The following is a 144,179-nucleotide window of genomic DNA, read 5'->3' on the forward strand; positions in this document are numbered from 1 at the left end:
TTAAGATATTTTTCTATTTTGTAGTGCCTTTCCTTTAACTCTATGTGGTCAAAGGGTCATCACTTTCGTACGTGCCACATTGACGAGCATAGAATCACCATGGATTGTGCCATCATGGGCAACTTTGACACAGACGGTGATGAAGCCAAGTACTACAGAACTATTGAAAAGATACTAAAGGTTAATTTTAGAACCTTTCATACCTTCATCTTCGAGTGCAAGTGGTTTGCAAATGTGTCTAGATGACATGAGAATGGCCTCTACATGGTGGACTCTAGTGTGCATCACATAGGGAGGTATGAAAATTTAGTTTTACCGCGCAATTGTGAGCAAGTGAGTGGAATGTATCTTTTTTATTCTTATTTGCTTGTAGCAATAATTTTACCAATGTTACTCACTTTGAGCTTTGCTTTTATAGGTCAGCTATATCCCAGCAATCCACCAACCAAAACATTCGTTTGTAATTCACGTAACACCTTGGGGGAAAACCATCTTTTCCACTAATGAAGTGGAGACCATCTTCCACCCTCTTCCACCTCCGACTTTGGATGAGGTGGAGACAGAGGAGAGGGAGGTCAATGAATCAAGTCCAGCTGCGGCAAGTCTTAGCGAGGATGATTGTCATGATGATGAGATGGAGGATGACGAATTCGAAGATGATAAAGTCAACGCATCCACAAACGACAATTCCGTTTCTCTCTTTGTTGATTTAGGAGCCATGGTCTTAGAATTGGATGACACCTCATGTAGGGATCTTTTGGAAGATGAATCATAAACATTTTGTTGTTGTGAAGTTTTTTGGTCGTGTAATCCATTCATCTCTCTCTTCCCCCTCTTCCTCTCTCTAATTTTGTGAACATGCTCAATTAGTATAATCAAGTGACAGTGATTATTATAGCTGTAAATAAGTGTAATCTTATTATCACCCCCCCCCCCCCCTCTCTCTCTCTCTCTATCCCTCTTTCTCTTTTCTTTTTAAATTTGAAAATTTCATACAATATTTTTTAATTTTTATTGAAAGGAGGGAAACACCAAAATTTGAAGGGAGGGGGGGAATGTTTAAGCAAGAATTTGAAAGTTCAGGTGCTAAATTTTTTGTCAAAAATAAGCACATAATACAAGCGGTAATAGCTGAGGTAATAAACGCGGTAATAATCGTGAAAAAAGTCACAGTAGTAGTTTAAATAGAAAAATAAACCCCCACCCTCCTCTCTCTTCCTTCTCCAGCTGAGTTTGGACCTTCTCTCTACATAACGCAGTAAAACAGCGCAGTAAACACTTAGAGATTTCATAGTGTATCTCTTTCTGTTCGCGTATAACTTCGATTGTGTGCTATGGGATTAGCCAAGTATGTAGATCTGTTATTTTATGACTTGCAATGTGCTATGTTTGGTACTTTACTAGGCTCTCTGCGCTCCCATTTATAGCAATTTGGAACGAGTTGGGGATTTCACTGATGTGAACACGATCGTGTGATTATGTTAATAACACCAGTAATTACACAAAAAAAGATGTGATCACAGTAATTGTTAACATGATCCTGATGATGACCTGCAAAAACCAATAGAGCTGATTAGCCTACCGGGTTTAAACATTTTTCCTCCAGGCCTGCTGGTCTTTTCTATTTCTCGATGGATCCATCGGGTAAAGGATATTACCCAGCGGGCCTGTCGAGAAAATAAAAAATACCAGCGAGCGTAATTATATAAAGTAAATCCCCTTCTAATCGTGATGCTTTGACTAGGCAAATCCCATGGTGGGTGTATCTAAGCGCCGGGTATAGTCATCTCCTTGTGAATTGACCTAAGGTTATAGAGTCACAGGTCCTTTTTTTGGGCCGAACGTGATTCTTAATTTGGTCACCACTTCTAAAAATATCTAAACCCTTCACCGAACATAAAGGTACAAAACCCAAACAATTGAGAATTTGGAGAGTTATGCTCATTGCGAGGAAGCCGTCGGTCCATAAAAGGGCCGAAGTTGGTTTTAGAAGTTGAGTATATGTAAATGACAAGTCGATAGTCAAAGGTCAGATTGCCCTGTACTAGTGTACTTGGTATATAAAGATCCTTGAAGTCTTGCATTTTTCAACATCATAGATTTGAGTTAATATACATTGTCACTGCACAAGATAAAAGCTATAATCCTTAATTGGGTAAAAATAGCTTTTATATATGGATTGGATGCATAAGGGGGCTACAATCCTTGATTGGGTACAAGTAGTCCTTGCTTATGTGATTGTATTCAAGATTTCATTGCGTTGTTTTATGCATTGGTTTATATAGGGAGTGCAATATGTCCCCATTATGTATTATGAAAGATTGTTAGTGCATGACATGACCAATCATAGATATTATTGCTTTCATGTGTGTTTTGCAAATATTTATCATTGTTTTAATATACAAGTTGATTATTCTATGTAGCATTTGAAAATAGATGTCTTATTGTTTGCAAATTAAAGAGGATGTATAAATAATCATCATATTTATAATTACATTGATAAACTCATAGCATTGTTCTATTCATAATGTCGTGTAGAGAGTGCACCGCAATGTGTATGTTTGCTCACAATATATGTGATCGAAATGTCAATTGACTAGAGTGTATTGCAAATCTCATATTGTGTAAATTTGATTACTTTCTTAGTGAATGTTTTTCTAATATATGTTAAAAATAAGAAAAATATTTTTAAAATTGAACATCTAGTTCTTATGCCTTCAGTACTAAGTTGAAAGCAATGGAGTAAAATGTCAGCACAAGTGGTACGAAGAAGGCAAAGAATAAAAAAGCCACTGGCAAAGAGTGGGATTATGCTCACAACATATGCGGTCAATATATGGAGTGGCAATGTAAATTTTGCTTCACTCTACAAAATTAAGCAATGCAACACATATTAGGGACCATTTTTTGGGTAGCATTAAGAAGAATTTTAAGAAATGTGAACATCCTCAGGTATTTGCACTTGCAAAGTGTTTGAAAGAAGAGCTCATCGAAAACAGTGACATGAGACATTAGATACATAGCTCTATTATGGATGCAAGTCAAGAGCAATCAGAGCCAAATTTTAACTTTGTTGATCTAATGGTTACACGCACCAACTAACCTTGCAGAACAGCCTGCACAGGGAGAGGAAATGTCAAGCAACGTTTCTTTTAAGCGTCACAATGAACGTGGACTTAGACAAATGCATTAAAAATCATTGCATCAAAGGTTTCGAATGCAGTCTCTAGAAGAAGCACAAACTGCACTTGCCAAAGAAATTTTCTTCACTGGAAGTGCTCTAGTCATAGTAGAAAGAAATCATTGGAAGGCCTCTTGGAAGAAAATCGGTGAGTTTGGCCCATGATTTTTAGCCCCTTTGTATCACACAATACGAAATGATCTCTTGGACAAATGTTATATTGACGTCAAAGAGCGTATTTTCAAAATAATACTAGAAAATCTTTTGCTTTCAGGATGCACAATTGTGGGTAATGGTTGGTCTAATGCTCAAAGAAGACCACTGATCAATGTAATGCTAGTTTCTCCGAGGGGAGAAACGTTCATAAAGGAGATTGAGAGTTTTGGTGCAATTAAAAGTGGCAAGTACATTTTTGAGGTCTTAACTAATGTAATTAAATAAATGAAGCTGAACATCTTGTTCAAGTAGTCATGGACAATGCAAAGAACTGTAAAAAATTCTAGCAAATTGATTACATTTTTGCCAATTGTTGTAATACGCACAGCTTAAACTTGGTACGGAAGGATTGGTACACTAGTGAAGAAACCACATGGTTCACCAAAATAATTGACAGAGCGCGACAAGTTGTGAAATTTATCTTGAAATGACAAAGAGTGCTCGATTTGTAAAGAACACGTATGTGAGTGATGTTGAAACTCTTTGTTGAAACTCGATTTTGCACGCACTTTTATACATTGGAATAACTTCTCCGCAATAAGTGCGTTGTGATTGACACTTTCAATTGCACGAACTTTGACGAATGGCAGCTTGAGCAGAAAAAAAAAGTGAAAGAGAAAATTACATGTTGAAACAAGGCTGCTTGGTGGAGGAGTGTAATGGTTGCATACGATCTAATGATGTTCGTTATGTTTGCAATTTGCAATCTTAATAAAAAGGCGCCAAATATGGGCAAAGTGTGGATGACATAGTGGTCAGTCCAAGAGAGTCTTAAAAATCCTGAGGAGCTAAAAGAGTATGTAGTAGAGAAGGAGTGTCAACTACCATTCTCTGTCAAGCAACAAAGAATTTTAGCCAAGTATTTTCATGCAAGATGGAAGAACGCTCATAGTCCACTCTATAGTGTAGCTTACATGCTCGATCCGGAGTATTGGAATTTAGATCTGATGTCCAATACAGAGGTGGTCAGCGGTTTCTATCACGTGGTCAACACATTTTACTCCAATGTTCAAGACCTAATTGATTGTATCAAAGATATGAGTGCATTTAGATTAAAAGAAGATAAAAGAGAAACCTGCATGGAAGTGGTGGATGATGAATGGTGGAGAGCAATACTCAACCTAACCTCCCCTTGTAATGAAAGCACTAGCACAATGTGCAGCAAACTCCAGTTTTGAGAGAAACTTAGTATGTACAAGTATGTTCATAGCACTATTCGTAACAGATTATTAGCAGACAGAATAGGAAAATTAGTGTATATGTTTTGCAATGAAAAGATATTGTATCATATCAAAAGTGTTGGCGACAAAGAGGAAATGCCAGTCTAGGTGTAATATTGTCAAACGAAGACGAAGAAGAGTTCAATGCCAGTGTATCTCAATGCACTACAGAAGAAATAGAAGAGAATCTCATAATAGGTGTGGAAGTTGAATTACAAGAAGACCCACAACACTCGAACTCAGAACAAGATAACAACTTCATAGATTCAATATAGCTTGAGAGTAGAATGAAGGTTGTGTCAAAAGCCATTATGAAAGAGCTTGTATTCAATGTGTTTTGATCATATACAATGCTTCATACTAGCGATTATACATAATATGTCCATCTCAATTGTTATGCTCAGAACCTGTATCTTTGTTACCAATTAGATTTCTTTCCTAGCTGCACTCCAAAAGTCTATCAACATGTTGAATAGGAAACCTAATGCATAAATGTCGCTTGCTTTTGTGTATACATATGTAGACCATGGATCATATGTAGACCATAAATGTCGCGCGCTTGCTTTTGTGTATGCATATGTAGACCATGGATCATATATTTTTGGAGCAATCCACGATCTCTTTGCAATCTCTCCTTCCCCCTCTGATTGTGCCTCCAAAATTGCAAAGTCCGATTGCGCGCTCCGATGCAAATAATTATTTGATACGCGCTTGGTTGGAGTTCTAAGCATCATGCCCCAATCAATGAGGCTGACATAGAGTTTATTTACTCGAGTAAACTCTAACATTATGTTGAAAGGGTGTAGGTAGATGTACATTATACCAGCTAAGTGAGTAGTTGCAATGCCATCAATTAAAGCGTGTAAGATTGTTGAAATCTACTCAATCACTGCTTTGATTTGTGCAGTCTCTATCTTTGGTAAGTGCTGATTTGCTAGTGGCAGAGACCTCCAACCATGTTGTAGCATGTGCATGTAGCATCTCAACGCTCTGTGGGCGAATGTCGGGTGGCACATCATGTCCCCCGAGGTGCTCCCATTGTAGTATGGAAATATTGTGATGCAGGGAGCCTCGGTGGTAAAGCCAATGCACCTTACAATGGAGGGGTGAAGCATTTGCATTCCTTGCTATATCTGAAAACTATAAAAACTTGCCTCACTCCCTCCCTTGTAGCATTTTCCTACATATGTAATGTGCTCTGGAAATAAAGAGATGCCTTTAATGGTGTATAATGTGTATACACCAAAAGAGCATGCTCCAACCCTTGCGTCTTTCATCAGGGCCTCGTGGGGAATAACGATCAAATGAGCGCACTTGGCATTCAATGTCGTGCGCATTATTTTGACGATGTCGTTGGCATTTGATCAACCACCCATAGTCGCTTGCGCATCTTGAGCCATCTTCAATCTCTTGGATAAGGAAGCTTGGTCTTGAGCTTTCGTCCGCTTCAACTTGACCTTTTGCTCCCCCATAATTTGTCCCACATCTCTATTTTTGTCATATTGGGAGGGATATCTTCTTTTAAGCCTTTGTAGCAGACTTTCATATTTTCCAACATTGTCTTGACCTTGTGGTGGGGGTCAAATTCTCGTATTCCTGTAGGAATCAACAACTCTTATTGGACTTCACCTCACACCCTGCGCTCTGTGCTCTCCCATATAGCGTTAGGGAGGTCTTTAATAAAGACGTCACTTTCACTAATCTGATGTATGCGACCATCTGCACATGATGATATTGCCAAAATACATTCTTTTCGAATGGCACGCATAATAATTTTCTTTTGATTTGGTGTCATTTTTGCACTGGATAATAAAAAATAACATATCAAATATAGTTTCATGGGTGGATTAGCACTCTCACACTAATTCAGACAAACCATAACCGTGACTTGAAGACTTCAAAAAAATGTGCATGATTATATTGATACAGATTGAAAACCATTTTCACTTTAACATGCTATGTTTACTCATATAAAATGCAGAAAAAAAAAGTAACTCTTAAGAAAACCATCGAGATCAAACAATACAGGTTAAAAATCTGAAACATTTCAGCATATTGTCTGGAAACCATAAGACATGAGTTTATATTTTGCACGTTGCACTCTCACACTAGTTAAAACAAACCATACTCTAACTTAAAGTCTTCAAAAAATTATGCAAGATTATATTCATTCAGATTGATATCATTTCTACTTTAAAATGCTATGTTTAATCTTGTAAAATGCAATAAAAATAAATAACTCCTAAGAAAATTATGCAAACCCAACAGAACAGGTTAAAAGCCCAAAATATTTTAAAATATTTTGATAGAACATAAAACGTGAATTTATATTTTGCACATTATCACTTCAAACAAAAATTGCCAATAGAAGATATATGCATCGTGATGTACATATTGCCAATTTCATTTTAGATCATTTTAAAACATTGAAAGTTTATAAACCCCTCATAAATTGCAATTTGCAAAGGACATCTTGCTCTTTAAAATGATTAAAATGAATGTTTTACATGCAAAATATGTGCGTATACTTTTTTAAATTGAAAGTATATTAGCTATTTATAGACATAGAGAAATAACATAGTGTGAATATTACTTATGTAAATGTAGCCTTTAAAATAGCAACGATGATTGATGAATAGAACATTCTTTTGGATATGATTAGATAGTATATATTTTCACAAGAACACTTAAAAACAACACTTTCAGACAATTCAAACATTTGTATATGAAATGCTCTTCACGACCACGTTACCGACCAAGTATTGCATATACTTATTACTTAAAAAAGATTGAACTGCACATACACATACAAACTATATGACATTTGTACGACCGGTTTAACGACCTAAACACCATATTTATGCAAAATAAATGCTTCTAACAAACGACACTCAATTAGCCGCGGTATCACCCGAGTGCCATCCGAATCTAAAGAGCAATAAAGGCTTGCATACGAGCATCATATAGCCGCGTACCCGATTGATGCCCATATGTTATTCTGGAAAGGGGAAGGAAAGTTGACTCACCATAAGGATACTAGAATCGTCGCGTTACTGACATAGTACCCAGACAGTGCGTCACCGAGGTGATGCCCCCGTGGTAAGCACTGCTCCAAAGAACAGCTTACACACAAACTCACACTGTGTAGTAAGGTACCTTATGACTACCGCAAGATACGACAAAAGACACACTACCACACAACGCACGCACACAAAAAAAAACACACCCAGGTCGTGTGGTCATGTATTCTGTTGTTGCCGCGTACTATGACATAGAGCACGCTTCCACATGACCCCCTCTCGACGTACCTGTGAAGGCGGTCGTCTCTCTCTCTCTCTCTCTCTCTCTCTCTCTCTCTCTCTCTCTCTCTCTCTCTCTCTCTCTCTCTCTCTCTCTCTCTCAAAGTGGCTCAAGAAATAACACCCAGCGGCCCGATCGGGGCCCTATATATATTATGTTGCGGGCCCTCAAGCATTTGGGTTTTCCCAGCGGGCCCATAGGGAAAACACTAATGCCCGGCCGCCCGCAAGGAAAATTGTTTTGTCTGGCGGGCTTTTTGTGGGTTTCCAAGTTGCTCTCAACCCGCTTATTTGTGATCATGTTAAGTGTGACTATGTAAATATGTTAATAAGACCTTGTGATCACACCAAATTTTAAGTAATTACGTAAATATTAAGTCCTTGGAGGCTTGGAGCGAGTACCATCATGTGATTTGATGCAGGTGCGATGGAGGTCCTTTGTGTGTAAGGGATTGCTCCCACGATCATCGACAACTCGGTTCTCCTTTGTGTGCAAGGAATTGCTCCCACGGCCATCCTTGGCCCTTTCCTCAATCACCCCTCTTTGCATGCTCCATGCATGTTTTGCATGGCCCTTACCACACATAGCCTGCTCCTCAATTTGTAGGGGGGAGGAGAGAGAGAGAGAGAGAGAGAGAGAGAGAAGATCCATGCATGCTTTCCCCCTCCTCTATAGCTCACCGATCCACTGAGCTCTGATACCAATGTGAGAAACCCAAGAACTCCATTGATAGATTCTTCGCCCACTATAAGAGGACTTGTTTATAACCGCTAGCATTGCCGCGAAAAAACAAAGGAAAAGGAGAGAGAAAAATTTGCGAGCGCGGCAATAACCACGGCTATGGACGTGGTAGTGGTTTCTCATCAATAAGCGCGGTAATAGTCACGGCAATATACCCACTGCTATTACAGCGACAGTTGCTGCATCTATTACCGGCTTATTGCCGCTACACGTCAATTCAAAAATAAGGTGCTCATTTGGGCCACCCAATTTTGGGTGGCCCAAATGAGCACCTTTATTTTTAACCTGCATAAAACAATGAAACATCAATTGTTTTTTGAAAGAGTATAAAAAATACCAAAGAATTGAAATTGAATTTACTTTATCTTGACAATTTAACATGCAAAAGATCAACTATTTAAAAAAGTTGCAATAAAAAGTAAATAGTTGTATATACATTGTGTCACATTGGGACTTTACGAAAGCTTGGACAAAATATTTTTCTATCTAAATCTCCTCTATCTCATCGTCATTCAAAGGCACGTATGTTTGATCACTTTGACTCTACATAAAATCAAACCAAATTAAACAATTATCAACAGCTCAAAACAATTGATACAAAATTACTTATTTAAACTTACCGCTTGTAGTGATCCAACCGCCGCGTCGAATTGCTCGCGAGAGATTTGGTTGTTTTTGAACAACCATCGCCAAGTATCAAATTCTGTATGTCGCTCCCGATACTTGACCATCTCTCTTGTTGGTAGAGAGAGAGTGATATTTTTCTAAGTTAGCAATAACAATACCAAATCATCAACTACAATCTTTATAATCACCGATGACGTTATAATTTAATCAATCTTACATATTTTTCCTTCCAAGCTCCCTTGCCTCCTGAGCCATAGTGCGTGGGAGTTTGTCTTGCGCAAGCCTCGCGTTGTTGTCTGTATAATGAGCCCGTCGCAGCTTGAATGCTCTTTTCTTGATGTTTCCACTCCCACTCTACATATGCCATGTTGCCACCACGGTAACTCCTTTCTGGATCTCTAACCTAGTTGGCTATTGTGCACTGCACACTCGACTACTTGTTTTTCAGAAATGTCTTTATGTAGCCCTCAAACCATTGTTGTGAAAAACGTTGATCGGGGGCGTTTGGAAATCTAGCTAACATAGCGTCCTCAATGTACCGTGCATGATCAGACAGTTGGTCTCTAAACTTTATAAAACAATTCTTATACGTTGAATGTATAAGAATTTGTAGATGGTGTCGAAAGCCCGTGCCCTGTGCTATGCCGAAGTCCACCTCCCCGCCATATTTAACCCTATAGTGGCATCCATGCGTGTCTGGCACGGGTCCTCGTCCTCTGCATCAGGGCGACATGCTCTGAAAGTGGGGACTTCGTTCCCCCGCCACTACCAAAACAGGCAAAACCACAAGATTCACCGCCGCTTCGTCTCTCACAGCGCTCGTTGCCCTGAGACGAGCGTAGACTCGTGCTGCTAGAGGAAGTTCGTTGATGGTGTTATGGCGAAGCAGGAGTGGAATGGAGTGGCGTAGGAGCCTATGATGCCATGGGACTGGGACCATGTGATGCAAGGGGAGTAGGACCCTGCGATGGAATGGGAGTAGGACAATAAGAAGGGGTTGTAGACTGAGGTGTCGTCAGTGCGAAGCTATGTAGGTAAGGAGTCCCTCCCTGACTCCCCCACGGTGTAATCTGCGAAGAAATACCGTAGGTTGCAAGCTATTGCGGAGTGTAACGACCAAACAAGATCTCTGTCTCTCGGAGGTACTGGTCTCGTAAAGAGAGAGCCCGCTGTAGGTCTGGATCTACGACCGGTGGAGGAACCTGAGAAGGGTAGGTGTAGGATGGACATGCCTGCAAATAACAAAAATAAACCTTTGACACTCACGGTTTAGGGTTAACTAGCAGAAACATTCTTTATTTCTTTGCTTGTTCTCACCAACTCTGTCATAATAACTAATATCTAATTCTCCTAAATGATTTTGTCATGTTAGACTGATCATTTAATATGGGGAAGTGCCAGGGGAGAAAAAGATACAATATTGGTTAAGCTGGCAGACCGGCCACAATAGGGATCCAAAGGAGGGAAAATAGGGATCGAAAGGGGAGCCATCTGCAAAAGAGCAATGTGCAACAATGGACTTAAAAGACCCTAAGGTTCAGCCCATTAAGACTTCCAAAATGCTAAGGTTCCAAAAATCAAAGGTTTTGACCAATAGTCAAAGCTTATAAAAATTGGATGCTTTGTGTGTGTGTGTGTGTGTGTGTGTGTGTGTGTGTGTGTGTGTGTGTGTGTGTGTGTGTGTGTGTGTGTGTGTGTGTGTGTGTGTGTGTACAAAAAGTCTTTATGCTTCCTACATAGGAGGGGGCGAGCCTTGCAAGTAGGGGATGAGAAAGAAACACATGCACACACTCACAAGCCTCCTTTACACAAAGGGAATGAGGGACACATGTCAGCTCCCTAGCCTAGATGCCCACAAAGTGTACTCAAATCCTATTGGATGGCCATGGAGGTGGACCAATAAGAATTAGGCTAGAGTAAATCTAGTTTAATTAATTTAAAAACACTTAATGAAAGAACCAATAAGAATTAAGCTCTCTGGAAGACTATTGGACAGTCTCCCAAGGGGTCCAATGAGCATTCAACAGCCCAACCGGGCTTGCCTGATTCCTATTGGCTAGGAGACAAAGGGGTCCAATGAGAGTTTAGTTGCATTAATTAATTACCTAAAGCTCTCACAAAAGGGGAAAGGGGGATACATGTCAAAATGCTATCACTTATGCTCCTTAAATCCTATTGGCTAAGCCTGGAGAGGTCCAATGAGGTGGTAGCATGAGCAAATAGCAATAGGGGTCGACCAAGAGAGAGAGGGGGCTGAATTTTCAAAGGCATTATCTCTCTCTCTCTCTCTCACACACACACACACAAGCTCATGTGTGAAGCAAGAAGACTCTCTCTCTCTCTCTCTCTCTCTCTCTCTCTCTCTCTCTCTCTCTCTCTCTCTCTCTCTCTCTCTCTCTCTCTCTCTCTCTCAAGCTTTAATGGAAAGATTATCACCTACTCCAAGCTTGTGAGAAGGGAGGCCTACACCAACAACTCTTGGCTTTGTGATGCAAATCCAACCAAAAGCCAAGCTTCACTGCATGCTCATCTCCTCTACCATGATAATTGCTAAGCTATGCTATGCTAATATGGGTGATTATGTGACGAGATGTACATCTTTCTCATAAGACTACCAATCCTTCTTCCTCTCAATCTACTCTCATACCCCGCTAGCTCTCACCATCTTTGAAGGTGTGTGAGGTCTTGGGTCTGAGACCATGAGGGAATTGATGTTGTGTTTTATAAGTGTTTAGTGCTTGAAGCTTCCATCTTCATTGCACTAGCTAGTATTGAAGGAACAAAAACAATTGTATTGTAAAATGTCTCTCTTGATGGGAGAAACCTATAATACAAAGCCTTTTGGAGGGGGGACCGGCTCCATGTAAATCCGGTCCTCAACTGTTGTCAATAGCTTAATTTCTCTCTCTTTTGAAGTATTGTTCATGCTATCTAACTAGGTGTTATGGTTTTTGTTGCTCTCTCCACCCAAGCACTCTTGTTATGCTCATTAGGAATCTATTCTAATGAAATGCTCATTATGTTCATGCTATTTTCCGCTACACACAAGTTAGTAGGCCTTTAAATGTTACAGATTCAAGACTGGGGTCCACTGGAGGCGATGTCCACCCTAGGTGGGAGCCCACCTGGATGTGAACCAACCAAAAGAAGAGCCAGTTGGGTGCTCCCCACCAATTGGTCTCTTGTCTGACATCTACACTACAAAGAGCAATATAAGATTAAGCTTTTTTCACCCTACTCACTCATCTATAAATACGTACACAATTATATTAGCACACAAACACGTAGATACATATACATACTAGTAGACCTAAGTAGAGGCTAGTAGTGCCAAAGGTCAAGTGCACCTCTTTATATATCATCACAGTTTCAACCGTGGTAAAACCAAAGGTACATTGCGGTAATCCATGCATGAGTGGATCAATGACCGCAACGCCACGATTAAAAAAGGACTATACCCAAGAGGAAGCGGCTAACCTTCGGGTGCTATGCTTCCGTACTTAGTGCCTACATACATGCATAAACAAATATATAGACATATACGTAACGTAGCCATCGTTTTGAGTAGAGATAAAACGTTATGGTTGTAAATGTAGCCATCGTTTTGTGTTGTGCACAGTGCAAGAGTGCTCGTGCTTCTGTAGAGTGCTATGAAGAAGAGCTTTTATATTGTGCTTCTTGCGCAACATTTCTTCATAGTAGCTCCTTGTTCGAGGGATTACTTTGCCTCCATTCTTAGGTACGATATCGTTAAAAGCTGTCCAACATAATGCCTATTTGGTGGAGAGAAAGAGATAGGAAGTGATAGAGAAAGATAGAGAAGTTAAGGAGAAGAGAGTACAAAGTAATTTCCAAGGGTCATTCGACGTCACGTAAAGAAGGTCTTTTTCAAAGCACTTTACAGAAGCAAAAGCATACCCGCACTACGCATTCCACAAAATGGTTGCTCCACCTACAACCATTGCTCTTTATCTCCCTATTTCTTTATCTTCCTCTCTCTACCTATCTCTTTATGCCGAGGATGTCTCTATTTCTCTCTCTCCCTCTTTCTCCCGACGGATATCTCTATTTCTCTCTCTCCCTCTCTTTCCCTCTCCCTCCCTCTTTTCGTATCTCTCTATATCTCCCTCTCTCTCCTCTCCCTCCCTCTTTCCCCTCTTTCTCTCTCCCTCTCTCATCTCTTCTCTATCCCTATCTCTCTCTCTCTCTCTCTCTCTCTCTCTCTCTCTCTCTCTCTCTCTCTTTCCCCTCTTTCTCTCTCCCTCTCTCATCTCTTCTCTATCCCTATCCCTATCTCTCTCTCTCTCTCTCTCTCTCTCTCTCTCTCTCTCTCTCTCTCTCTCTCTCTCTCTCAAAAAACGCAGCCGTTTCTTGACCTAGTAGACAGCAGTCCACTCTTTTGATCATAACATCTTCATCCGAACTCCGATTTGGGTGATCTATAGCTTCAATCGAAGAGCACGAAGTCCTCTACGCATTAATGTAAAGACAGAAATTTTCAGAGTTATGGAAGGCGTTTCTGTAGCAGCATTTTCGAAGTGAATAGGTTCAACAAAATTGATTCTCATCTCCTATTTTACATACAATGTCTTCCGGCACTCGCAAGGGTTCTTCTTCTTCAACAAGGTCCACAACCATTGTGGAAAATGATCCAAAATCTCCTAAGTGTGGAGATAGCAACACAACCACCCAACCAACGACATCGAAAACCATGATCATGGCGTACTTGGTATCATTGCAAGAGACCGTAAACAAACAAGGCGAAGACTTACGAGCACTTGCAATGGAGAATGGCACACTAAGGGTACTTGTGGTTGAGAATGAGAATCTCAAGAGGACACTTGAGATGCAAACAACACGTTTGATGCAACTTGAAGAGGAAGTCAAGGAATGTAAACGCACTCTTGTGGACTTGAATGCTTTGAAGGAGCGGATGAGCAAAGTAGAGCATGACCATGTATTGAAAGAGGAAAAATTTGACACTATGAGTCGGGATGTATGCGACATGAAAAATGTATGCACAAACAAGTCTTGGGCTGATGTATGTGGTAGCAATGTGGTTTCTAATTCCTCACTCATGCAAGCTATGGTTCAAACAAAGAATGTTGAGAATGTGGATGTGGAGGAGTTGAAGGAACGGGAGCGACGTTCCAAGAACATTGTTATTCGTGGAATTCCCGAAGAGAAGTTAGAGACACCTCCTTCTCTTGCCATTGTTATTGAAGATTTCTTCAAAACCCACTTTGGCATGTCCTAAGTTATAGTCTATGGAGCACATAGAGTGGGGAAGCAAGGAGCTCCTCGCTCGGGAGAACGGCCAATTGTATGCACCATGCCGGATGAGACCAAGCGAAAGATTATCCTTGATAATAGTTGGATCTATTTGAGGGATACAAAATGTTTTGTATGTGAAGATCGCACTATTAAGCAACAAAATATGCGTCGCAAGGCATATGAGGAAAAGAATAATAAAAACAAAGAGATCTCTCATGAAGAAAATGTGCCCAAGGAGGAGGGAAGTCTCTCAAGCAAATAGGGATGCGTGACCTATGAGACCGAGTTACAATTGAAAATATGCTTTTGGAATTGTAATGGATACCCATGGAATGCGGGGGTTGGCGTTGATGAACTAACAAGCAAAGCCGAGGTTGTACTTCTTGTTGAATCTTGGGAGCATGATACACAAAGGATTAACGGCTTGGAGGATTACAATGTACATTCATTGATGTGGTCAAAGAATCTCAAGCAACGAAGAGGACAAGGAGGGTTAGCATGTATGGTCAAGAAAGGATTGGAAGATTTTCTATCAATTGTGAAAGATGACAAGTATAAACGTTATGTATGGCTGAAAATTATGACACCAAAAAGAGTACCCATTTTTGTAGCCGGTTGCTACATTCCTCATCATGATTCTCCCTTTTATGCTTGCATGGATAGAGATCAACCATTTTCTGATTTGGAAGAGGACATTGCTTATTTCAAAGGTGAAGGTGATGTTATTGTATTTGGGGATATGAATGCTTGCACAAAAACATTGCAACATGATACTCAACAATTTGATATGCCATACATTTCAAGGGAGTTGGAGGAAGTTCACTTGTATGATCGTACTTCAATGGATGAGAAAGAGCCGGATCACTATGGAAAGTTACTTTTACACATGTGTAATAGCACGGGTATGCTCATTGCCAATGGTGTATCTTTGTGGAGTGGAACCAATGGATTTACATGTAGGAGACATAATGGGGATAGTGTGATTGACTATATGCTACTCTCTGAAGCCATCATGTATCGCATAAAGAGTTTTATGTTTGGTCAATGGACCCCGGAATCCGACCATCGCACCTTACGTATTGACCTTTCATGTGGAGAAGCAACTAAGCATGATAATCTCAGCCAAAGGAAAGAGAAGTTATCACTATGTATGGATTTCAAACGGGGACCAATGTACATTGAAATGGTTGAGCAAAAATTATGGATGACAAAGCTTCAATGTGATGCACCATTGGAAACTAAATGGAAAGCTTTCAAGAAAGCTATTTGTTCTTGTGCGGAAGAATGCTTTGCCATAAAGCATCTCCATGGTATCAACAAAGATAGATCACGCAAAAAGTGGTTTGATAAATAATGTCAAGATGCTCGAAAGTCCTTGATAAAGCTTGATGCAACTATGGACAAAGACAACTATCAAAGTCATTTGCATACATACAAGGCATTGATTCAAAAGAAGAGAAGAAGATGGGAAGTAAAGCAACAAGAATTTCAAATCGAAGAAAAGGCACATGCATGTGGAAGATTTTGGAGAAACTTGAGAGGCAAGCGGATTGAGAATTTTGGTAACTTGAGTCTAGTGGATATGTACACACATTGTAGGCAATTATATAAGCAAGAAAATACTGAAAAAATACCATTTTATGGTTCACTCCCATGTATGCCGTTTTTTTTTACTATTGAGGATGTATGCGGTGGGCTTGAAAAGTTGGCCACTCGCAAAGTGGGAGATCTTCAAGGTATCAAACCGAAGATGATCAAATGGACGGGAGATTTTACCCATGAGTGGATGTGTGATATCTTCAACCTTGCACTTCAACATGGTATGCCTTATGATTGGAGTACTAATTGGGTTAAGCCTTTGCATAAAGGAGGGGATGTAAAGAATGTAAGCAACTACCGGACTATAATGATTGGGTCTCTTATGGCAAAGTTGTTTGGGTGCATAATGGAGATGAAATTGAGTGATTGGGCTGAAGAGAATGACAAGCGTGCAAAGGGACAAGCGGGTTTTCGTCAATGCCATAGCACCATTGATCATCTTGTTACTCTTCGTGTTCTCATGGAGGAAAGTCGGTTGAAAGGCAAGCGATTGTATTGTTGTTTTGTGGACTTTAAGAAAGCCTTTGATATGATTCCACGTAACAATTTGTGGAGAAGGATGGAAGAACTCCAAGTGCCAAGTGAGTTTATGCTTGCGGTTTCTCGAATCTATGAGAAGGTGATTTGTCAATTGCGCATGGGAAGAGAAATTTCAGAAATTTTTGTAAGCACTATTGGGGTTAAACAAGGATGTCCATTGTCACCAACTCTCTTTGGTCTATGCATCGATCAATTGGAACAAATGGTACTTGACTTTATGCAAGAAGAAGGCATTGAAGAGGTCACTATTTGCAATGCGGTAATCATGCTTTTGTTGTATGCGGTTGATGTAGTGCTTCTAGCACACACTTTAGAAGATGCACAAAAGCTTATGGTTGTCCTTGAGAACTTTTGCTTGCATAGTGGGCTGATTGTAAATGAATCCAAAACAAAGGTTATGCTTGTGAAAACCAACCATAAGGAGAAGCCATGCATTGTGTACAACAACGAGACACTTGAAGTTGTTGAGAGCTTTAAGTACCTTGGCCTTGAGGTTCCATCCAATCACAAGTGGCATGAATGTGCTATGCGTCGTTTGGAAGCGGGAAAGAGAGCATATTATGCATTTGAGAACATGTGTAATGCGGGAAACATCAAGTGTTGGGTTCTCAAGAAGTATCTTTTTGATGCATTGGTGACACCGGTTCTTCTTTATGGAGTTGAAGTGTGGGGCGGGAGCATCTCAAAGTCTACTTGGAAAGAGTTTGAGAATGTCCAAAAGCGTTTTCTTACAAACTTTCTCCAAGTTAAGACACAAACACCATATATGCTCCTACTTCTTGAGTCGGGATCTCTTCCAATTGAGGTTATGGGCATGGAAAGGGTTGTGGAGTACATGATAAAGATGCGTCAAAACCCCTCACATCGACTTCCTACAATTGCATGGGAAGCAAGCAAAAAAGTTCAAAAGATGTATAAAAGCAAGATCTTGAGCACGGGATGGATGCAAGACATAAAGAAGTGGTTTGGGAGATGGGATGCATTACACTTGCTACATGATGCTTCAATGACTCTCAAGTGAATGAAGCTTTTCTACAACGCCAATGTATTACGGCTTGGGAGAAATCCGGTGGGTCACGCTTCATACATTACACCACCTATATTGCCCCCAACTACAAAACCATGTTCTTCGCTGAGAGAGGAAACCGTACTCACACTTACATGCTTGAGCCTATTCCCTTGTCCGCGATACGCACTATCGCAGCAATTCGGCTTAGCTCCCATTTCCTTCGATGGGAGATAGGGCGTTGGGGAAATGGAGAAGAGTCAAATCGATTGTGCACATTATGCTCACTGCAAGTTCGAGAGTCTGAGTACCACACACTACTAGAGTGCTCAGCTTTTGATCACATCCGAACTTGCTTCTCTCACATTTTCAGCCATAACTTAGACCTACACACTTTCCTCTCCCAGCCAAAGTGTGGGCTCTCCATTGCGACTCTCATCACTACAATTTTGGAGCATCCAGAGTCACTCATCAGCCATACACATACTACATCACATGTAACTTTGGTCCCATAGGTCATATTTGACCTCCGAGGACGATAATAAAATCTATCTATCTCTCTCTCTCTCTCTCTCTCTCTCTCTCTCTCTCTCTCTCTCTCTCTCTCTCTCTCTCTCTCTCTCTCTCTCTCTCTCTCTCTCTCTCTCTCTCTCTCTCTCTCTCTCTCTCTCTCTCTCTCTCTCTCTCTCGTTTGCACAGCCCTCGTGCCCTAGCTCTCTCCCCCCCCTCGTTTGCACAGTCCCCCCCTGAGTGATGGCAGCCCTCTGGGGGACGTTAACATCAGTCCCTCCCCCAGCCCACGACCTGGCTACCTTCGACCTGCAACACGACGACCTGCAACACGATGTCAGCTCTATCAAGATCCGACATTAGCTCAGCCTCTGCGCCCTATTGACCTCGAGGTCTCTAGCAAGATTCGACACCTACAAGTGCCATCGTTGTGGCTCTATCAAGATTCGCAACCTCTACTCGTGTCGACCTCAACCAAAAACGAATCTGCTCTGTCAAGATTCGAGTCCCGGCTTCATCTTGAGGGTAAGTCTCTAAGCAAGGGTTCCCACAGTTTTGTGTGGGTACTCTGTCAAGACTTGGTCGACCCAGTTTAGTTAATGTGCCCCTACTGCTTTAGTTCATCCCGAGGCTAACAAAGCCTAAGGGTCCTAAACAAGGGTTCTCACAGTTTGTCTGGGTACTCGACCAGGAGATGAAGACCAAAGAAGCTACTCTGAAGCCGACAACACAATCGAGCTTTGCCGCCGTTTTAGCAGCTCCAAACAAAGCCGACCAAATCGAGCATCTTCAAGCGAATCTTGATCGGGTCATGGAAGAGAATCGCGAACTCAAAGCTCGCCTTAGCAAGCTCGAGGCACAATTTGATTCCATGGTCTTACTACCAACAAAGTGAAAGAAGTCGAAGCCAAATCCATTGAAACCCACTCGGCCACACTTGCGAAGGTGAAGACGTGTGTGACAGTGGAGCTTCGAGAGCAACGACTTCAAGAAGAAAATACCCTCAAGATCCAAATTGGTGGGCTACCTCAAGCATGGGAAACGACCAAGAATGATTTCTTGGAGCGCACCAAGACTCTCAAGCCTGTCAAGTTCGACTACAACACCCTAGCTTGTATCACTTCGAGAGGCCCTGACAAGCCTATACCACATGGGTATGCCATCCTTGAATTTGAAAGTAGAGAAGGTCGGCTCAAACTTCTCCAACAATCACGTCTTCTCAAAGACATCAAGTTTTGGATCGCAGAAGAACTCACTCTGCTACAACTCAAACGCAAAAGTGAAGAGCTCAAGAAAGTACATAAAGCCTGCAAACAAGGTAAATGGGCAGTCTACCGCGGTGGTAAAGATATCATCCAGGAGTTCCAAAACCCCAAACCAGTTCTCTCCACAATTGACCCCTCTTAGGTTCCCCCTTTTTTCCTTATCTTCCCTATGGACCCTCAGTCCTTAATTGATATGCATCGTCATCCTCTGTTTAAGACGCAAATGTTGTAGTGTTTGTTTTTGGTCCCATGGGTCATATTTGACCTCCGTGGACGATAATGCAATCTATCTCTTTCTCTATTTCTCTATTTCTCTCCCTCTCTATCTACTCTCTCTCTCTCTCTCCCTCTTTACCTCTTTCCCACTTTCCCTATCTCTCTCTCTCTCTCTCTCTCTCTCTCTCTCTCTCTCTCTTTCTCTTTCTATCTCTCTCTCTCTTTCTCTATTTCTCTCCCTCTTTCTCTCATTCTCTCTTTCTATTTCTCTTTCTCTCTCTATCTATCCCTCATTCTCTCTATTTCTCTATTCTCTCCCTCACTATCTACTCTCTCTCTTTCCCTCTTTACCTCTTTCCCTATCTCTCTCTCTTTCCCTCTTTCCCTATCTTTCTCTATTCCTCTCTCTCTCTCTCTCTCTCTCTCTCTCTCTCTCTCTCTCTATATATATATATATATATATATATATATATATATATATATATATATATATATATTCCTCATTCTCTCTCTCTTTCCCTATCTCTCTCTCTCTCTCTCTCTCTCTCTCTCTCTCTCTCTCTCTCTCTATTTCCCTCTCTCTCCCGATCTCTCTCTATTCTTCTCTTTCTCTTTCCTCTCTCTCTCTGTCTCTCTCTCTCTTTTCCTCTCTCTCTCTATTTCTATTTCTATTTCTCTCTCTATATATATCTCTCATTCTCTCTCTTTCTCTATTTCTCTCCCTCTTTCTCTCATTCTCTCTTTATCTATCTCTCTCTCTATTTATCCCTCTCTATCTATCCCTCTTTCTCTCTCACTCTCTTTATCTATCTCTCTCTCTTTCTCTTTCTCTTTCTCTCCCTCTCTATCTATTTCCCTTCTCCTCTCCATCTATCTCTCTCTCCATTTATCTCCCTCTCTCTCTCTCTCTCTCTCTCTCTCTCTCTCTATCTATAACTTTAAGACATGGTTAGAATGGTCAAGTGGTGGATCTAAAAGTTTTGAATGCACTAACTTTAAGACATGGTTACAATGGCCAACAGGTGGATCTATGAGACACCAACAATTGGATGCACAATTCAAGCCTTCGCTATAATGGCCAAGTGTTGGATCTTTGATACACCTACTTCCCAATACTTAGTTTAAATGGCCATATGGTGGATCTAAGATCTACGCATTCCACAAACATTATGTAAAATTACAAGTGTTATGATGGCCAAGTGTTGAATGCAACTAACTTTAAGACATGGTTAGAATGGCCAAGTGGTGGATGTAGGAGATCCCAGCAATTGGATCCACAATTCAAGCCTTCGTTATAATGGCCAAGTGGTGGACCTAGAATTTACTCATCCCACAAATATTTTGTAGAATTACAAGTGTTGTGATGGCGAAGTGTTGAATGCACCTAACGTTATGACATGGTTAGAATAGCGAGAGGTGGATCTAGGAGACATCAACAATTGGATGCAAAATTCTATGCTTCTTATAATGGCCAAGTGGTGGATCTATGATTCACCTACTTCCCAATTCTTAGTCTAAATGGCCAAGTGGTAGATCTAGGATCTAGTCATCCCACAAAAATTGTGTAAAATTACAAGTGTTATTGTTGCCAAGTGTTGAAAGCACCTAACTTCAAGACATGGTTAGAATGGCCAACAGGTGGATCTAGGAGACACCAACAATTGGATGCACAATTCAAGCCTTCGTTATAATGGCCAAGTGGTGGATCTTTGATGCACCTACTTCCCAATTCTTAGTCTAAATGGCCAAGTGGTGGATGTAGGATTTACTCATCCCACAAATATTTTGTAAAATTATAAGTGTGATGATGGCCAAGTGTTGAATGCACTTAACTTTAAGACATGGTTAGAATGGCAAAGAGGTGGATCTAGGAGACACCAACAATTGGATGCAGAATTCTAGCCTTCGCTATAACGGCCAAGTGGTGGATCTATGATTCACCTACTTCCCAATTCTTAGTTTAAATGGCCAGGTGGTGGATCTAGGATCTAGTCATCCCACAAGCATTGTGCAAAATTATAAGTGTTATGATGGCCAAGTGTTGAATGCACCTGTAAGAACTAGGGAACTAGACCTTGAGATCCTCCTCCCAACCTCCCTTTATATAGGCGGGCTCCTAGACCCTTGCCCTAGACAGATCCCATGTCCACACTGCCTAGCCCGACCCTTGGCCGTAGTCCATGACTATCCTAGTTCTTAGGGTACAGGACCCTTGTCCTAACATTACTCCCCCCTTAAAGAAGAGTTTTTGTTCTCGAAAACAAAAGTGGTGATATCTTCGTAAGAAGACTGATGTTTTCTGTGTTGGTATCCCAAACGTGATGCAATGAGGAGGTTCAATGAAACCAAGAGCAATATCTTAATTTTCAACATTGTTGTCCGTTTGCAAGCACTTGGGTCTAATTGGTAAGTCCATTTATAACTCACTTGAGTACTGTAAAGGAGGAACCATAACTAAGAGTTGTCCAAAGGCATAACCAGTGTTCAGATCTTCTGAAGGTACTGGAATAATGCAAGAAAACATTGGCGCAACTGTCCATGAAGTTGAGAGCCAGATTTCCAACTCGTGTGAGTATCTAAAAAAAACTTCATAGCTACGAAGAAGTAGAGTAGGGTGTGGCCTTATGTCAAACTTTTGAACATATTGGAACACATAGAACTACATGTTCATCCCTAATGAAGGTTATTTGCCAACATACTTTGTTAGCACACCTGGTAAGTCCTTGACGTATGAAAGTATTGACACAATCTCCAACCCCACCACAAGAGGTGTTCAAAGTCAAAAATCGTATTTAAGCAAATTCTAGAATAGGGAGAAAATCATCTATTCAGAAATGCATTGTGCTAACGTATGTTCTTAGCAGATCCTTTAGCACAAGATTACTCTTTGTAATCTGCTTATCCCCTTGGATAACTGACAATACTAAGGTGTGTTTTCCTCACAGTTTGCAAACAATCGTCCCAGATGACTGGTAAATGGGGAATCACAATAGTGTATAACATTGCTGAGGAATCAAAAATGTCTGAAATAACCATCGTGGTTAACACGAAAAAATCCACAAACGCCCAAACCGAGCCATGACCTCTATTGGTGATTAGTAGACCCAAAAGTAATCTCATAGAGATAGTGCACATAGGGTGCAAAATGCTTCATAAGCAACAACCTGAGGAATATGCGTGCCGTTCCAAATCAGCCTTTGCTAAACACTAGGGCCCATAACACCTAGTGTGCATGCATTTAGCAAAAACTAACCCGAACCTATATATCCATAATGATCCTTGCCAATAGTTATGGCAAATGTGATGCGCCTAGCACGCATTAAAAGGAATTGAAATAGTTCTGAAAAGAAACTAAGTACTTGTAGTTGCAATCTTTTGCAAACCTTGCTGATACATCTGAATCACAATAGAAGGTGAAACATTGATCACTTCTAGGTACAGACAATGAAACTTTTTCATTAACAACTTATAGCCTTGCTATATGTATAAACAACCATCTGTAATGTTGTTTAGCAGTACTTGTACCTTAACAAGTCATTTTAAGTATCCGACAATTTTTGGCCACGAAATTGCTCCTGATACGTTGTGCTAAAAATGGTCTAGAAAACAGATGAGACCGGCACCTAGGGACTTTGTCGTGACACATAATTGAAATAATGGCACCAGTGTCAGTCCAGAGACTCATATTCTCCACATGTGGAATATGTCTCATGTAAGGATGTGTAAAAAAGAACATCCTTCAAGTACAAGATGTACTTGGGTGTGGAGGTAATTGCAAACACTCTACGACATGAGTGAGAGGGACCATCATTCATTACTCCACATTGGCTAAACCGAACTCCTTGAGTTTCTAAACCATGTTGTATCCCATGTGACAACATGTGCCAAATTTAACCCTACAAGTAGGTTCCTAATAGTATAAGGCAGAAAGATAGATTGGACACTGGGTCCAAAATACTATGTGCCGACATGCCCTTGGCATGGCTCTGTAACATTCAAGCGTACTTATTCGTCTTGAAAAACCAAGCAAAGCATAGTAAAAATGGAATAACATCAAATCAATAGATGCGTACATGGAGATTTGAACGTAATGTTCACTTACCCGTATTCAAATGGAGAGGAGCACGTCCCCTACCGGAAAAAAACAAACAGCATTGCACTGGGAACCCGGGGTGTTGCCCTTGCAAACCTTTCCCTTGGATTAGAATCTACGTAGTCAAACCCCTTGATAAGACTCTTTGTAGAAACTGCTCAACTAGCATATAACGATAACCAAGATAGTTAACCGTGTACAAATTGAGTGAAATCAACTTGAAAAGTGTGTTCGTCTGTTACTGCGGTAGATTGCGGAATTCTTTCCTTGAAAGTATAATTGGGAGAGATCAATTGTGATCCTTAATGCAGATCAAACTGTGATCATTAATGCCTATGGGGTGATGTAGCAATCACTCGCCGGGTCTTACCCCAAAATAGTATGTCCATAGACACTCCGTAGTGCTGTAGAGAGAGCAGGAGACCCACACGAGTGGACTACCGATCCCTTACAACCATGTTGTCACAACTGATTGCTGCATCTATACTCCGTGGTAGAGATCAGCCGGTGTGAGTTTAAGATGATCAAAAACGCACTTGAGCGTTGCATTGAAAACATGAATGACACCCTAAACATCCGTAATGACAACCGTAATGACAAGACCCTTGCTTGTCAATTAACGTCAATGTGTATTCCACTGGTTAGAGCTGTTCGATCTTGAGAACAATCGTCCAAGGAATACCAACAAGTGGATCTTATCCTAGGTTTAGCAATGGCTCTTAGCCAGCGTGCGTGGTTCATAACCCTCATGGCAATTAGTGTTCAATCGTCAAACCGATGAAATATAATGAGAATGACACCTTGCCCAATTTCTAGCTGAGAGTTTTAGAGCATCTTGGCTCAGGAGAACTCAGTAGTGAAACATGAAACAAAACTTCGTAGAAAATTTTCATTTTGTTCCTTAGAGAAAGAGATGAAGAACGAACAAAAGAGCATGCTGGGCTGAGGAACTTTCCTTAAATTTCTAGTGTGTGTGTGCCCAGAATGTGTGCTCTTGGACATCTTATGCCTGACTGGCAGCTTATCCTATAAGCATGCAACCATCTGACTGTATGATGCTCGCATCGCGAGAGGGAACGCAAGTCACATCTTGACCATCTACCGTGTATGGTTTGCGAATCCAGTAGAAGTTTTAGGTTCTTTTTAGTGGTGTGTGCCTTGATAGCAACCAAAAATTATATGGGAAACAATGCATAACTAGTATTGTCCTTGACAGAGTGATTGTGTGAGAGCGTACTTTATACCACCTGGGTAGCATGCCTTGCATACAAAAATGGAAGCCCGTGGCTACCGTGACAATCGTAAAAGTCAACACCATAAGTGCCTTGCATCGGCTAGACTGGTAGGGATTCGATGAGATGATATCCTGAATAATGTAGGTGCCCCAAACTTGGTTGCCAACTGCTTGTAGACACCGAGTTAATCAGAGTACGAATTAGAAGCCTTGTTTCATGTGAAATGGGCCAAGCATTTGGCTTTTCACAACAAACAATACTATCCAAAGTAAATGCGAAACGTAAAATTGTAGGCTTCTAATTTTACAATTTTACGTTCCGCGTTTCACAACAAACAATACTGTCCAAAGTAAATGCAAAACGTAAAATTGTAAAATTAGAAGCCTTGTTTCATGTGAAATGGGCCAAGCATTTGGCTTTTCACAACAAACAATACTGTCCAAAGTAAATGCGAAACATATACAACCTAATTCAGTGATCTTGCATGCATCTCATAATGTATTTGGCAAATCGTATAAGCCAAGATGATGCGACTGGTCGTACCAAAAATGACTATGGCAGAAAAGCAATTGGGGCATAACAGTACCCAATTCAAAAAAATTACAATACGCTGAAAATCCATATTCAAGTATGAAAAAATGGCTAAGCATAACATGTTCAAAAGCCATATAACTACTGTACCGTGCACCAAAAGTGGAGTTTATGTCAAATCACGAACTCATGCATCATGCTTAAGTTTGTCGGACATGTGGACACTACTTTTTTGGATGCGTTCCTAAGCAATAAAAGCATAAATTTTGACGCTTTGCCCGTTGGAAGTCTGATTGTGAGAGTCGTTTCCTGACCACGTTGGTCACAACCAAATCTATATGCACCGAGTTCTCTTGTACATGTTGGACCTCTTTGGTCATAACTGTTGGGCAGACAACCCCTTGGGTCGCTGGCGAGTGAGAAGCTGATTCTGGTAGCATTCTGTAAATTAGTTGTGTGAGATTTTCTACTTGCGTCACCAATATTTGGACCCTTACAGCTAGCTTGCAAAATCGGGCATCAAAAGTTTGCCAGTCTTGTCGAGTGACAAACTCCCTGGCATCTGGCAATTGACTATCATCCTCTAGAATATCCAACACGCTTTGAGGAGGAGGGGTTGATCAATGAGGAGATATAGATTGATCACTTGGGTTTGCACCATCCATCCATGTTGCCACGATGGTACCCTCCGTGAGAGTATCCGGCCCCATGACATCCACAGGTGGAGCCAATTCCAGGTATTCAAAGTCAAACATGTGTTGATCATCAATTTCTGTACTCATGGTGAATCTGTGTTGTGTGAACAAAAGAGAAAATTGTACCTTAGAGTGCAAAAAAGCTCGTAGCCGTATTGAACACAGAGGCCGGTGGTGAGCCGTGCTAACTTCGTCGGCGGTCGTAAAGAGGGTGAAGTTCAAGCCACGGTAGAATTGGCAAAGAGGTGAAATCACCGAAGAACTTCAAATTGCCGATGACTTTGAAGGTATTGAGAAAGTCCAGCTTACCAATAAACTTGTTCACATCGTGTGCAGTCCAGCAAGTTGCAAGTCGTCTAATGTAGACTTGATGAACGATCTTGCAAATGTTTTTGAAACCCGCATTCAGAACGAGCTCATAGCAGGTTGCTATAATTAACTGGGTAATTATATCTTCAACTGAACCGAACGCCGAATTTGAAGTCGGATTGTAAATCCCAAGCAACTACGAAATCAGCAATTGACTTGCAGCCGAGGATGCACTCGAAAACACCGATCAATTCATAGTGGCGGATAATTGGATTTGCATCCTATGCAAACGGCAAATCGGTTGGAATTTGTGGTCGTTTTTCTTCCACCAGAGCACGCACGTTCTGGAATTTTCTGCAGTATCCGAGTAAAATCTTAAGCCGTGAAGATCGAGGGACTTTCCTCGACGGTTGTAGCTTGCTCTGGCTTGCTTGACTGCCTTGATTCACCGATTTGCTTGTGGGAAGAGCCACTAATAGTGGCCAAGTTCAAAGCTTATGGCCAAAGGCCTTTCAATGTGAATAGAACGAGCTTTTGAAGCCAAAAAAAACGAGCAGGCAGCGTGACCTTCACAACGCGAGGTCGAATGGACTGTGTGTGTGCTTGCCCAAGCTGGTAGCGATCGAGAGATGGTGGCAAACCCCCTACCTCCCCATGGCGCTGCCTTCAAGCCAAATTCCTCACCAAATCATGCACCACACACCCTGTTCCAAAACGGGAAAGACGGCCCGAATTGACAAGAAAAAATGCTATTTTTGGAAAAGCCTCAAAAAAGCCACGGTTCTCACCTAAAGACCTTGCTTAAGTGACCACGCCTAGAGAGAGAGAGAGAGAGAGAGAGAGAGAGAGAGAGAGAGAGAGAGAGAGAGAAAGAGAGACTCCTAAGCTCTGATACCAGTGTAAGAACTAGGGAACTAGACCTTGAGATCCTCCTCCCAACCTCCCTTTATATAGGCGGGCTCCTAGCTCCTTGCCTTAGACGGATCCCCTGTCCACACTGCCTCGCCCGACCCTTGGCCGTAGTCCATGACTATCCTAGTTCTTAGGGTACATGACCCTTGTCCTGACAGCACCTAGCTTTAAGACATGGTTAGAATAGCCAACAGGTGGATCTATGAGACACCAACAATTGGATGCATAATTCAAGCCTTCGTTATAATGGCCAAGTGGTGGATCTTTGATGCACCTACTTCCCAATTCTTAGTTTAAATGGCCAAGTGGTGGATCTAGCATCTACTCATCTCACAAACATTGTGTAAAATTACAAGTGCTATGATGGCCAAGTGTTGAATGCACCTAACTTTAAGACATGATTAGAATGGCGAGGAGGTGGATCTAGGAGACACCAATGATTGGATGCAGAAGTCTAGTCTTTGTTATAATGGCCTAGTGGTGGATCTTTGATCCACCTACTTCCCAATTCTTAGTCCAAATGGCCAAGTGGTGGATCTAGGATCTAGTCATCCCACAAACATTGTGTAAAATTACAAGTGTTATGATGTCCAAGTATTGAATGCACCTAACTTTATGACATGGTTAGAATGGCCAAGTGGTGGATATAGGAGACACCGACAATGCGATCCACATTTCCAGCCTTCGTTATAATGGCCAAGTGGTGGAGCTTTGATGCACCTACTTCCCAATTCTTAGTTTAAACAGCCAAGTGGTGGATCTAGGATCTACTCATCCCACAAACATTGTGTAAAATTACAAGTGTTATGATGGCCAAGTATTGAATGCACCTAACTTTAAGACATGGTTAGAATGGCAAAGAGGTGGATCTAGGAGACACCAACAATTGGATGCAAAATTCTAGCCTTCGTTATAATGGCCAAGTGGTGGATCTTTGATGCACCTACTTCCCAATTCTTAGTCTAAATGGCCAAGTGGTGGATCTAGGATCTACTCATCCCACAAAGATTGTGTAAAATTACAAGTGTTATAATGACCAAGTGTTGAATGCACCTAACTTTAAAACATGGTTAGAATGACCAAGTGGTGGATCTAGAAGACACCAACAATTGGTTCCACAATTCAAGCTTTCGTTATAATGGCCAAGTGGTGGAGGTTTGATGCACCTACTTTCCAGTTCTTAGTCTAAATGGTCAAGTGGTGGATCTAGGATCTATTCATCCCAAAAACATTGTGTAAAATAACAAGTGTTACGATGGCCAAGTTTTTAATGCACCTAACTTTAAGACATGGTTAGAATGGCGAAGAGGTGGATCTAGGAGACATCAACAATTGGATGCAAAATTTTAGCCTTCGTTATAATGGCCAAGTGGTAGATCTATGATCTATTCATCCCACAAACATTGTGTAAAATTACAAGTGTTATGATGGCCAAGTGTTGAATGCACCTAAGTTTAAGACATGGTTAGAATGGCCAACAAGTGGATCTAGGAGACACCAACAATTGGATGCACAATTCAAGCCTACGTTATAATGGCCAAGTAGTGGATCTTTGATGCACCTTCTTCCCAATTCTTAGTTTAAATGGCCAAGTGGTGGATCTAGGATCTACTCATCCCACAAACATTGTGTAAAATTACAAGTGTTATGATGGCCAAGCGCTGAATGCACCTAACTTTAAGACATGGTTAGAATAGCCAAGTGGTGGATCTAGAAGTGTTGAATGCACCTAACTTTAAGACATGGTTAGAATGGCCAACAGGTGGATCTAGGAGACACCAACAATTGGATGCACAATTCAATCCTTCGTTATAATGGCCAAGTGATGAATCTCTTTGATGCACCAACTACCCAATTCTTAGTTTAAATGGCCAAGTGCTGGATCTAGAATCTACGCATCCCACAAACATTGTGTAAAATTGCAAGTGTTATGACGGCCAAGTGTTGAATGCACCTAACTTTAAGACATGGTTAGAATGGGCAAGTGGTGGATTTAGGAGACCCCATCAATTGGATCCACAATTCAAGCCTTCGTTATAATGGCCAAGTGGTGGATCTTTGATGCACCTACTTCCCAATTCTTAGTCTAAATGGCCAAGTGGTGGATGTAGGATTTACTCATCCCACAAATATTTTGTAAAATTATAAGTATTATGATGGCCAAGTGTTCAATGCACCTAACTTTAAGACATGGCAAAGAGGTGGATCTAGGAGACACCAACAATTAGATGCAGAAGTCTAGTCTTTGTTATAATGGCCTAGTGGTGGATCTTTGATCCACCTACTTCCCAATTCTTAGTCCAAATGGCCAAGTGGTGGATCTAGAATCTAGTCATCCCACAAACATTGTGTAAACTTACAAGTGTTATTATGTCCAAGTATTGAATGCACCTAACTTTATGACATGGTTAGAATGGCCAAGTGGTGGATATAGGAGACACCAACAATGCGATCCACATTTCGAACCTTCGTTATAATGACCAAGTGGTGGAGCTTTGATGCACCTACTTCCCAATTCCAAGAGTTGGATCTAGGAGACACCAACAATTGGATGCAGAATTCTAGTCTTCTTTATAATGGCCAAGTGGTGGATCTTTGATGCACCATTTCCCAATTCTTTGTCCAAATGGCCAAGTGATGGATCTAGAATCTACTCATCCCTCTACTTCTAAACGCTTGGAGAAGGAGATGGAGTTCTTCTTGCACACATGAGTTGTGTGTGTGTGTGTGTGTGTGTGTGTGTGTGTGTGTGTGTGTGTGTGTGTGTGTGTGTGTAGCATAAAAGATAGACTAAAATTCCAAGGTCTCTCTCTCTCTCTCGATCCCTCTTGCTTTTTGCTCATGATGGCCTCCCATTGGCTCCTGTAAAGCTTAGCCAATCACAAATTAGAAGCATAATTGATAGCCTTTGACATGTGTCCCCCTTTTCCCTTTTGTGAGAGCTTTAGGTAATTTAATAATTCATTTAAAATCTCATTGGACCGTTTAGTCTTCTAGCCAATAGGAATCAGGCAAGCCATTGGGCTGCTGAATGTTCATTAGACCCCTTGGTAGACTGTCCAATAGTCTTCGAGGGAGCTTAATTTGTATTGCTTCTTTTATCAAGCATTTTCAAATTGATTAGGCTAATTTTACTCTAGCCTAATTCTCATTGGTCCACCTCTATGGCCATCCAATAGGATTTGAGGGAAGATTGGGGGCAACTGGCCTAAGAGTCTGCCATGTGTCCAGTATTTCCTTTGGGGAAGCTTTGGAGTGTGTGTGTGTGTGTTTCTCTCTCCTCCCCTACTCTTAGGGCTCACCCCCTCCTTGACAGGGATGTGGGAAAACTTTTGAGTCTTCCCTCCACTATCCAATTTTCCCAGCTTTGATCATTTGGACTTTTCAATTAAGTTTTGGAACCTTAGCCTATGGAAGCCTTAATGGAGCTAAACCTTAGGTCTTTTAAGCTCTAATGATGCACATTGCTCTTTTGCAGACTGCCCCCCTTTGAATCCCTATTTTCTCTCCTTTGGATCCGCCGTGCAGAGACCGGTATGGCAGCCTTACCAATATTCTAGCTTTTACTCCCTTGATACTTCCCCATGTTAAATGATCAGTTTAACATGAGAAAATCATTTAGGAGAATTAGATATTAGTTTTTATGACATTATGATATGTCGCACGTGTCAATGCAAGGAACTTGCCGATACACTGTGTGCGAGCCACAAATTGCTCCAAGCACACAACAAGCCTAAACTAGTAATCTCAAAGATGGCGTTGGTGTGTCACTCACCGCTCTACGCTTCCTGTTGTGGAGGATTCCTCGTCGCGAAGAAGAGGGAGACGCCGCTACGCCACGCTCAACCGCCTCGCCGTCGTCGTGCCGCCGTAATGCTCTCTCTCTCTCTCTCTCTCTCTCTCTCTCTCTCTCTCTCTCTCTCTCTCTCTCTCTCTCTCTCTCTCTCTCTCTCTCTCTCTCTCTCTCTCTCTGTGCCGTGCCCTAGTTCCCTCAGCCCCCGCTTACACAGTCTCCCCCTGGGCGAGGGCAACCCTGTGGGGGGGCGAGGGCAACCCTGTGGGGGGGCGTTAGCAAGAAGCCTCGCCCTCCCCTCCCCAGCTCACACATCTCGTCTCCTGCAGCTGCTCTGCATCGCCCTGCCGACCTCGAGAAACACAGGTCATGGTCGTCCTCGCCTTGCAACACAAGAGCCGCTCTCGGTCTCAAGCAACACAAGAGCCGCTCTCGATCTCAAGCAACACAAGCCCGCTCTGCAACACAAGAGCCGCTCTCGGTCTCAAGCAACACAAGCCGACCTTTGATACTCCGCACAATCTAATCCTTTGTGTCGATTCTCTGAGAATCGATTCTCAGGCGGTTCCCACATAAGCTTGACCACTTAACACAGTCAGCCGACTACGTCAGAGCTCCCCTCACGCGACCTGCAGACAACAGTGCTTAGTTCGGACCTGCCCGACGGTGAGCATCTATTCTGTGGCGACAATGAGCATCTCTTCGAATCTCTTCGACAGCCATAGTGCATTCGATTTTTCTCGCCACTGGCTCGACTGCTCGACTACTCGATTCAAGCTCGACTACTCGACTGGCTCGTGCTTGACTACTCGATTCAGTTAAGCTTGAGTTTTCGATTTCCTGTTAGGTTTTTTTCAATTAATCAAGGGTTAGTTCTTGCACAAGCTTCTTGCACAAGCCTCGACCCTTGCTTTTCCAACCAAGCCCACAGTTCTCTGCCGAGGCATACAAACCCTAACTAAGCAGAGATTCACACAGAATCTCAGTTTTGTGTGTGCTCTCAATAAGAAGAAGATTAGCATCGGAAGCATGACGACCAAAGCCACCACTCTGAAGAGCTTTGCGAAGACACGACCAAGCTTTGCTGCCGTTTTAGCAGCGCCAAGTAAATCTGACCGAATCGAACGCCTTCAAGCAGATCTCGATCGGGTCATGGAAGAAAATCGCGACCTCAAAGCTCGCCTTAGCAAGCTTGAGGCACGATTTGATTCTATGGTCAATCTCGCCACCAACAAAGTGAAAGAAGTTGAAGCCAAGGCCATCGAAACACACTCGGCAACCCTTGCACAGGTGAAGACATGTGTGACAGTAGAGCTTTGAGAACAACAACTCCAAACAAAAAATACCCTCAAGATCCACATTGGTGGGCTACCTCAAGCATGGGAAACGACCAAGTACGACTTCTTGGAACGCATCAACTTCCTCAATGAAACCCTCAAGCCGATCAAGGTCGACCACAACGCAATAGGCCGTATCACTTGGAGAGGCCCTGACATGCCTATACCAAGTGGACATGCCATCCTTGAATTCGAAAGTAGAGAAGGTCGGCTCAAGCTTCTCCAACAATCACGTCTTCTCAAAGACACCAAGTTTTGGATCGCAGAAGAACTTACCCCGCTACAACTCAAACGCAAAAGTGAAGAGCTCAAGAAGGTACATGAAGCCCGCAAACAAGGGAAATGGGCAGTCTACCGAGGTGGTAAAGCCTTCATCCAGGAGTTTCGAAACCCCAAATCGGCTCTCCCCACAGCTGATCCCTCTTAGGTTTTTGTCTTTTTCATCTTTCCATCTTTCCAATGGACCCTCAGTCCTTAACTGATATGTATTCAGTGCGATTTGCTACAAATGTCACCGTTGTACTGTTTATTTTTGGTCCCATGGGTCATATCTGACCTCCGTGGACGATAATTCAATCTATCTATCTATCTCTCTCACGCATACACACACACACACAAGGAGATGAAGAAGAAGAAGATGGAGATGGAGCAAGAGCACTCTTCAATTGGACAAATGAGAGAATGAGTGAATTTTAGGTTTAGTTGACTTTTATATGAGCTCACCCCATTCACACTTGGGCGCCCATGCTTAGCCAACTAATCCCTTGAATGTTCCAGTTAGAGTGCACCTCTCATCGACAATCACTCTTACCCTTTTCCTATTGGACCGACAAGCCCGGTACCTGACTCTACCAAGTAAATAATACAACGTTCGTCATCCGTCGTAGGTGATAGGGTGTCTGTGAGACATGAGGGTTAGCATGCCCCTCTTCCTGATGTAGATTCCGTCCTCGGAAGCTATTGAGTTAAAGCGCGTTTGTCGATGTGGAAGAGCTTTTGATATGAATGTCCTTAGCCTCCTTCAGTCACTGCAAAATCAAACAACATTGGCACAGTAATTGCATTCTCATAAAAAATTAAAAAGCATATGCAGTAGTAGGAAGACAATTTGATTGGTAACAGAATTTTAAACCATTTGTCATCAATAAACATTAAATTGCAATATAATCAAACGCATAAACAGTTGTAAAGGTAAAAAACTAAACAAGTTCGGGGTCGCTAATTCAATGGTCGAAAGGCACTAAAGATCGACTATTAATACCATGGGTAAGCTTCTCAGTTTTCTCTGGTCAATTAAGTTGTTTAATCGCGAGAGCCAAGTATTTCATGTTCGAGGGCTGACTAGAGGCTATACCTCGAAGACCTTGTAGTTAAGCTACGATTAAAGGAGTTTCTCATGAAATCATCGCCTGACTGATTACTTTTTCTTTGACCCCCCAAAGTCTTTTCACAATGATTCAATTTTGATGTGTGTGCTTATTTTGTATGCCTTGGGTTTTTTGCTTTTCAAGGAAAAGCAACACATTGGGAACCTCTAGGGCTCTAGTACCATAGGCGATACATGTGAGTGAAGTACCAAATCAAGCGGAGATTTCTCTTCCAGCTTAAGGCTTTACATTGTGGCACTTTGATTTTTTTATTTTTTTTTTGGTTCATTTTCAGCATTTTAATTTTGTAACTTTGGGGGGTCATATAACACTATTACACCTCCCCAGGCACATCACACTAGTAAACTCTCTTTATAATACTTAAGCTAAAGGTCAATAGGGTCAAGCCCAATAGAAAGCCCTAGTACATTTCACACAATGCTGCCTAAATTGGATTAAGAACCTAAGTAACCATTGATTATTAGGAAGTCATTCCCCATGGTATTAAGAGAAGATCTATAACACCTAACTTGGTCAAACTAGCTTAGTAGGACTGCTTGATTTTTAAATCTAGACAAGTGATTATGACAAAAAATCACATTGAATTTAATGTTTGGTACTAAGAAAATGCGTTGAATATTATGCTACCAATCACAATCAAAGCAGACAAACATGGATGCAAAAAGATAAGGGGTAATGCTAATGGACAAGAAACACCTATTTGTGTCGATGGTGGCGCTTGATTTGAAGTGTGAATGAGAGAAAGATCCCATGAAGGTCCAAATCTTAACAACAGCAACACGTTCCTGTACACACAAGGAAACACAAAGAATACCTCTAGGAGGCACATCAGTGGGAAAAAAGAACTTTGCTAATCACTAAACTCTAAAGTAGAAACACTCCTATCGTATTAATCCTACCTACCCTCCATCACTCGAGTGATGAGGATCAAAGGTGTTTGATAACAAAGGTTTCTGTTTCAGTGTACCGAATGTGAATGTGTAGGTCTGGTCAATGTTTTAACTTTTCTTGTGCATACTCGTTTGCTAATTGCTCTTGCTCTTTATTATTTTTGTTTTTTGTGAGTATAAGGCTTTATATATACATTTCCTAAGATTGGGAGATTAAGAGGTCAAGGAGGAAGGTTGAGAAGGAAGCAAGTGAATGATGGATGTCAGCAAACACTCCCCCCTTCCTTGGGTAGATAATACATTTTGGAATGATGTCGTCACCTTTTGAAACCAATTGTTCCAAGTTATTATGGGTGAAGGCTTTAACCAATGGTTTTCGACCGCCCTATGCGTTTCATCTAGTTGCAAGGGTGGTAAGGTACTCTCCCATGATTTTATTTGCAACATTGTTGTAGGTGGTGAACTTACAACGGGAGGTGCAAACTCTTTCTTGCTTGTATGGATATGTACAATGGTAGGTGGAGGTTGTGTTGAAGCTCCTATTTTCGTATAGGAACTACACGAAGAGCAAGAAGCTTCATTTGATTTCGTTGTTCTTGAGCTAGGTGGAACAATTCGTTCTTTCTTTGACACCCAAACTAGCTCTGGAGCGGGTGTGTCGCATTTCGTGATTTTTTCCTTTCTGCGATCTTCAATTTGTTTTGGAGCCACAGGATTGAGCTCACATGGGCCCGGTGACAAGTAAGAGCACAATTTATGTTTTGGCACCCAGATTTGATCATTTCCTTTATAGTAGCCTTGGGCTTCCAATAGTTTTTTAGGAATCCAACGCAACGTTTCTTTACATTTCTTGGGAGGAATCGGACGTCTCTTACCAAGCTCCTGTCTTTTAGCATTGGCTATGGTTGCTAAAGAAGCTTTAGGGACCCACTTGTATGTTTTCTTCGTTATATTAGGATGAGTCTTGTCAGAAGCTATATTCATTGCTTGTAACATATTTAAGGGTACAAGTGGTGACATTTCATCCCCCTCAGGTGTTACCCAGGTCGTCCCCCTATTTTCCCAAGTGTCTATGGTTGTTGCTAGGTGAACCCAATCCACATCGTCCGACTCAGTCATCCCAGGTAGTACGTCCATATAAGGAAAATCTTCCCCAACATGAGTGTCCGCTTTACACGTGTAACAATACTGCAATGGGGGCGAGTGAACTGTTGTGTCAGATCTATGATCAATTATAAACCTGTTCCCTAGAAGATGTGCTCGACCAGTCACAAGATCCACTCAAATGACAGAATCTTGGAACTGCAAGTAGACATGGTTTTTAGACCAATCATGCACCATTTTTGCTTCCCTCATGAAAGGATGTCCTAAGATCATCTCCGATGCCATAGTGTGTTTGGAGAAATCCATAACAATGAAGGTAATCCTTATTTTATGTCCAAAGACCTTGATCTTGAGATCTTCTAGCATCCCAATAGGCTACTATAGTTGTGGTCGCAAGGTGAGGTCTTCCCATAGTTTCCCAGCAATTTTTAGCCACAATGCTCACCCCTGCGCCACCATCAAGGATTCCCTTCACAGTTAATCCCTTAGTAGTGATTGGTATGGTCGCATTGGATTCATTACCCTCAAAGTATTTTCCCAACTTATTAACAGGTATTTCTATAACAAAGTTCCTATCTAGGTTGGGTTGTGGATCTAAGTGTTCCTCCTCTATTGGCATCTCCCCAGCTCCATCCATCTGTGCAAATTGTGGTAGCCCAAACTTCAGTTCTCCATTGAGGAAGGCTCGAAGAGCTGAGACTAGCTCAAGGTCTTTATATAGTTTAGACATGATGGTGGTTCTAACTTCTTAAGACATGAAATCCATCAATTTGGCAATGTTTAATGGCACCTTTTGGGCTTCAGTCCCTTGACGTGGGGAAGATGGGATCTCCATTTCTTCGATAGGATCAAGTAGTCCCTCTGTAAACATTCTTTCCATCAAGAAGTGAGTACGCCCACTTTCCCATGACTTTAAGTCACTTTCTTCTTGGATGACACTAGGTATGGCTAAGGGTCTATGGACTTGGTCAGGTTGTTGTTGCGTAGGGAACACGGTGTCTGTAATCTGGATCTACCTAGGTACTGGTTCTAGATCCCTTTGGGTATCTTCTACCAAACTCCTTTAGCTTGACTCGCTCGATCTCCTCTGTAGGGTTTGGATAAGTTCCTATCTTCTTCTTGGATCCTGGCCATTGTGGCTCATGAAGATCTTCCTTGTTGGTTTCTATCTTAGTGGTTGTTTTGGTCTCCATGGTTTCACCTGAATCAGAATCCTCTTCAATGTCGTTCATATATACGGGATCGTCATCAGTCCTTATGTTGGTCTTTGAACTGGGGTCTGACTTCGCTGCTTTTCGCGATCTCTTCCTTCGTGTTTTCTTCTTTTTTTTGAGAACTGGCAATTGATGCCGTGTCTCTTTCCTTAAGAATATAAATTTTTTTTTGGAGCATTGATCGTGTGAGTATGTTTACTGGTACCACAGGTGTACTTTGTGATGGCTCCTCGATAACTTCAATCAAGTTTAATGGCGTGATCTTCGGTGCATTTGGATTATTTGGACATTGGGCAATCAAATGATCTATGCCACATCGATTACACATGAGTATTGGCATTGTAGACGTGCTCGCTTGATTGGTTTGCATTAGTGTGGAGTTCTTTTTTAGCCTAATAGGACACTCGGCTACACGATGTGGACCTCCACACTCATAGCATTGAAGAGGTGGTCTCTTAGCAGTGTAATTGATATTTTGGCCTCTTGCCGCAAGAGCAGCTACTTGATATACAGGTTTGACTTGTCCCCGATAGTCCTCCATGTAGTATTGTGGACTTTCTTCAAGCACATCCATCCCATATGCAACATTAGGGTCTATGTCTTCCTTACAGCCTTCCAAACAAGCAATAGATGACTCACAACCCACTTGATTCACAGAAGTGATTCTCGGATGTGGTGGTTGCGGTCCTAGCACTGGAGGTCGTAAGGATGTTGTTTGAACAACATTTTGGGCCCTAGGGACCATGTGTTGTGTTGTTTGTTCAAGAGGTGGGGCCGGCATCAATGCAGGCACTCGAGGTGTGCCTGTCCATGCTAAGGTTGGTCTATTGGCCATCGCACGCTTAAATACTATGCAATCCTTATCTTGATGACCATACCTCCCACAGGCATTGCAGTTCCCATTGAATTTTACTCTAAAAGTAGGGCATTCACTGGTACTATGCGGTCCATAGCATACTGAGCACCATTGTTGCTCCCTTCTTGGATACATATGATTATTTTGCGGAGCACGATTGTCTCTAAGACTCTCTTGCATAGCCTTGGTGAGATCTGCTAAAGTCATCTCAGATATCTTTGGCTCCTTAGCAATAGGCTTTAGGGTCATTGGCTGATGCCCCGATGCTTGTGAGCTAATAGATTTAGGCTCAAGAGACACTCTTTCTCCTTGAATCATTAAATTATCCTCCAATTGGATCGCATTGGTAGTGACTACTTCCCAAGTGGTGATACCTCTAATGACTAGGCCATTGTAGATATCCTTATGTCGTAATCCCCTAATGAATCTATCCAGCAATTGATTATTATTGAAGCGCTCATTTGGATTACAACGAGAATTCAAATGCTTCAAGCGACTAATAAAGTCTCTCACCGACTCTCCTTCCTCTCGTTGGGCTTTTTGAAGCTGAGAGGCTACTCCCCAAAGCACTCCCTCTCGTATGTATTCTTTCAAGAACAGTCTCCTAAGAGTAGGGTAAATCGTTTTTTCTTCCACCCTTAGGGTTCTATACCAATCCCCTGCCTTCCCACTTAAGGTTAGGCTTAAAGCGTTACTCTTATGCAGGTCATTGTGTTCTCCTAGAGAATCGCATATTTGTTCAAACACTTCGATATGCTTTCTCACATCCCCGTCCACTAAATTTTTGTGTGAGCTTGGCTATTTGTACTGCCTTACTTCTAGGTTCTCTATCAGGCAAGTTACGCATATTCTCAGCAATAGATTGACCAATAGCTTGAGCAAATGTTTCCAAGTCACCTAAGTAAGCAGGCACCGTGGATGAAGGCTCTCCAGAGACTACATGTGGAGTAGGTATTGGCATTAGGCTTGGCGCATAGGAAGCCCTTGGGTTCCACATCGAGTACGATGTTGTGCCATGTGGTGGCCCAAAGTTCATATGTGTGGCCCTAGGCATAGCAGACGTCGGATGTGACATGCTAATGCTAGCCGGTATAGTCCCATGGAAATAAGAACTTGGGTGTTGTGGTTGTGGAGCATAGGTAGTTGAAACAATGGGAGGGGTAGGGACTACATAAGTGCGATGACCCATAGGTGCATACGATTGGTACACACTTGTAGGTACTGTTGCAGACATTGAGCTACCATGTAGTGGTGCTTTACTAACAAATGATGTCCATGGCGTGTTTCTCGGCATGCCCATCATTGGGGTAGCATGGTAGCTGTGGTGTCATCAAGGGAAAGATGAGCTAGACTTGGAAAGGTAAAGCTATCACTTGTGGGCTCAGATTGCACTGAGACCCCTGGAGAAACAACATATGGAGGATCCATCGGACTTACCGAGGGAGTCTCCATTTGCGATAAGGTCGGTTGTTTAGCCTTTCCTGTATCCAAGAATCTCATAAGACCCGTTGAAGGCATGTTGATCCCCTTGTTCTGTCTCTCTAACTCAATGACCCTATGGATGACCTCACAAACTCTTTGTTGTTGATCCTCCACACTAGTAGCACCCATTGTGGATTGTAGGACATCTAACCAACCCACGTGATAGGTGTGACCTGTGTATAGGTCAGTCAGAGTTTCTGTTTGTAGTTCGTACTCCCAGTTCTCATTTAAGAACACTCCATCTAGGATTGAGGTGCTAGGGGTGTCCTTTGAGCTAGATGCAATGTTGCTTTCTAGGGGTTGGCCCTTAGCGGTTGCTAAGTCAGGAGCACTCGATTGCTCTCTTAGCAAGGATATTGACATAGGGGCTTTCGCTTTTAACTCTCTTCGTTGCTCCACCTTGCATAAGCTCTCGACTTCCTTTTCCCTCGTTGCAAGGGTATACCACTCAACCTCTTGCACTTCGGCAAGGCTTCTACCATCGGGTAATATGACCTCGGAGGGAAATACTCTGAAGATTCAAGAGGTGCAGTGAATGAAGTATTCACTTGCACATTCTCTAAGGGCATAGGGTCTACGTTGGTCATGAATGGAGAATTTACTTCCCCACCCCCCTCATTTACATCATTAGCTCCATGTTCGAAGCGAGTGGCTCTACTAAAGGTTTCCTTCAGGCGGCTAAGCACGCTCGGCGTGGACCGTGGGCCCATGGCATGCATGTCTTGGCTTGAGTTATCGGGATTAGGCATTGGGAAACCCTCCATGACGTCGTAGTCAGAGGAAGAGTCACTAGCCGCTATGTTGGTCTTGGTTTTTACTACCTTGGGTCCCCGCGAGGGCCCGGAACCTAAAGTAGGTCGATATTGAGAACTCGCGTAAGCCGAAATTCTCTCTAGTTGCTCCGTCTCTAGCACACGACCAAAGCACAGATGCATGTGCCTTTGGCACCCTACAAGCGTCGCGAATAACCTCAAAGATTAACCGCTTACTTTTTTAAGCGTCCGTTTTCACTCGTGGTTTTTACATTTTTAATGTTTTTTAATGATCGAATTTTTTTATTAAAGTGTGTGATAGCTCAAAATGAACGTATCATTCAGAGGGTCATGGTGTGCTTTATAGCACAACGTTCGGTCACCTGAGGCTCCGTTGGTCCTCAAAAAAGTCTATTTTTAGTTACGTATGAAGCTAAAATTCGTAATTTTAAAGGGCGATAGATGCATAAGTCTGAGCGTGAGCTTGGGCGGGTCTGATATTCCCGATCTCGGTCCTACCTTTAAATTTTTTTAATTTTTTCTTAAAAAATATATATATATATATATTTTATTTTAAGGATAAGGTTGTCGCGGCCTGCGCGAGAGCACACACACACTCTACCTACCTACTTCCAACTAATACACCTACTGTTACATACTAACACACTCTATTAGCTCTCACAGATCTACTTCCTACTTATTGTACATTACATTACACAGAACTAACAACCTTAATACTAACACCTTACACAGAGAAAAAACACAGTATCTTTGAAAACTCTATTAACAAAAAAAATACACAGTACTAACACAAAATCCTTCTTCTCAACACACACACACCCTCCTTCCTTACCTTTCCTACAATTGAAATTGCACCACAAAAGAAGCACAGAGTGCCATTCAAGCTTAGTGTATGGCATTCCCCAGCAACGACGCCAAAAATGTGCGCGTATGTCGCACGTGTCAATGCAAGGAACTTGTCGATACACTGTGTGCGAGCCACAAATGGCTCCAAGCACACAACAAGCCTAAACTAGTAAGCTCAAAGATGGCGTTGGTGTGTCACTCACTGCTCTACGCTTCCTGTCGTGGAGGATTCCTCGTCGCGAAGAAGAGGGAGACGCCGCTACGCCGCGCTCAACCGCCTCGCCGCCATCGTGCCGCCGCAATGCTCGATCTCTCTCTCTCTCTCTCTCTCTCTCTCTCTCTCTCTCTCTCTCTCTCTCTCTCTCTCTCTCTCGCATACACACACACACACACAAGGAGATGAAGAAGAAGAAGATGGAGATGGAGCAAGAGCACTCTTCAATTGCACAAATGAGAGAATGAGTGAGTTTTAGGTTTAGTTGACTTTTATATGAGCTCGCCCCATTCACACTTGGGCGCCCATGCTTAGCCAACTAATCCCTTGAATGCTCCAGTTAGAGTGCGCCTCTCATCAATGATCACTCTTACCCTGTTCCTATTGGACCGACAAGCCCGGTACTTGACTCTACCAAGTAAATAATACAACGTCCGTCGTATGTCGTAGGTGATAGGGTGTCTGTAAGCCGTGAGGGTTAACAGACAACCTTGCTGATCTTTTCAGAAAGGCATTGTCTCGTGAGAAGTTCGAAGCTTTCTCACAAAGCTTTGGGCCTACTCCCCTTTGTGGAATGATCATGTCCTCAAGGCATGGCACTTCCCTATACTCTATGTGCCAGCTCTCGCTCATCGCATCACTCCCAGGGGGGATTTGTTACGATATACATGTAGTAATGATGTGTGTGAACACACTTAGGATTGTCAGGGGCATTTTTTCCCTCAGTAGGAGGGTTTTTCTCCCGTGCATTCTATATGCACCGATCACTCTAGGGCTATCTTATCTTACCCTTGCACAGTAAGTAAAACTACTCTCTATTGTGTGCCTTGAGCTTCTTTCGTCTTCTCCAACCTATGTGCTTTCCCTGCAACCCTATTTCCAAAGAGAGAGAGAGAGAGAGAGAGAGAGAGAGAGAGGGAGCCTACAGTCTCCTACAAAATGAGAAAGAGAGACAGAGGTAGCCTCTGCCTGCTCCCTACACACGTGACCTACAAAACTCCAAGGGGGGGAGGGAAGAGAGAGAGAGAGAGAGAGAGAGAGAGAGAGAGAGAGAGAGAGAGAGAGAGATAGTTCTATTATCGTCCTTGGAGGTCAAATATGACCTATGGGACCAAATGAACATGTCACGTGGTGTGAGTGGAGGTCATAAGTGACTCTCGATGCTAAAAAATGGTTGAAATGAGCGTCGCAATAGAGAGTCCACATCGTGGTTGGGAGAGGAAGGTACGTAGGGAGAGCTCATGGCTGAATATATGGGGAAAAGAGGACCTAATGTGGTCAAAAGCTGAGCACTCAAGTAGTGTGTGGTACTCACTCTCTCGCACTTGACGAGGGCATAAGGTGCAAAGCCGATGAGACTCCTCGTCTGTGCCCCAACATTCTGTCTCGCAGTGTAGAGAATGGGAGCTAAGACGAATGGAGGCAATGGTGCGGATTGCACTCAATGGGATGGGCTCAAGGATGTAGGGATGGGTTCGGTTACCACGTTCAAAGAAGAAGTGAGATTTGTAGTTTGGGGCAATGTGTGTTGTGAAATGGCTGAAGCGAGAACCTCCGAATTTCTCCCAAGCCGTGATACATTGGCGTTGTAAGAAGGCCTCATTAACTTGGGAGTCTATCAACGCATCCTTGACCAAGTGACATGCATCCCATCTTCCAAACCATTTCTTGATGTCAAGCATCCACCCTGAACTTAGTATTTTGCTCTTGCATGTCTTTTGGACCTTTTGACTTGCTTCATATGCGATTCTAGGAAGTCGATACAAAGGGCTACGTTGTGTCTTAAGCATGTACTCCACAGTCCTTTGCATGCCCAAGACCTCAATGGGAAGCGATTCAAACTCAAGAAGTAAGAGCATGTAGGGTGTTTGTGTCTTGACTTGGAGAAAGTTGGTGAGAAAACGCTTTTGGACATTCTCAAACTCTTTCCAAGTAGACTTCCCGATGCTACCACCCCACACCTCCACTCCGTAAAGAAGCACCGGTGTCACCAATGTGTCAAAGAGGTACTTTTTGAGAGTCCAACACTTGATCTCTCCAGCATTGCACATATTCTCAAATGCATAATAAGCCCTCTTTCTGGCTTCCAAGCGACGCATTGCGCAATCCTTCCATCTATGATTGGATGGAACCTCAAGGCCAAGGTACTCGAAGCTATCTACCACTTCAAGTTGCTCATTGTTGTATACAATGCATGGATTTTCATCATTGAGGGTCTTTACAAGCATAACCTTGGTTTTGGATTCATTCACGATCAGCCCGCTATGTAGGCAAAAGCGTTCCAAGACACTCATAAGCTTTTGTGCATCTTCTAAGGTATGTGCCAAGAGCACTACATCATCAGCATAAAGCAAAAGCATGATCACCGTATTTCCGATCTTAACCTCTTCTATGCCTTCTTCTTGCATAAAATCAAGAACCATGCATTCCACTTCATCAATGAGTAGCCCAAAGAGGGTTGGGGAAAGTGGGCATCCTTGTTTGACACCAATGGTGCTTGCAAAAAATTCTGAAATTCCATCTCCATACGTAGTCAACATATCACTTTTTGGTGGATGCAAAAGACTACATGCATAAATTCTATCGGCACTTGAAGGCTTTGCATACGTCTCCAAAGATTTCCTCGCGGTACCATGTCAAAAGCTTTTTTGAAATCCACAAAGCAACAATACAACTTTTTTCCTTTCAATCGAGACGCTTCCATAAGAACTCGAAGAGTGACAAGGTGATCAACAGTGCTATGATGCTTTCGAAAACCTGCTTGGCCTAGTGCACGCTTGCCGTTCTTTTCAGCCCATTCGCTTATCTTCATCTCCATAATACATCCAAATAACTTTGCCATCAAAGAACCAACCATTATAGTGCGATAGTTGTTCACATTGTTTAATCTCCTCCTTTGTGCAAAGGTTTTATCCAATTTTCACTCCAATCATGAGGCATGCCATACTGAAGTGCAAGGTTAAACATATCACATATCCAATATCATGTTTTCTTGCTTGTCCATTTAATCATTTCAGCCTTGACACCTTGAAGGTCCCCTGCCTTGCGGGTAGCAAGTTTCTCAAGCGTGCAACATACATCTTCAATGGTAAAGAAGGGAGGCATAAATGAAAGGGAGCTACAACACTCCATCTTATCAACATTGGGTTGCTCATAGAGGTTCTTGCAATGCATATACATATCCTCAAGAGTCAAGTCATCGAAGCTCTCAACACGCTTGCCTTTTAGATTTTGCCAAAACTTGCCACATGCATGTGCTTTCTCTTGCGCTAAAAGAAGTTGTTTTTTGACTTCCCACCTTCTCCTCTTTTTTTGAACAAGTGCTTTGTATGTGTGTGAATGTTCCAAGTAACTTTCCTTGTCTTTGCTTACATCCAACCTTAGTAAGTGTTTTCGGGCTTGACTACATTCCCTGTCGAACCATTTCTTCTTGGTGCTACCCTTCTTAGATCTTTTGCAAGACATGTGTTTCACCGCAAAGCATTCCCTCAGACAAGAGCAAATTACTTCTTTGAAAACTTTCCACTTGCATTCTAATGTTCGGCTCTCTTGATGCTCTGTCATGCTTAACATTTGGTCCACCATATCAACATATATAAGAGCTCGTCTGAAGCCTAGACGTAGGCACAAATGATTCACATCATGATTGGGGGTTACATGCTCATGTCTTTTACCACACTTGAGATCAATACATAGCACCCTATGATCCGATTCTGGATTCCATTCACCAAGTGTAAAGCTTTGTATGCATTCTAGAGTAGCTTTCGAAAACAACATATAGTCGATCACACTATCACCATTGTGCTTTCTACATGTAAAGTCATTGGTGCTTTGCCATAAAGATACACCATTTGCAGTGAGCATTCTGGTACTATTGCACATATGTAGAAGTGACTTTCCATAGTGATCCAATTCTTTTGCATCATTAGAACTTCGATTATACATGTATGAGTCATCCATTCTTCTTGAAACATGCGGCATGTCAACTTGTTGTGTGTCGTGTTGTAACGTATTTGTGCGAGCATTCATGTATCCAAAGACAATGACTTCACCTTGGTCCTTGTAATGAGCAATGTCTTCCTCTAGTTCAACAAAGGGCTGATCTCTATCCATATCCAAGCGAGTATAAAAGTTGGAGTCGTAGTGAGGAATGTAGCAACCAACCACAAACATGACTTGACCATTGGGTGGGCTGCTTTTCAGCCATAAGTAGCGTTTATACTTATCTTCTTTGACAATGGAAACATCTTTCAAACCCTTTTTGATCATACATGCTACGCCTCCTTGGCCTCTACGTTGCTTTGCATTTTTGGTCCACATCAAAGAATGCACATCATATTTGTCAAATCCAAGAATTCGTTGTGCATCATGCTCCCATGTTTCGACAAGAAGTATCGCATCGAAGTCATTGGTAAGCTCATCAATGCCAATTCCCGCATTCCATGGATAGCCGTTACAATTCCAAAAGCTTATTCGCGAGCGTGAGTTGGTCTCATAGATCACGTGTCCCTATTTGTTGGGTGGACTTGCATCCTCCTCGAGTGACTTTTCTTCTTGAGATGACACCTTGACCTTCTTGGTTCTTTCCTCATATGCTTTGCGACGTACATTTTGTTGCATAAGAGTGCGATCCTCATATACATTACAACCCGTTCCTTTGAGGTAGATCCAACTATTGTCAAGGATGATCTTTCTCTTTACCTCATCAGCCATGGTACATACAATAGGTCTTTCTCCCGAGCGAGGGACTCCTTGTTTTCCAACTCGATGTGCACCGTAAGCCATGATTCCAGACATGCCAAAGTGTGTAGCAAAAAACTCTTCAATAGCAACCGCAAGAGATTGAGGTGTTTCCATGCTTTCCTCCTTGATTCCACGAATGACAATGTTCTTTGAGCGTTTTTGCCGTTCTTGCAATTCTTGAGTGTCCACATTCTCTACATTCTTTGCTTGGACAACGACTTGCATGATAGGAGATGTAGAAACCACATTATCCTTACATATATCAACCCATGATTTGGATGCATTTCTCATCTCACATACATCATGTCATATTGTATCTATCGTTTCCTCTTTCAATACATGATCACTCTCAACTTTGCTCAAGCGCTCTTTCATTACATTCATGTCCACAAGAGAGCGCTTACATTCTTCAACTTCATTCTCAAGATGTACCAAGCATGTTGTTTGCATTTCAAGAACCTTCTTGAGGTGCTCATTCTCCACAACAAGAACTCTTAAAGTACCATTCTCCATTGCAAGTGCGCGCAACTCTTCACCTTGCTTGTTGACGGTTTCTTGTAATGAGATCAAGTAAGCAATGATCATTGCTTCCGTTGTTGTAGACGATGTGGTTGTATTAGCATCCAAATTCCTTGGAGATTTTGCATCATTCTCCATGGAGAGAGAGAGAGAGAGAGAGAGAGAGAGAGAGAGAGAGAGAGAGAGAGAGAGAGAGAGTCCCCAATCTACAGTCTCCTACAAAACGAGAAAGACAGACAGAGGTAGCCTCTGCCTGCCCCCTACACACGTGACCTGCAAAACTACGAGAGAGAGAGAGAGAGAGAGAGAGAGAGAGAGAGAGAGAGAGAGAGAGAGAGAGAACAAAAGAATGTACGATTTTCTCTTTTTTTTGTGATGTGGGACAAAAATACTACTCAATAACTCTTTATAATATGGAATCTTGCAAGGTTTTGTTTACTCGAAGTTGTAACACTTCCTTAAAATTGGAGAGTTGATGCATTCGAACCACACTCAATCCAAGCAAAGCATTCTTCAAGCACTGAGCTAAATCAGGGGGCAAACGCCCACGGAGCTCACCGTGGTGCGCATTAGAGAAGAAAAAAACTACATGTGCATGCTGTCGTTGCCTGTATTGCCACCACTTGCTTTATCGTGTTCTTCTTTACTGCCGGCATGTGTGCCGCCTCCATTGCCACCATGTGATGCCACTTCCCACGTCCACACCTCCTGCTTCTGCAACTTATTGTGCATGGTGCTCCTTTGCTTGCTCACATCGCCCACGTTCTAGGTCTCGCACCTCCCACTTCTGCAACCTATTGCGCGTGCTACCGCCACCTTTCCTTGCTCACGTCACCGAGGTCTCACTAGACACTAATAAGACCAGGTTGGAGAATTGGCCACAAGTTGAAGAGCGAAATAAAATGGAATGAACAATTATTATTATGATTTCCATTATAACGGGAAGGCCTGTTTTCCTGTGTAGAGCAAGGCAAGATGAGCTTCCTTGCAGACAACAAGAGCCAGCAACGTTTCGCTGTGGACGGCGCTACGGGCCAGGAGCCCCCACTGAAGAGGTTGCGGAGTGTTCTTGGTGCAGACCCCACTGTAGGCGATGGTGCGGCATTAGGGTTAGCCCGTGCAGTCGCAGACCCTCTTTCCATCGCTGCATATGGCAATTCTTTATTGGGGGCTGACGCCAGGGCTTGGCCTCTTCGAGCAGGTCTTGATGCCCAGCTGCTCGCTGCTTCTGGATTATCCGGTTCTCTGGGGTCTCTTGGATCGCTTGGAGCTCTTGGGTCTTTTGGCTCACTGGGAATGTCCTCTACTGCAGCTGCTTTTATTGAACGCAATCTATCCAACTTGGATGCCTCTCATGCGATGGCTTTCAAGGATCTCAGCCTTGTTTCTACTGCAGGCATTCAGCTCCCTGTTCCAAATGCTCGTTTAAAAACAAAGCTTTGCAAACACTTCATTGAAAATAACTGTAAGTTTAAGGAGATGTGCAGTTTTGCTCACAGCATTGAGGAACTCAAGAAGATGCCTGGTGAAGGAGATCCGGAAGGAAAGTCACTTCTGGAGAGATACAAAGCAAAGGCTGAAGCTGAGAAGCAGTCTTCAGTGCAGGATGCTTCGGTTGTTGGTGCAGTTGATTTTAAGACCAAACTTTGCAAGTTTTTCATTGTTGGCGAATGCAAGTTCAAGGAAGGATGCCATTTTGCCCATGGGATAAACGAGCTCAAAAAACTGCCAGAAGATGGCGATGATATGGAAAAAGCTCTCTTGGAGTGGTACAAGGCCAAGGCAGGGCTTTCGAGGAGTGAGCCTGCTCAATCAGTTACTCAGACGGAGTCTCTTGTATCCACCTCCACTCTTGTGAAGACAAAGCTTTGCAAGCATTTTATCTCTGGTAATTGCAAATTCAAAGAAAGTTGCACGTTTGCTCACAGCATAGGAGAGTTGAAGAGCCTCCCTGGGGAGGGAGATGATGCTGGTAAGGCCCTCCTTGAGCTGTATCAAATAAAAATGGAGGCTGAAAAGCCTACATTGGCTGAAACGAAAGAGACATTGACCTCTGGGGCAGCTGCCATTGTTGAAGCGGTGGAGGAAGCTTGTGTAGATGTACAGACAACCCTGAAGTGTGAGTCTGCGATCACCACAGCGACTGAAGCAAAAGTCGATGATAAATCTGTACGGTTGCTGAAGACAAAAATGTGCAAGCATTTTCTTGTAGGGGCTTGCAAATACAATAAAAATTGCACCTTTGCGCATGCCATTGAGGAATTGAAACCCCCAGCAGATCCAAATGATACTCAACAAATTACTCAGCCTGTACAATCTTCTCAGCAAGCTGATGGGAAGCCAAATGAGGGACCTACTCAAACCAAGGATGATAAGCAGGGATTGCTCAAGACAAAGCCTTGCAGATTCTTTTCAGAGGGTACCTGCCGCTTTGGAAATGCTTGTGCATTTGTTCATAGTGACCAAATGCATGCAACTGGCAGCAATGGAAGTGCCTCTGAAAGGGGTGCACTACAAGGGCCTGGTGAGATCAAGGCAACTTATAAAACTCGTCTTTGCAACATGTGGGAGAGAGACAAAACATGCTCGTTTGGTGCCAAGTGCCACTTCGCCCATGGAGCTGAAGGTCTTTTATCTCCAACTATTTTAAATTTCTTTCTTTTTGTTTGGTCTCTAGAAATTTTTGTCAACTTTTCCAGTTTTCGTGCAGAGCTGCGTCAGAGACCTGGGCCCATGGCTCCTGCGACTAACAATTTGACGCATGCCTTACAGCTGGACGCACTTGCTCGAGCTCAACAACTGGCTCTGTCCTCTTCTGGTTCTTATTCCTACGACGTCACTGATACCAATTGGAGGCCATTTCAAGGTACTGATGAAGCTATTCATGGGCTGGGAGGGGGGCTTGGTATTGTGAATGAAAGAATGCTTGACACAGGCGCTGCTGAAATACTGCACTTAAGGAATTTACTTCAGAATTATGGTCAGCTTGAGCCAGCAAGCTCTTTGACATCTCTATCTTCATTGGGAGGAGCAAATGTAGGGTTCACACCCAACATTTTTGCCAATCTGCCTTCATGGCCAACCAGGTAAATGGGGAAACTTCTAAAGTGGGAACAACTGTATGAGTTGCTGCTAGCTGTAACTTGCATGCAGATTGATTAAGCATCATAGCTAGTGCCCTTCACTGTTAATCATTTGTTGGCGATTTTGGGAAATCAAAATGCCCTGATTTTACAGGACAGTTTCCAACTTAGTGGCTTATTCGCTTCCTTGTCTTTCCCCCTCTCTTCTCCCGTCCTCTCTCTTCCTTTCCTGTTGTTCTATTGTCTCCACCTATCTTTCATGTCTTATTCCGGTCAATGGTACCTCATGCGATTGCTTATCTGTATGTCATGCTGATTCTTTGATGCAGTGTGGCACTTATATCTACTTGCTATAGATGTATTCATGTATGTGAGCAGTGTAAGAGCAACGTCTGTAAGACTGGAAGCACCTGGCATATACTTGTTTCAGAAAATATCGTTAACAGTTAAGCTTTGAGGCCTGTCCTTTTTTCATTAATTGTCAACTATCGAAGTCAAGGGAGGAACCATTTGTTAAGTCTGGGCAAAATTGAAATAATAACAATAATTTTGGTTTATCATTCATTTTACGATTTCTAAATTTTTACCCTTTCTTTTTTACTTAGCTTGGAGTTGAGTTGTTCCATGAATAAATAGTGCTCAATAATATATAGCAACCTTAAAACTGGAACCTCTTTATCATGCACATCTCTTTATTGTGCGTATTCATTTTTGTCCCTCCTCACAGTTTGTAAGTTAAGATTTTTGACCTTATCAAGATATGTGTGTATCTATGCTTGTGGGAGGGGACCTCTGAATCCATAGTTACCCTTCTTTTTAGAAAGCAAGATTAAGACATTGCCTTTTGGTATCTTGTATGGTTGTTTTTGGAGCTTGTGAGGTTGCAATTATAGTGTCTTTGTACCACTAGGAGACATTTTCGAAGATATGGATCGTCAGACATCTTATATAGATGACGGTTTTGTTGATTGTTAACATATATCTACATCTCTCTTTTTTTTTTGGTTTTTTTTTGGAGGTTCTTGCTCTGCAAGTTTAAATATAGAATCTTTTAGGGGAGGTTTTCTTGATGATTCCTCCTATTAGTAGGCATTGATGTAGCTGTGAATGTAGGCTTGCAGTGCCTCTTGCGCTTGCAGTGGTTACGCCATGGTTGCCTTGGATTGGGACCTTTTCGGCTCCTATTTGGTGTTCAAGATTGCTAAGAAGTTCATACGGTTGTCCAATGTGCAATGTGCTGCCAAATATATATGTAGAAAGGATTTTTCGGTGTAACCTCTAGATTCATTGATGTCTCCAATGACATAAGAAAGATGGTTGTCGGATGTGTAGACAATAGAAGGTCTACAAGTGGTACTTGTTCACATTTGGTGGTGGAGCCATTTGATGGGTATCTTGGTTACAATAGTGTGTGACATTAGCTACGAGCGAGACAGAGTACATCGGAGCCATTGAAGCTTGCAAGGAAGCCATGTGGCTTACACGTCTAGTGGGAGATCTTAGCATCACATGTGAGGTATTGTGTTGCATTGTGACAAAGAATCCGATGTTCATGCCAATATCAAACATGTAGACGTAAAGTATCATTTTATTAGCGAAGTGTAGGAAGTTTAGCATGTAGAGCTTGTCAAGGTCCATACTCATGATAAACCTTCATCCAGAGTGGTTTGCACATTGCAGAATGCTGATGGCATAGGTGTCAAAGTCGACTATGCGGAAGCGTACAAACCAGTGGGAGTGAGCGCGAGAGAGAGAGAATGAGAGTCTCTTGAACCAATCAACCTTGGCAATGAATAACTGAATGTGTGTACAATGGAGGCAAGGGGTTGCTTATTGTTAGGTGCAGCGGAATGAATGTTGTATTTTCTCAAGATTAGTGATCTTTATTGCTCAAGGTTCCTTTTAGTTCTTCAGGGAAAGAGAGAGCTTTCCGTCTTGTAGAGTGCTGTGGTCACGAACAAAGTGAGTGGATGTTGTGTGTGCAAATGAATGAGACTGAGAGAAGGAGAGAGAAGAGATACGACACCGAGAGGTTGTAAAACCCTCCTCCGAAGGCCCCACTCTCGTCGGCGAAAGTGGTCTACTTTGATTGCTCAAAGGTGTACAATGCGAATGCAATGGACTGATGCAATGGGACCATGCCGATGACGACGACGATGGTGACGACGGCGACTTGGGCTGAAATCTGGGATCTTCTTGATGCTGAATTTCTGGGACTGTTTTGGTGGCTGAAAATGACTGTTTTGGGTTGTGTTCTTATGGCTGAAAATGGGGAACCATCTGCAGCCTTTTTGGGTTGATCTGCTACCTTTGCTAAGGCTGAAAATCTGCGTTTCGACTGCTGAATTTCTGATCCAAAAACGCTGGAATTTTTAGGGTTTGCTGCGTTTTTAGGGTTTCTGCAGAAAACGCTGAAGGGCTGAATCATGTAAGCTGAGAATCTGCCACAAAACGCTGAGGGATGCTGGTGGTCTGGCGTTAGTAAAACGCTAAAGCTGGGGCTGATTCTGTCATGGGAAACAAGCGCCAAGAGAGGGAAACTTCAAGGCGATGGTGCTGCGGGGAGTGGCCTCGCCAAGCGAATGGAGAGGGTTCTTGCTGAGAGAGGGTGGGACACGTGTTGCTTGGGGAAGCCTGCTGTGTCTTTGCTCATCTGCCAATTTGTGTTAACTTGGGTTTGCTTATATATTAACTTAGCAAATTTGCCCTACTTACTTTTGTAGGAAAGTCACTTAAAAATAATAAGTGAAAATCCCAATAAATAGGAAAATAGGCTAATTGCATTGGAAAATTCCCCTAACTGATGCGAATGGATTCTGATGGGAATTCCGATGATCATGCTGTGTGCAACCGGAGGATATGCATCTATGCTAAGTGACTGGGCATGCACGGTCTACGAGTAGACTCACAAAAGTGCCAGATCACTGCTAATCTAGACTTGACTTAACTGACTGAACCCTGTTGTGGTGTAGCTTGTTCACGGACACATAGGGTTGGGATGTGTCAGGTGACATCCCCTCCTTTTCAAAGTGAGGTACTGGTACCGAACTGTATGGCGTTGAGGGAGATCGCCAACAGCATCCGGAATCCTAGAAGGGACTCTTCGCCGGCCCACTCTGATGTGTGGGTCGTGCGGTACTTGAACTTCATAAAGGTCTGCAATGCTTGCTTCTTTGGGCCGCGCCGAAAGCGACACAAAGTCTTCTGAATCTCCTTTCTTGCTTCAACTTCGTCTAGAGTCCTGCTTCTTTCGTCTTCAAGAATCTCCATGGCTGAAAATTCCTGAAACCATCTCCAACACAAAACCATGAACATAAGGAAAAAAATATTGTATTCTCTAAAGATTGTGTATGCAATGTAGATGAACATAGATACGGAGTGACAACCCGTTCATCAAACACATGCAAACAATGCGCTCGAATCTTTTCTGTTTGATTGAAATCAATCAACTGTGGCAAATCACAATGGAAATGCCCATGCTTGGTGCTCATACAATCATGTGCTCTTTCGGAAACTGTGTCATGCCAAGGAAGAGACATGCAATGCGACTTCCTTACATACAAACTTTTCAACTTTTCATGAACAATCCGCATACATTCGTGCTCATTCATGAGAGAAACGTGCTCAACATACAATATGTCATGCCTAGGAAAAGGGGTCACATAACGATGCTGACTAAAATACAGGAAACCTTCACGAATGAAACACTCGAACAATGCGTGCGTATCAATCATGCGAACACATAATACTTCTTGTGATGGTTCTTTGGACCAAGGCTCGAGAGCCAAGATCTGTTCGTCCTGAATGATCGAATCGTCTTGTGGGGGTTCTTTGGACCTCGACTCGAAAGCCAAGATCTCTTTTTCGTGATTGATCGAATCTACGAGGAGGTTAGCTTCGCTAGAAAAAGCATCAACTAACACATTATCCTTGTGAACAATCACATCATCTTCATGCAACTCATCATGCTTGTGAGAAATCACATCTTGATCATGCAAATCATCATGCTTGTCATTGTCATCCAAATCATTATGCAAATCATTGGCATCCAAATCATCATGCTTATCATTGTGCTTCAAATCATCATGCAAATCATTATCATTCAATTCATCATGCTTCTCATTATTATGTAAATCATTATCAATCAAATCATCATCATGCTTCACACAATCACGCAAATCCTGTGTATCCTGCTTTGGAGAAGAAGAGACTGAGAGAGTCTCCTTTTCCTGATCTTGTGCGAATTGCGCCTGCACAATAGAAAAGAGTCGCAAGAACTCTTCCATGTGTTGGTCGCTCTTTTCTTTTTGTGCTTTGATCTCGCGATCAAAATCTGCTTGTCTTGCTTAGCTCGCTGCTTGTCTTTCTGCTTCGGCTTTTGCGTGTCTCGTTCCATTTCTTTGAATTCACGATGCAATTTGGCTTGTCGTTCTTTGGCTTCCAAGCGTGCTTGTTGGCGCTCACGCGCTATGGCTGCCATTCTTACGGCATATCTTGCTCTGCGTTGTAAATTTTGTTCCATAAACAACAGCTTCAACTCCTCCTTTGGAGTTAATGCAATCGGTGTCGTAGATGGGGAAGGGTCAGAAAAACCTCCTGGTGGGGAAAATTCTTCTTCGCCTCTCTCATGCTCATCACTTCCAAGCGAAGTATCCAATCCGCTTTGAGTGATGACCATTCTGAAGTCGTGGGTTCTTGTGGGTTCTTGGGGGTCTTGGGTTCTTAAGTCCACGAGGAACTTGGGTTCTTGCGGGTCTTGGGTTCTTAAGTTCACGAGGAACTTGGGTTCTTGGGGGGTCTTGGGTTCTTAAGTTCACGAGGAACTTGGGTTCTTGGGGGTTTTTTTTTCGCTCACTAATCGTGTTGGAGAAGGATCTTCTCTTCACCCGAGTTCTACCCTTTTCTGCGGGCGCACCCCTTGGCGGCCTTGCACTCACACCAAGGTTGCTTTTTCCCACCTCACGTCGATTGGCCGGCCGCTAAGTGCACGGTCCGCTCTCAATGAGTGAAAAGAGACACAAGGGGAGGTTGGACAAGCCCTTCTTTCTTGGGATTCCTGTCACTCTTCAACAAAACACGATTAGGAATCGCCACGCCCAAGTAAACTTGGGTTCGTGCGATCACAACAAGGAAAAAAAATTCTTGTGGTTCTTTCCTTGAGTAATGCAGAACACTTTTAAAGCTCTGATACCAATGTTAGGTGCAGCGGAATGAATGTTGTATTTTCTCAAGATTAGTGATCTTTATTGCTCAAGGTTCCTTTTAGTTCTTTAGGGAAAGAGAGAGCTTTCCGTCTTGTAGAGTGCTGTGGTCACGAACAAAGTGAGTGGATGTTGTGCGTGCAAATGAATGAGACTGAGAGAAGGAGAGAGAAGAGATACGACACCGAGAGGTTGTAAAACCCTCCTCCGAAGGTCCCACTCTCGTTAGCGAGAGTGGTCTACTTTGATTGCACAAAGGTGTACAATGCGAATGCAATGGGACCATGCCGATGACGACGACGATTGTGACGACGACGACTTGGGCTGAAATCTGGGATCTTCTTGATGCTGAATTTCTGGGACTGTTTCGGTGGCTGAAAATGACTGTTTTGGGCTGTGTTCTTATGGCTGAAAATGGGGAACCATCTGCAACCTTTTTGGGCTGATCTGCTACCTTTGCTAAGGCTGAAAATCTGCGTATCGACTGCTGAATTTCTGATCCAAAAACGCTGGAATTTTTAGGGTTTGCTGCGTTTTTAGGGTTTTTGCAGAAAACGTTGAAGGGCTGAATCATGTAAACTGAGAATCTGCCACAAAAACGCTGAGGGATGCTGGCGGTGGTCTGGCGTTAGTAAAACGCTAAAGCTGGGGCTGATTCTGTCATGGGAAACTAGCGCCAAGAGAGGGAAACTTCAAGGCGATGGTGCTGCGGGGAGTGGCCTCGCCAAGGGAATGGAGAGGGTTCTTGTGAGAGAGGGTGGGACACCTGTTGCTTGGGGAAGCCTGCTGTGTCTTTGCTCATCTGCCAATTTGTGCTAACTTGGGTTTGCTTATATATTAACTTAGCAAATTTGCCCTACTTACTTTTGTAGGAAAGTCACTTAAAAATAATAAGTGAAAATCCCAATAAATAGGAAAATAGGCTAATTGCATTGGAAAATTCCCCTAACTGATGCGAATGGATTCTGATGGGAATTCCGATGATCATGCTGTGTGCAACCGGAGGATATGCATCTATGCTAAGTGACTGGGCATGCACGGTCTACGAGTAGACTCACAAAAGTGCCAGATCACTGCTAATCTAGACTTGACTTAACTGACTGAACTGTTGTGGTGTAGCTTGTCCACGGACACATAGGGTTGGGATGTGTCACGTGACACTTATATAGCAACCTCAGTAAATTGTTCTACCCAGACTTTGAAAAATGAGTAAAATAAATACCTAAAAGCCAAACTAAATAATGGGGGCAGTTCACTTGAGCTGCCAAAACTCTTAACACCCTCTTTGCAGCTCATAGTGGACATCAATAGTGAGACGATGTCCATGAAGAAGCTACCATGGACACCCCAGTAGAAGGACTTGGACTATGGGATACACCTTGGTTTTGCTACCCTCAACTTTGTACCTGAAATTAATGCCATCTTGAGCATTGGTTGCCTTTTTAGAAAATTTGAATTGTAGACCACACTACGTCCAATAATCCCCATTTGTGAACTGTGAACACATCACGTCCAAAATATAAAACTTCATGATAACGAATTGTGGAACACATCCTGTCTATGATCCGACTAACAATAATGGATTGGTGCACTCATCCATAGTGTTTTGACGTCTGATTGGTTCCTTGCTAGATGCATATGCATTGAACTCAGACCTACGGGTCCAAACACCGATAACTTGAACTCCAACACAAGGGTCCAAATTAATTATAGGGAGCACTTCTTACCTGTCACGTGACACATCCCAACCCTATGTCTCCGTGGACAAGCTACACCATAGTAGGGTTTCCGTCAAGTCCAATCAAGTTAAGTTATAAGTGATCTGGCACTTTTGTGAGTCTATTCGTAGACCGTGCATGCCCAGTCACTCAGTGTAGATGCATATCCTCTGGTTTCACCTTGCATAAGCATAAGCATTTCCATCAGATTCCATCAGAGTCAGTTTGGGGATGTTAGGTGCAGCGGAATAAATGTTGTATTTTCTCAAGATTAGTGATCTTTATTTCTCAAGGTTCCTTTTAGTTCTTAGGGAAAGAGAGAGCTTTCCGTCTTGTAGAGTACTGTGGTCACGAACAAAGTGAGTGGATTGTGTGTGCAAGTGAATGAGACTGAGAGAAGGAGAGAGAAGAGAGATACGACACCAGAGACGTTGTAAAACCCTCCTCCGAAGGCCCCACTCTCGTCGGCGGGAGTGGTCTACTTTGATTGCACAAAGGTGTACAATGCGTATGCAATGGACTGTGCAACTTGGTCTATGCCGACGACGACGATGGCTGAAATCTGAGATCTTCTAATCGCTGAATTTCGGGATTGTTTCGGTGGCTGAAAATGACTGTTTTGGCTGCATTTTCTTGGCTGAAAAATGAGGTTTCTTAGGGCTGAAAACTGATGGTCTTTATGGGCTGAATCTGCTACACTTTAGGTGAATGATGCCGGTCTTAATTTGCTGCTGAAATCCAAAAACGCCAGGGGCTGAAATTGGTCCTTCTGTCGCCGGGGTTCTGCAAATGCAAAAACGCTAAGCTGATCTGCTGTGTCGTGATGACGCCGGGGCTGATCTGCTGTGCACAAATCGCCAAGGCTGATCTGATGCAAAAACGCTAGGTCTTCTGTGGAGAAAACGCCAGAGTAGTCGCGGTGTCACAAATGCGGGCACCACGTGCCAATAGAAAAGAACAGACTGAACAGACTTTTAGCACTTCAATAACAACTGTTCAATAACAACTGAACTGAGAGAGAGAGAGAGAGAGAGAGAGAGAGAGAGAGAGAGAGAGAGAGAGAGAGAGAGAGAGAGAGAGAGAGAGAGAGAGAGAGAGAGAGAGACGACACGCGACACGGAGTGGCGAAATTCCACCCCAGAGAGCATTGGCCCCAAACCTTGGCGCCCCTTTCGGTATTTCTTTATATTACTGCTGATTCGCAAAGTACAACAGCCGGGGAGCACTTGCCCTGCAATCTGCGCGCTGAAGAGTGCCAGAGAGGGCCCCCAAGGCTCATATTTAAAGGCCCAAAGCCTAAAAGCATCAAATATGAAAAGCTGATTCCAAAAAATCACTTTCCTAAAATTTCGGGATTTCCCTAAAAATCCGCCGCGAATTCCGGGACGTCCGTACAGGTGCCACATCATCATATTTTGATGTTCTGCTTCATTTTTAATGCCTTTATGTCACTTGGGGCCCCATCGGACGGGGTCCCCATAAGTTGGTAGGACTTCTTTTGTTGCTTGTTCTTCTTAGGGTTTCTAGAATTAGGGTTTGCAGGTTTTAGGGTTAGGGTTTTTGGAATTAGGGTTTGCAGGTTTTAGGGTTAGGGTTTCCAGAATTAGGGTTCAGCAGTTAGGGTTTTTGGCAAAAATTAGGGTTTGCAGGTTTTAGGGTTAGGGTTTCCAGAATTAGGGTTTCAGCAATTAGGGTTACCACGTCCTCACTCTGTGACACTTCTTCTACTGCTTCTTAGGGTTTAGGCCCCTCGGCCGGCATCTGTAAGTTGGCTCCATTCTTTAGGCTTTGACACGTCAGCAATTTGTTACACGCGGGGGTTGGTCTTGCCGAGAAGTTGCCTGTTGAGCAAGGTGCTCCTGCTGCCTCTTCTGCCACAAAGTGCTTACTTGGTTTTGCTTATATATTAACTTAGCAAAATTGCCCTACCTACTTTTGTTGGAAAGTCACTTAAAAATAATAAGTGAAAATACCAATAAATAGGAAAATAGGCTAAATGCATTGGAAAATTCCCCTAATTGATGCTAATGGATTTTGATGGGAATTCCGATGATCATGCTGTGTGTAACCGGAGGATATGCATCTATGCCAAGTGACTGGGCATCCACAGTCTACGAATAGACTCACAAAAGTGCTAGATCACTGCTAATCTAGACTTCACTTAACTGACTGAACGCTGTTGTGGTGTAGCTTGTCCACGGACACATAGGGTTGGGATGTGTCACGTGACAGCATCCAAAGCATCATGCTTATCATTGACATCCAATTCATCATGCTTCTCATCATGCAAATCATTGTGCTTATCATTGTCAATCAAAACATCATCCAAGTCATTGTCAATCAAATCATCATCATGCTTCACACAATCATGCAAATCTTGTGTTTCATGCTTTCGAGAAGTAGAGACTGAGAGAGTCTCCTTTTCTTGATCTTCTGCGAACTGCGCCTGCACAATAGAAAAGAGTCGCAAGAACTCTTTCACGTGTTGGTCGCTCTTTTCTTTTTGTGCTTTGATCTCGCGATCAAAATCTGCTTGTCTTGCTTTGCTCTCGCGCGCTATGGCTGCCATTCTTTCTTGGTACTTAAGCTCGATGGCTGCCATGTCTTCTTCGTAGGCTTTTCTGTCTGCTTCTCTTTCTTGTTCCAACTCCTCCATAGGAGTTAGTGCAATCTTTGTCGTAGTTGGTGAAGGGGGAGGGTCGGAAAAACCTCCTGGTGTGGAAAATTCTTCTTCGCCTCTCTCATGCTCATCACCTCCAAGCGAAGTATCCATTCCGCTTCGAGTGATGACCATTCTGAAGTCGTGGGTTCTTGGGGGTCTTGGGTTCTTAAGTTCACGAAGAACTTGGGTTCTTGAGGTTCTTGAGGTCCTTGATTCGTGAGAATCTAGGGTTCTTGAGGTGTTCTTTCGCTTGTAAATCGCGTTGGAGAAGGATCTTCTCTTCACCCGAGTTCTACCCTTTTCTGCGGGCGCACCCCTTGGCGGCCTTGCCCTCACACCAAGGTTGCTTTTTCCCACCTCACGTCGATTGGCCGGCCGCTAAGTGCACGGTCCGCTCTCAATGAGTGAAAAGAGACACAAGGGGAGGCTGGACAAGCCCTTCTTTCTTGGGATTCCTGTCACTCTTCAACAAAACACGATTAGGAATCGCCACGCCCAAGTAAACTTGGGTTTGTGCGATTGCAACAAGCAAGAAAAAATTATTGTGGTTCTTGTGGTTCTTTCCTTGAGTAATGCAGAACACTTCCAAAGCTCTGATACCAATGTTAGGTGCAGCGGAATGAATGTTGTATTTTCTCAAGATTAGTGATCTTTATTTCTCAAGGTTCCTTTTAGTTCTTAGGGAAAGAGAGAGCTTTCCGTCTTGTAGAGTACTGTGGTCACGAACAAAGTGAGTGGATTGTGCGTGCAAATGAATGAGACTGAGAGAAGGAGAGAGAAGAGAGATACGACACCAGAGACGTTGTAAAACCCTCCTCCGAAGGCCCCACTCTCGTCGGCGGGAGTGGTCTACTTTGATTGCACAAAGGTGTACAATGCGTATGCAATGGACTGTGCAACTTGGTCTATGCCGATGACGACGACTGAAATCTAAGATCTTCTAATTGCTGAATTTCGGGACTGTTTCGGTGGCTGAAAATGACTGTTTTGGCTGCGTTTTCTTGGCTGAAAAATGAGGTTTCTTAGGGCTGAAAACTGATGGTCTTTACGGGCTGAATCTGCTACACTTTAGGTGAATGATGCCGGTCTTAATTTGCTGCTGAAATCCAAAAACGCCAGGGGCTGAAATTGGTCCTTCTGTCGCTGGGGTTCTGCAAATGCAAAAACGCTAGGCTGATCTGCTGTGTCGTGATGACGTCGGGGCTGATCTGCTGTGCACAAATCGCCAAGGCTGATCTGATGCAAAAACGCTAGGTCTTCTGTGGAGAAAACGCCAGAGTAGTCGCGGGGGTTGGTCTTGTTGAGAAGTTGTCTGTTGAGCAAGGTGCTCCTATTGCCTCTTCTGCCAGAAAGTGCTAACTTGGTTTTGCTTATATATTAACTTAGCAAAATTGCCCTACCTACTTTTGTTTGGAAAGTCACTTAAAAATAATAAGTGAAAATACCAATAAATAGGAAAATAGGCTAAATGCACCGGAAAATTCCCCTAACTGATGCTAATGGATTCTGATGGGAATTCCGATGATCATGCTGTGTGTAACCGGAGGATATGCATCTATGCGAAGTGACTGGGCATGCATAGTCTACGAATAGACTCACAAAAGTGCCAGATCTCTGGTAATCTAGACTTGACTGAACTGACTGAACCCTGCTGTGGTGTAGCTTGTCCACGGACACATAGGGTTGGGATGTGTCACGTGACAGGGGATTTTTCAGACGACTTTATCCCATTTTTTCCTATTTTTGACATTTTTCACTTATTTATTGACTTTTGTTGGGTAGTCAGTAGGGCAAATTGGGTAAGTTAATTTATAAGCAAACCCAAGTTAGCACTAATTGGCAGATGAGCCAAGGAGCACAGCAGGCTACCAAGGGACAGGTGTTTCCTCCCTCTCTCAGCAAGACCCTCTCCAAGCTTCTTGGTGAGGCCCATTCCCCCGCATCCTCAGCCCACTGGTGTCGCCCCCATCTTCTTGCATTGCCTAGCGTTTTCCCTCCATGAAGCTATCGCCAAGCAACTAGAAGAATTCAGCGTTTTCTTCATCAAGCCACTAACGCCAGGGCATCCTCAGCAAAACCAGCGTTTTTGCTATCCCTCGGCAGCAATAATCAGCAAGTACTAACGCTAGCAAGCTGTGCCAGATCTGCAGCAAATCAGCCTTCATAAATGCAAGGGAAACCTCAGCGAAGGCAGCGTTTCCATCAAGCAATCGCAGCAGAACACCATAGCTGGGTAAGGGTGATTAAACACTTGCAAAACAGTCAATTTTCAGGGATAAGAACCCTGCTGTGGCAGCGTTTTCTCAGCCAAGCTTATCCCCCAAAAATGCAGCCTAAAGGAACCCTAAACCTAGCGTTTTTTCCGCAGTCAGTTTCAGCCATTAAACCGCAAGAAAACAGTGGATTTTCAGCAACGAAAATAGTCCAATTCCAGCCCCAAACAGTCCAAGAAATTCAGCGTATCAAAGATCCACAGTTTCAGCCAAGTCGTCGTCGTCATCATCTTCGTCGTCATCGGCATAGTCCAATAGCATCAGTCCTTTGCATTCGCATTGTACTCTTTCGTGCAATCAAGTAGACCACTCTCGCCGACGAGAGTGGGGCCTTCGGAGGAGGGTTTTACAACCTCTCGGTGTCGTAACTTTCTCTCTCCTTATCTCAGTCTCATTCACTTGCACGAACTAGATCCACTCACTTTGTTCGTGATCACCGCATTCTCCATAAGACGGAAAGCTCTCTCTTTCCCTAAGAACTAAAAGGAACCTTGAGCAGTAAAGATCACTAATCTTGAGAAAATACAACATTCATTCCGCTGCACCTTACATTGCCCCTCTGTGCCACTCACAAGCCTCTCTCTGGCTGAAGCTAGTGTTGGGTTAAAGGCCCTAAATAACCCCTTATGTACACTTTATGTACATTTTTTTACTTTGTCCAGGTTCAATGTGTCCATGTTCACATTGAACGTGGACACATTTTTAAAAGGTCACTTAAAATAAAGTGGAAAACCTACAACTCAACATGAGTTTTTCCAAAAACGTAACTCTCTCTCTCTCTCTCTCTCTCTCTCTCTCTCTCTCTCTGCTTCGATCCCTAGCGCTTCCTCTCTGCTGCACTGTGCCTCCTGCTTCTTGCCCCAATCCTACACTACATCGCGACGTGCACCTACCGGTACCCTCTGCTTCGCGCTTTCAATGGGTATCAGAGTCCTAGGGTTTCAAAACAACCTTGCGCAGTCTGTTGGACAGCAAGTTAAATTTGCTCTCCCACAATCGATTTCGCTTCCATCGCGAAGCCCTTGCTTCTGGGGTCGCAAAGGTCATCAAAACTGCCCGAAATAGGCTGTTTTTAGATCAAAACAGGTGATTTACAGGTTATTACAGGTCAAAACAGCAATACGCAGGTGTACCAAAGTTGTGGGATCACATGTATTGATGTTTGTTGCGACAAATTGAGTGAAAAGCTGAGTACAGGTGCTTGAAATTGCACATTTCAGCTGAAAATTCAGATTAGGACAGTTTCATGTAAAGAAATTGTGGTCTATCGTATGCAAAGTCTTGTGGTTGCTACTATTTGCTGAAATTTTCAGCCTATTGCATCTCTCTTGTATACACACTTGTGGTTGAATTAAGATGGCTTCTTCCTCTTCCGCATCTGATGTAAGGTGCAGCGGAAGTGAATGTTGAACTTTGCTCAAAGATGAGTGCTCCGAATTGTGCTCAAGGGTTCCTTTACTTACGGAAGGGAGAGCCTTCCGTTCCTTTTAGTGAGAGTGCAATGGACACAAACAAAGTGGTGAACATTGTGAATGAAGGTGCAGAGAGAGAGAGAGAGAGAGAGAGAGAGAGAGAGAGAGAGAGAATACGACACCAGAATGTTGTCAAATCCTCCTCTGAAGGCCCCACTCTCTATGGCGAGAGCGGTCTTGTAAGGGTGCAACGGAAGTGAATGTTGAACTTTGCTCAAGATGAGTGCTCCGAACTGTGCTCAAGGTTCCTTTACTTACGGAAGGGAGTGCCTTCATTTCGTTTAGTGAGAGAGTGCAATGGACACAAACAAAGTGGATGAACATTGTGAACGAAGGTACTGAGACTGAGAGATAGAGAGAGAAGAATACGACACCAGTAATGTCACGTGACACATCCCAACCCTATGTGTCCGTGGACAAGCTACACCATAGCAGGGTTCCCGTCAGTTCGATCAAGTTAGATTAGCAGTGATCTGGCACTTTTGTGAGTCTCTTCGTAAACCGTGCATGCCCAGTCACTTAGCATAGATACATATCCTCCGGTTGCACACAGCATGATCATTGGAATTCCCATCAGAATCCGTTAGCATCAATTAGGGGAATTTTCCAGTGCATTTAGCCTATTTTCCTATTTATTGGGATTTTCACTTATTATTTTTAAGTGACTTTCCAACAAAAGTAGGTAGGGCAATTTTGCTAAGTTAATATATAAGCAAACCCAAGTTAGCACTTTCTGGCAGAAGAGGCAGCAGGAGCACCTTGCTCAACAGGCAACTTCTCAGCAGAACCTTGGTGGATTCCCTCCAAGCAAGATCCCAAGCCTTGGCGTTTTCTCCAAGCAGCAAATTCCTATCCCTAGCGCTTTCAACAGCATTCATCGTCGGAAAGCCAAGCCCTTGGCGTTTTTGCATGAGATCGTCGCCGGAAAGACCATCACATGCCTGGCGTTTTTCACATGCTGAGCGTTTTTGGAAATGCAAGATCAGCTAACGTTTTTGGTCAACCTCAATCTCTAGCGTTTTGGATTTCAGCAATAGAAAAAGTAGCAGATTCAGACCACAAGAAGTAGCAGATTCAGCCCGTAAAGACCATCAGTTTTCAGCCCTAAGAAACCTCATTTTTCAGCCAAGAAAACGCAGCCAAAACAGTCATTTTCAGCCACCGAACAGTCCCGAAATTCAGCAATTAGAAGATCTCAGATTTCAGCCATCAAGTCGTCGTCGTCGTCATCACCGTCGTCGTCGTCGGCATAGTCCCATTGCATCAGTCCATTGCATACGCATTGTACACCTTTGTGCAATCAAAGTAGACCACTCTCGCCGATGAGAGTGGGGCCTTCGGAGGAGGGTTTTACAACCTCTCGGGTGTCGTATCTCTTCTCTCTCCTTCTCTCAGTCTCATTCACTTGCACGCACATTATCCACTCACTTTGTTCGTGACCACAGCACTCTACAAGACGGAAAGCTCTCTCTTTCCCTAAGAACTAAAAGAAACCTTGAGCAATAAAGATCACTAATCTTGAGAAAATACAACATTCATTTTGCTGCACCTTACATTGGTATCAGAGCTTTGGAAGTGTTTTGCATTACTCAAGGAAAGAACCACAAGAATTTTTTTTGCTTGTTGCGATCGCACGAACCCAAGTTTACTTGGGCGTGGCGATTCCTAATCGTGTTTTGTTGAAGAATCCCAAGAAAGAAGGGCTTGTCCAGCCTCCCCTTGTGTCTCTTTTCACTCATTGAGAGCGGACTGTGCACTTAGTGGCCGGCCAATCGACGTGAGGTGGGAAAAAGCAACCTTGGTGTGAGCGCAAGGCCGGCAAGGGGTGCGCCCGCAGAAAAGAGTAGAACTCGGGTGAAGAGAAGATCCTTCTCGAACGCGATTTGCAAGCGAAAGAAAACCTCAAGAACCTCAAGAAACAAGACCCCCAAGAACTCAGGTTCCTCGTGAACTTAAGAACACAAGAACCCACGATTGCAAAATGGTCATCACTCAAAGCGGAATGGATACTTCGCTTGGAGGTGATGAGCATGAGAGAGGCGAAGAAGAATTTTCCCCACCAGGAGGTTTTTCAGACCCTCTCCCTTTTCCATCTACGACAAAGATTGCACTAACTCCTATGGAGGAGTTGGACCAAGAAAGAGAAGCAGAGAGAAAAGCCTACGAAGAAGACATGGCAGCCATCGAGCTTAAGTACCAAGAAAGAATGGCAGCCATAGCACGCGAGAGCAAAGCAAGACAAGCAGATTTTGATCGCAAGATCAAAGCACAAAAAGAAAAGAGCGACCAACACATGAAAGAGTTCTTGCGACTCTTTTCTATTGTGCAGGCGCAGTTCGCACAAGATCAGGAAAAGGAGACTCTCTCAGTCTCTACTTCTCCACAGCATGACACACAGGATTTGCATGATTGTGTGAAGCATGATGAATTGAATGATAATGATTTGCATGATGATTTGAAGCACAATGATAAGCATGATGATTTGGATGCCAATGATTTGCATAATGATTTGGATGACAATGACAAGCATGATGATTTGCATGATCAAGATGTGATTTCTCAAAAGCATGATGAGTTGCATGATCAAGATGTGATTTCTCACAAGCATGATGAGTTTCATGAAGATGATGTGATTGTTCACAAGGATGATGTGTTAGTGGATACTTTTCCTAGCGAAGCTAACCTCGTTGTAGATTCGATCAATCACGAAAATCCGATCTTGGCTTTCGAGTCGAGGTCCAAAGAACCCCCACAGGACGATTTGATCATTCAGGACGAACCGATCTTGGCTGAACTGAACCCATATCATGAAGTAGCTTGTCCACGTACACATAGGGTTAGATGTGTACGTGACAGGTCTACTATTGACTGCACAAATCTCTATAATGCTTTGGACTTACCGACGATGTCGACGACGATGAGGATGACGACGAGATGGGCATAAATCTGGAAACGCTAAGGCTGAAATCTGCAAATCTGTATCTGCTGAATTCTGACTCTATGTTGGTGACGATGGCGATGACGACGATGCAATGACGACGTGTTGAAAACATAGATGCTAAAATCTGTGTTTTCCCGGTTGAATCTGCAAAGTACGCTGGATCTGACCGTGCGGCGAGGATCTACTGTGGGAAGGTGAGATCTGCGAGGTTCCGGAGCTCTATTGCGGTGTGTCTATGCTGAAAACTGAAAATGTTGGTGTTTCTGGTGGTTCCGTCGTGGTGAATCTGCAAAACACTGAGATGTCAGGCTGATCCAAAAACGCTAGGTGTTGATCTGGGTCCTTGATGCAAAATTGCTAGGCTTCTGCTGTTCTGCTACTACCGGGGCTGATCTGCCATGCAAAAACGCAAGGGCTGCTGTAGGTGAAAAATGCTAGGCCTGCTTGCTGCAAAAACGCTAGGTTTGATGATTGGGGGGGAGTCTTGCTGAGAAGGTGCCTGTTGAACTCTTGTTCTTGCTGCCTCTTCTGCTAGAAAGTGCTAGCGCTAGGTTTGCTTATATACTTGGCTACTGTATTTTCCCTACCTAGTTCCCAACAAAAGTCACTTAAAAATAATAAGTGAAAATTGGCTAAAATAGGAAAAATAGGTCTTTGCACTGTAAAAATGCTCCTGATGGGTTTTGATGGTAATCTGATGATCATGCTGTGTGCAACCAGAGGATATGCATCTACTCTAAGTGTCTGGACATGCATGGTCTGCGAACAGACTCACAAAAGTGCCAGATCACTTCCTAATCTAACTGAATTGAACCCATGTCATGAAGTAGCTTGTCCATGTACACAAAGGGTTAGATGTGTACGTGACATCCCCTCCTTTTCAAAGTGAGGTACTGGTACCGAACTGTATGGCGTTGAGGGAGATCTCCAACAGCGTTTGGAATCTTGGAAAGGACTCTTTGCCGGCCCACTCTGATGCGTGGGTCATGCGATACTTGAACTTCATAAAGGTCTGCAACAACGCTTGCTTCTTTGGGCCGCGCCGAAAGCGACACAAAGTCATCAATGGCTACTTCAATGCTTCAACTTCGTCTATAGTCATGCGTCTACCTTCATCAAGAATCTCCGAGGCTGAAAATTCTTGAAACCACTTCCAACACAAAAACATGAACATACCCATTCCATGTAAAGTGACTGGAAAAATACTATTCCTTCGAAAATGCTATGCATGCAATGCAGATGAACAAAGTGACGGAGTGCCAAACCGTTCATCAAACATACGCAAACAATGGGGTCGAGTCTTGTCAACTGTGGCAAATCACGATGGAAATGCCGATGCTTGATGCTTGATGCTCAATCCTTCTTGTGCTCTTTCAGATACTGTGTCATGCCAAGGAAGAGACATGGAATGTAAATTCCTTGGATGCAAACATTTCATCTTTGCATGAGTAATCCGTATATATCCGTGCTCATTCATGAGTGAATCATGTTCAACGTACAATATGTCATGCCTATGAAAAGGGATCACATAAGGATGGTGACTAAAATACAGAAAGCATCACGAATGAAACACTCTAACAATGTGTGCTGACTAATCATTCGAACACATAATACTTCCTGTGGGGGTTCTTTGGAACTCGACTCGAGAGCCAAGATCATGATGTTTTTCGTTATCGATCAAATCTGCAATGAGGTTAGTTTCACTAGACAAAGTATCAACTAAACCATCATCCTTGTGAACAATCACATCTTTATCCTGCAAATCATCATGTTTGTGAGTAATCACATCTTGATCATGCAAATCATCATGCTTATCATTATCATGCAAATCATGTGTGCCGTGCTTTGAAAAAGAAGAGACTGAGAGAGTCTCCTTCTCCTGAATCTCTTTAATTTGTGTCTGAATATTATAAAAAAATAGGACCAATGCGGCTTTCCTTTCGTTGTGCTCACGCTCCATTTCGGCTCTTCTTTCTTGTGTTCACGCTCTATGGCTGCCATTCTTTCTGCTTTTTTTGCTTCGCGTTCTAACTTTGGGAGGTTGTTGGGTTAAAGGCTTAAATAACCCCCTTTTGTACATTTTTATACTTTGTCTAGGTTTACATTGAACTTGGACACATTTTTCTGAAGTCACTTATAATAAAAGTGGGAAAACCCAAAACTCACTTCTTGAGTTTTTCCCAAAAACGTGAGCTCTCTCTCTCTCTCTCTCTCTCTCTCTCTCTCTCTCTCTCTCTCTCTGTGCTTTGGATCCCTAGTGCTTCTTCTTTGCTGCACTCCGCCTCCTGCTTCTTGCCCCAAACCTGCACTACATCGCGACGCGCGCCTACCGTTACCTTCTGCTTTGCGCTTTTAGCATTGTCAGGGGTATTTAGGGCACGGGGATTTTTACATAATGCCCTTGGAAGGTTGTGAGGAGTCCCTTGGTGCCATAAGAACAACGCCATGGTCGATTATCGGGTAAAGAAAGCAACTTTGACGAATGAAAAGGGCCGAAAAATTGTACTTGATGTAAAACTGAAGGGCGAATCCGTCCCCATTGTATCGGCTTTGGCCATTTCCAAATTAATGAAATTCAATCTCTTTGTTTACTCGATCTACTTGAAAGAGTTAAATGATGAATTTAGAACGAACATGTTCCAACTTGATAAAAAACGCCAAGATTTTCTCCACACACATGCTGATTGTTTCTCCAAGGGCCTGCTAAGCGAGTTGCCCCCATTTCGTCCTGAGGATCACACCATTGATCTGATTCTCGAAAGCACACCATCGAACCGGCCACCTTACCGTGTTAGCCGAGCCCAGAATGAAGAGATCATGAACCAAGTGAAAGTCCTCCTAGAAAAGGGTCTTATCTAGCTGAGTACTTCACCCTATTGCTCTCCGGTGTTTTTGGTATTAAAGAAAGACGGGTATTGGAGAATATGTATTGATTACAGAGCTCTCAATAAAATCACCATCAAGAATAGATTTCCGATTCCAAGGATCGATGATATTCTTGACCGACTTCAGAGATCCTCTTGTTTTAGCAGGATTGATTTGAAAAGCGGATATCATCGGATCCGTATCGCCTCGAGAGATGTCTACAAGACGGTCTTTTGGACAAGTTTTGGTTTGTATGAATCTTTGGTGATGCCTTTTGGCCTTATCAATGCTTCATCGACTTTCAACCGAATGATGGATACGATTTTCTGAGAGTATCGATCTTTTGTTGGCACTTTCTTTGATGACATTATAGTTTTCTCTAAGGATGAGGTAGAACATAGACACTATCTGCTATAGGTCTTTTAGGCATTGCGAGATCACAAGTTAGTTATCAATTCCAAAAAGAGTGAATTTTTCTTGTCGGAGATACGTTCTTTGGGACACATCGTCTCAACAGCAGGAGTACAGATGGACTCGGCCAAGATTGAGACTGTACGTGATTGGCCCGATTTGAAGAATGTCCATGAAGTTAGAAGCTTCTTGGGCTTGTGTTCTTACTACCGGCGGTTCATTCAAAAATTTGCAGAGGTAGCTTTCCCTTTGCACATTCTGACCCAGAAAGGAGTCCCTTTCTCATGGGGACCCACAGAGGTGACGTCCTTTCAGACACTGAAAGAGAAATTGACTACTGGACCAGTATTCACTTTGCTGGATTTGCAAAAGTCATTTGAAGTATATTGTGATGCTTGTGGTCGTAGTCTGGGAGCGGTCTTAATGCAAGAAGGCCATGTGATTGCCTATGAAAGCCGATTGTTTTCAAGGCCATAATTGACAGCACAAATTTATGAGAAAGAGCTTTTGGCAGTGATTCGTGCTCTTACTCAGTGACGACATTGCCTACTTGGAGCGATTTCACGGTCTTGACTGATCATCAAAGTTTACACTACTTCTTGTCACAGAAGCAGCTTTGAAAAAGCTGACATGGTGGGCTAACATCTTGTCACAGTTTCACTTCTAGATTGTCCATGTACAGGGACATAAAAAATTGGTGGCAGATACTTTGTCTTGGAAGCTGCTAGTCTTGGCTGTTTCCGTGATTCATCATAGAAGCTTTGAGGACATGGTTGATCAGTACGCCATAGATCCGGACTTTTTTGATGTATTCACTCGAATAGAGAATGGGGAGGTAGTAGCGGTATATTCCATACAGGATGGCTACTTAATGAAGAAAACGATGTTGTGCGTTACACAGCGTTGAGGGAAAAGGTTCTGACTGAGTGCCATTGTCCACCTTTTACGGGTCACCTTGAAAGGTGTGGAGCATTACTTCTTTTGGCCAAGACTCAAGAAAGATGTGGACGACTTTGTGCGTAGTTGTTTAGTTTGCCTGAAGGTCAAGTTTGACAGACATAAGGCACAGGGATTGTTACAGCCTTTACCTATTCCCACCCGCCCCTGGAAAAGTATTGCAATGGATTTCATTTTTGATCACCCGAAGACACAGAGTGCATTTGCACTGTCATCAACAGATTTAGCAAGCAAGCTCACTTCATTCCAGTGAAGAAAACAATGAGAGCCATATCATTTAGTGAGACTGCTCATTGCACAGATTTTCAGACTATATGGCATGCCTGAGACAATAGTCTCCGATAGAAATCCTCGATTAATGAGTTTGTTTTGGAAGGCTACTTGGGAGAAAATTGGCACACGGTTGCAGTTCTCGTCATCATCGTTATCATTCCACCCACAGACAGATGGGCAATTTGAAATTGCAAATTCAGTTGTTCTGGATTTATTGAAGTCCTACGTTTTTGATCTGAAGACTCAACGGGAGAAATATTTGCCTTTGGTGGAATTTGCCTATAACAACACATTTCACTCTTTGACGGGGAAGGCGCCATTTGACATCATTGAAGGTGCTCCGAGGTTCCATCCTTCCTAAGCACTAAAGATAATATTTTTGAAGCCGACCAATACACGAGAGACTTGGACACTGCATTTGCCAAGGTCCGGGAGGCTTTAGCGAAATCTTAGGAACGACACAAAAAGGCGGCAGATTGACATCGACGAGATTTGAAATTAAAGGAAGACGATTGGGTGCTCTTACGTTTTGAGAAGGCACGCCTAAGAAAGAAAAAGCAAAAGGAGCGGCTTTTTCCAAAGTTTAGCATTAGGTATTATGGCCCTTTCGAGATAAAAGAAAAGATAAATGGTGTCTCCTTTAGATTAAAGTTGCTCGATACTTGGAAGATTTACAATGCATTTCATGTTAGTCTATTGAAGCCTTTTAAAGGCGACGTGTCCCATGATGGGGAGCCTGATGAGCAACCTGAAGTGGAGGAAAGCGAGGAGATACTCGATCCAGAACAAATGTTGGCACACAAGGACAAAAAGATAAGACGTAAAGTGATTAGGCGGTTCTTGGTTAAGTTCAAGAACTATCCTGCATAGGATGCGAAGTGGATTGAGGAAGAGGACCTAGCAGATACTCCTCAGATTTTGAAACTTTACCATGAAGCATTCGGTTTAGCATAGTCTACTCCGATAGAACCTCGACTTCAGCGAGGGTGAATCTAGTGCAACGGGTTTGCACAAGAGAGGAGTCACTCCGCTCCTTTGTCGATGGATTATCGTGATTTTGAATAGAGTCATTGATGACCCCTTTGGGTCTCAGGGATACTAAATGGCTGAGTAGTATTCTGCTGTATGACTTTAAACTAAAGGACTGAGTAGCATTCTGTTATATGACTTTATAACTGGAGTTCCCGAAAATGAAAATGATTGATTTGTACTTGACTTGTTTGAGTGCAGGAATTGAAAGACGAAATGACTGCAGCATTTCGGTCTCATAAATCTCTATAGACATGATTGTAATAAGGATTAGTTAATCGGGCATCCGTGAGGTCCCAAATGGATCTAGATGCGATTACTAAATACGTTGCCGATTGATCATGGTCTTACATTTGGAATGAATTTTTATGTGATTTGTAATGTGATGTCCGGTGATGTGACTGTCGTTTTGTACAAGTGCTAGATGTATCGTGTCTAGTGCGTCTGTACTAACAGTCACTGTCTTCCAAGACAGTTTATGACCTCTCTCTGTTTTGCAAGCGTAATCGAGGGCGATTACAATAATTTCAAGAGGGCGGTATGTCACAAAGTGGTGACGTGGTAGGCCCCCGGACACACTCACACACCCTGGCGGCAGAAATGCTATGTGGCAGCAATGTACGGACATGCAAATTCCACTGACATGTTGACGTGGCAATGTACGGGCGTCCTTAGAAAGCACTGACATGTTGTACGGATTTTTGGAAATTACGTTGCTGCTTTTGGCTGGCTGAATGAGTGTTGACAAGCTTTTGGGATAGTTTGCTTTTAATTTTTAAAAGCTTTTGAGGCTCTGCTTTTGGGCATCCCTTGTAAGAATAAATAAGCCTCAGGGGCTCACTTCTCTGGGCATCGGGACGCAGAGATAGAGAGTGAGCACCCATGGGCTCTTGTACTTTGCACACAAATTAATATTAAAAGAAATATACCGAAAGGGGCGCCAATCTTTGGGGCCAATACCTCTTGGCACGGAACTACACCGAGCCATGTCATCTTTTGTGAACTGTTTTGAAGTGAATCTCTGTTGTGTCGCGGTAGAATCTAGACTTGGGTTGTCCAAGTTTGTTACAGCTAAAACCTCAAACTCTTTTGCTACACCTGACATCTACGCAAGACGCTCTTCATGATGCCCTTCTCGGAGACCTTGGGGACACAGACACACAAGATCAAACTGTGAAAAGTAGTGAGCCTAGTGCACATGCTCATACTAGCAGGAAGAGGGTTCGTGTCATTCAAGACGTCGAGGATGTATTCTCTGAGGATGTTAATGATACGGAGGATGTCATAGGGCCTCGGCAGACCACCTTGCCCTTGCGTGTGCATACTCGGTCTTGGATCAAGAAGCGAAAGAAGGTGGCGGAGATGGAGTGCAACATCGTTTTCAATGTATTGAGGACTGACCATTGGAAAAGGATGGTGAAGGGTATTGTTGAGGTCGGTCCCACAGATACATGGACCGAGTGCAACATCTCCTTCAATGTATTGAGGAGATATTGCACTCTTGTTGAGTGCAACATCTTCTTCAATGTATTGAGTACTGACTAGTGGAAAAGGATGGTGAAGGCTATTGCTCAGGTCGGTTCCACAGATACATGGACTAACTTAGATTACAAAAAAATGTGTATGACAATGCTTGGTGAGCAAAAGGCTTTGATTGACATGGCTTGGTTCTAGTGAAGCCATGATGAAAACAATTTGGGTGCACCATGATTTCAGATGCTTGGAGTGACATACGTCGACATACATCATCAACATTCTTGTGTCATCTTGCCTTGGCACAATTTTGCGAGCCATGGATGCAAGGAAGGTTGGGGAAAATATCACAAATCAGTTCATCTACACGCACATTCGGTAGGCCATTAACGACGTTGGTGTAGAGAATGTGGTACAGGTTGTCACTCGGTAGGCTCTTCAAGCTGAGGGATTTCCTGATGCAAACTGTGGTGGATCCCAAATGGAGACATGCACAATTCCCAACATGAGAACACTAAGTACATCTAGAGGCGTGTTCTTGATGAGAGCTTTTGGACATAGGTGCAATCTCTTACAGTGGCTTTGCAGCTTGTTCACGTGTCGTCGCGTGTCAGGGATATGGAGGGCTTCACACTAGAGCTGGTTTACCATCTGTTGTTGCAGATGAAGAGCCACATTGCAGAGTGTGCTTCTTTGTCTCAGCCGTGGTACATTTATTTCTTTGTCAATTAATTTTTTGAAGGTAGCTCAGAGCTGCTTCACTGAGATGCTTGTTTTTTTATGGCTGTGTGTAGACAAGATGACATATTGGCTATTGTGGAGAGTTGGTGGACGTTCATGAGCCATCCTATATATGGAATGGCGGCATGACATGTCTCCATCCTCTCCACAAAAATCCAAAACTATTTTGCTTGCACCATAGTCCCCGGAACAGGACATCGAAACGGGAAACGGGGAACGGCAACGGGCATGGAATGCCATTCCTTGTTACGGATACTCACGTCTGAAACACGGAACGGGGGTTCGGAACAGGAAGTTGGTATGGGAACGTTTACGGAGGCCTGGAAATGGCCTAACTATGGCTTGCACTGCGCCATTCGTACATCTCGTTGAGGTATGAAGAGGACATGCAGCTGGAGATTGATGCTGAGATGATGAGCTTGATCAATAACTTAGGCCCATCCTTTGTGCGACGAATGACTCTGAGACAAGAGGCCACCAAGTTTCCTTTGAGTTGTGGCAGAGCTATGGGAGACGGGGTCTGCCAAAGCTCACAGATCTTGCGTTACGTCTACTTTCACTGGTAAATACTAAACCCTAAACCATTGTCATTTGAGAGCTTTCAGCTTTGCGGCCTGCAATGTGTTTGGTATGCAATATCACAATCATTGTAGTTTTGCAATTGAAGGATTGCTCTACGGGTGCTTGTGAGCGTAGCTGGAGTGCTTACTCGTTGATCCACACCAAAATACGCAATCGACTGAGCACTGCCCAGTTAGAGAGGTTGGTTTAGCCAACATGAAGCTTGTGCGAGGCTACCATGCTTTGGGAACACCCAAAGCAGATAATGCGTGATTCCATTAACTCTTTGATTTTCCTCTATGATCGAACTCTTTGTAATGTACATTTGAATTCTTCTATGAGCAGGTAGATCCCACACACAAGTGAAGATGGTTCTTGATCCCACTACAGAGGACATTGAGTAGCCTACGAGAGCTGAGCAGGAGGAGATTCTTTGGCTCCTTCATAGAGAGTTGGAGTGTGGATCTGCGTATGATGAGATCATGAGCATGGGCATACAACATTCCACTCCTAGAGCGAGTTCCAGATCCAGATAGTGCACGACGTGAGAGCATTCGCAAAGCAAAGCTTCTTGTCCGCAAAGCACGGGGCCGTGCAAATGAGGCTGTTCGTCTTATTCGCGCTAGAGAGGAGGATCTTCAGGATTTTGTAGAGCAGCCACATGCGTCTACGATGGTGGAGCCAGAGTACGACGACGAGGGCAATGTCTTGACACATGGAGACATTCCCTCCTCTACAGAGAGCTCATCTTCATCCGATGACGAGTTTTAGGCTAGTGGTCTTGAGAGAGACAGAGTCTAGAGACTTCGGTCTCTTGATTGAGGGCACCGTTGGTTTTTTTCTAGTATTGTTTATGCTATGTATTAATTTTAACTTTTGCACTTGCAACTTGCTAGTTTATGAGCTTTTGTAGTTGGCATTAGACATTGGTCATGATTGATATAAACTTCTCATGTCAGGATGATTGTAGTGTTGAGTTTTGTATTTGCAGTATAGTCAATTTTTGGATCTTTGGTCGCGTATGATCATGTCTCTTACTTACAATGCTGTGCTACTTCTAAGTTTATGGTATTGAAAAGTAGTTCGTATCATGGACCGTGATAGGTCACTTGATTGAAAGAATTAATATGTGTACGATAAGGAACTTCTCTCTATCATTCATTCTCTAAAGCATTGGAAGCATTTTCTGTATGGTAGAGAGTTTACTGCTCGTAGTGATCATCAAGCCCTCAAGTGGCTCCAAGCTATGCCTAGTGCACATTGGAGTGACTGCCAAGCACGGTGGTCTCAGTTTTTTGAGCAATTTGGTGGTTTGATAGAATATGTTCTTGGTAAAGCTAATCGTGTTGCAGATGCATTAAGTCGCAAAGGACAGATCTTGGCTCTTGAGTCGAGCTCTATAGTCTCCATTCAAGGAGTATCTTTTGACAATATGAAGAAATGCAGATTCCTAGTTTGGTAAGCAATGGTTGCAGGCTCTTGCTTCCCAAGGGTCCAACAACTATCTCGTTCGTGAGGGTCTTTTGTATTTACGTCACCTTGTGTGTGTATTACCTTCTCTTAGGTAGACCATATTGCACGATGCACATGATGCACTTGGCAGAGAGGCATGAATACCACATTAGAATAAATAGAAAGATTCTTTTATTGACATAAAATGCAAAACGATGTGTAAGTATGTCACTCAATGTTCCATTCGACAAAAAGTAAAAGCCCCTAGTGGTAAGCAACAGGGTTTTGTGTTGCCGCTTCCTATTCCCAAAGGCCCATTTCAAGACATTTCCATGGATTTTGTGACTAATCTTCTACCTAGTTTGCATTCAAAGAATACTCAATGTTTATCGATCGTTGATCGTTTCAGCAAGTTCTGTATGTCAGTTCCTTGCAAGGCCACAACACAAGATGTAGCACGTTTGTTCATTAAGCAGTGGTATCAGCTTTGTGGTTTGCCAAAAAGTCAATTGTGTCAGAGAGGGATGTCAAGTTTACATTACATTTTTGGCACTAAATTGTCTGCATTTCACCCGCAGGATGGTCAAACTGAGATCTACAATCAGTTAGCCTTCGATGTCTTAAAGTCATATGTGCATGATCAACAGTGTCATTGGGAACAATATCTCTTGTTCGTTCAAGCAATTTTGAATGACTCCTATTCTAGTGTCATTGGTAGAACTTTGTATGAGGCAGAATTTGGCCGTCCGTTCCATTCTTTGTTGACTAGATCGGTCAGTCACTTGCTTGATGCCAATGCGGAGAGCCAGTCCTTGGACGAGACTACTGAGTGTGAAGCTTCGGCTAAGCAAGGCTGAGGAATCTTATTCACGGCAGGCTGATAAGCATCGTTAGAATGTTACTATCAAGGAAGGGGATTGGGTCTATCTTAGAATCATGAAGCAACGTCTTAAGCAAGTAGGAAAGAAGTGTCCAAGGTTGTCTTTTCGGATGTATGGTCCATTTCTAGTCATTAAAAAGATAAATGATGTGTCTAGGAAATTGTGGTTACCTAACTCATGGTCAATGCACAACGTTTTCATGTTTCTCGGTTGAAGTTGTTTCAGGGAGATCCCCCAAAGGACATTCCTGAAGAGGACGAACTCGAGATCGTAGACGAAGCTGAAGTCATGGAGTCGGAGTAGATTTTACTGCATTGTTTTTGCCATGGCTCAAAGAAACAAGCATGACAATACTTTTTGAAGTTCAAGAATCGAAGAACCCACGAGGCAGTGTGCGTCGATGAAGATTTCTTCACAGATTACCTTGAGTTGTTGGCAGACTACAAGGAAGCCATGCAGCTCGGTACCAATATCTCACCTTAAAAAGGGGGATGTCATGTGCACATCTAACCCTATGTGCAGGTGCACAAGCTGTAATTCCTACTACTAGGGTTTAGGTGAGACTAGGAAGTGTTCTGGCATCCTTAGGACGTGCATGCCTAGGCACTTCAAAGTAGTTGCATACCCTCTGATTGCACAGTTCATTAAAACTAAGCATAAGCTAATTACCACATCTGAACCACCCCTTATTAGTGAGTCGTTAAAACTTATTAATAAGTGACTTTTTGCCTTAATTTTCCAAATCGTGGGGGCTCAGCGTGAGACTGCTCGACCCGGCTTATTATTGATATATAAGCAAGCCTATGGTGGGTCTTGAAGAGCAGGAAGCAAGAGAACAAGTAGTTCGCAGCACATGGATTAGAAGCTCCTCAGCACCAGCGTTTTCCTCATCCTCAGCACCAACATTTTTCAGCATTATCACCAAGCATTTCAGCCCTTAGTCTTCAGCACCCACTCAGCGTTTTCAGCCCTGCAGAACCAGCAGGAGAACAAATAGTTCGCAGCACAAGGAATAGAAGCTCCTCAGCACCAACGTTTTCCTCATCCTCAGCACCAGCGTTTTCAGCATTATCGCCAAGCATTTCAGCCCTTAGCCTTCAGCACCCACTCAGCGTTTTCAGCCCTGCAGAACCAGCGTTTTCAGCATCAGATCTCAGCCAGATCAGCCCTCTACACCTTTGTTTTTCAGCATTCAGATTTCAGCCTTATCGCCATCAAGATGTAGGTCCTAGCCTCAGCATCCTTAGCGTTTTCAGCAGTCAGCCCTTATTCTTGCAATAACCAGCCTCTACGGCGAGTACCATTAATATTCCCGCATTTAGAACTGTTGTACCAACATTTGTGCAATCTAAAGCAAATACCTCTCTAGCAATAGAGAGGGGGGCCCTTGGAGAGGGGTTTGGGACCCCATCTGGTGTCGGTTCTCTCTCTCTCTCACTCACAACACTTTCACTCACAGTTTCATTCTCTTCTCGTTCTAGTTTATTGCACAACTCTCTTGGAGTCAAAAGGGGGCTCTCTCTCCCTTCGCTTCTGTTGCGGGCACAACAAAGTATGTGTGTCAGGTTACTCTCAGTGAGTTTATGTGTCAGGTCACTCTTAGTGAGTTTACATATTTACTAGCATTTTTAGCCATTTATCAAGATCGTGCGTTTTCTGCAAAGCTAATTTCCTATTTGCCTATATATGCAACCCACCCCCTTGTACTTTTGGTATATGTTGTGATCATTGCAGAGCTCTAGTGTTTAGGCACACACACACACTCTCTCTCTAGCGTTTTGCTGTGTGTGCCACATTCTCTCTCTAGTGTTCTCTCTCTCTCTTTGGCGTTCCCACCTGGATCTCTCCTTTTCCCTCCGTGTTGAGCCTCTACATGCGTGATCTCACGCGTCCTTGGTAGTGTCCGTTCGGTGTGCGGTTTGGCTAGGAGCTTGTGTACGAGGAGGTCTGTCGCGATAGATCCGAGATCCATTGGCTACCCGATCCAGAGAGGAGGTTTGGTTGCAGACAAGTTCATTGCCCTATTCACGCTTTTCCATTGCACCTTTGACATGGTATCATAGCCACCACGTGCCCTCGAATCGGATCGGTGATTTGTGCAAGCTTTTGGTGTTGAATTTTTTGCGACGAAAAGAGATGGTTTGCTCTTTTTTTTTTCATGCTTTTCACTCGTCTGTGACTGATTTTGGCTGTAGTGGGCAGGTTTGCAAATTTCTCTCTTCTAGCTTCGTCACATGCCAAAGTTCTCCAACACCATGGAGAGGAGTGATGATTTTGACACAAATTCTGCCCGTGATGACGAAGTACATCATTGGGATGAGACCGGTGGTGGTGGTGAACCACCCGTCAACAAGGAGTGGGGATATTGGTTCTAGTTCCTCGCCGGCGTAAATGATCAAACAATCAAGATACCTACCCCCTGGACCTTTTTCTCGGATTGGCAATTGAATGGAGACAACTATGCCATTTGGAACGCAACCATGATGGCCGTTTTCGACTCCTACGAGCTTGGAGGCTTTGTCATTATCTTCAACAATACACCATCATTTATTAGTCACATACGATTGATGAAAGATGCAAAGTTGATTTGGAATCGGCTTTCTTTACCTCATGATCGAGTTTCTCCAATGAAGCGGATAGCCCTCGAGGTGCAGTTGAGAACCCTGCATGTGAAGCACTCTTCCATGCGGGATCAAATCGACAAGATGCCGATGCTTCAACAAGAGATACGTCATATGGGGAAGCTTATCAATTCATAGGATATGGCCATGTAGCTTCTGGCCCATTTGTCTCCTCGGTATACCAACTTCTATTCTTCACTGATTTCGAGTGGCCGGATGAATACTATCTCTTGGGACGAGATTATTCCAATGGTACTGGACCAGGAGGAGCGGTTCAATACGGGAAAGAAGTCAGACTCCGAAGCCTTGACCGGTTCTTCCAACAACAACAAGAAGCAGAAGGGTAAGAAGATAAGCAACAACACCAAAGACAAGAAGATTCATGCCGAAGGGGAAGTTTTGAAGGTGGAACAACATTGCAATAGTTGCGGTGAGAATTGACATTATTGGAGGAAGTGTCCTAAGTGAGTTGAAGATGCTTTGAATTCTTCGGCGGCAGTGGTGCAGTCATCGGCCTTTGTTCATTTGGAGATTCTCCAATCAAAGGACTCTCTAGGGACATCGAAGGTTGAGTCGACTCTTGTGATTCGAGATGATCGTGATTGGATTTTGGATAGTGGTGCCTCAAGGCACACGACACCTTCGAAGGATCCTCTATCCAACATGCGGCGACACTGTGGTACCATCTTTATTGGCGAAACATCTGAAATTCCTATTCAGAGCGAGGGATTTATGGAGTTGATTCCCAACGGCAAAGGGGGTATGCATACCTCCAAGGTACTTTATTGCTCCGAAGCTCGGATTTCATCTTGTGTTTGTGCACGAGGAGTGCAAGCTTGGCATGGAGGTGCTTTTTATAGAGGATGTGCTATCTATTTGGGATTGGCAATCCGGCAAGGAGGTCAGAGGGGGCTCAGTGAAGAACGGACTCTACATGCTCCATGCTCTTTCTTTAGTGACACGGATACCTTTAGGCGATCTTTGGCATTACAGATTTGGTCATTTGAACAATGATGCTCTTCGACTTGCTTTTCGTGAGCAGATACTTACAGGCTTATCAGATGTTGGGAGCAAGCATGGGAAATGCATTACTTGCATTCGTGAGAAGCAACATCGAGAATCTATTTAGAGGCTTTCTACACACCAAGCCATTGCCGTTTTGGAATTGGTTCACAGAGACCTTTGTGGACTTATGTAGATCTCTTCCCTTGGCAAGGCTCTCTATTTTATGTTGCTTGTGATTTCAGCCTCTTTAGGTAGGTATACTTTGTACAACACAAGTATGAGGCATTTGGCCTCTTCAAGAATTGGCGTTCTCTTGTGGAGAAGGAAAGCAATCAAGTGTTGAATGAAAGCGCAAAGCAGAAGGTATCGGTAGGTGCACGTCGCGATGTAGTGCAGGATTGGGGCAAGAAGCAGGAGGCGGAGTGCAGCAGAGAGGAAGCGCTAGGGATCGAAGCAGGGAGAGAGAGAGAGCTCACGTTTTTGGGGAAAACTCAATAAGTGAGTTTTGGGTTTTCTCACTTTTATTATAAGTGACTAAAAAGGAACATGTCCAAGTTCATATTGAACGTGGACAAAGTATAAAAATGTACAAAAAGAGGCTATTTAGGCCTTTAACCCAACAACCTCCCACTTAAAGGCATAAATGACGCCTTTAAGTTAACCAACTCCCACCAGCTGTATGCAATGCTCATCTTGAGCCTTAACAAGACTCTTGGTGAGAACATCTGTAGGGTTATCCTGTGTATGGATTAGTCAAGGTGACTAGACCATCCTCCAATACCTGTCGTATGAAGTGGTACCGCACATCTATGTGTTTGGTACGCGCATGAAACATGGCATTTTTGGCTAAATAGACAGCACTCTGGTTATCACAACCCAACACGAGTGTATGAGCATGCATGCCAAGTTCTTTTGCAAGTCTGCCCAACCAAATGGCCTCTTTTGAAGCCTCTTCTCTGTGGCTGAAATATATTCAGCCTCAGTAGTACTCAATGCCACAATTTTCTGTAACCTAGAACACCAAGAGACTGCACCACCAGCAATGGCAAATACATATCCACTGGTAGATTTTTTGGTATCCATGTCACCTGCCATGTCTGCATCACAATATCCCTGCAACTCTAAGTCACTTTTGCCATAACAGATACACTTTGAGTGTGTACCTTTCAAGTATCTCAGAATGCATTTGACAGGTTCCCAATGCGCTTTGCCAGGATTCGACATGTATCGACTAATAACTCTCACTGCATAAGCAATGTCGAGATGAGTGGCAACCATAGCATACATAAGAGAACCACAAGCTGATGCATAAAGGATTCCCTTCATTGCTTTCAATGCCACCTCATCCTTTGGGCAATTTGCTTTGCTAAGCTTAGTGTATGGAGGTAAAGGTACCCCAAGAGACTTAGCATCAGCCATATTAAATCTGTCAAGTACTTTTGCAATAAAAACAACAATTTCAGCTTTCTATCTCTTTTAATACTCATGCCCAAAATATGCTCTGCATCACCCAAATCCTTCATAGCAAATGCTGAATTTAGCTTACATTTCAGAGCATCAAGACTAGTCTTATGTTTCCCGGCAAGCAGCATGTCATCAACATAGAGAACAAGCATGATGGGACTACCATCTTCATCCCTTTTCGTATACAAACAATGATCTGCATGGCTGCGTTTAAATGTTTGAGATAGCATAAAAGTGTCAAACTTCTTATACCACTGGTGTGATGATTGTCTCAAACCATACAGAGTCCTTTTCAGTTTGCATACAAGTTCCTCGCATGTAGGAACTACAAAACCTTCAGGCTGTTTCATGTATACGTCCTCTTGAATGTCACCATGCAAAAACGCTGTCTTTACATCCATTTGATTTAATTCCAAATCAAGCACTGCAACGAGAGTAAAAAGGACACGTAAAGTTGTAAGCTTTACAACAGGAGAAAAGATTTCTTGAAAATCAATTTCTTCTTTCTGTGCATATCCTTTTGCAACCAATCTTGCCTTGTACTTGGGTTTTTCATCCACTATCATAATCTTGTATACCCATTTGTTAGGAAGAGCCTTTCTCCTTTTAGGCAATGGCACAAGGTCCCAAGTATCATTTGCATACAAGGATTTCATTTCCTCTTGCATCGCAAGCTCCCACTTACTGCTTGACTCACATGATTTGGCCTCTTTATATGAAAGAGGTTCACCCTCATCTGTCAACATTACATGATCCAAAGAGGGGTTAAATCTCTGCGGTTGCCTTCTCAAACGAGTTGACCTGCGTACCTAATGATCTACATTCTCAGGCAACCGGTGGACAACATGCAACACACTCTCTCGCATAAAGTACGATTATACCTCTCAGTCACACCATTAGAAGACGGATTATAAGGGACTGCCAACCATTTGCAAATTTAATACTGAGACAATAGTGAAAACTTAGAGCACAAGACTGCAAAGTAAAAGTGGTTTTTGCATTCATATTACATAACACCAAAATATAACAAAGGGCGTGCGGCGTGCGCGACACAGTACACTATTTGTGTGGTGATCAAGCATCAATCATCTTCGCCAAGGGGCAAAACATAATGATGTACAAGTGAAGAGTGGATAAGTAGAGTTTAGCATAAATGAGAGTCAAAAAGGGAAGGACTCGAGTCAAAAGTCAAGACTCGAGACTCGAGACTCGAGACTCAAGAGGTCTAGACTCTAGACTCTACATGTTGGCCCATGGTGCCAACTGAGTGTCAACTGGCTCTGCATAGTCCATTTGATCCAAAAAATCATCCTCAAGTGGTGTTGTCTCAATCTCTGCCTCTGGCACCTCTTCATCTATCTGTGTCTCTGGGATAGGATCATCCTTAGCAAGTGCCCACTCCGTGAAATCATGACTTTGATCTGACTTGGAAAGCATCTTCAAATTTGATGAGACATATATGAGATCATTGGCTCTTTGTACATCAAGACGATTCCTCTTCTTTGAGGCTACATGAGCATACTCACTCCAAAGTTGCTCCAAGCAACTCGTAGTGCATGCTTGGCTAAGAATGCAAATAGCCAAATCCTGTAAACCGCCCAATCCCGCCTCAACTCCTCCCACCAAAGAGCACTCCCCATCTCAAAGCGAGATGCTTGTGCATCGGGCATGTGACAAATTTCTCCCTTTCCATTCCTGTAGACATTGATTTGCGTTGGGTCGGGCAAGGATGGTTTGCCAACCATTCATCACCTCTTTGTCCTTCCATTGGTTCCCTTGTTGGAATTGTGGATCCACTACATAAGCGGCCTCATGAAGAGGAGAATGGTAGGCATTCCATCTTGTGACACACAATTCTTGGATCTCCTCGTACCTATGTTATGAAGATTCAAAACAAAGTTAAAACTCAAGCGAGTAAACTTGTAAAGCATAGGGAAAACTTAAAAGTGACTCGTGCGACGTGAATACCTATTGGGGTCGGTCACAAGTTTTTCAAGAGAGTCAATCATGGTGTCCATGGCCTCATATATCTTGCCGATGCAAGGCTTCATGGAATCCAACACCCGCAAGAGGTGGATGATAGGCTTCACCATTTTGGAGATTGTCTTTACTTCCTCCCACCATTCCGGCATGTCGGCCCGTGCTCGGCATGCCACTCCGTTGACACTTTTTGACTCGGGTATTGCCAAGAACTCGTCACTAATGAAGAGTCCCCTCAATGCCCCACTACATGAACTCAAGCGATGGAGCATAATAAAGTTGTGGGCGAAGCGAGTCTCCGAGTATTTTAGAAGAGCTAGCTTTGACATCTTTGAAAATTCAGACCTCACCTATTTAGAAAAATGAGTTTCAACATTTAAAACGAGAATTGGCCTTCCATATTGAAATTAGATTCGAATTGAAATAAGATTAGTTAACACTTAATGGTTACCTTTTGATGATTATTGACAAAAGTCACCATTGAATTCGCATGCTCAATGACGGGGGAAATCCATTCCAAGGTGCCTATATCTTTGAGAAGATTGTTGAGGCAATGGGCCATGCAATATGTGACCGTGGTTTGTGGATAAAGGGATTCAATGATGGCTCCAGCGGCACGATTGCTATTTTCTCCATCGGTGACGATGGCAATGACATCATGCTTTCCCACCTTCTCAATGGTAAGCGCCCACTCTAATGCAAGTACTTGCACACTCTTCCCGGTCCCCGATGCATCATGGGAGTCAATGAAATACATCTCCCTCCGAGAATATGCCACCACGCCATGAATGGATTGGCGATGGGTATCACTCCACCCATCCACAATGAGAGATACCCCATTCTTCTTCCATGAAGCCCTTGTGGATGCACATGCCGCCTCCACCATGATTTTCTCCTTGTCAAGAAGAGTGGTGCGCAAGCTCTCCGAAGAGGGAGGGACATATGTGGGTTCAAACTCTCCGATCTTCCGTGCCATTTCTTTAAAATATGGAGATCTTTTATGTAAAAAAAAAAGTGTAAATGATACTTGAGTGATATACATTGTATAAACTAAAGATTAAAGCTTAGCTTGGCTTACCGCGTTGCATTGAAAGCAATACGGTCGTGGTAGAAAAATCTTGCTACGGCGACATCTACCTCCTCTTTCAAGGCCGGTTTCCAACCAGGGTAAAGGGGCCAATATAAGGCCATGTAAGAAAAAAATAGTATTTTTGGGGGGGATTTTTCATATCCGGTCAGATTTGAAATTTGAAGAGTGCATTCAATTCCTCATGAAAAGACGCATTAGATGATATCAAGATTGATATTTTTTTGATTTTGCCTCAGGACTCGATTTGAAAAAGCGTAATTCTGAGGGCTTTTTAGAAAACAGAGACACTCAAGCCCCAATAGTAGTACACTTTTTAGCAAATCAGATGTGGACACCTAAGCAAGATTCCAAGCATATTCCTTTTTTTTGTCTCTCTTTTGGGGCTGGAGCCATCTTCCTTTTGGGGGGTGGTTCCTTATTGGCCCCTTTACCCTATCTCCAAGAGTTGCTTGCCGCTTGGGTGGACGAAAATGAGGGACAAATGACGATGAAGGGTTGGTAGAGAGTGGAGGTGGGCGGTCACCATCGGTGCCGGTTGATGCACAAAATGATGCCGAAGAAGGGGATGATGCCGATGCTCGGATGAAAGCCGCCGTGGCCATCTCGCTCGGATTCACCGTGCGACGCTTGGTACGATTCTTCTTGGCTTCTTTTATATCTGCAAGAGTCTTCTCAAGGTTTAGGAGCTTTTGCTTCTCCTCTTCCGAGCCGGTTTGCGGGCAAAATTGAACTTGATGTCCTTTCGTGAAGGAAGTGGGCGCGTAACTTCCTCACGGAACCATTGCGCTCGTAGCCACAACGGCGGCACTTCCACGGCATGCTTCCACCTCCAACATCGGACTTGGGAGCAATCACCTCATTCCACCATGTCCATGTGAAGTCGGCGGAGGAAGGGGGTTAAGAAGCGGCGGCGGGGCCAGAGGAAGGAGGAGGAGGAGGGCTTAGAGAAGTTTGGGATCCATCTTGAGATGCCATTGATGATAGATATTAGAGAAGGGTTGAAGAGAAGGAAAGAGGAATAGGAGAAAGCTTGATGAGAGAGAGAGAGAGAGAGAGAGAGAGAGAGAGAGAGAGAGAGAGAGGAACTTCAATGGGAACTTCAAGTCTTCAAGGAAGTGGCCTTGAGCCTTGAGGCTTGGGTATGATAGTAGATACTATGAGCCTTGATGTTTGGAAGTGGGTGCTCTTAAGTAGAAAGAGCTGCCCCCAAAATGGGGGTTTGAACTTTGAATTTCAAATTTGATAGGCCCCCCAAAAGTGGGATTTTGAAATTTGAAATTCCCCCCAAAAGGGTGCTTTTGAAATTTGAAACCCCCCCCCCCCCCCCCCCCCCCCAAAAAAAAAAAAGTGGGCACTTAATTTTTTTTTGAAATTTGAATGGCTACAGCCCCGCCCCCTGCCCGCGTCCCATCCGAGTTGGTCACTGGGGACCCGCGTCCCGGGATCCGTCCCCTGCCCCATCCCTGTGAGGGAGGTCCCCACGTCCCAAAAACGGGTCCCCGTCTCCGCCCCGGCGTCCTCCGTCCTGTCTCCGCATAAAAGGGCCGCGTCTCCCCGTCCCCTGTTTCTATGCTACCAACTCTCTTTTAATTCCATTTTCATCACAAAAACACTGAAATTCAGCAGATCTGAGACATTTAAGCTTAGTATTCTTTTGTGTAGTGACAAAAGCATGAAACTTCTTAAAAGCATTAAAAGTCTCACTCTTACTTTTCAACAAATGCACCCATCCTTTCCTAGTACAGTCATCAATGAATGTAACAAAATACAATGCACCACCAAAAGACTTAACAGGCATAGTGCATACATCGGAGTGAATAAGATCAAAAGGATTAGCTTTGCGAGAGACACTAGAGTAATAAGAAAGATTTCTTTTGCTTTGCATAAAGATAATCGTTACAAAAATCCAAGTTTTTGCCTTTTACATCAACCCTCTTCAGAGAGGAAGCAATGCATCAATGACATCTTTCTTCGAGATAAGCATGTCTTCTGCATTAGCTATCACCAAATCTGAGGGGCATGAAGTCGCAACCAAGATTTCCTCAATGTCTGACAACTCCTCAATGACCACACTAGAGGATACATTTGCATTCTCAGCATCCGTGGAGGAATCACCTGCTGATTTTTCCCCTTTTTTCTCATCTTTTTTCTTCTTATCTTGCATTTCCTTCTTCCTTTCCTGCTCTTTCTTGAAATACTTGCAATCGGGTTTCTTGTGACCCTTTCTGCCACATTGATAACAAGTGACATCCTTATCCTTTGTCTTGCTCTTACTTCTATTTTGAGTCCTGTCGTCCGCATCACGCTTTTGATTTCTACCTCTTGCGTTGTAGGCAGAACTGCCAGCTTCCCCACTAGACTTGCGTCTAATCTCTTCATTGAGAATAGACCCTCTCACACCGTCATACGTGAGGGTGGGACTGTTGCTCAAGGAGACAACCAAGGTTTCCTAAGTATCTGGCAATGTTATAAGCAAGAAAATAGCTTCAACTTATCATCGAATTGTTGAAGCCCACTGTCCTACAACTGACTCAAGACACTTGTAAAAGCACTCAAATGCTCAGAAGCTGACTTCGAGTCATCAAGCTGCATATGTAAGGTGCAGCGGAATGAATGTTGTATTTTCTCAAGATGAGTGATCCATATTTGCTCAAGGTTCCTTTTAGCTCTTATGAAAGGGAGAGCCTTCTGTTCTTAATGGAGAGTGCTATGATCAAACAAAGTGAGTGGATGCTGTGCGTGCATGTGTATGAGACTGAGAGATGGAGAGAAGAGAGATACGACACCAGAGACGTAAAACCCTCCTCCGAAGGCTCCACTCTCGTCGGCAAGAGTGGTCTACTTATGATTGCACAAAATGGTACAATGGTGATGCATGGAAACTGATGCAACTCGGGGCTATGTCGGTGACAACGATGGGGATGGCGACAATGACCTAAGGGGCTGAAATCTGCAAACTTTTCACGGTTGTCCAAAAACGCTATCTACTGAAAATTTGGGGCCGATTTGGGACTGCTGAAAACGCTGATTTGGCTGCGTTTTTGGGGGGATGAAAAACGCTGATGTCTGCAGCGGTTTATGGCTGAAAACGCTGCTGTACTTGATGCTGAAAACGCTGATTTCTCTGCTGCGAATGAAGGCTGAAAACTGAGGTTCATCATGGCTGAAAACTGAGGTCTTTATCGGGGCTGAATCTGCTAATCTTCGGGGCTTAAGTTTGCAACTATTTCATGGTTGAAATCGCTGCTTTGCTGTGGATCCAAAATCGCTAATTGATGCTTGCCAAAAACGCTAAGTACTGGGTTCTGTTGGTGATGCAGATCAGATGCAAAAATGCCAGGTTGAGGATGTGTTGCAAAAACGCTAGCTGATGGTTGGAATGCGGCGAGGACCTGTTGATGTCAGAAAACGCTAGGCCTTGTTGATGTCAGAAAACGCTAGGGCTTGTGCTTGGAGAAAGCACCAAGGCTTGGGATCTTGCTTGGAGGGGGAAACCGCCAAGGTTCTGCTGAGAAGTTGCCTGCTGAGCTTGGCTTGTGTTGCCTCTTCTGCCATTGAGTGCTAACTTTGGTTTGCTTATATATTTTCTTACCCAAATTGCCCTACCTACTTTTGTTGGGAAGTCACTGAAATTAATAAGTGAAAAATGTCAAAAATAGGGAAAATAGGCTAAAATCACTGGAAAATTCCCTTGATGGATTTTGATGGGAATGCTTATGATCATGCTGTGTGCAACCAAAGGATATGCATCTAATCTAAGTGACTGGGCATACACGGTCTACGAATAGACTCACAAAAGTGTCAGATCACTTCTAATCTAGACTGATTGGACTGACTGAACCCTGATCATGCTGTAGCTTATCCACGGACACATAGGGTTGGATGTGTCACATGACAGCATATTCACCAACTTTCGCATCAAATGCACCTGGTTCACAGGCGTGGTGTTTTCATATATGGACTTTAGGTTTTGCCATATTGCATAAGCAGAGTCCAAACGCTTGATGTCCGTCAAAATGCCATCATTGATAGCCATTTTGATGTAGACCATAGCCTTCTTATTCAACCTGTCCCACTCTTTGTCAGACAAACCTGGCGGCTTATTCTCTTCTAATGCATCTTTACAATCCTTTAAGAAAAGGATACCTTGCATGCGTTCTTGCCAGAGGTCGAAGCCTTGACCATCGAACCGTTTGATTTCCGTCAAACTTTTAGTGTCAGATGTGGAAGAGGAAGAAGCCATTTTAATTCAACCACAAGTGCGTATACAAGAGAGATGCAATAGGCTGAAAAGTTCTGCAAATAGAAGCAACCACAAGACTTTGCATACGATTGACCATAATTTCTTTACATAAAACTGTTCAAATCTGAAATTTCAGCTGAAAAGTGCAATTTCAAGCACCTGTACTCAGCTTTTCACTCAATTTGTCGCGACAAACATCAATACATGTGATCCCACAACTTTGGTACACATGCGTATTGCTGTTTTGACCTGTTATAATCTGTAAATCACCTGTTTTGACCTAAAAACAGCTTGTTTTGGGTTTTTTTTGGCTGTTTTGGTGACCTTTTCGACTCTGGAAGCATGGGGCTTCACGATGGAAGCGAAAATGATCCCGGGAGAGCAATTTTAACTCTCTGTCGAGCAGATTGCGTAGGGTTGTTTTGAAACCCTAGGGCTCTGATACCAGTTGAAAGCTCGAAGCATAAAGTACCGGTAGGTGCGCGTCGCGATGTAGTGCAAGATTGGGGCAAGAAGCAGGGGGCGGAGTGCAGCAGAGAGGAAGCGCTAGGGATCGAAGCAGAGAGAGAGAGAGAGAGAGAGAGAGAGAGAGAGAGAGAGAGAGAGAGAGAGAAAGAGAGAGAGCTCACGTTTTTGGGGAAAACTCAATAAGTGAGTTTTGGGTTTTTCCACTTTTATTATAAGTGACTTAAAAAAAATGTGTCCAGACAAAGTATAAAAATGTACAAAAAAGATTGTGTCCAGGTTCAATATGAACTTGTACAAAGTATAAAAATGTACAAAAAGGGGTTATTTAGGCCTTCAACCCAACATTGAAGACTGTTTGATCGGACAAAGGCGGGGAGTTTACCTCCAAAGCTTTCATTCAATTTTGTGTGAACAATGGCATCAAGCGAGAGCTTGCGAATACCGGATCACCTTCAAAGAATGGAGTTGTTGAGGGAAAGACTAGGACAGTTGTAGAAATAGCACGGACCATGCTTGAGCATCGAGACTTGCCAAAGTTTTTATGCGGAGAGGAAGTTATGAAGGTAGTTCATACCATAAACCGATCTTCAACCTCTTCAATTCTAGGCAAGACCCCGTTCAAAGCCTATTTTGGTAAGAAGTCCGACGTCTTAGCATTTTGGGATTTTTGGGAGCGATGCATATGTCCATGTACCGAAGGAGTAGAGGGGGAAGTTTGACCCCAAGTCTAGGAGAATGGTTTTTGTCAGCTATAACTCTCTTTCTGAGGGATATCGACTTTATGATCCAGAGAAGAAGGATGTTGTACTCAACCGTGATGTTGTCTTCGACGAGTTTTTACAGAGGGGGCTCCCGCTCTTAAGTCTTCCATGACGACCGCTAATTTACAGATACTTGGAGACCCAGATTGTGTTTTGCCTTGCAATGAACCCTTTTCTTCTACCCTTGTTCCTCAGGCTTCCGAGGAGAATGCACCCATTTTAGATGATCTCTCTCTCTCTCTCTCTCTCTCTCTCTCTCTCTCTCTCTCTTTGGCGTTCCCACTTGCGATCTCTCCATCTCTCTAGCGCTCCCTTTCTCCTCCGTGTTGAGCCCCTACACACTTGATCTCACGCGTCTTTGGTTGCCCGTGCTTGTTCGGTGGGCGGTACACTCTAGGAGCTTGTGTACAAGATCTGTTGTGATAAATTTGAGAACCATTGGTTGCCCGGTCCAAAGAGGAGGTTTGCTCATGGTTGTAGACAAGTTCATCACCCGATTCACCCTTAACTGGACGACTTTAAGCACTTCAAATAACAATTGAACTGAAAGAGATGCACGACACACGAGACGAGGAGTGGCGGAGTTCCACCCCAAGAGAGCATTGGTTCAAACATTGGTGCCCCTTTCGGTATTTCTTTATATTGCTTGAACTCAGTACAATGATGGTACTCGCGCTCTGCACCTTTAAAGAGTGCTAGAGTATGAGCCCTTTGCACATATTTAAAGGCCCTTGGCCTATGAAAAGCAATTACATGAAGGTCATGTCAGCATGTCGATGCAAGTTACGGGACGTCTGTACAGCTACCGCGTCATTAGCAGCTTACACAAGAGATTGAGTGTGAGTGCGTGTGGTGGCTCTTTACTTTAATGCCTTTAGGTCCCTTGGGTCCCATCGAATGGGGTCCCTTAAGCTGGTGGGAACTCTTCTTTAAAAATAGGCCACTCGGCAAGACATTGGAAGTTGGTAAAACTTCTTTTGCTTCTTCTTCTTCTGTTGCTTCTAGGGTTTAGGCCCCTCGGCCGGGATCTACAAGTTGGCTCCGTTCTTTAGTGGCTTGACACGTCAGCAGTTTGTGGCTCTCTCTCTCTCTTTCTCTCCAATTCAATTCGTTGCAGTTGCTATATACTTTGTACAAAAGAGACGTTTTGAGATTCTCAACGGCCTATCAACGTGCGATGTACAAAATGGAGAGAAGAATGTAAGAGCTATGTATGCATTATGGTGGCTTGTACGAGAAATGCAAAAACCTCTACGGAGGTGCGTAATGCTGTGTGATGTGACCATGGTTCAAGCTGAAAGAAGTGACGATCTCTTCCATGTGAAGGAGGAGTATCTATGCCTCTCCGTGCCCTGGAGGAGCCCTCCACATTGCTTGAGCATATGGGCAAACCCAGAAACAATGTCTCAAAGACTTAGGGTGCAAAGTACATCTCTTGCAAGCCGGATCATGACCAATTATCGCAGCCCAAGTGCCAACAGGCAAAGCGGAGTGAATGTGCTAATCCTACCATACCTCTGACTGATGTGGATGGTGGGCCAATGTGTCCACAAGGTAATCCTTCTCCCAAGGGAGACAGTGTACTTAAGAAATGAAAGAGGGGGCCGTCATCCTTTGAAGAAGGCCATTGCAATTTGCTACTCACCAAGATCCCAGTCCAACTTAACCAGTGGCCGTCCCTCGCATATCCACAACCTCCGGAGTGGTGCCTCCTCTGTAGTGAAAACATGGACGACACAAGAACACCTCTCTAAAGAGCCCACCACTTGAGCAAGCTGCCAAGGAGCAACCAACTCTTGATCGAGAGGCACCTCACCCTGAGAAACCTTTGTGATGTCTTAGCCATGTGTAATGTGCAGCGGAAGTGATTGATGGTGAATGCTTAGGATGAATGTTTAGTACGTTAGATAGATACATAGATATATAGACATATTGACAAACTGATTGATTGATTGACTGGGTCCTTAACCCCCCTCCCCCCCTCTCTATCGCTCGAGAGATATTTGATTTAGGTTGCACAAATGCTGATACAATGGTCCTAGATGTTGAGATGCTGACGGGATCTTGTTGTAGATGCTTGGGTTTGGGAGGGTAGGCCTGAAAATGCAAAACGCGAGGGATTGTGATTGGGATTTGCAATCTCGATGAGGCTATGGGCTGATTTGCTATGGGCGACGTCGAGGATGGTTGAAAACTGAAAAACCACTGGCTGATCTAAGGGCTGAATCTCAAAACGCTGGCTGATCTACTGTCTTGGGCTGAAAACTGAAAACTCTGGCACTTATGGCTGGATCTGTGATGGTACGGCGAGGTTATGGTTGAAAACTGAAAACACTGGGCTGATTTGGTGCAAAAAATGCCAGAGATATTGAGGTACTGCGAGTACTTGGTACTGGTTTTGAGGGTATTGACTTATGCTTGAGAAGTGATCCTAGGGTCACTCATATATGGGATTAAAGCTGGGTCGGGCAATGCCAATAAAAATCCCACGTTTTTAAAAAATGTCACTTATTAATGATTTAATAAACTCACTTACAAGAGGTGCTCACATGTAGATAAATACCTAGGCTGGGTACTAATGCAATTGTATGGGAACACTCCCCAATGCTTACACCTAGTAGACACTGGCTATGCTCATGTGCAATCAGAGGGTATGCAACTAATCTAAAGTTGCGTGGACGTGCAGGTCTTGCGTACAGGCTCAGAAAGGTGCCCGAGCTATCCTAAACCTTAGAAATAGGAGTAAGCTTGTCCACATGTACATAAGGTTAGATGTGCATGTGACACCATGATGGCCAGCTTGTGCAATGCCAAACACCAGAGTGCCCTGTTGCACAACTATCGGGTTTCCGTAGTTAGGGTCAAAAATCGCCCACCAATTGTGCTGAGAAGGTAAAACAGTCTATCTCCCAAGGTAGCCATGCCAGTCAGCAGAAATACCCTCTCTCTCTCTCTCTCTCATCTAATTGAGGTATCAATCTCTCCATCTATATCTCTAAGAAGCAAAGAGCCAAGTAGTAGCCAAAAGTGTTTGTGTTAGTGTGATAATCTGATGCAAGTGTTTGTGTTTGTGTTATATCGGATTCTCTAACACCACGCTCGCCTGGTCCCCAATATAATTGATCGTCATCTTCAGCCATCAGAATAGGTGATGCCAGCCCTAGAGCAAGCTAAAAAAAACCATCAGCTTTCGGCCGTAAGATAGCAGCATCAGGCAGCTGGACTTTTGAGTGCATCTTTTTGTGGATTCATCATCAAAGGCACATCATTGCATGCTCATCAGGTCTACTTGCTGTATGACTCGTTTATGCAACAAAGAAGAAGTTTAAGTTTCCCTTCTCTTCTCTTCCTCTGTTGGGATTGTTCATACGACATTAAAACTCCTCTCACAATTTGTGATTGAATAATAAGAGAGTGCGCTTAATTCTTGTATGATTTTTGGTGTTCTAGTAGTTGGTTGGCAGACCATTGCGAAAGGACAAGTTTCCTCTTGTTAATATTCTTCTGTGTAAAAACCTATAGCTTGTTCCTTGTCGCTGACATATTTCTTGAAGTGAAAGGGTGGCCTATTAAATGAATGCATTCGATGTTGGAGTATAGGGATGGTGACAGGTAGCCATGTCAAATGAGGAGCAGCTGCATGGTCCTTCAATATGAAGGCCAAGGCTAATTTTAAACCGTTAAATTTGACCAGATTTTATTATGTCTTAAGACTAACTTTAAACTAATAAAGGCACTGTGAGATGTGTTTCATGATGTTCAGCCAATAAGCAAGTAATATAGATTAAGGTTTGAGAGTCAACCAATAGACGAGTAATATAAATTAAACTTTGAGAAACCAGTTTTCTTTTTCCTGTGTAAGGTGAGGTTTTTGGTTGTGGGTCCTCCATGATACTGGGCCCTTGATGATACTGAGATTGATGAGGATAGAGGTGGGTCCTCTTGTACTTTGCACACAAATTAATATTAAAAGAAATATACCGAAAGGGGCGCCAATCTTTGGGGCCAATACCTCTTGGCACGGAACTACACCGAGCCATGTCATCTTTTGTGAACTGTTTTGAAGTGAATCTTTGTTGTGTCGCGGTAGAATCTAGACTTGGGTTGTTCAAGTTTGTTACAGCTAAAACCTCAAACTCTTTTGCTACACCTGACATCTACGCAAGACGCTCTTCATGATGCCCTTCTCGGAGACCTTGGGGACACAGACACACAAGATCAAACTGTGAAAAGTAGTGAGCCTAGTGCACATGCTCATACTAGCAGGAAGAGGGTTCGTGTCATTCAAGAGGTCGAGGATGTATTCTCTGAGGATGTTAATGATACGGAGGATGTCATAGGGCCTCGGCAGACCACCTTGCCCTTGCGTGTGCATACTTGGTCTTGGATCAAGAAGCGAAAGAAGGTGGCGGAGATGGAGTGCAACATCGTTTTCAATGTATTGAGCACTGACCAGTGGAAAAAGATGGTGAAGGGTATTGTTGAGGTCGGTCCCACAGATACATGGACCGAGTGCAACATCTCCTTCAATGTATTGAGGAGATATTGCACTCTTGTTGAGTGCAACATCTTCTTCAATGTATTGAGTACTGACTAGTGGAAAAGGATGGTGAAGGCTATTGCTCAGGTCGGTTCCACAGATACATGGACTAACTTAGATTACAAAAAAATGTGTATGACAATGCTTGGTGAGCAAAAGGCTTTGATTGACATGGCTTGGTTCTAGTGAAGCCATGATGAAAACAATTTGGGTGCACCATGATTTCAGATGCTTGGAGTGACATACGTCGACATACATCATCAACATTCTTGTGTCATCTTGCCTTGGCACAATTTTGCGAGCCATGGATGCAAGGAAGGTTGGGGAAAATATCACAAATCAGTTCATCTACACGCACATTCGGTAGGCCATTAACGACGTTGGTGCAGAGAATGTGGTACAGGTTGTCACTCGGTAGGCTCTTCAAGCTGAGGGATTTCTTGATGCAAACTGTGGTGGATCCCAAATGGAGACATGCACAATTCCCAACATGAGAACACTAAGTACATCTAGAGGCGTGTTCTTGATGAGAGCTTTTGGACATAGGTGCAATCTCTTACAGTGGCTTTGCAGCTTGTTCACGTGTCGTCGCGTGTCAGGGATATGGAGGGCTTCACACTAGAGCTGGTTTACCATCTGTTGTTGCAGATGAAGAGCCACATTGCAGAGTGTGCTTCTTTGTCTCAGCCGTGGTACATTTATTTCTTTGTCAATTAATTTTTTGAAGGTAGCTCAGAGTTGCTTCACTGAGATGCTTGTTTTTTTATGGCTGTGTGTAGACAAGATGACATATTGGCTATTGTGGAGAGTTGGTGGACGTTCATGAGCCATCCTATATATGGAATTGCGGCATGACATGTCTCCATCCTCTCCACAAAAATCCAAAACTATTTTGCTTGCACCATAGTCCCCGGAACAGGACATCGAAACGGGAAACGGGGAACGGCAACGGGCATGGAATGCCATTCCTTGTTACGGATACTCACGTCTGAAACACGGAACGGGGGTTCGGAACAGGAAGTTGGTATGGGAACGTTTACGGAGGCCTGGAAATGGCCTAACTATGGCTTGCACTGCGCCATTCGTACATCTCATTGAGTTATGAAGAGGACATGCAGCTGGAGATTGATGCTGAGATGATGAGCTTGATCAATAACTTAGGCCCATCCTTTGTGCGACGAATATGACTGTGACAGGAGGCCACCAAGTTTCCTTTGAGTTGTGGCAGAGCTATGGGAGACGGGGTCTGCCAAAGCTCACAGATCTTGCGTTGCGTCTACTTTCACTGGTAAATACTAAACCCTAAACCATTATCATTTGAGAGCTTTCAGCTTTGCAGCCTGCAATTTGTTTGGTATGCAATATCACAATCATTGTAGTTTTGCAATTGAAGGATTGCTCTACGGGTGCTTGTGAGCGTAGCTGGAGTGCTTACTCGTTGATCCACACCAAAATACGCAATCGACTGAGCATTGCCCAGTTAGAGAGGTTGGTTTAGCGAACATGAAGCTTGTGCGAGGCTACCATGCTTTGGAACACCCAAAGCAGATAATCTGTGATTCCATTAACTCTTTGATTTTCCTCTATGATCGAACTCTTTGTAATGTACATTTGAATTCTTCTATGAGCAGGTAGATCCCACACACAAGTGAAGATGGTTCTTGATCCCACTACAGAGGACATTGAGTAGCCTGCGAGAGCTGAGCAGGAGGAGATTCTTTGGCTCCTTCATAGAGAGTTGGAGTGTGGATCTGCGTATGACAAGATCATGAGCATGGCCATACAACATTCCACTCCAAGAGCGAGTTCCAGATCCAGATAGTGCACGACGTGAGAGCATTCGCAAAGCAAAGCTTCTTGTCCGCAAAGCACGGGGCCGTGCAAATGAGGCTGTTCGTCTTATTCGCGCTAGAGAGTATTCGCGCTAGAGAGGAGGAGGATCTTCAAGATTTTGTAGAGCAGTCACATGCGTCTACGATGGTGAATAAATAGAAAGATTCTTTTATTGACATAAAATGCGAAACAATGTGTAAGTATGTCACTCAATGTTTTATTCGACAAAAAGTAAAAGCCCCTAGTGATAAGCAACAGGGTTTTGTAATGCCGCTGCCTATTCCCAAAGGCCCATTTCAAGACATTTCCATGGATTTTGTGACTAATCTTCTACCTAGTTTGCATTCAAAGAATACTCAATGTTTATCAGCAAGTTCTGCATGCCAGTTCCTTGCAAGGCCGCAACACAAGATGTAGCACGTTTGTTCATTAAGCAATGGTATCACCTTTGTGGTTTGCCAAAAAGTCAATTGTGTCAGAGAGGGATGTCAAGTTTACATTACATTTTTGGCAAGCACTCTTTGAAATTTTTGGCGCTAAATTGAATTTTTCATCTGCATTTCACCCCCAAGATGGTCAAACTGAGATCTACAATCAGTTAGCCTTCGATGTCTTAAAGTCATATGTGCATGATCAACAGTGTCATTGGGAACAATATCTCTTGTTCGTTCAAGCAATTTTGAATGACTCCTATGCTAGTGTCATTGGTAGAACTTTGTATGAGGCAGAATTTGACTGTCTGTTCCATTCTTTGTTGACTAGATCGGTTAGTCACTTGCTTGATACCAATACAGAGATCCAGTGCTTGGACGAGACTACTGAGTGTGAAGCTTCGGCTAAGCAAGGTTGAGGAATCTTATTCACGGCAGGCTGATAAGCATCGTTAGAATGTTACTATCAAGGAAGGGGATTGGGTCTATCTTAGAATCATGAAGCAACGTCTTCAGCAAGTAGGAAAGAAGTGTCCAAAGTTGTCTTTTCGGGTGTATGGTCCATTTCTAGTCATTAAAAAGATAAATGATGTGTCTATGAAATTGTGGTTACCTAACTCATGGTGAATTACCTTGAGTTGTTGGCAGACTACAAGGAAGCCATGCAGCTCGGTACCAATATCTCACCTTAAAAAAGGGGATGTCATGTGCACATCTAACCCTATGTGCATGTGGACAAGATGTAACTCCTACTACTAGGGTTTAGGTGAGACTAGGAAGTGTTCTGGCACCCTTAGGACGTGCATGCCCATGCACTTCAAAGTAGTTGCATACCCTCTGATTGCACAGTTCATTAAAACTAAGCATAAGCTAATTACCACATCTGAACCACCCCTTATTAGTGAGTCGTTAAAACCTTTTAATAAGTGACTTTTTGCCTTAACTTTCCAAATCGTGGGGGCTCAGCGTGAGACTGCTCGACCTGGCTTATTATTGACATATAAGCAAGCCTATGGTGGGTCTTGAAGAGCAGGAAGCAAGAGAAAAAGTAGTTCGCAACACATGGATTAGAAGCTCCTCAACACAGCGTTTTCCTCATCCTCAGCACCAACATTTTTCAGCATTATCACCAAGCATTTCAGTCCTTAGTCTTCAGCACCCACTCAGCGTTTTCAGCCCTGCAGAACCAGCAGGAGAACAAATAGTTCGCAGCACAGGGACTAGAAGCTCCTCAGCACCAGCGTTTTTCTCATCCTCAGCACCAGCGTTGTCAGCATTATCGCCAAGCATTTCAGCCCTTAGCCTTCATCACCCACTCAGCGTTTTCAGCCCTGCAGAACCAGCGTTTTCAGCATCAGATCTCAGCCAGATCAGCCCTCTACACCTTTTGTGCGCTCCTTGCCGCACTGTCGAAGCAAGGGACTTGCCAATACACCGTGTGCGAGCCACAAACGGCTCCAAGCACACAACAAGCATAAACTAGCAAGCTCAAGAGAGCAAAGGGTGTGTCACTCACCGCTCTACGCTCGCCTTCGCGGTGGATTTCTCGCCGCGATGAAAAAGAAGCTGCAGTCGTGCCGCGCTCAACCGCTTCGCCGCCGTCGTGCCTTCGTAATGCTCGATCGCACACACACTCTTCCTCTCTCTCTCTCACACACACACACACACAAGGAGGTGAAGAAGAAGAAGATGGAGATGGAGATGGAGCAAGAGCACTCTTCTATTGCACAAATGAGAGAATGAGTAAAAATTAGGTTTAGTTGGCTTTTATAGGAGCTCACCCCATTCACACTTGGGCGCCCATGCTTAGCCAACTAACCCTAGCATGTCCCAGTTAAAGTGCGCCTCTCATCGGCGATCACTCCTACCCTTTTCCTATTGGTTCGATAAGCCCGGTACCTGACTCTAAATAATACAACGTTTATAGATCATAGGGTGTCCGTGTGCCGTGAGGGTTAACATGCCCCCCTTCCTGATGTAGATTCCGTCCTCGGAAGCTATTGAGTTGAAGCTGGTTCGTCGAGGTGGAAGAGCATTTGAGATGAATGTCCTTAGCCTTCTTCAGTCACTGCAAAATCAAACAACATTGGCACAATAATTGCATTCTCTTAAAAAGCATATACAGTTTTAGGTAGACAAATTGATTGGTAAAAGAATTTCAAACAATTTGTTAGCAATGAACATTAAATTGCAATGTAATCAAATGCATAAACAGATGTAAAGGTAGAAAATTAAACAAGTCTGGGGTCGCTAATTTGACGGTCGAAAGGCATTAGAGATCGAATATTAATACCATGGGTAAGCTTCTTAATTATCTGTGGTCAATTAAGTTGTTTAATCGCGAGAGCCAAGTATTGATGTTCGAGGGCTGACTAGAGGCTATATCAAGAAAACCTTGTAGTTAAGCTACCATAAAAGGAATTTCTCATGAAATCATCGCCTGACTGATTACTTTTTCTTTGACCCCCCAAGGTCTTTTCACAGTGATTCAATTATGATGTGTGTGCTTATTTTGTATGCCTTGGGTTTTTTGCTTCTCAAGGAAAAGCGCCCACACTGGGAACCTCTAGTGCTCTAGTACCATAGGCAATACATGTGAGTGAAGTACCAATTCAAGCTGAGATTTCTCTTCCAGCGTAAGATTTTACATTGTGGCACTTTGTTTTTGTTTTTGTTCATTTTTATCATTTTAATTTTGTAACTTTGGGGGGTCATATAACACTGTTACCCTCCCCAGGCTCATCACATTAGTAAACTCCCTTTATAATACTTAAGATAAAGGTCAATAGGGTTAAGCCCACTAGAAAGCCCTAGTACATTTCATACAATGCTGCCTAAATCGGATTAAGAACCTAAGTAACCATTGCTTATTAGGAAGGCATTCCCCATGGTATTAAGAGAAGATTTCTAATACTTAGCTTGGTCAAACTAGCTTAGTCGGACTGCTTGATTTTTAAACCTAGACAAGTGATTGTGACAAAACATTACATTGAATTAAATGTTTGATACTAAGCCAATGCGTTGAATAGTATGCTACCAATCACAATCAAAGCAGACAAACATGGATGCAAAAAGATAAGGGCAATGCTAATGGACAAGAAACACCTGTTTGTGTCGATGGTCGTGCTTGATTTGAAGAGTGAGTCGAGATAAAGATTCCATGAAGATCCAAATCCTATCAATAGCAATACGCTCCTGTACACACTATGAAACAAAAGGGATACCTCCAGGAGGCACATTAGTGGGAAAAGAGAACTTCGCTAATCTCTCAACTCTAAAACAGAAACACTCCTATCGTACTAATCTTACCTTACCCTCCCTCACTCAAGTGATGAGGATCAAAGGTGTTTTATGGCATAGGTTTCTGTTTCACTGTACCAGATGTGACATGTGTAGGTCTGAGTCAATGTTTTGACTTTTATTGTGTATACTCGTTTGCTAATTGCTCTTGCTCTTTATTTATTTATTTATTTATTTTTGTGAGTATAAAGCTTTATATGTACATTCCCTAAGATCGGAGATTAAGAGGTCAGGGAAAAAGGTTGAGAGGGAAGCAAGTGAATGATGACTGTCAGCAAACACTCCCCCCTTCCTTGGGTAGATCATACCGTTTGAAATGAGCTTGTCTTACTTTGAAACCAATTGTTCCAGTTGGTAATAGGTGAGGATTTTTGCCAGTAGTTTTCTATTACCCTAGGTGCCTCGTCAAGCTGCAAGGGTGGTAAGGTACTCTCCCAGGATCGAACTTGAAGTGGTTCATCAGGTGATTCTTGAACACTGGGAGGTGTGGATTCTTTTGTAGCTTCATGGAGGTCCACTACTATAGATGGAGGCTGTGTAGAAGCTTTTACCTCTATGGATGTATTACATGAGGAGCTAGAAGCTTCATGGGACTCCCCCCTTCCTGAGCTAGGTGGAACAGATCGTTCTTTCTTTGGTACCCAAACTAGCTCGGGAGCGGGTGTGTAGCATTCTATGATTTTTTTCTTTTCACGATCATTGATTCGTTTTGGAGCTACGGGATTGGGCTCACTTGGGTCAGGTGATAGGTAAGAGCACAATCTACGTTTTGGCACCCAGATTTGATCATTTCCTTGATAGTAGCCTTGGGCTTCCAATAGTCGTTTAGGTATCCATCGCAACATTTGCTTACTTTTCTTGGAGCGAGTGGTACGTTTCTTACAAGGCTTCTGTTTTTTAGCACTAGCTATGGTCACTAAAGAAGCTTTAGGGACCCACTTGTATGTTTTCTTCGTTACATTAGGATGAGTCTTGTCGGAAGCGATATGCATTGCTTGTAGCATATTTAAGGGTATATGCATTTCATCCCCCTCAGGTGTTACCCAGGTCGTCCCCCTATTTCCCCAAGTGTCTATGGTTGATGCTAGGTGGACCCAGTCTACGTTGTCTGATTCCGTCATACCCGGTAACACATCCATGTAAGGAGAATCTTGGCCAATGTCTGTATCCTTCTTACAAGTGTAACAATATTGTAGTGGGGCCGAGTGAACTGTGGTGTCAGAGCGATGATCAATAATGGTTTTACTCCCTAAGGGGTGTATCTTACCAGTCACCAAATCCACTCTAAGGACAGAGTCTTGGAATTGCAAATAGACATGATTTTTAGACCAATCGTGAACCATTTGTGCTTCCCTCATGAATGGTCGTCCTAAAATCATTTCATATGACATAACGTGTTTAGAGAAATCCATTACAATGAACGTATGTCGTACCTTGTGTCCTAGAACTTTGATCTTAAGATCCTTGAGCATCTCCATAGGTTTGGCTATGGTACCATTTGCCATCTTTACCACAATGTTAGTAACACTGAGGCGGGGTTTTCCCATGGATTCCCAACAATCTTTTGTAACGATGCTAACTCCCGCACCACCATCAAGAATTCCCTTTATAGTTAATCCCTTGGTAGTGATGGGTAGGGTCGCATTAGACTGGTCGCCTTCAAAATACTGCCCTAATTCGTTAATGGGTACCTCGATCACAGACTCGTGTCCATCTAAGTCAAGTGATTACACATGATTCTCCTCATCAATCATAATCGAGTCAGGCCTATTTGGTTGCGCAAACTGCGGTAATCCCGTTCGTAGCTCTCCGTTAAGGAATGCTCGAAGTGCAAGGAATAACTCAGGATCTCCATACAGCTTTGCTATGATCGTGGTTCGGACCTCAGAAGATATGAAGTCCACTAGTTTGGCAACATTCATTGGCATTTTGCAGGGTGTAGGTCCTTGACTAGGAACTGGTGAGGATGGAATCTCATATTCCTCAATGGGATCAGGTATTCCTTCATTAAACATCCTTTCCAACAAGAAGGGTGTATGCTCACTTTCTGATGTCCCGTCCTCACTCCCTTCTTGGATGATACTAGATATGGCTAACGGTCTATGGTTCATGTGGGGTGGATGAACTTGCGTGGGAAACACTGTGTCATGAATTTTGACATGCATGGGTTCTGGTTCTAGTTTCCTTTGAGTCTCCTCCACTAAACCTCTTAGATGTTTCACCTGCTCAATCTCGTCTACTGGGTTTGGGTACGTCCCAATCTTCTTTTTACGATTCTTCCCTTTTTGCCCCTGCGGTTTATCTTGGGGGTCTTGGATTGGATTTGGAAACACTTGTGGTGTTTTCAGAGGCTCTTTATGGTTTCTCTTATTCGGTTTTCATTTGGTTCCATGTTACGGTTTTCTTTGTCGGTCTTTCACTTTGTGGTATTGGTTCTAGTCTCCATTGTCTCGGTTGAATCTGAATCATCCTCGAGGTCATTCATATACATGGGGTCATCTCCTGTACCTATGTTTGTTTTGGAACTTGGCTTTGAATTTTCCGTATTCTGCGACTTCTTCCTTCGTGTCTTCTTTTTCTTTGCTTGGATAACTGACGCGGTATCTCTCTCTTCGAGGATATGGCCTGCCCCTTGAAGCATGGACCGTGTAATCGCATAAGCGGGTGCGACGGGTGGTATTGGCGATGTCACACTAGCAATTTCGACCAAATTTAGGGGTGTGATTTTAGGCGCATTTGGGTTATAGGGACATTGGGCAATCAAGTGATCTATGCCACAATGATTACATGTGAGTATTGGCATTGTAGACGTGCTCCCTTGATTCATTTGCATCTGTGCAGCATTCTTTTGCAGCCTAATAGGGCACTCCGCTATTCGATGTGGTCCACCACACTCGTAGCATTGAAGAGGTGGCCTCCTAGCCTGGGTGTTGATATTTTGACCTCTGGATGCGAGAGCAGCAGCTTGATAAACCGGCTTGACTTGCCCCCAACAATCTTCCATGTAGTATATAGGAGACTCTTCCAATGTATCAAGTCCGTAGGCAATACTAGTGTCTATTTCCTCCTCACAACCATCTGCATAAGCATTAGATGGCTCGCAACCCACTTGGTTCATAGGGGCGACTCTTGGATGCGGGGGCTGCGGTCCTAGCACAGGAGGTGGTAGCGGTGTAGCTTGTACAACATTTTGAGATCTAGGGACCATGTGTTGCGGTAGTTGCTCAACAGGTGGAGTAGGCATCAATATAGGAGCTCGAGGCGCATCCGTCCAGGCTACAGGTGGTCTATTTGCCATCATACGTTTGATCATTAAACAATCCTTAGCTTGGTGACCATACCTACCACATGCGTTGCAAGTTCCATTAAATTTTACTCTAAACGTAGGGCACTCACTAGTGGTATGTGGACCTAAGCAAATGGAACACCATTGTTGCTCCCTTCTTGGATACATGTGACTATTTTGAGGGGGTCGATTATCCTTAAGAGACTCTTGGATTGCCTTGGTGAGGTCTGTCAAGAATGTCTCAAATACCTTTGGCTCATTGGCAATGGGCTTTGCAGTCATGGGTTCATACTCAATGGCTTGTGAGCTAGTGGATCTCGTGTCAGTAGACACCCTCATGCCTGCTATCATCAAGTTGTCTTCCAATTGGATTGCATTGGCAGTGACATCTTCCCAGGTTGTGATACCTCTAATCACTAGTCAATTATAGATTCCTTCATTCCTCAACCCTCGAATGAATCGATCAAGCAGTTGGTTATTGTTGAAGCGCTCATTTACAGGGCAACGAGAGTTTTAGTGCTTTAGACGACTAATGAAGTCCCTTACTGACTCTCCTTCCTTACGTTCGGCCTTCTGTAGCTGAGATGCTACACCCCAAAGCACACCTTCTCGTATGTACTCCTTTAGAAACAACCTTCGAAGGGTAGGGTAGATTGTTTTCTCGTCCACCCTTAGGGTTCTATACCAATCTCCAGCCTTCCCACTTAATGTCAAGCTTAAGGCATTGCACTTATGTAGTTCGTTGCGTTCCCCTAAGGAATCACATACTTGTTCAAACACTTCAATGTGTTTTCTAGCATCTTCGTCCCCATTGAATTTTTGCGTGAGTTTGGCAATTTGTACTGCCTTACTTCTAGGCTCTCTATCAGATGCATGACGCATATTTTCCGCGATAGATCGACCTATGGTTTGAGCAAATGCTGCCGAGTCAGCTATGTGAGGAGGCAGGGCCGGTGGAGGTACTCTTGGAATCATATGTGGGAGAGGGACGGGTACCGTTCTTGGCATATGTGTGGATGATGCAGGATATGGAACATAACCGGGCATAGGTCCACTCGGATAAGGGCTAGGGAGCGGCACTCGAGGAGCGTAAACAAGTGGTACTATTGGAGGTGTAGGGGCCATGTGCGCATAAGGGGCTAGAGGCACATATGGTTGAGGCCCCATATTAGGTACTACGACACTAGGTAGTGGCACTGCGCTAACCGTAGATGTCATCGGTACATTCTCTGTCAGGCTTATCCCTGGAGTGAGCACTGGGTTTTCCTTGATAGAGGGTTGAGCCAAGTTAGGGAAGCTAAAGTTTTCGCTCGGAGGCTCAGATTGCATAGAGACCCCATGTGAAATGACGTAAGATGGGTCCATGGGGCTCATTAGAGGAGTCTCCATTTGTGATAGAGTAGGTTGTTGAGCCTTGCTCGTATCCAGAAGCTCACCCCATTCACACTTGGGCGCCCATGCTTAGCCAACTAACCCTGCATGTCCCAGTTAAAGTGCGCCTCTCATCGGCGATCACTCCTACCCTTTTCCTATTGGTCCGACAAGCCTGGTACCTGACTCTAAATAATACAACGTTTATAGATCATAGGGTGTCCGTGTGCCGTGAGGGTTACCACCTTTGTTTTTCAGCATTTAGATTTCAGCCTTATCGCCATCAAGATGTAGGTCCTAGTCTCAGCATCCTTAGCGTTTTCAGCAGTCAGCCCTTATTCTTGCAATAGCCAGCCTCTACGGCGAGTACCATTAATATTCCCGCATTTAGAACTGTTGTACCAACATTTGTGCAATCTAAAGCAAATACCTCTCTAGCAATAGAGAGGGGGGCCCTTGGAGAGGGGTTTGGGACCCCATCTGGTGTCGGTTCTCTCTCTCTCACTCACAACACTTTCACTCACAGTTTCATTCTCTTCTCGTTCTAGTTTATTGCACAACTCTCTTGGAGTCAAAAGGGGGCTCTCTCTCCCTTTCACTTCTCTTGCTGGCACAACAAAGTATGTGTGTCGGGTTACTCTCAGTGAGTTTATGTGTCAGGTCACTCTTAGTGAGTTTACATATTTACTAGCATTTTTAGCAATTTATCAAGATCGTGCGTTTTTTGCAGAGCTAATTTCCTATTTGTCTATATGTGCAACCCACCCCCTTGTACTATTGGTATATGTTGTGATCATTACAGAGCTCTAGTGTTTAGGCACACACACACACTCTCTCTCTCTAGCGTTTTGTTGTGTGCCACATTCTCTCGCTAGTGTTCTCTCTCTCTCTCTCTCTCTCTCTCTCTCTCTCTCTCTCTCTATAGCGTTCTCACCCGGGTCTCTGCTTTTCCCTCCGTGTTGAGTCTCTACATCCGTAATCTCACGCGTCCTTGGTAGTGTCCGTTCGGTGGGCTGTCTGGCTAGGAGCTTGTGTACAAGGAGGTCTATCGCGATAGATCCGGGATCCATTGGGTGCCCGATCTAGAGAGGAGGTTTACTTGCGGTTGCAGACAAGTTCATTTCCCCCTTTTCGCTTTTCCATTGCACCTTTGACATGGTATCATAGCCACGACGTGCCCTCGAATCGGATTGGTGATTTGTGCAAGCTTGGGTGCTGAATTTTTTGCGACGAAAAGAGATGGTTTGCTCTTTTCTTTTCACGCTTTTCACTCGCCTGTGACTGATTTTGGCTGTAGTGGGCAGGCTTGCAAAATTTCTCTCTTCTAGGTTCGTCACATTCCTAAGTTCTCCAACACCATGGAGAGGAGTGATGATTTTGACACAAATTTAGCCCGTGATGACGAAGTAGATTAGAGGGATGAGACCGGCGGTGGTGGTGAACCACTCCTCAACGAGGAGTGGGAATATTGGTTCTAGTTCCTCGCAGGCGTAAATGATCAAACAATTAAGATACCTACCCCCTGTACCTTTTTCTCGGATTGGCAATTGAATGGAGACAACTATGCCATTTGGAACGCAACCATGATGGCGGTCTTCGATCCTACGAGCTTGGAGGCTTTGTCATTATCTTCAACAATACACCATCATTTATTCGTCACATACGATTGATGAAAGATGCAAAGTTGATTTGGAATCGGCTTTCTTTACTTCATGATCGAGTTTCTCCAATGAAGCGGATAGCCCTCGAGGTGCAGTTGAGAACCCTGCATGTGAAGCACTCTTCCATGCGGGATCAAATCGACAAGATGTAGATGCTTCAACAAGGGATACGTCATATGGGAAAGCTTATCAATGCATAGGATATGGCCATTTAGCTTCTAGCCCATTTGTCTCCTCGGTATACCAACTTCTATTCTTCACTGATTACGAGTGGCCGGCTGAATACTATCTCTTGGGACGAGATTATTCCAAGGGTACTGGACCAGGAGGAGCGGTTCAATACGGGAAAGAAGTCAGACTCCGAAGCCTTGACCGGTTCTTCCAACAACAACAAGAAGCAGAAGGGTAAGAAGATAAGCAACAACACCAAAGACAAGAAGATTCATGCCAAACGGGAAGCTTTGAAGGTGGAACAACATTGCAATAGTTGCGGTGAGAATTGACATTATTGGAGGAAGTGTCCTAAGTGAGTTGAAGATGCTTTGAATTCTTCGGCGGCAGTGGTGCAGTCATCGGCCTTTGTTCATTTGAAGATTCTCCAATCAAAGGACTCTCTAGGGACATCGAAGGTTGAGTCGACTCTTGTGATTCGAGATGATCGTGATTGGATTTTGGATAGTGGTGCCTCAAGGCACACGACACCTTCGAAGGATCCTCTATCCAACATGCGGCGACACTGTGGTACCATCTTTATTGGCGAAACATCTGAAATTCCTATTCAGAGCGAGGGATTTATGGAGTTGATTCCCGACGGCAAAGGGGGTATGCATACCTCCAAGGTACTTTATTGGTGAGCAGATACTTACAGGCTTAACAGATGTTGGGAGCAAGCCCGGGAAATGCATTACTTGCATTCGTGAGAAGCAACATCGAGAATCTATTTAGAGGCTTTCTACACGCCAAGTCATTGCCGTTTTGGAATTGGTTCACAGTGACCTTTGTGGACTTATGTAGATCTCTTCCCTTGGCAAGGCTCTCTATTTTATGTTGCTGGTGATTTCAGCCTCTTTAGGTGGGTATACTTTCTACAACACAAGTATGAGGCATTTGGCCTCTTCAAGAATTGGCGTTCTCTCTTGCAGAAGGAAAGCAATCAAGTGTTGAATGAAAGCACGAAGATACCTTAGCAATCAAGTGTTGAATGAAAGCGCAAAGCAGAAGGTATCGGTAGGTGCTCGTCGTGATGTAGTGCAGGATTGGGGCAAGAAGCAGGAGGCGGAGTGCAGCAGAGAGGAAGCGCTAGGGATCGAAGCAGGGAGAGAGAGAGAGCTCACGTTTTTGGGGAAAACTCAATAAGTGAGTTTTGGGTTTTCTCACTTTTGGGCTATTTAGGCTTTTAACCCAACAACCTCCCACTTAAAGGCATAAATGACGCCTTTAAGTTAACCATTTCCCACCAGCTGTATGCAATGCTCATCTTGAGCCTTAGCAAGACTCTTGGTGAGAACATCTGTAGGGTTATCCTGTGTATGGATTTTAGTCAAGGTGACTAGACCATCCTCCAATACCTATCGTATGAAGTGGTACCGCACATCTATGTGTTTGGTACGCGCATGAAACATGGCATTTTTGGCTAAATAGACAGCACTTTCTTTATCACAACCCAACATGCGTGTATGAGCAGGCATGCCAAGTTCTTTTGCAAGTCTGCCCAACCAAATGGCCTCTTTTGAAGCCTCTGTGGCTGAAATATATTCAGCCTCAATAGTACTCAATGCCATAATTTTTTGTAACCTAGAACACCAAGAGACTGCACCACCAGCAATGGCAAATACATATCGACTAGTAGATTTTCTGGTATCCATGTCACGTGCCATGTCTGCATCACAATATCCCTGCAACTTTAAGTTATTTTGCCATAACAGATACACTTTGAGTGTGTACCTTTCAAATATCTCAGAATGCATTTGACAGCTTCCCAATGCGCTTTGCCAGGATTCGACATGTATCGACTAACAACTCCCACTGCATAAGCAATGTCGGGATGAGTGGCAACCATAGCATACATAAGAGAACCACAAGCTGATGCATAAAGGATTCCCTTCATTGCTTTCAATGCCACCTCATCCTTTGGGCAATTTGCTTTGCTAAGCTTAGTGTATGGAGGTAAAGGTACCCCAAGAGACTTAGCATCAACCATATTAAATCTGTGAAGTACTTTTGCAATAAAAACAACAATTTCAGCTTTGTATCTCTTTTAATACTCATGCCCAAAATATGCTCTGCATCACCCAAATCCTTCATAGCAAATGCTGAATTTAGCTTACGTTTTAGAGCATCAAGACTAGTCTTATGTTTCCCGGCAAGCAGCATGTCATCAACATAGAGAACAAGCATGATGGGACTACCATCTTCATCCCTTTTCGTATACAAACAATGATCTGCATGGCTGCGTTTAAATGTTTGAGACAGCATAAAAGTGTCAAACTTCTTATACCATTGGTGTGATGATTGTCTCAAACCATACAGAGTCCTTTTCAGTTTGTAGAATGGGCATAGGTTGATTTCAAAATCATCACTTTGTAGGCGGTTTAACATGAATTGCAAAAGCAAGAATCACGGCACAGGTGCACTTACCTTACTCTCTCCATTCAAAACTGCCAAATACAAGTACATCCGGATTTCATAGTATTGGAGTCGGAAGTTGGGAAAGGATTCAAGGTTTCTAGGGGTGGCCCTAGGCGAGAAGAATATAGGATAGCAAGAGGATTTCACAGGGAGGTTTCGTAAGGGCAGATTAGTTATGGGAGCCAAGACGACAGATTAAGCTAGGCCTTTGCTTGCTCACCTAGGAGAAGATTGGTGTCGTCGTAGAGTACAATCACTTTCAAGCTTTGATGCTGACATCAAATCAAATTATTAGAAAATTGTTGACGGTTCAAACTCTTTATGCAACTCGGTGCGATCCGCACTGGCAATGCAGTAGTCATGAGACGTGGCGGTTCAAGGAATGTCAAGAGGAGCAAACTAGGGGTGGCAGGCTCTAATAACTAGCAACTTGGGGAGCATTGGCTTTGGCTAGGGGGTGCTGAGTTTGTTTGCGAGTTTTAATGGTATAGGGTAAAAGAGCTAATGGAATATAGGTCTAGAAACAACACTATATAATTATATATGCCAGTTTGGATGCAAGAAAATTTGAGTGGGCACTGATGTTCAATATTTCATGTGTTTCACGAGGCTTTAAATTCGTATGTTCGTTTGTTGAATTTTGTTGTCCAACAGGAATATGGACGAGGGGCATTGCCATCGAAATTCAAGGCCACGAGAGCGGTGCCTATTCTCGATGAAAGCTTAAATCCCTTGCTTCTTTTATAACAAATCCCACTAGAAATCTCCCATTTTAGCTTTCCAACAAGAGGATTCCACCTCACTATAGTGAATATTGTGCATATACCTTGAAAGAGATGTTTGGGAAACACTATTGAGCCGTAGGGAGGGCTTCCACAACTTGATATACTATTAGAGGGCGTATATTAAAAATATTTTTTTAGTAGCAATAGAGTATCATGGCTAGAGTGCAACGGACCTGAATTGATTCATTGATCTTTACTTTCCACCGTCGATCATTTTCAACCACCTTGAACCCATCTCCTCCACCATATTTAGGTATCATCATTGAAATCTCCCCCCCCCCCCCCCCCGAAACTCACAAATTGTAAGTGATAAATGTACTAAAAACAAAAAAGAGTTACATAAGAAGCCATCCTCCACTCGAGCCATGGCATCTGGCAACGTTCACACCACACACCAGTGGAGTCCCTTTTGTAATCACCATTGAAATCTTAACGCAATGCTGGTTTTTATGTGAAGCCACATCTAAAAAAGACAAGCTCACTTGGATGTTTTGCAAAATCTACCTTTTGAATTTACATCTCTTTTGTCACATTCAATTGTATATACGGAAATAAGCATTGACGACAAGGTGACTAAAGTCCATCACCAACATCAAACTACCAATGAGAAATTCAAGTCTCTTATCACGCTCTTAAACATCATGGATATGTAGTAGGAATTGGACTATGAGTCACGGCACAACTTTCGTTTCTTATAATTATTGGAGACACTATGGCAACTCTCTACCCTACTTTTGCATGGCACTCACTTAGTCAACTCACTTCTACATTCTTTTGACATATTTATGGTATAAAAAGCTTAATTGGTTTTTTTCTTTCTGTTTGGTAGCTCCTCTTAGGTAAGCTTTTTCAGCTGCAAGCTTGTCCAAGTGAACACATTACTTAGAAGGTGAGTCTCTATCTTTTTTTTGAAAGTGCTATGATGAGCTTGATTTGCAATAATAAGAGAATGCTACAAGTAGATCTAGCATATCCTTTGCACAGGGTTCTCCAAGAAAAATATATCAAACGGGTCGACTACTTTTCTAGTGTAGCTTTCAATTTTGATTCCTTCTACTAAGGAGCTGTCACTAGCACGTTTCCAGAACTAGATTTATGTCTAGAGGCTTATACCTTGTTTGAAAGAGTATCACATTTTTGGACTGCCAAACGGCTCTCGATATCGTAGCTCTTATTTTGCATATGTGAGTCGGAAGATCCTCATTGTCGATGTATCTAGAGCCCATTGCAAGGTTGCGTCTATAGAAGGAAATGTCCAAATGAGTGATTATTCGCTGCAGACTACTTCTGGGGATGATAAGAGTTGCAAAGAACTCCTTGGGAAATCTATATCAAGCATGTCCCAATGTCAAGGTGACTATAGGTGACGCAAATGATGAGCACAATTTCCTTGTGCAAGAGATCACAACTTATCCACTCATCTTATGGTAGCCATTCATCATAGGATTGCAGATGAAAACAAAGGTGATAGATGATATATTAGTTTATGCAAGGATGATAAGAACGATATCCAATTCCTCGCTCTTTGTGTGTGTGAACCATGAGAGGAATCATAATAACCTTCGTGAGAATCCTCTTCCAAAGGCATCCAAGAAGTTGAAAGATCAAGGGAAATGAGGGGTTTTGGCAAAGTCCCATTGTAAAAATAGAGTGCAATTTTACAAAGGATAACAGGCTTTTGCCTAATCCAACTAGGCATAAAAAAAATTCCACTGGTTTCTCGAGATGACAAGAAATGGATTAGTATGCTTTATGAAACCCGCGGAAGTGTAGAGAAGCGTATGTACATAATGTACAAACAAGTTTTAAGAATATTGGGTTGCTAGAGGTAGTGAGCATCTTACATGATTTTCTGAGGAGCAGTTTTCATTTGTGGATACAATGAATGATCTTAAATCTATAATAGTCTCGAGACACCTCAATTGTCGAAGTTTGTACTTTGGATATGTATAAGGTAATTGAGGATTGTGCAGATGAGAAAGACTACCTGCCATGACATTTAAACACCTGCACTGTGCTTAGAGACAAAGTACAAGGCATTGGCAAATAAGGTTAAACCAATGGCCTTAACTTTTATCTTTAGATTACAAGGAGAATATAGAGCAGGCTTCTTTGTAGCCTAACCTTAGGGATCTAAGACAAATTGGACACAAGTTTACACAAGTATCTTTAAAGAAGCTTCAAATTAGTTGTTATGAGTTTTGAACACCTATTGAGAATAAGTGCTTTGAAGAGATGCTTTCTAAACATGGTAAGGCTTTTGCATTTAAGCCAAGTGAGATAGGGTGTGTCAATCCAAGCATTGTTGCACCTATGGTGATTTTCATTGTACCTCTCATGTACCTTGAAACTTGTAGTCAATCCCAATTCCAAAGGCTCACTTGTCAAGTTGATTGACTTGCTTAATGAAAATATCAAAATGAGCATCTTGGAGCCGTCTTATGCTTCATATTCAAATAGATGTTTCACTGCACGAAAGAATAATGGAGCCTTGCCCTTCATCCAAGATATGCAACCAATGAACAAAGTCACGACTCACAATCAAGAATGCAGGTATAGAGCCACTTGTGGATGAATTTGTAGAAGCATGTGTAGGAAGGGTAATTTACTATATGGGAAATTTGTAATTAGGGTATGATCAATTCCAACTACGAACGGAAAGTGTGGACCTAGCAACCATGATGAGACCTTTGGGTTTGGTAGGGATGTATACCTTACCACAAGGGGCGACCAACTCGATTGCAATTATGATGAATGGTATGAATATACACCTAGTCTACAAGGTGTTTTTGGAGTCAGAATCCAATTCTGTCATCTGACAAAAAGCTAGCTTTTTTTACTTGGGACCCCCTCGACCCCTACCGAATGGTCAACTGGTGATATAGAAGTGTTCTATTATATAGGGGCACACTACAGTTCAAGTCTCGTCCGATTTGGTTGAGTTGACAGGCTGCTATGGTCGATATTCGATCATAGGTCTTCGTGCACTGCTCGGATTCTAGGGTTTTTTTCCTGGGGTTTAAACTAGCTATCGGCCATATAGATTGGATCATTGATAAGTATAAAAATTACCCCTCCTGTATCGTGTGAGACGGTGCTGTAAACGGGCGATTGTGGACTCCAAAAATCGCGCGCGAAGAAGGTAGAAAGCTCTCTTTCCAAAGGCGACATGTGGAAATGAGGTGATTTTAAACTACCCTGGATATCTATACTCGGACTTCCCAAACCATTTTTCCCCCAATCCTTGTTAGTCTTTATAGGTTGTCTTCCTTATGCTCTCAGCAAGTGCAAGTATGCTTCACAATTGCAAAAACATGCAAAAATCACTCAATTTAAGCCTTTTCTGAAATTTTACGTTTTCTGACTCCGCCTTTTGGCTTTTGGTCAACAAAAATAGGGAAAAACACCCAAGTCAATATGTTACTAGGGTAAAACCTACCCTCTGAACCCACTGGTAACCTTAGTTTTCCCAAGTTCCATGCCAAAAGTGCCCTGGAGACATCCTATGCGTAGGATGTCTACTGTCTTAAAATGCAATTTTTTTCTAGCAGTAGTATTCCCCATGCTCTGTAGAGCTCTCAACAATAATCACAAAAAATTTTGGACTTCAAATCAGCTTCCAAACACAATTTACCGTCTTTCCTACTTAGTGTTTTCCACTTCTCTGATGAGCCTAACAGCAAATAAGACATGCATAAAGTACTCTAGATCAGCAATCAAGATATCCTACTTATCCTACTCCTACTCATCAATGTGAGATGGTGATTTTGATGTCTTGGTTGCTTCCTAGCCTCACATGGACTCTCAAGTCAACCTACCACCACATCTACAATTCCAATTCCTACTCTCTACACCACATTTACTCTAATCCACAGATCCTAACTGAACCTATCTAGTCGCAGACCCTCGGCAAGACACACGCTTCCTGGCTATCCACTTGATCACGGAATATCCTCTTCCGGATCCACTTAAGCAAAATGCTTTCTTTAGCCGAAACTAAATTAAGCAACCATCACACGAGTGTTAGTAGGAAACCTACTTAGGTCCTTGTGCCCCTGGCAGCGGCGCCAATGTTGCGGGATCGACTCACACACCCATGAAGTGCATGCAAACACTACCTAGATCAACATAATGTCAATCGAGGACACAGATGACACGATAGGCACATGGAGGAAATCTCTTTAGCTTGTCAGGCTGAGACCATCCTACACATACAACACTCTGGAAGGCCAACTATACCATAATCAAGAACCTCACTGCTCTCAACTACACCACCTAGCCACATACACACATACGGAAGGTAACTCACCTAATCATGCCAGATTTGTACGAAACTTAAGGAACACCATCCCCTCACTAGGATACACCTGTCCCTAAGCTTCTACACTCAAAACCCTCACTCGAAACACATCTGTGAAAAACGTGTAGGATGACAGAGCAGAATTTTAAAAGTGCCCGAAACTGAAATTTATGAGTACCTATGCGTAGCTTATGTCGCCACGATTCTATAGACTAATAGCACGCAGAAAATAGACATCGTTTGATACACTTACGGCCACAAATAGCTTGTAGATGCGTCGACGTGTGCGCTTTGTCTCGCGTGGAATGCTTGGCGTTGTCGTGTAGCTCTCCTCGAGCCTACAGTAATGGTGCAATCGGATCTCCAATGTGTTGAGCGAGCCGGGCGTAGCTAGAGGATAAAGCTCACGCTCACTCTCTTTCTCTCTCACACACAGTAGACGGCAGCGCTAAAGTTTTGATTATGATTAAAGTCTCGTTTACAAAATGACCTAGGTACCTTATATACTAAGGCTACCTTAGGTTTAACCAAAAATGGGGTTGAAAGGGTCAAATGGCTTTGTATTTACAATTTGGAAGTGCCATTGCACCCCGGCTTTTGAAACTAGAATAACTACTCATTACAAATGACGTTTATAGCCATAATCCGCAGCATTTCATAACTCACAAAAGATAAGACTTTGGTACGAAACTTGAGTTATGTTGTGTTGTTGACCCAACGGTCAACAACGCATAACTACAATGGAATCTCAACTTGCTGCTATTGTAGCCAAGGTTGATCACACTCATGCTATGGCTACTCAGTTATCAGAAATGGAAATCTTGCAACAAGTGGCTATGAACCAGTAAGTGAATGGGTTCCTGATCATGCTATGAATGCCTGTGATGTAGTTCAATTTGATGCCAAATTCAATAGAGCCTTCTATTTGGAAGCTTGGATCAAGTTTCCACATACTTAATCATTCCACATTGATGCTCTTTGGGACTCTGGTTCTGTTATGTCCTACATCAAGCTAGCTCTTGTTCCACCCCATTTGATTCAATACCTTCCTTCAGGTATTACAGTTTCCTATGCCAACAATACCAGAGGCAGAATACAAAAGGTTGTATCTTGACAAATTGCAATTGGGAAAGCAAAGTTTCTTATAACCCTCTATCTGCACCCTCACCCAAATACGGACCTTACATTAGGTGCAGATCTGGTATCTCAGGTAACTCCTTTCACTACTCTATCTGACTTACCTCTACGATTTCATGTGAAGAACACAGCTTATGAGGTAACCACAAAATACACAGGCACTCTTCTTGTCGGGGTGATGATTCTTACTCTCCCTAATCCTCAGAAAGAAGAGCGATTCAATCAATGATTTCAAATAGAAAAGGGTAAATATTCTAGAGGTAAGCACAAAATCCACAGACACTCTTCTTCCTAGGGGGATGATTCTTACTCTTCGTAATCCTCAGAAAGAAGAGCGATTCAATCAGTAATTTCAAATAGAAAAGGGTAAATATTCTAGAGAATTGGAAGAAATAAGGGTATTCTTAACACAACAGACTAATGAACTTCCTCTAGCGTTCTGGGACAGAGAAGAGTACTGGGTTTCGCTTCCAAGAAACCCACTAACTGCTGGATTGAAAGCAACACATCCAAGAATGTCATTAGAGGACACAAAATTATGCAATGAAGAAATGGGTCAGTTACTCACGGATGGACTAATTTCCCCATCTAATAATACATTTGCTTGCCAAGCATTCTATGTTAATAATCACTCCAAGCAGAAGCGGGGGAAGAAGAGACTTGTCATAAATTATAAGCCTATCAATGATTGGCTGGAACCTCGCAGATTTCCTCTACCGCTTAAAGATGATCTTCTCAGAAGGATAAAGAGTTGGAAGATCTTTTCTAAATTTGATCTAAAAAGCGGATTTTGGCAATTCAAGATACAACCAGCTGACAGACATAAGACAAACTTCGTGGTGCCCCAGGGCATGTTCGAATGGAATGTTTTTCCAATGGATATCAAGCAGGCTCCTTTCCTATGCCACGAAAGGATTGAATTGATATTCGCAGATTGTAGGGAATTTTTGCTGCTATATATAGATGATATCTTAGTATATTCTAAGGATATCAGTAGCCATATTAAGCATTTGCATATGTTCATTAAAAAATTGAAAAAAACTGCTCTAGTATTGAGTTTGAAGAAAATTAAGCTTTGTCAGTCTCATGTGACATTTCTAGGAGTTAAGCTTTTCTCAGGCTGCATCAGAATGCAGTCCCATATTCTCAACAAGCTTCAAAATTTCCTTGATGTATTCTCTGAAAAGAAGAAGCTGCAGTCTTTTGTTGGCTGTGTACAATGGATCACTCCCCAATACCCTCATCTTGCCAAAGATTTGCTAATATTCAAGGAACTGGAGTGCATTACACATTTCTTCTAGGCTTATCAAATTGAAAAAACAGTCCAACAGATAAAGCAGGTTTGCTGTCACTTGTCGCCCTTGAAAATTCCGTCCAGTAAACCATTAGTAGTCTACCTCGATGCCTCCAAGGAAGCCTGGGGAGGAATACTGTGCGAAGATACTTAAAGCGGTCCTTGCCAATGGGTCTTCGGACGCTTTAAAGACCCTGAAGTAAAATACCATTCTATCCAGAGAGAGTTACTAGCACTAGTCAACTCTGTGTTGGCCTTTCGCTTGTTTTAATGGGAGTACCTTTCACACTTCAAAGTGACCTCAAGCATTTGAATAAATTCTTGGAAGAGAAGTATGCTGGCAAGGTGGGAAATACACAAATTTCGATGGTTATATAAGCTCAGTCACTTCGACATCTCCTACGAATATGTGCCAGGCCACAAAAACAATATTGCGGGTTTACTCTCTTGCATCAAAAAAGGGAAAGAATAAAAAATGCCACTATTCACATCTCCACTAAGAATAAATAAACGACCTTTTACTGGTCAGCCCACTTTGTGTTCACCGTGAACAGCTGTATTCCACCTACTGCAACCTTTTACTGTACAACCCACTATGTGTCTCCTGATAATCCTTGTATTGCACTTACCTACCCTTTTTCCATGCGTCAAAAGATGCCTATCCCTCTTCTTGTATATAAGAAAGGAAAAATGGATGTAGGAAGAAACACTCTAGGAAGCCTTCTACCTATTGTATCCTTGAAGCTCTCCTTCATTTATGAAGTTATCTCTTGCCTTTACCTTGTACCTCTGAGTAATCTGTATGAGTAATATATGCAAAGGATTGATTTCGCTTCTAAAGGTTGTTCTATCACGTTTATATCTCTCTCCTCTGAAGGTTTTTCTGTTGTGTTTACTTCTAGTGATGCTGTTTGCTATCTATAATAATCCTCTCGTATCAAATTATGACAAGATTATTACAGATAGCCGACATCATCACTAGAAGTAAACACAGCAGAACAACCTTCAGAGGAGACAAATATAAACGTGGCAGAACAACCTTTAGAAGCGAAATCAATCCTTTGCATAGATTACTCATACAAATTACTCAGAGTTACAAGGTAAAGGCTAGAAATAACTTGAGGAATGAAGGAGAGCTTCAAGGATACAATAGGTAGAAGGCTTCCTACAACGTTCCTTCCTACATCCGTTTTCCTTTCTTATATGCAAGAAGAGGGATAGGCATCTTTTGACGCATGGAAAAAGGGTAGGTAAGTGCAATACAACTATTATCAGGAGACACATAGTGGGTTGTACAATAAAAGATTGTAGTAGGTGAAATACAACTGTTATTGGTGAACACATAGTGGGGTTAACAGTAAAAGGTGGTTTATTTATTATTAGTGAAGATGTGAACAATGACATTTTATTCTTCCCCTTTTTTGATGCGAGAGTAAATCCGCAATATTGTTTTTGTGGCCTGGCACATATTTGTAGGAGATGTCAAAGTGACTGAGCTTATATGACCATCAAAAAATTCCCGTATTTCCCCCCCTTGCCAGCATTCTTCTCTTCCAAGAATTTATCGAAATGCTTGAGGTCACTGCGAAGTGTGAAAGGTACTCCCATTAAAAATAAGCGAAAGGCCAACACAGAGTTGACTCCTGCTAGTAACTCTCTCTTGATAGAATGGTATTTTACTTTGGGGTCTTTAAAGCATTCGAAGGCCCATCGGCAATTGACAGGACCACTTTTAGTATCTTCGCATAGTATTCCTCCCCGGGCTTCCTCTGAGGCATCAGAGTAGACTACTAATGGTTTATCGGATGGAATTTGGAAGGGAGGCAAGTGACGGCAAACCTGTTTTATCTGTTGGACTGTCTTTGTCATTTGGTTAGTCCAGAAGAAATGTGGACTGTGCTCCAGTTCCTTGAATATTAGCAAATCTTTGGCAAGATGAGGGTATTGGGGAGCGATCCATTGTAGACATCCAACAAAAGATTGTATGCTTCTTTTTAGAGGAACACATTAGGGAACTTTTGAAGCTTGTTGAGAATATGGGGTTGCATTATGATGCAACTTGAGAAAAGCTCAACTCCTAGAATGCCACCTGAGACTGGCAAAGCTCAATTTTCTTCAAACTCAGTACTAGACCAATTCTTTACAGTTTTTAAATGAACATATACAGATTCTTAATATGGCTAGTGATATCCTTAGAATAGACTAAAATATCATCTATATATAGCAGTAGAAATTCCCTACAATCAGTAAATATCAATTCAATCCTTTCCTGGTATAGGAAAGGAGCCGACTTGATACCCATTGAGAAAACATTCCAGTCGAACATGCCCTGGGACACCATGAAGCTTGTCTTATGTCTGTCAGCTGGTTGTATCTTAAATTGCCAAAACCCACTTTTTAGATCAAACTTAGAAAAGATCTTACAACCTTTTATCCTTCTGAGAAGACCATCTTTAAGCGGTAGAGGAAATCTGCGAGGTTCCAACCAATCATTGATAGGATTATAATTTATGACAAGTCTCTTCTTCCCCCGCTTCTGCTTGGAATGATTATTAATATAGAATTCTTGGCAAGCAAATGCATTATTAGATGAGAAAATTAGTCGATCCCTAAGTAGCTGACCTATTTCTTCATTGCATAATTTTGTGTCTCTAATGACATTCCTGGATGTGTTGCTTTCAATCCAGCAGTTGGTGGGTTTCCTGGAAGTGAAACCCGGTACTCTTCTCTCTCCCAGAACGCTAGAGGATTGTCATTTGTTTGCTGTGTTAGCAATACCCTGATTTCTTCTAATTTTCTAGAATATTTACCCTTTTTTATTTGAAACCACTGATTGAATCGCTCTTCTTTCTGAGGATTAGGGAGAGTAGGAATCATCCCCCCGAGAAGAAGAGTACCTCTGGATTTTGTGTTTACCTTATAAGCTGTGTTCTTCACATGAAATTGTAGAGATAAGTCAGATAGAATAGTGAAAGGAGTTACCTGAGATACCAGATCTACACCTAATGTAAGATTCATATTTGGGTGAGGGTGCAGATAGAGGGTTATCAAAAACTTTGCTTTCCCAATTGCAATTTTGCAGCATACAACCTTATGTATTTTGCCTTTGGTATTGTTGGCATAGGAAACGGTAATACCAGAAGGGAGGTATTGAATCAAATAGGGTGGAACAAGAGCTTGATTGATGTAGGACATAACAGAACCAGTCCTAGAGAGCATCAACATGGAATGATTGAGTATGTGGAAACTTGATCCAAACTTCCGAATAGAAGGCTCTATTGAATTTGGCATCAAAGTGAATTAGATAACATGCATTAATAACATGATTATGAACCCTTTTACTTATTGGTTCATCAGCCACTTGTTGCACGATTTCCATTTCTGATAACTGAGTAGCCATAGCATGAGTGTGATCAACATTGGCTTCAATAGCAACAAGCTGAGATTCCATTGTTGTTATGGGTTTACTCAATTCTTTGCATTCAAGGTGAACATCTTGGATAGCATCCAGAATAGCTCTATCATTTTTACTGCATACCTACATAAATTCAGTAGCTTGCTCAATCGGTGATTGCTTTAAAGTAGAGGTTGATGCAGAGACATCTTCAGTAGCAGAGGTTTTAGATGGTTGCGCTATCGGTGGTGGTTGGTAGATAAAAACGTCTCGGTTTTTCATATTCTGCTTCTATTTATGTTGATTAATGATATCAGAAGTTCTTTCAACCATACTTCTAAACGAGGGTAGTGGTTGATAGCTTTGTTGCTCCTTCTTAGATAGATTCATCTTTAAGGCCCATGAACTTTTTCTCTATGTTTCAAATTCTTCAATGGTACTGGTAGTTGCCTCATCTTCTGTGGAAGAATCATACCTGTTGAACTTTGGGAAGGGATATTGCTTTTTTATTATATTAGACATTTTTGTGAAACTTTTATCGGAGAAAATAGGCTCTTGTGTAGATGTAGATTCTGAAGTAGAGTCTTCAGTAGAAGAGTCAGATTCATCAGAGTCATACAAGGTATACTGCCTAATTGGATAATCCTTTTTTTGAAGTACGTTGCAGTAAATCACCTCGTACTCATACCTGTCTTTTAAAACAACATTTCCAAACTTTTTCTTTCTTTGGGGACAGTTAGGAGCAATATAACCAGGTTTTCCATAGATATAGCATTTTACCTGCTGTCTTTCTTCTTTGCTAAGCTTTCTCTTTTTCCTAACCACTTTAAACTGCTTACCATGTTTGTTTCTGTGTTGTTTTATCTTGCAGTGACATTCTTCAGATTGCTTGCACCCAAACTACTGAGCTTTAGTTTCCTTGGTGCAAAAGCTAGAATTGAATCCCTTGACCTGCTTGATGTCTCGCTTTACTCGAAGTTGAGCACACTCCAAATCAGTAACTTTATTGATGAAAGAATTTATTTGAGGAATTGAAATGTTTTCATCAATGTGTAGACCAGCAGCTTTAATTCTTTCCTTTATCAATTTAGCAAAAGATTCTGGAAAGGAATTAACATAATACTGTTTGTACTCAGTTTTGAAGTATCTACCTGAAAACTGGTACATGAGTTGGGTCATATGCTGCTGATACTTCTTCACCTGTGTAAGATCACAAAGGTTACTTCTAAAGAAAGCTTCTCGATTGCGATCCTGTATTTTGGTGGTAGAACCTAAGAACTGCATTACAAGGGCAACAAAGAATAAGGAATGACATTGTCAAAGTTTTCTCTGCCTTCAGGTCCTTCGTGCATGATGTATGTTTTGCTTTCTACACTCAGGTCATCCCACCAGGTCCTGAGCATACCTTGGAATCCAGCTACAATCATTGAAATAGATTGCCTTTGTGTTAAAGCTTTATATAGGTCTCCATACTGTACAAAGTTATATATGAATTCAAAAACTTTTCAGATTTCCTCTTGGGTCAGACCATCTATATCCAGTATGGTCATGTCACCAATTTTACTTACCCCTTAAAGACTAGTAGACGAAGAAGTGGGAGATTCAACCTTAATTTAGCCTGTTTCTCTGCTAACAGGGTTAATAATTCTAGCTTCCTTATCAGTGCTAATATCAGAGTCCTCTTCAGAGGATGCTGTGAAGTCTGGAAAGATTTGTGGTAGAAACACATCCATCTCATCTAACTCCTTTTCTTCATATCCTATGCATGCATCATCCTAGAACACAATCCAGTCTATGTCTTTTGGAACTATGTTGCGTACCTCTTCTCCTAGCTACTGCCTTTCTGTCCAAGTCTGGATCTGTGCATTTCCTCCTAGCGAAGATTAGGATTGAAGCCGTCAGCCAAATATCCATCTAAGAATGGAGACATATGAGCTGGAAATTGGCTAATAGACTCAATAACAGGTTCCTTTTGGACTGCAGAAAACATTCTAGGGAATGTTTTATCATGGTTGGCTCCTCCAAAAGTAATGACAGGTTGTTGGGTCATCTCAGCTTTAGGAGTAAAGACCTGTTTTGCTAAAGAAATTGGAGAAGGAAAAACTGCCAATTTGGATAATACATGATATTGTAGAACAACCAATTCTTTGATAGCATTAGTATGCCAATTTGATGCAGCCTCAAGTGGTTGTAGTTGTGAATTCGGAGAAGGAAGGATATAAGGTTGACTGGTAGACATATCCTTATCGTTGATGGCGTCCTTCGTTAGACACTCGATTCCATTAATAGCAAAATCAGTTGCTATTATCCGATTACAGAGTTTGCATGTGAAGAGACCTTCGAAATCTTTATAAGTTTCAGGATGTATACACATCATCTTAGGACGAGATTTACTCGAGGAGACCGCAGAGTTGATTGATGCAGTACTATATTGTGGGGGCACCACAACAGAAGCAAGCTCCTTCTTTGACTTTGATCTTCCCAAAATTTTGTTTTGATCAGTGGAGCCCAATCTTTCTATCTTCATTAGGCTCAGGGTACTGTACTTCATTCATCAAAGTTTTTGAAATATTAAATTTCCATTCCTCAGCAAACTGCACTTCTTGCCATTCTACCATTTCAGGTAGAGTCCCCGTGGTTGTGTCATCAACCTTTATCACTATGTTTTGTCCCTTAGAGGATTCTGCATCCCTTAGATATCCAAAATCATAAACAGAAGGAATACATGTATTTATGGTGCGAACAATCATTCTATAGGCTATTTGTAAATGGTCAGTTGCGATCTTCATATCAAGTCCATTAGTCTTGATTAGTAAAAAGACCACTTCCTTAAAATATCTATCAGTCAGACTACAAGGAAAGTTGGGGAAGCATTCTATGTATATTGGTCCATTGGATAGGCTTCCTTGGAGGATACTAATAGTCTGATCATTAAGATTCTTATGCCTAGTGTCCAGCAATGCCCCTATACATGACACTTTGAGCCCTTTACGAAACAGAGGTATAATACCCATAGCTATTTACCCTATATGGACAAACTGGTGGTTTCTCATCAAAGCCTTCTCTCTAAACACAGCTAGCTCTTTGAACAGATGGATTATGTGGTCATCGTTATCACCATCCTTAATTGTGAATTTACCATGGGTTTCATGGTACAAAGTGTTTGCAGACAAAGCAAAAATCTTGTTGTGCTTGTATACCTGAGTAGTAGTCACTTTGGATAAACTCCATCTTGCATGAGGGGTTTGTTCCTCAATCTCTATGCTATCTGTGAGAAGTTTCTTGAAGGAAGAGATAATCATCACCATTGCTGATAAAAGATAGAACAGAAGAAGTTTCTCCTTAGATGTAACTTCGTAGCCAAGCAGGGATTGGAGTCCTTAAAGTAAGATCCTGGAACGTCTACGTCTTAGCGGCACATTGCCTGAGCGACTGCGGCGATTGAGATAGAATGGCTCCAATAATTAAGCTTAAGGTATTGAGGTTAGTTACTGGTTGGTTGTAGAAACTCTTAATGACTACGTTTATGCAGCAAGGGAGACTACTTGGCTCTGATACCAAATTAGGACAGGATTATTACAGATAGTAAACTGGGTGACTAGAAGTAAACACAGGAGAACAACCTTCAGAGGAGATAGATATAAACGTGGTATAACAACCTTTAGAAGAGAAATAAATCCTTTGTATAGATTACTCATACAGATTACTCACAGTTACAAGGTAAAGGCTAGAGATAACTTCAGGAATGAAGGAGAGCTTCAAGGATACAAAAGATAGAAGGCTTCCTAGAGTGTTTCTTCCTACATCTGTTTTCCTTTCTTATATACAAGAAGAGGGATAGGCATCTTTTGACTCGTGGAAAAAGGGTAGGTAAGTGCAATACAACTGTTATCAGGAGACACATAGTGGGTTGTATAGTAAATTATTGCAATAGGTGGAATACAACTCTTATCGGTGAACACATAGTGGGGTGAACAGTAAAAGGTGGTTTATTTATTCTTAGTGGAGATGTGAACAATGACATTTTATGCTTCACCTTTTTTGATGGGAGAGAGTAAATCCACAATATTTGTTTTAGTGGCCTGACACATATTCATAGGAGATGTCGAAGTGATTGAGCTTATATGACCATCGAAAAATTCGCGTATTTTCCTTCTGGCCAGCATTCTTCTCTTCCAAGAATTTATCAAAATGCCGTGAGAACTCAGAATGTCTATCAGGGCGTTTAAGCCGTTTCTGCCTGCATACTCGCACTCGTAAAGTGTGGGGTCACGTTATGTCATCGACCACTATTCAAAACATACAAGGAATCCATTATGTTAGAATTTAAAAGTACAAATAGACGTAACTATCAAACCTAAAAAGCAATGCAAAAACACTTACAAAATCGGCCTCAAATGATGTCCACCCGCTGCTCCCCAAGTGGTGTGAGCTCCCTGCCTCTACTCGTGCTTTGGCTACCTCCTTTTGTTGCTTCCACTTGTCAGGATTCTCGCGTGCTGCTCACTTCGCATTATTCCAATCTTCTTTGGCCAGCCAACCTGGTCTATTCCACCTATGCTTTATTGCTTTTTGCACTTAAGAATGCTTGTGCTTGCAGTATTCGCGCATTCAAATCTTCATCAGGTCTTCATTGAAGCAGTCATCCCGTGTTGACACGGGAAACTTGTCATGCAGTATACTGATGACTCTGTCTTTTAATTCACTTGGTACTTCACTCTAGGTGTTTAGTATGTAGTGTCTAAACACATGAGAGCAAAGACCGCGCATGCGTAAGATCACCTTCTTGCCTTTATCATCCAAGATGATGCCACCGCTGAAGTCGACGGAGTAAGGCAAGCCCTCTCGTCTGTGATGCGTGAACCTGGGTGTCCCGACAGGGGTCTCTAGTGGCGTGTCGATGGGGGTACGGACGTCAGGTGTCTCCATTGGAGTCTGGGCCCCGAAGTGAGGAGTGTCGATTGGATGACTCTCGGAGGAGTAGGTAGTGGCGTGTAGCTAGGAACGGCCGATAGCCGCACAAAACCTGGCGTAGATGGTGATGCCGTGGCTGGTGTGGGGGCAGGCAAAGAAGGGGAAGGTAAAGAGCTTCATCGAACACGAGGCGGTGTCGAGGCATCAGCGGCGGCATCCCCACAACAACCGCTGCCGCCACTAGTAGAGCGCCGGTGCCTAGACGAGTGTGAAGATCGTCTCAGTGACACCGAAGCATCGGAGCGTGCTGAATGCTCCAAAGTATGTGCTCTTTGAACAATCTACACATCAAAAAAAATGGGGTACACTTGTGTAAGTAATCTATTAGATCATTATACATCTAGAGTTTATTATTAAAGTAAACACATTGTAACAAATCACCTGAAAAGCGTTGTGACGCTAATGTCACTCCATCCAAACTTTGCTTACATGTTGAGAAGAACCAAGAGCACCTTCAATCTAAATACACATGCTCCATCATACGATGGCGTATCGGCTTCACTTTTCATATCATCATAGATAAGCCTTTCTGAATCCATGATCGTCTCAATCATTTAATTGATCTCGGGCTCAAACATTGCCTCATTGGGAATGTGGTCTGCATGATCATCGTTGGAGCTGTCAGAGGCTACATCTTGTACCCTCACGTATGCTACTTGACCAAAGCGCCTGCGAACACGTCTATTGGGTTGCAAGGTTGCTGACTGTTGGCCAACGTCAGAGTCCAACGAGTTATAATTGGCAATAACTCGATCTATAATAGATAGATCAAACTTGCCAAATTCGTGAACGTGCTGCAAAGAAACGCGTCTTGTCCGTCGCAGAGCATGCTTGCATTGATTACAAGGACATAAGATCCTTGTTGAGAGATAGGTGTTTCGGTTGGACGGCCCCACATCCTCGTCACTACTCATAATGAAGGTAAAGACCTTATAACCTGGACATAAATTTAATCTTCTATTGGCATCCTCCGTCTTTTATCTCTCTCTCTCTCTCTCTCTCTCTCTCTCTCTCTTTGTTCACACTGTAAACTACCTCACATTCTCTAGTCATGTCCAATCCCCGCACACGTCAGTCTAGAGGTGCATGAAGATCGGAACCACCGGGTTATAATCTCATCTTTATTGGTCAATGCCTATATTTGCGGGTACGAGAAATCTACACACCCACGTCTACATGATAGTGCATGTAGTGGACAAAACCCCTTTGCCTCTTTTCTGTAGAAATTCACAGCATCTAACATCTGTTCACAACAGATCATTGTTCGAGGGATTACTTAGCACATTATATGTTGGTCTCCAATCTGAGTATCATTCCATTGAAAGCTTTCCAACTTAAGGTCGCATCCGTAGAGAGCAAGAGAGGGATCACCGTTCGCCTAACTCTAATTTTTTACCGTAATTCCGAAGGTAGACTCTAATATAAAAACTCAATCCAAAATCTAATCTTAAATCTAACCTAATTGAGCATGTGGTGATTTGTGGCTAATTGAATATGGTTAGTGTGTGAGTTAATAAGTGTCAGATTCTGATGGGAATATACATATTGTTGTGTAACTGGTGTTTGCTCTTTGGGCAAAGCACGCCTTCATTTACATGCACTAAAATCTAACCAAAATCTAATCTAATCTTTTAAACTTAAAATAAACCTAAATCTAATCTAATCTTAAATCTAACCTAAACCTAAACGTAGTTTCACTTAAATCTAAATTTAATCTAGTTAATTTTAAATCTTGTTTTAATCTTAAATTTGAATCTAATCTAATTTTAAACTTAACATAAACCTCAATCTAATCCAATCTTAAATCCTAAACCTAAATGTAATCTAACTTAAATTTAACATAGCTAGCTAATCTTAAACATTGTCCTAATTTTAAATCTAACCTAATCTCAATCTAACGTAAATCTAAATCTAACCTAATTTTAAAGTCAATATAAAAATAAATCTAAATGTAATCTAATCTAATCTTAAATCTAATTTTAATCTTAACCTAATCTCTCTCTCTTTGTTTTCTCCCCTTACCTCTCTCTTTCGTCTTCTCCCCCCCTCTCTCTCTTTGGTTTTTTCTCCCTCTTTCTCTTTCTCTTTGTTTTCTCCTGTGTGTGTGTGTGTGTGTGTGTGTGTGTGTGTGTGTGTGTGTGTGTTTTATATCTCTCCCTGTCTCTCATTATCTCTCGTTACTTGATCTCTGTGTGTGTGTGTGTGTGTGTGTGTGTGTGTGTGTGTGTGTGTCTTCCTCTCTCAATGTGTGTGTGTATGCATTCTTTGTTTATGCATGTGTGTGTGTGTATGTTTTTTGTTTATGTATGTGCTCTCTCTCTCTCTCTCTCTCTCTCTTTCTTTCTTTCAAAGACACAATGTGTGTGTGTGAGAGAGAGAGAGAAAGAGGGAGAGAGAGAGACCCCTGTGTAGCTGTAGTAATTAATAGCGATTATTTACTTTTCTCAGCTTTTTGCACTTTTTGGCTTGATTTGCCAAGTATACAACCTGTTATGGTCCCTGGACAAGTTTCACTAAGTTTGGATAAAATTTCTTCAAGTTATCACTTGTTTCGCGCTGCAGACTCAGTTTTCAAGAATCTGGCTTAGGTCTCACTTTTGTGATCCGAATTTCATCAAAATTGATTTGTGGGGTCTACTTGATATGCTTGACCTTGTGGTATACTCAAATATGCAAGATTATCAATTTTTGTAGCAGATGTAATTTACTCCAGCTATTTTTTTGCAAGTTTTTGTCCCAATCTTGACACATGTCTGTTAAATATCTTAACTTAAGGTCCCTAGCCAAGTTTCATCAAGTTTGGATAATTTTTGTTCAAATGGTCTTCAGTTTTGTATTTGCAGACCAACTTTGCAAATTTGGCCACAATTTTCAATCCAATGATCCAAGTCCTTCCAAATTTGGTTGTGGGCTTAATACAACATGGTAAAGCTAGTGGTATGCTAACTTGGTCAAGAAAGTTGCAAAATGGGACATATGTAAATAATCGTGATTATTTACTTCTGGCAAATTTTTGCATCTTTTTGGTCAATTGAGCATGTACACATGTCTATCACATCATTATAAGCCTATGAATCAAGTTTCATTGAGTTTGAACAATTTTTTTTCCAATTTTCACTCAAGTTCCCGAAAGTCAGTATAGACTTTAGTTTTTACCCAGCTTTTGGTCAAGTTGGTGATCCAAATTCTATGGTCCTTTACAAAAGTTGTTTGTACACATGCATAGAGTATCTGGTATCAACCTTGGTCAGTTTTAAGCTGAAAGTAATAATCGTGATTATTTACTTTAAGCCTGAAATGAACACTTTTTTTTTTCACTAGACAGTCTTTTCATGAGCTATTTTAAGCCTTTGAGTCAAGTCAAAACTTAATTTGGCTTAAAATGTCAAGAAAAAATAAATAATTTGAGTTTTTACAAACTCTTAAAATTTTTACCTCAATGTGTCCTTGAGCTTACCCACTGGTTCATACAACTTCTAATCATACTCTCTAGTCGGATTAAGTGGTTGACAGTTTTTTGGTGCTATTTCTAGCTGCCGTAGACATAAAATTTGTAATTCACATAACAACTCACAATTGAATCTTCCGGAGAGAGCAATGTTTGGAATTCTACCTCGGATTCTACTTACCCTACTCCTAGGTTCTACTGCAATGGGTTGTGGAAAGTGTCCACAAACACTCATTTTTTTGCTTTTTATGGTTTTTTGAGCCTTGATCTTAAGATTTGTTTCGTCCATCAATGATTCTCAAAAATCTAATTCAATTCTCCATCTTACACTCCTAAAGACACTCAACAAGTACGATTACTTCCAAGCTACCTCTACATAACAAAAGACGACAATCTTAAGCTATGCGATTTTAAAAAGAAAGTTTTTACTCTAGGAGATCCTAAAGGAAGTTAAAGGATAACTTCACAAGACGCTCGTATTTTTTTATAGTCTAGGTCTCTTCGATCCTTGACAGCGGCGCCAAATGTGGGATGGGTGTCTAACCTCACTCCTATCTTATTGCAGATGTAGCGAGAACCACGAATAAATTGTCAATCCGAAGTTGACTCGTCTAGTGCATAGAGGCTACAAGAGGTTTTCAATCACTTGGAAAACAACAAACAACTCGCATCTAACTCGCTACACTCAAATGACTGAAATCACCAAAAGCCAATCGCTCATCGGCAAACAAATCACATCCGTTACAACATCAAATGACATCCAAACGTAACAAAACTTATAGGACATGTTTATAAGACCTAAGCACACATGCTTATGGTCTCAAATCTCACTTTAGGTCAAGTGCAAAAATCGTAATTATTAACAGTAGTGGATTTTTGACCTAGTCGAAATACTTACGTCAATGTGTAGAGCTCTTACCTGTGGTTGCAACGCAACAGACACGATTGCGATGTGACAACCAGGGAGGGAGTAGAAAGCGCGAGAAGGAGAGAAGTGAGCACTGTTAGCTCACACTGTGTTTCTATTATCCAAAACTTAATAGTAACGTACAAAAATTGGCTTTTATACCTTAGCCAATGTTTTTGGTAGTCAAAACTAATAATCTGAGAGCTCTAACTAAAGACAGGTTGATACAATCTGGAAGCTTGTAGCCCCGGCTCATCAATTACAAAGTTTATCCGGAAAATAGGAGTTACAATATTCTCGATTCATCAAAATAATAAATGTTTTTACAATGAGAGCTCCGAAAAATGATATCCGAGTTAGCTTGCTGCTAACAACGGCCATGTCAACGAGCTAACAACACTCTAATCAAGTGGATACCAAAGTCATCCTAGAAACAACAACCCAAGAGCAAGCAAACAGTAACTTCCCATAACTAGCCAAACCATAAAGGGAAAGTGCTAGAATCCACCCTTCTAAGAATAGTAGCAATAGTGATGATTCTTCTGACATTCCCTACCAGCAACTCAGGTCATCACCATTACTAGCATCTTCCATAACAACCAAAGAAGGTCAAAAGAAAAGAACAACAAGTCAGATCCAAAAAGCTCGATAAATCTGGATACCAAAGAGCGAGCTTGGCCAAAAGCAGGTATGTATCACAAATATGAAGATCTCTAATGAAAAATCACAAGATCCAATGTTAAAAGGATAACAATAAAAGTCTACGAGAGTGGCTAAGAAAATCACAAAGTTGCAAGTTTTCACAAATCATGTTTGGATTCCAAAGAAGTTGATTCAAGCACAAAGAGGTGAAGAGTTTATTTGGATTTCAAAAACAAATAAAGCATCAACTCCCAAAGTCTGAATCCCACCTTCAACCAAGAGTACAAGGGCCGAAGCAAAGATCCCTGAAGTCTCACACAAAGACACGGTGGATCCAAAGAAGTCTCTTCAAGTACAAACGAAGTACGGACAAGTATGGGTTTCCAAACGAGCAACATCAATGAAACAGCCAGTGATCACGAAGAAGTGGGCCCCAAAGGTAACAAATAGAAATACCGTCACTGCACCACCACTTGAATTCTTTCAATCCCCCCTACGGTTATAGTACAATTAGAAGAGAACCCATTGCTGAGGAACAATGCCAGATACGACAACCAACCACAAGGCTAAAATGGAGCTTCAAAGAACATCACATTGCTTAGAATAGGAAGCCTCACCAGCAAATGCGAATAAGAAAATTGCTTATACACACATCTTGCATATCATAAATCTTTTTCATGCATTGACTGTGTATGCATAATAGGGCTACATTACAAGGCTTACATAGGCACAATTTTTAATTGCCCAAGCACAACACATACCATTGGTGATACCCTATCATCAAGGAGGACCCCAAATAGGAGAGGAGGAGGCATTATAAATGTGGACCTAATATTATGAATATTAGAGGGAAATGTTTTGTGAATTGCATTGAATTTTTTCGTTTGATTGTGATAATTTTTTGAGAAAATTCAGAGTATATGCCCTTATAATAGCGTTACAAGAGGAGTACGGGGGAAAAAACCATATATGAGCCCCTAAGGATGTGTATAGTGTACCTAGCATTTAGAATTCTATTTGAATGATTTTGTTTTTGGAGTTGAGTTGATTTTTGGTTTTATTTTGTTATTTTTGAGATTTTTTAAAAAATAAAATAAAAAATAAAAAATCCATAATCTAGATGAAGAAAAGACTAAAGAGATACCTGAGCAGTACAAAGAGAATCACGTACAGAAAAATGACGACACTTCACTAGGTCTGCCTCAAACACCATAAGCAAGGGTAATGTGAGAGGTAAGAACAGATTGCTGATCAGTCTTCAACATGAGGCAAAAAATGATTGCGAATGGCCATCAAACTCCGCGATGGACTATAAGGACAAAGGAAGTTGGTGATGTGACTAAATGAAAGTACCCATCAAGTGTAAAGTTGCCTACCAACATTTCATGGAACTACAAGGCCGTGTACAGGAAGTAGTTCTTTATACTATAAATCTTTTATCTTATATGTGACTTAATGAAGCCTAACAACAACAACACGTTATTTTGGTTTTATTTTGTTATTTTTGAGATTTTTAAAAAAATAAAATAAAAAATAAAAAATCCATAATCTAGATGAAGAAAAGACTAAAGAGATACCTGAGCAGTACAAAGAGAATCACGTACAGAAAAATGACGACACTTCACTAGGTCTGCCTCAAACACCATAAGCAAGGGTAATGTGAGAGGTAAGAACAGATTGCTGATCAGTCTTCAACAACAACATGAGGCAAAAAATGATTGCGAATGGCCATCAAACTCCGCGATGGACTATAAGGACAAAGGAAGTTGGTGATGTGACTAAATGAAAGTACCCATCAAGTGTAAAGTTGCCTACCAACATTTCATGGAACTACAAGGCCGTGTACAGGAAGTAGTTCTTTATACTATAAATCTTTTATCTTATATGTGACTTAATGAAGCCTAACAAACAAAAGGGACTAATAGTACTAACAAGCACAAAAGGGGAAAAAGTGGCAATTTAGTCATCTTTTATGATAGATATCTGCAAAAGCAAGCAACGATCAAGCCAAATTCTGGTCTCATCATTAGTTCTACATGTAATTGACATCCAGAAGGTATCATAGATACCCATCAGCCATTTTTGACACTAACATGCAAAAAAATACCAAATACAAGTCCAAATCAAGCCAAAGGCTTTGTCAGGAGGCTACAAATAGAGAACTAAGAATTATTTTTTTTAAAAAAAAATAAAAAAATCTAACCCCTGGCTAGCCAAAGCTGCTTTCAAATCTAAAGCCATGATAGCCATCTGCATACCCTGTATATCATGTATATGTGTTTTAGGGACAAATGGACAATGATAGCTCATAAGTGATCATCTATCGTGATAATGTCGAATAAAGCCCTTTTGAAGCAAGCTACTAACTTGGGAGATTAACTGGGGTTTGACGGGCTTTAATTAAGTCATGTATCAAGGAGAAGCAATACAATGGTTTACACAACACACAAAAGCTAACAATGGCAAATGCAGCTTTGATCAACTTGATGCAGGAACAAAGAAGTCCCCAATGAAGAAGAGCAGACACAGAAGTAATCATAGGATCTCAAAAGATTTTCCTTGATGAGGTGGATGAAATGCTAGACATGGGGTTGAACCTCAAGTCGGATTTGGCATGATAGACAAATTTTGCATTGGAGTGCAACTTGGCCTAAAGAAATTCAAGGTTTAGCCAAAAAATTTCTACAGAATCCTTACAAAGCTGTCAATGGTTCGCAAGATCTGAAAGCCAATCATTCCATTTTGTAGAAGTTATTTCTGAAAATGAGAAGACACAAAATTGGCAGGTATTAGTCATCAATTATGATTTTCCTTTATCATGTGAAGACTATGTACATCGATTAGACGAAGAGGACAAGCTCGTGCAAAGGCTACAACCTATACTTTCTTTACATCAGCAAAACGACAACAAAGACGGCACCGACATAGACAACCAGGTCATGTTAGGGACGACATGAATTCAGAGGGGGGAAGTGTTGACCCGTAGGTCAACAACACAACAAAACTCAACAAAGACTTATTTTCTAAGAATTATGAAATGCTGCAGATTATGGTTAGAAATATCATTTGTAATAAGTAGTTAGTCTAGTTGCAGAAGCCAGGGTGCAATGACACTTCCAGATTCTACATACAAAGCCATTCTACCCCTAGAACTCTATTTTAGGTTTAACCTATGTTAGCCTTAGTATATAAGGTACCTAGGTCATTTTGTAAAGAGAACTTTTATCATAATCAAGTTTTAAGCTGCCGTCGATTGTGTATGAGAGAGGAAGCAAGAGAGCGCGAGCTTCATCCTGGCGCTACTCCCTGCTCGCTCATAGCATTGAAGAACCGACAACACCATTGTGCTAGGCTCGAGGAGAGCTTACGTGACAACGCCAAGCATTCCTCGTGGAACGGAGTGAACGCACTGGCACATCTACGAGATATTTGTGGCTATAAGTATATCAAACGAGTTCTATTTTTTGCTTGCAAGTAGTCATTAGAATCGTGGCGACGTAAGCTATACATATCATAGATTTCAGTTTTGGGCACTTTTAATATTCGGCTAACTCCTCATACACATTTTTTGCACATGGGTCTAGAGTGAGGGTTTTAAGTGTAGAGACTTTGGGACAGGTGTATCCTAGTGAGGGGATGTTGTTCCTTAGGTTTCATATGATTCTGGTATGGTTTAGTGAGTTTCCTTCCGTTTGTGTGCATGTGGGTTGAGTGGTAGTTGAGATGAATGATTTTCTAGATTTTGGTTTAATGAGACTTCCAGAGTGTTGTATGCATGGGATGGTCTCAGCCTGACAAGCTAAAGAGATTGCCTCTGTGCATCGTGTCATCTGTGTCCTCGATTGACATTATGTTGATCTAGGTTGTGTTGCATGCACTTTATGGGTGGTGTGATTTGCTCCCGTAACCTAGTTATCAGCACTTTGATTTTCATTAAAATTCATTGCACTTTGCATACCATAATTAGAATCCATAGAACTTTTTTCTTGAGAATTCACAAAACTTGGAGACAAGCAGTAACACAAAAAGATTTTATCTATTGAATCTACTTTCTATAAAATAGAAAGCTCGGCTGTACATATAAGAGGTGCAGATGGTATATTTTTATCACCAAGCAAAAGCACATGTTTACCATTGGCCATAAAGGATAAGGAGTTGTGTTCATAACTAGTGTGCAATGTATTTCCTAAACCATGTAGCCACTCTCGTCCTAAAACTACATCAGCACGGTCCATGTTCATAACTTAAAAATCAAGGGTCATCGTATGATCTTGAACAATAATCTCAACCCCTTGAACTGCCGTGTCCTATACTTCTTTATCATTTTCAAAAAAAAATTCTACCACATACTTGTGGGAGCAGAGAGTCTGTGTAAGATCAAATTTTTTGACTAGCTTATAGCTCAGGAAGTTATGACTTGCACCATCATCCACCAAAATATGAACATTGTCCATGAATAGTGCCATGCCTGTAAATCAACTCATGGGGGGCTTAACGTAGACTACCACATTGAACCAGGCACACAACACTTGTGCTTTCTTCCATATGAAGAACCTCTACATCACAATATTTAGGAGATAAATCTAATGTGAGGCGTTGCATCGTGTGCATGGCCTTTTATTTGCCTTGCAAAAGAGGACAATCCTTCTTGTGATGCTGGTCTGAAAGACATCGGAAACACAAATTGTGTTTCTTTGCACGGTCAAAATCAACAATAATGAGAGACCCACGTGGAGTATCTCGTGATTGCTCAGGCTTCTTAGCCTCTTGAGGGCATAGAGAGGGAGAATGTCTCTTGTTCCTCTAAGAACATGTGGGAGATCTACGTCGCCATTGGCTCTTAGCCAAATTCCTCTTAGCCAAAGTATTCTTTGAGTAGGGAGCATTTCCCTTTCTCTCTTGGTCATCATCATACGTTTGGGCATGAGCGTTGGATTATTCCAAAGCTCTTGGATATTGGGTCGCGACATGAAGCCGATAGTCTTTGTCAAGACCCTTATTAAAACCCATCATCTTTTGTAATTCATCTAGACCTTCGAGCTTTAATATGGTTTCTTGACACTTGAAAAGATACAGAGTGAGAGAGAGGCCAGACATGCGGCATGCATTCCATGCTAACCAATTCTTCTCTTCTTCATTGGAGTTCAAAACTCTTTGGTGGAGAAAGAAGCTTGAAACACAACCCAAGACTAAGGACGAGCATCTATTGAAAAATGTTATCCATCACTTATAGGCCTTGAGTTTACGAGATAGACTTGTTTCCATAGTTGTCTTAATATCTGGGGTGTGTCTCAACCTATGAATATCACTCCATTTGTGTAAGAACATATTGACCGCTTCCTTATTGTGATCACACTCTTCATCGTGAAACTCATGAATGGTGTGATATTCTTAAGTAATGCATTGCTACGTTCTTCATCTTTTGAAGCACTTTCCTTATGGACTCCTTTAGTTGTGGGAGCCTGGGTCCCTTGAATCATGCCAGCATGGGCTCATTGAATTGTCTGTGAATTCATAAATTTCATAAGTAGCTGAGTAAGGTTTGTAACATTTGCATTTAATGCAGAGAGGTTGCATTCAAGTACTCTTTGGCAATTATCTAAAGTCTTGAAAGCCATCATATCTACAAGGCCATGAACTCCGAGATCATCATTGTCATGCATATTAGTGTTGGCAGCACTCGTGGTTGCCGGATTTTGATGTGCATGCTCAAAATCAAAAGTGTGTATAGGTGGGATATCCTCGTCTGCCATGGTAAACACACGAAAATGTAGAGAGAGAAAAATGTCAATTTGTACCTAGCTTGTAAATCTTGAAGTTGTTGTGTTTTTTATGCTCGGTGACTTTTGTGTTGCATGAGATCCTCACCTTGCGAAAGTTGTAGCGCTTCACGTTGTGTTCTTTGTAAGAACACTTTTGTTGATTCTTCATTGTGAAGGCTTTTGCTCACTTTTGTGAAGTTTCTTTCTTGAAGAATTTTTTGAAGAAAACTTGTCTTTCTCTAAGGATTAAAAAGGAAGGTTAAAACTACTTCCTTTAAGTTTGTAGCTTTCCTTTCCTTCTAGTTTTTTTTGTCAACACAAGTATGCTATTTTTCCTTGTTGTATACAAGTATGCTATTTTTCCTTGTAGTATACAACAAGTCTCAATAGCTTGGATGATAGGGTGTTGGCCTCTTACTCTCATGGGTTGGGTTCAACCCTCCTTCATGCAAGGGTTTAGAGGAAATTCCTATGTGCGGCCAACGGCTCCAACCGAGCCTCAGTGGATTCAATCCTCCTTCATGCAAGGGTTTAGAGGGAATTCCTATGCACACAGCCAACAGCTCCAATGGAGAGCCTCGATGTCGTAGAGTTGCCATACAAGTTTATCTTGCTTGCTCGTTGTGGAGGGTGTGCGTGGAGCGGATGTGGCTTGTTGTCTGTCCTCCCATGCTGCACACAGAACTCTGTGTCTGCCTTCTCCTTTGTTGCCTGTGGGTCATCGTCCTCCCCTTTTGCCTGCGGATCGCGGGAGAGATGTCCGTCGCATACACATGCAACCCGCTTTTTCCCTTTTTGGAAATAGCTCGAATATCACTGAAACGAGAAGAGTAATGCAGTATGCTATTATCCACCCAACCATGTTATCTTATAACCTTCCCCTTGTGTACACACTGTCCAACCGTGCTGGTGGCCTTGCCCGTTGTTGGAATTAGGCTTGCAGAGAAACACACACAGCTTGGAGAAGATGAAGGAAGATCAAGGCACACAATAGAGAGTGTGTTTCTTAGTATGGAATGGAAAGATAGATAGCCCTAGAGTGATGGACGTATATACAATGCTCGGGGAAAAAAACCTCCTAAAGAGGGAAAAAAATGCCCCGGTGGTCCTAGTGTGTTCACATTCAAAGAAATGCACACAGCTTGGAGAAGACAAAGGAAGATCAAGGCACACAATAGAGAGTGTGTTTCTTAGTATGCAATGGAAAGATAGATAGCCCTAGAGTGATGGGCGTATATACAATGCTCGGGGGAAAAAACCTCCTAAAGAGGAAAAAATGCCCCGGGGATCCTAGTGTGTTCACACACATCACTACCACATATATATGGTAACAAATCCCCCTAGAGTGATGCGGTGAACAAGAGCTAGCACATGAGTAAAGGGAAGTGCCATGCCCTGAGGACATGATCAGTCCACAAAGGGGAGTAAGCCAAAAGCTATGCAGAAAGCTTCAAGATTCTCACAAGACAATGCCTTTGTGAAAATATCTGTAACGTATGTTGTCTTGTGTTGGCACATAAGCCAAGCTGATCTCTCCTGCTAAGAGCCTCTCCCTGACATAGTGGTAATGCACCCCAATGTGCTTTGTGCGAGCATGAAAAACTGGGTTCCTCGCAACTGCCAATGCGCTATGACTGTCAGTGTAGATAGTGTGGCAGTGTCCTGTCCAACACCCAAATCAGCCATAAGGTGTCTGAGCCATATACACTCAACCGTAGCTGTGAAGACTGCCCTGTACTCAGCCTCACAACTCCAAGTGGCCATAGTAGGTTGCTTCTTGCTCAACCATGATATACATGAACTGCTAAGCATGAAACAAAAACCACTTGTGGACACTCGCGTGTCAAAACAACCAGCCCAATCTGAGTCACTCTGCTTAAACTGTATACCCAAGTAATGATGCAACAACCCCAAATCTTTCATCTTGAAAGTAGCATTCAAATCAGCCTTAAATTCAGCAATATGTCTCTCATTGGATCCAGTGATCAGCAAATCATCGACATAAAGAACCACAATGAGAAGCACATCACCCTCACGCTTTACATACAATGTGCTCTCTGTTGGACTGTTAGGAAAGCCTCGTTCGACCAAATGAGTGTAAGCTTTCTTATACCAAGCACAAGGAGATTGCTTCAACCCATACAAAGCCTTCTTACATCTACACACTTTGTCCTCTTGTCCTTTTATGACAAAACCACGAGGCTGCGTTACATAAACTTCCTCAAATATGTCACCATTCAAGAAAGCAGTAACAATGTCTGATTGATGTACATCCCAACCAAAATGAGCTGCCAATGGACATAGAAAATGCACAGTAGTCATACGACAAGTGGGAGCAAAAGTCTCTTCATAATCTATACCTTTTTGCTGTGCATAACCCTTTGCAACAAGTCGAGCCTTATGGTGATCAATCTCACCATCCGGCTTGCGTTTCAACTTGTAAACCCACCTCATACCAATGGCCTTTTTGCCAGGAGGCAAATCACATAAAGTCCATGTGTCATTTTCTATAAGTGCATCATATTCTGATTGCATGGCAGCCATCTAATTTTTTGAATTCTGTGCTTCATCAAAAGACAGAGGCTCCTCAACATCATGTAAGCTAGACACAGCCAAAGGATAACAATCTGATGCATAAGATGCATGGCGAGAGCCTGAACGAGTACGACTAGACAAAGGTGCATCCAATTTACTGTCACGCAAAGTGTGCACCAGCCATTTTGGCATACCTCTAGCCTGCTCATTTTCAGCCCTTTTCTCATCACGTACATCATGTACATCTGCATCAGTAATAGGCTGATCTGTAACATTTTCAGAAACCCCCATAGGCTGTACATTTGCCTCATTGGAAATTACATTCGTATTTCCACCACTGAAAAGAGGCAACAAAGTGTCATAAATGTCCTGTGAGATTACATTACTGTATCTAGTACATTACAGCAAGGGCTGAATAGAATCTTCCACAAACACTACATCGCGTGAAACAAGAATACGCTATGTTTGCGGATGATATAACCTGTAACCTTTGCTTTCAGCACTATAACCAAAAAATATATATTTGACAGCCTGATCATCCAATTTTCTGCGCTGTGTTTGTGGCACCAAAGCATATGCCAAATAGCCAAAAACACGCATTTGCTCAATAAAAGGCTTTCTATCATGCCATGATTCATATGGAGTAATAGACTGCAAAGCTTTCGTAGGACACCTGTTAAGTATATAAGTGGCACACATGATGGCCTCAAGCCAAAAAGAATGCGGCAAAGCTTGACTTTTGACCATACATCGTGCCATTTTCGTCAGTGACCTGTTTTTCCTCTCAGCAGCACCATTTTGCTGAGGTGTATAAGGCACTGTACATTGGTGCTTTATCCCACGACTAGCTAGAAATGCATTAAATTCATGAGACATATACTCCCCCCCTTGATCGGAACGGAGGGTGCCGATAGTACATTTCGATACATTTTCAGCCATAGCTAGAAATTGTTTAAAGCACATAAAAAATTCGGACTTCGCTTTAAGCGGAAATACCCATTCATGCCTGGAGTAATCATCAATGAAAGTCACGAAGTAAAGGTAATTGCCCGAGGACGGAGTTTGCATGGGCCCACAAACATGACACTATGCACAAGCTGCAACCTGCATGTGGCCCGAACTGAACCATCCTTTGGAAACTTAGAACGCTGCATCTTACTCAAAATACAGCCTTCACAAACATGTTTGACACGTGCTTCAAGAGGCGGAAAAGAAGCAACCATATCAAATTTCTGCAAACGCAGCAAACTGGAAAAATTCAGATGACTAAAACGTGCATGCCAAGGTTTTGCATCTGAAATAGCCCTTGAATCTGCAACAGCATTTGCAAAATTTTGTCCACACTTGTCATACAAAGTGAGCTTATACAGCCCACGTCACAAAAGGCCAGATGCAACAATTTCATCACCAAAACTGAGATCATGAACTGTACATCTGTCATCCACAAATTTGACTACAAGTCCAAGTCTAGCAAGTGCGGATATAGACAATAGATTCTTCTTGACCCCAGGTACATAAAGTGTATCAACAAGTGTGAAGGAATTGCCATTTGCAGCAGTAAGCACAATCTTTCCAACTCCCTGAATCGGATAAGAGGCATTGTTGGCACAAGTGACTGAATTCCCATGAGGGACAAACTCAAGAGAGGTGAACAATTCATGATGTGAGGTAATGTGCTTTGTAGCACCACTATCAAAATAACACACATGTGAATCTGCAGCAGCTGACAAGCATGCATCATGGACAACAGGATTATAAGTGCACTCTACGCTAAAAGTCCATTCTACATCAACATCAACATTACAGTCTCCTTTTACAGAAGACTCAACAATGGCTACATTTGTAGTGGAACCAGCATTTGCAATGGAACCACCCTCTTTCTTCTTAGCCTCTTTGGCCTTCAACTTAGGACACGACTTGATCAAGTAATCATTAGCTTTACAATAATGGCAACACATCTTCTTTTTGCCCTTATCACTAGAATTTCCAGAATAATTGCTGCCAGCAAAAGCATTAGGAATAGAAGTTTTGCCACTCGCAGTAGAACCATAAGAAGTGGCCGCATTGCTGTTACCACCCCCTTCTTTGAGAAGCAATAAAAGCTTGTTCAATTGCACGCTACCTAGTTCTGTTTTTTCTGGAAAGTGACTCTTGCAAACAACAATGTGCATAATGCATCAAACTTGACAACTTCAGGATTTCCTTGGGTCATCAGTCTCCAAGTACTAGCAAAAGTCTGGTAGGAATCTGGTAAGGCATCAAGAACAGTCTGCACAAGGGAACTGTCCGAAATGACTTCACCTGCAAAAATAAGTTGCGCATTGATATTCTTGACACCAGCAAGGAAAGTGTCCATATCATCTTCCTCATGCATAATCTTCGACTCCAGCTCTTTACGCAAGAAAGCAATTTTAGCCTCATTGCGGCTTGCATAAAGACCTGCTAGAATTTCCCAAGTCTGTTTTGCAGATTTTGCTGAACGAATGTGAGGAACAATGGTGCGCTTCACAGACAACGCAATCGATGCATGATCCTGCGCATTCTTTACATCCCAACGAGCTTGTTTTGCCGTAGGCAAAACAACTCTAATAGCAGCAATCCTTGCAGTAAGACCTCCAACATTCTCAACATCACCTACATCCTCAGAACCAGGACGTACATCAATGCCCTGCACAATGTTCCAGATGCCCTTTGACACAAGAACATGTTGCATCATATAAGCCCACATAGGGTAGTTGTCCCCATCCAACCTGTCCCCAATAGCAAACATCTTGAACACATCTGTGTTGTTGTCAGCCATGGTAAATGCTGCACGTGATGTGAAAACTGCCCGAAAATAGGAGAAACGGAGCGGGAACAACACGTGCTATATAGCACAAACCGTAGAAGACTATGAGGCACCTGTTTTGCAGAAAACGGCATTGACAGAAAATTCTGCACAAAATGACAAAGTAGCCTGTGTAGTACTGCCTGTAGTGGAAACAGAGGCCGAAATGAGCCCGAAACAAAAATTTTTGTCAACTTGCGAACGCTTGCCAAAGCTCACTGAAATCGGAGAAAGTGAGCAGGCGTGTGCTGGAGTAGCTGGCGACTAACCCCGGGAGGATGCAACCTGCTCTGATACCAATTGTGGGATTAGGGTTGTAGAGAAACGCACACAGCTTGGAGAAGATGAAGGAAGCTCAAGGCACAGAATAGAGAGTGTGTTTCTTAGTATGCAATGGGAAGATAGATAGCCCTAGAGTGATGGGCGTATATACAATGCTCGGGGGGGAAAACCTCCTAAAGAGGGAAAAAATGCCTCGGTGGTCCTAGTGTGTTCACACACATCACTACCACATGTATATGGTAACACCCGTAGGACCTCTGACCTTACACTCTCCCTCATCCAAAGTGGTAGGTGGGAGAGAGTCGAAGATGGTCTCCACTCCATTAGTGGCAAAAATGTTTCTCCCCTGAGGTGTTACGGGACCTACAAACCAATGTTTTGGTTCATGGATTGATGGGATATATATGACCTATAGAAGAGAAGTTCAAAGTGAGTAACATTGGTTTAATAAATAGTACAATCAAATAAGGGTAAAGAAGGTAATCACACACCTGCTTACAATTTCATGGAAAGACTAAATTGTCATACCTCCTCGTGATGCACACTGGAGTCCACCATGTAGAGACCATTCTCATGCCGTTTAGACACATTTGCAAACCAGTTGCACTTGAAGATGAAGGTATAAAAGGTTCTAAAATAGACCTTTAGTATCCTTTCAATAGTCCCATAGTACTTGGCTTCATCACCATCTATGTCAAAGTTTCCCATGACGCCAGAGTCCATGGCGGTTTGATGCTCGTCAATGTGGCGTGTCGAAAAGTGTCGACCCTTTGACCACATAGAGGTAAAGGAAAGTCACTATAAAAAAGAAAAAATCCTTTTATCAATTACAAATATAAAATCAAGAAAAAACTATACTAAATGGTTTAAGTATATGAGTACTCTACCTAAATGTTATGCAACCTCGTGCATACTTCCATTTCACGTCCGTAATTTCTTCTCCGCGTGCTTTCACTTTGGTATTCTCCCATGAATGCACTTGACACTAATGAGATCAAGAAAACATGCAAGGTATCAAGGAAGTGGGGGTGTCCTCCTGCTTCCATGTGATTGCTTCCGTGGACAATTCCACCCACTTGGTTATAACCTTTGAATTGAGGATGCAAAATTTATTGACCACTCGTGATAGATCTATATCCATGTTCATTTTTTTTTCATTTCCACTTGACAAGTGTGAAGTCATCCTTGCATCCTCCTCATCTGACCATATGGGAGGTAGTGAGGGATAAACTTGTGCCAAATAATCTGAAATGTAAACAAATGCCTCTTGCACAATCCATCCTTCGGCAATGTATGACTCTGACTGGGACCATAGTTGCACAAAATCTTTCAGAGTGGCTGGGACCGTTGCCACACATAATCTTTGATATGTGTGTGTGTGATATATATATATACATACATACATACATACATACATACACACACACACACACACACACACACACACACACACAAATGTATGTAGAGAGAGAGAGAGAGAGAGAGAGAGAGAGAGAGAGAGAGAGAGAGAGATTGAAAAAGAGACCATTGGTATGAATTTTCTAATGTAGGAACAAATAGTAAGATGGATAGCAATAATTGAAACATACTAGTGGCCAACATGAATAGGTAACGGAGCATGAGAGCAAAATGGCAAGCATCACTAAGGTCTACATTATTAGAAGGGGAGAAAAGCTAGATATTGAAATGAATACAAAGCCAATTTAATGAATGCATATCCTTGAATATATATATCAAAATATGTGGGCTTGCATAGAGTCCAAATTTGTGAATTTTTTCAAACACACTTTTTGGATTTCTAAAAGAAGCCTTAGAGGAGAGTTGAGTTAGACATACTTTCAATGATGATTGAGACTTACCTTAAATATTATTTCGATTTTAAAATATTTAATGGATATTTTTATTTCACCTTTCATTTCATATCTTGACATGTCTTGCCTTTTTATGAATTCTATTGTTTTAGAATGCTAAAGTAAACCTATACATACTTATACACACACACACACATACACACACACACACACACACACAACACACATACATATATAAACTAATGAGTTGTTTTTATTTCACCTTTCATTTCATAGCCTCACATGGCTTGACTTTTCTTGCATTCTATAGCTTAATTCCAGTTAGTGTTTGAAAAAGTCTCTTTTATTAAGTGGCCGCCAATTGAGTTTCCTTCTCGCAAAGTAGAAAACCAAAAATACTAGCAATTTTTTTTAAATTTGTGAGATTTTTGAACTATTTTCTTACACATTTGACTAGTTTTTCTTCTTGTACCATGGTTTGCAACCGACTAATCTTAATTTTCAATTAACTCAAGGCTTAACTGAGACAATCCTTTCCCGAACACTCATTCTAGTTAAACTCAACCTAATGATTTTATCACTTTGTTATTGTTTTAGAAAGCCACCGTGACTCATTCACTTGTTCAAATTGACATGTGTTTGTTTCACGAAAGCCTGATAAATTTTATTCTTTATAGCCTAATAGAGTAAAACCATGAAATTCATAACCTAAAAGAGTTTGGTTATGCAAAGTAGATCACACTTCAATTGGATAGAGTTCAAGGGTAGAGTCCATCA

General features: G+C 42.5%; 2 protein-coding genes and 1 pseudogene across 6 annotated transcripts; 2 read left to right on the forward strand and 1 right to left on the reverse strand.

The window, feature by feature from the left end:
- Positions 1-47,538: 47,538 nt before the first annotated feature.
- LOC147436479 (uncharacterized) lies at positions 47,539-93,608 on the forward strand. 5 transcript variants are annotated; one of them, XM_086489357.1, is made up of 3 exons: positions 47,539-49,255; positions 49,402-49,495; positions 92,941-92,956. In XM_086489357.1, exons 1-2 carry the CDS (start codon positions 47,605-47,607, stop codon positions 49,470-49,472), a joined length of 1,722 nt encoding a protein of 573 aa, XP_086345483.1. In that variant the 5' UTR covers positions 47,539-47,604; the 3' UTR covers positions 49,473-49,495; positions 92,941-92,956. The 5 variants fall into 5 exon arrangements, with proteins under 5 accessions (XP_086345483.1, XP_086345482.1, XP_086345481.1 ...); XM_086489356.1 differs by lacking the exon at positions 92,941-92,956 and adding an exon at positions 49,565-49,701; XM_086489355.1 differs by having other exon boundaries at positions 47,540-49,255; positions 49,340-49,495; positions 92,941-93,608.
- On the reverse strand, positions 82,952-84,883 carry LOC147436480 (uncharacterized; annotated as a pseudogene).
- A 263-nt stretch (positions 93,609-93,871) lies between the features above and the next one.
- LOC147436481 (uncharacterized) lies at positions 93,872-96,985 on the forward strand. Its single transcript, XM_086489358.1, has 2 exons — positions 93,872-96,082; positions 96,188-96,985. The coding sequence occupies exons 1-2, from the start codon at positions 95,978-95,980 to the stop codon at positions 96,290-96,292; spliced, it is 210 nt and encodes a 69-aa protein (XP_086345484.1). The 5' UTR covers positions 93,872-95,977; the 3' UTR covers positions 96,293-96,985.
- The last annotated feature ends 47,194 nt before the right edge of the window (positions 96,986-144,179 follow it).

The sequence above is a fragment of the Adiantum capillus-veneris genome, chromosome 18, assembly GCF_014529385.1.
Source record: "Adiantum capillus-veneris isolate H3 chromosome 18, ASM1452938v2, whole genome shotgun sequence".
Lineage (NCBI taxonomy): Eukaryota > Viridiplantae > Streptophyta > Polypodiopsida > Polypodiales > Pteridaceae > Adiantum > Adiantum capillus-veneris.

What these genes read in the sequence shown, in the direction of transcription:
- LOC147436479 (XM_086489353.1), top strand. Translation starts at nt 47,605, where the DNA reads ATGAGCTTCCTTGCAGACAACAAGAGCCAGCAACGTTTCGCTGTGGAC. An exon ending in CTTCGCCCATGGAGCTGAAG is followed by an intron (nt 49,256 to 49,339) that starts GTCTTTTATCTC and finishes GTTTTCGTGCAG; the next exon opens with AGCTGCGTCAGAGACCTGGG.
- LOC147436481 (XM_086489358.1), top strand. Translation starts at nt 95,978, where the DNA reads ATGACTGTGACAGGAGGCCACCAAGTTTCCTTTGAGTTGTGGCAGAGC. An exon ending in CGTTGCGTCTACTTTCACTG is followed by an intron (nt 96,083 to 96,187) that starts GTAAATACTAAA and finishes TTGCAATTGAAG; the next exon opens with GATTGCTCTACGGGTGCTTG.